The sequence below is a fragment of the Stegodyphus dumicola genome, chromosome X2, assembly GCF_044657685.1.
Source record: "Stegodyphus dumicola isolate Sdum_Otavi_A_Nest chromosome X2, ASM4465768v1".
NCBI classification, from domain to species: domain Eukaryota; kingdom Metazoa; phylum Arthropoda; class Arachnida; order Araneae; family Eresidae; genus Stegodyphus; species Stegodyphus dumicola.
This window is the reverse complement of record NC_140781.1, coordinates 67,120,856-67,263,352: the sequence shown is the minus strand read 5'-3', so window position 1 is coordinate 67,263,352 and position 142,497 is coordinate 67,120,856. Positions and strand designations below refer to the sequence as shown.

At 34.2% G+C, this 142,497-nt stretch overlaps 1 protein-coding gene across 1 annotated transcript; it reads left to right on the top strand.

Annotated features, from left to right (window-relative positions):
* The first annotated feature begins 20,871 nt into the window (after positions 1-20,871).
* LOC118189357 (amine oxidase [flavin-containing]-like) lies at positions 20,872-76,839 on the top strand. Its single transcript, XM_035359942.2, has 14 exons — positions 20,872-21,026; positions 29,613-29,707; positions 34,062-34,199; positions 34,342-34,449; positions 39,222-39,313; positions 44,821-44,962; positions 49,780-49,840; positions 49,952-50,046; positions 59,765-59,924; positions 60,573-60,672; positions 60,832-60,943; positions 62,200-62,297; positions 73,828-74,002; positions 76,606-76,839. Exons 1-14 carry the CDS (start codon positions 20,987-20,989, stop codon positions 76,753-76,755), a joined length of 1,566 nt encoding a protein of 521 aa, XP_035215833.1. The 5' UTR covers positions 20,872-20,986; the 3' UTR covers positions 76,756-76,839.
* The last annotated feature ends 65,658 nt before the right edge of the window (positions 76,840-142,497 follow it).

The following is a 142,497-nucleotide window of genomic DNA, read 5'->3' as shown; positions in this document are numbered from 1 at the left end:
CAATATATATATCGTCATTTGCGAGTTCTGTTTTAAAATCATTCGTTTCTAATTTATTATTCTTATCATCATTTTCGTAATCGGCCTCAAAATGGATTTTCTTCAAACTTAATTCATATAGTCTTTCAAAAGCACTGCATTATTCCCCCCCTTTTCTTTGGCACAGTATTGGATTTTAACAGCTTCTTTTGCGGTAACCCAAGCAAGCGATTTTCCATGTCACCTTCACAATCATTGCATAGAAAATGTTCCCTGGAAATTCTTGCGTTCTTCAACATTAACTGACTCCTGTCTTCGACACATGTATGCATTTTTCTTCGCCAAAAGCAAATTTTCCTTTGCAAAAATATGAAATACAATATCACTATCTTCCTCATTCCTATGAATTTTATGGCACTTTGCTAGAATGCAAAAAGACATATTACATAAAAGATACTTTACAGCAGTGGTCTCAAACTTACATTTCACAAGGGCCAATGCATAAAATTCTAATTCCAATTCTAACTAAATTTCAATGAAACCGCTATGCAGCTTGAACATGTACATACACAAGAATTCACGGAATTAATTTTTTTTAATCAGCATTCAAATTCAAATCCAGCTGCTTATACAGTTTGAATACGGGTAAACGCTGCATTAATTGCTAGCTGCGCTTCTCGAAAGCGAAACATAAAGGTTGCCAGCCTTGCTGTGAAGAAAACATTTTGTCACTAAACGTTAACTTAAACTACATTCGACCCAGCCTTTTTATAACATCTTCATGAAAAACATTACATTATCATATATTTTAATGTAAAACAGAACCAGTAATATAGTGTTATAATTTAACAGCATCCGACAGAGATAATCTGATATCATGTACTTGAAAAATAACGCAAAAGCATTCCTTTGTAACTTAAACAGAACCACAGCAAGCAGTGTATTATATTACATAAACGTCGTAATAAAGTAGAAAAATTTTGTTAAAAAACATAAAATATTAAAGAAGGTTGGTTGAGGTAATATTGTGAGGATTGAGGTAATATTATAAGTGATTTGTAAGCGCATAAACATACTTATAGTAAACAAATGAGATATTTTTAGAAAAATCTCATTCAGTTTGTAACAATTACTTTCAGTTAAATTTTATAAATATGAATGCCAAAACGGATTTATTATTGCTGTCTCAGTTTTGAAGTCACGCAGAAACAAATTCGATTTAGCGACTTTGAAAGTGATGAACCAGCAAAGTGATAAATATTCAGAAAGCATGATGATTTCCTTTAGATTTAAGCATACATAAACATTGCTGCTTAAATACATACCAAATTAGTTACATAAAGCCTATGCTGAACTTTAAGTTAATCAATATAATGAGTTATACGCAAGCAGTTCCATACTCAAAAATAAACCCCCGCCCCCAAAATGGGAAGACTTACTTTAACAACTTTATAGCACATTATTAGAGACTAGAGATTATTAGAAATCTACTAGTCGGATATTCTTTTGATGTTTTCTAGCTTATTCTGCTATCAAAACAATTAGCATCCACCTTGTCAGTGTACTCTTTCTGCGCATGCTTAACATAACCTGTGTGGTAATTCACGGCAATCGGTGAATGAGGATCCGATGCCCAGATGAAGGTGTAATGCACGATTTTGTGGTTGGAGAATACCGATTTCATTCTGACGCATTGGTCAAGGGATAAGTTGAAAAGCTGGTGAATAATGAGTTTGAAACACTGGGTAATTGCAAAGCACTAATTAAATCGCAGGTGATCGCACAGTAATTTTTTTTTCTATTCTTAGATACTGGGCAGAGCATGAGGAGAATTTGATTATGAATGCAGAAAATAAAATTAATGGGTATGACACACACTTACATCAAACATTTGAAACGGGAATTAACAATTTCATTGTCGACTTTTATAATGCAAACAATGAGTGTCGAAAGAATGATGCGTAATTATTGCAGTTTATAAGCTCGGAAAGTCTATTTTAATCCTGAGCAGAGATTGGGAAAAGTCTACAGCAATCAGATAATTGTAGGAAAAATTCAGATGTCTTGAAGGAGGTAAAGCTTCAATTGAAAATTAGAAATTTAAAGGTCTATTAAAAAAAGGTCTATTAAATTTAAAGGTCTATTAAATATAAAGGTCCAGTTTGTTGCAACTGAGTTTAATCTGTTAATAAATTTCCATTATAGTTTCATATCTTACATATTTATATAATAAAAACTTGAAATTTTTAAATTAGAAGAAAAAACGTTATACATCGTAGAAAAGTTCTTCAAGTTGAATTAAAAAAGGGATATATATATGGAAAGAGAGAGCAGACGTGGCCGAAGATACATCACATAATTTATTTCTGGAGGATTAAATCTTGCGATACATAATCTTAGCATACATAATCTTATCCTTATGGGTGAAATATGCACCTCGCCCCCTTTCCAGTTTGGTATAGCTTAAATTTCTTTAGACAATGGACCACAGACAGCAGAGGCTAAGCGGCACGTCTAAGTAGCAGCAAGGCGAAATAGAGGAAAGAGAAGACGCATTCAAAGCGCGAGATATATAGTCAAAAGTGTCTTTAATCTGACTGGATAACAGCTGTTCGTATTGCAGCAAGAATGCATAAAAAAACATGAAGTGGATTAATTTGGAAAGAAGCAGTCCAGAAAGTTATAATAAAAATTTTGTAATTTTAGAACAGAAAGAAGGAGTAGCCAAATTTAAATAAGGAATTTAAAGGACTATTCCCAAATTAAATTTCTTAGTGTTCTTTCATATTTTATACCTTACACATGGCCACATGGAGTAAAAGCATCTCGGTATATCCTGAGGATGTTGTTCACAGGATAAGCGCACGTCCTCAGAACATTCCAGAGTATCCCTCTAAGCTCCTAAACACATCCTCCAGAGTCCTTAATTTCACATCTCATCCTCAGGACATCCTGTCTAAGTCGCATCGAGAGTATACGGGGTGTTATCAGGATCTGAAATCCAGAATATTCCTTTAACCTCCTAAACACATCCTCCTGAGTGCTTAATGTAACACCCCAGTATATCTCCACGAATGTTTTAGATTTCACGGAATGTGTGTGGGGTGTTTTGATGACCTACGACCTACTTATCTTCCAAGAATATTCTCAAGTCTTCCTTCTGTTTCCTATGGTTACTATTGGAACAGTAAAAAATGTTGAGATTTATGAAACTTTTATTTTTTTTAACCTGAATTTCACTTTATTTCATAATTTGTAAATATATCTGAAAGTGATCAAAGGATTTAAAATTAATCACCAGTACAAAATATTACAAGAGAAAATTTACCTTTTATTTTTGAAATATTAAACATTTTTGGATTATTTTTAAACATCCAGTAGTCCGAAACTAAATTCTTCAAACTATTCATAATTAAATTATTCTACAAAATAAATTTCCAAATTCAGTTAATTTGTATTCAGAATTACAAAATAAAATTAACCATTTAATAACCTTTACAAATTTAATGAATCATCTTTTTTAAATGCATGTAAAGAATTTGTAGTATTTAGGTATTTGTAGTATTTTTAATAGTATTTTGGTGAGATTTTGTTGGGATATTGTTAAAAAGAATTATTATTAAAATTAAATCAATCTTCAGTCACAAAATAAATAAATATGAATTAGTATTTTTGCTACATGAAAATGTTGCTGGCTTCTTTGTGCTTTTAATATTTTGTTGTAAAAATTAAATTATGTTGTTGACATTATTAACAATCCTATGCATTATTAGAAAGGTAACCCAAGAAGTTCTTTTAAAATTTTATTTTTATTTGGCACTGGTTCTGCTTGCCAAAGAAAACATTCTGAAAGAGTACAGATTTTAATTGTCGCCTAAAGGGGATCTTTTAAAGTTTAATGTGGTTTATCACTAGGATTCGCAACACGGGAAGGGAGTGAATTTCATAATTTCAGAGGAGAAATGCAGCCAGCCTCTTATTTACCTGTTAAGTAGCTTTTTATTTATACTAACAATATAAGCCTTTTGTTTATACAAACAATATAAGCTTTTTATTTATACTAACAATATATATTAATTTATGTAAATATAAGAAATTACTTTCATTCACGTTTTGGCGGTTTGATTTATGAAACACATTTTAAAATAATCTTAATTATGACAAATGTATACATATTTTTCGAATTTTGAAAAGGAGAGGGGTGCATAAGGCTAAAAAAAGGTTGAGATCCATTGGTTTATCAGTAGGGATTATCAATAAAGAGGCTAGGAAAATTAACGAAAAATTTTATGGTATGTTAACTAACATGGGAAAGTTATGCATTTTCTGTATATTTGTAAAGTGAAGAAATATATCATGTAATTATATAAAAATAATCAATGTTTTTGTTTAGCTATCTTATGAATTAAATGCATTTTTATTTGAATCTACCTGATTAAAAAGTAAAAATAAATAGTATTCTTAAGAACGCCATCTATTACTTTTAAATATTCTAGTTTTTTGGTCAAGAACAGATTAAATTTGAAACTTAAATATCTCGCACTTTGCCAAATGGCAACAGTCTTGAATAAAAAGTGATACAACGAATTTACAATGGAAGACACAAAATCGTATTTCCAGACTAATAACCAAAAAAATGCATTTTGAAAATAATTTGCACTATTTCATTAATATTAGTTTATGCAAAATTTAGTTAAATGAAATTTGTTAGTTGAAATCAGCACCAAATTTTAAAGTTAAATTTTGAAAATTTATAAAGGTTAAAGGGTATCTTATCGAGTATACTGGATACTACTTTCATAATAAAATATATTTTATTATGAAAGTAGCCATTCCTTTCAAAGAAAAATAAAACAATAATTAACAATAATAATAAACAATAATTATCATTTAAATGATAATTATCAATATCAGCGTTATAAAAGTTTTAAATTTAATATGCATTTAATGTAATACAGAAATAGTCTAAATGAAATTTTACTGCATGTTTATCATGATGCCATGAAGGCATTTTATTCTGAAATCAACTCTACTAATTGTTAACACTTCTAAGTAGATTTAATTTATTGTCGCTACTTAATGTATAATGTGCAAAATTTCCCATAACTTTATTAATTAATTCATTTTATTCTGAGATGAGTTGTATCTAATTCTCATTGCTTACGGCAATATTTAGTTAACTTTTCATTTGGTATCAAAAGTGAAAGCAAAGTATGTCAGCTTATATCATAAATGAGATTAGCACTGCTACCTCAATCTTTGTTTATAAAAAAATGTGAATTGTAAATGGTGCAAAATTTATACTTCCTTCATGAAATGTTTCGATCATAACATTTTTCAGCTTCACATATCGTTTAATTTGAGAATTTTCTATACATACCATTTCTTTAAATGTCTAAAACAATAGTCTTTTCTTTTAAATAGAAATTTCTTTAAATGTCTAAAACAATAGTCAAATTTTAGTAGTCTTTTCTCTTTAGTATATGAATATTGTTACCTTATTAGAGAAAATCACTTAATGTAGAATAATGAATATTGTTAACTTATTAGAGAAAATAACTTAATATGGAATACAGCAAATATTTGAACATTACCTTTTGATTTCAACTGCAGAAACATTTTACGAAAAAGCAGTTCAACTAAATCTTTTATAAAAAATACTTATAATAATGCTAAATTCTCCAGCAGCTATTAATATGACAAACTTTTGTAAATCTGTTTATTTTGCATAAAAAATGAAAATAAACACTTTTTGAAAATGCTGATAAATAAACATATTTTGAATTTAAGGCACTATATTATGATTAAATGCAGAAAAAGCACACTTTTCAGAATTCAAAATAGTTTTTATTTATTTAGTTTATCACAAGTTTCTCCCATTGGCTTTTAAATTACTGCAAAATAATTTATTTCTCAGAATGTAAGAAATGATATATGTAAGAGTTCCTGAAGGACAAACTGCATCTTCATCATTGCCTTTTACATCACCTAAAATAAAAAACACCCACAATTTCTATATGTAAATGTAATTCATAATTAAATATAAACAACTGGAAATTGAGCTCATGAAACTGACTACCAGAAGAAAGCAAACTAAATGAAGCATTCAAAAGCATTTTAACATTTATTATCTTTAACCAGAGTAGCAATGATTTGGTTTTTATCGTAAAATAAACACGGAGGATGTCCATTTTAAGAGAAACTGGCTCGCATTCATATCATCACATTACACATGAAGAAAATCATGAAAATTTTATGCTGGTATTTTTCTATCAGGAACTGAAATCGCAAGTTGAAAATAGCGATTTTATCATTTAGCCACTATTAGGCAACCTGTGTAGAGAATCAACACGTAAAGCTGCTAGAATAAAAAAAGAGAAACAAAATTATAACAATCACATTCATCTAATCATAAAATTATTTTAAATTTAATGTGCAGGTAAGTCCAAAAAATGAGAATAAATTTATTTTGTAGCAAAAATTTGTCTTGCAGGAACAAAAAAAAATTCCTGTGTTCATGAGATTGGCAATAACTGCATTTGGTAATATTTTGCTGACCAAAAATATGTAATCGACAGTCACATACAGAAAATGAAATCTGCTTGTGATTAAGCAATATACAACTTTGAAATTCTTCTGAGTCCATCTGCAGAAATCTGCCATAGAAGCGTTATTTCATGTTGTAATAGGAATAGAAGATGTTCTACCACAATCAACATTTAATACACTGATGAAATAAATTAAGAGAATTTGCATATTTTATCGAATTGCACGAAAAGAACTGAACTGAAGGAAAAACCACTGCTTCTAGATAAAAATGCAAATTTTGTACGGCAAATACGTAAGCGTACGTGGGTGTATAGGCGGAGCCAGCAGAAAAACAGGCTGTATGGCGTGGAGGGTAAGATGAATTGCGCTCGCTAGCACACCTCGGCGAATTTCTTGGTGTTATCTTGCAGCAATCGGTTAAATTCATATTGGAACAGTAAAAATGAGTATCCACCAACGTTTAGATGATGGAATGAGGTGGCGAATTGTGGGAAGGCTAGAAGCAGGCCAATCGCAAGTCCAGATATGCAGAAAGTTTAATTTAACGCCCAGCGTCGCGTGTAACCTACTGAAATAGTTCCAGGGTACTGGATCCATCGAGAGAAAGCCTGGGCAAGGTCGTCCAAGAGCCACGACGGCCAGAGAAGATCGCTATTTGTCCATTTTAGTGAGGCGTAACAGAGCGGCTAAAGCTTCTCAGCTCTCTCGGGACCTATATGCAGCCACAGGAGCCCCTGTAACAAGGATGGCTGTTTACAAAAGACTGAATGAGAGAGGGTTGTTCGCCAGAAGACTGGCTGTTTGCGTCCCGCTCACGTCTATGGACAGGAGAGTCCGATTAGCATGGTGTAGGCAGCATAGTGATTGGAGTACGGAGCAATGGGCGACCGTTCTGTTCACCGAAGAGTTCCGTTTTATCCTAAATACCAATTCTCGCCGTACTTTCATATGGAGAGAGACAGGGACCCGCTACCTCCTCTCCAATGTCCGCGAAATCACCAATTATGTCGCTGGCGGTGTAATGGTCTGGGCAGGCATCCTGTTGGATGGCCGCACACCTCTCCACATCTTTGACAGAGGCTCTGTGACTGGAGTGAGGTATACGGATGAGGTCTTGGAGCCCCATGTTCGCCTTTTCCGGAGTGCAGTGGGCCCCGAGTTCATCTTACAGGACGATAACGCGATAATAAATTTACCCATTGATATCAACATTAGCATTCCAAAGTGTTATTGAAAGTCATTTCATTATAAAAAGCTTTTAGCTATGTGGAATGAGGAATACATTTCATCTTGTAATGCTGAAGTCACCAAAAAGTTCCTTCCTTCTATTTACCATAGACTGAATTCCGAGTCTTTCCTCTCGTTAAATTTTAAAGTGTCTCAGTTTTTATCTGGTCACGGTAAATTTGCAAGTTATCTGTTTCGTTTTAATCTACGATCAAACAATTTATGTGAATGTTCAAAAAGAGTTCCTCAGGATGTGGAACATTTGATTTTCTCGTGCCCTACATTTGATGGCCCTAGATTATGCTTACAGAACGATTTGAAAATGTTCGGAGTGACTTGGCCAGTGAACTTATCTGTTTTCGTGAAGTCCAGACTGCTGTTCTCTGCTTTTGTTCGCTTTATTTATGCATGTAATTTTTAGTGTTTATTTATACATGTAACCTTTAATGTTCTAGTTAACTTACTTCTGTAAGCCCCGTGTTGTACATATGTGGTGCACGGGGAGTCTGTATGTTCTCAAAGGAAAAAAAATATTTCACCAGTGTAGTTTAAAGACCATAAGTGGCGTGCAGAGGTAAAGATTTGAATTTTGTTCACAAAGCAGGATGGTTTCGGTACTCCAGCCATTACTATGAACAAGATTATAACAAACTTAGCAACAACCATTGTATGTAAAGACTGGTGCATAACACTGCATAGATTAAAGAAGATTTTTCATGGTAGTATATGCAGAATCGCTTATTGAAATGAAAGCGGGAAGAGTGCGTATGCATTCCCCGTAATTGAAATATGAATTTGACCTTACAGAAACTCTGTCTCACATAATTTATCACACTTCGCAGATAGACAATAGTGCTTCTGTCGCTGTCCACTACATTTTCTTTCTTACAGCTGTGAAATAAAAATATTTCTACATTTTGTTTTCTTCATGTTTCATGTTTGGATTATCTTTAAAGGATTTTTAATACTTTTACAGTTCTTAGTTAAAATAACATACTGAGTAATGATTACTGGAGGTGTTAAGGTAATGCAAATGTTAAACTAGGTTAAAAAGCAACCTTAGTGTACCATATAATTTTGAATAAAACTCTATAGACTTCGAAGGCAACAAAACATGCCCCTTTTTCTCAGGGAATTTAATTAACTAATTTTAAATACATAGCAATGTATATGATAGTGATTGAAATAAAATTAAGCTGATATAGTCAAAATTTTTAAATGCAAATATATAAAATTTAGTAAATACTTAAATAATTTTAAGAGATGAGATACAATTAAGTTATAAAATTTTTCTGTCAAAGGATAATTTATGAAATTTGACATCTTTCACAGTAAATTTTAACCGTTAGATTACATGATTATACTATGTTATCAGTTCGAAAAGCAAGTTCTGTATGAGATCTTAGTTGTAAAAGGAATACACAAAATAAGAGATCATCAAAAAGTAAGGTATATTGGTATTTATAGACCGTATGATTAAAAATGAACAGAAAATTCTTCATTATTACAACAACTTTTTTTTTTGCATTATTTAACACTCTAAAATATCATATTAAATGCAAATATTTGTGCACGAACATGAGTTAGCAAATTAAGAAAAATTAAAGCATGAACATCACGAAAAATTTCAAGAAAGCGCAGAATTTTATTTTTTACGCGCTCCGCCCTTTGGCACTGCGCAGATAGGGATGGAGGCCTCGTGGAGGGCGTTTTAAGGAAAATTGATTCGCATACACGTTGGATATTGGGAAAAACACGAAAACGCCCGTGCAGCCAGCCCGTTCGCCAGGACTCAAACCCCAGACCAAACTACCAGTATTGAGCGGCTTTTACCGCTCGGTCGCTGTGGACTGCAGAATTTAATTGGCTTCTTCATTCAAAATTAAACTACAATTAACCAAAATTCTTTTAACTGACCCGCCAAGAAATCCTTCACTTACTATTTTTCAAACTTGAATTCGATTCTGCATGATAATTTCATCTTAATCAGTAGAGATTCATGCAGAAAGTTTTATAACACACAAATTAATAGAAAAGTTTAAAGCATAATTTAAGCTTAATGTTATTAAAAATTATAGTTTCTCTGACTATCTGCAGAACTATGAATATTGGCAATTTCGTGAATTGGTAAAAAGCATTTGGTTATATTTATGGCTCACAGGTAGTGTTCTGTTCATAAATAATAATAAAAATAAGCATTTCAAAAGAAACAATAACTTTTAGGCGACAAAAAAGTCTGTATGACTAATATTCACAAATGTTTACAGCAACTAGAGTACTTTTCAGAAATAAAAACTAAATGTAAAGCATGCAAATATATGTGTGTGGTAGGTACATGCATAACTTGCTATTAATGTGCATATATTCTTGCAATTTTAGTGAATGTACGCTGGGAGTGCAGATTATCAAAAAGTGAAATATTATTCATATATAAGAAGAGATTTTGCTCATAATAGAATTTTAACGTTTTAGAACTTATATTTATAAAAGTGCATTAGAAACAAATAGCAATATATGTAATAAATAATTGCATATAAGTCTTTTTCAGAACATCGAACTTTATAATTAAACACAATTCTTTAAAATGAACACCTGAAAATCCATTTTTGACTCTCAACTAAAAAGTTTACATTTAAAAAAAGTCTTCATTTCTCATGAAATCCATCATATTCCTTAGGTGACAACTTCTGAAACTGTCAAGCCTTTCTCAGAATACAGTAAAATTATTGTACTCAGATCAAAGCTAGTGACATTCTCTAGGTGATAATTGGCCTGCAAGTTCAAACTTGTTTAGCACCACAAGTAATGAATAGATTTAGCTAATTGATATACGCCACATTTGTCTAGAATTTATATAAATAACAAACTTAAATAAGCTCAGTTATGATTAAAGTGTCGACAGTATACTCAGAGAAATAATTTTATATAAAAAATTTCCTACTATTTATTAAAACATCAGCCAGGGTAATTTTGAATCATTACTCTGGCTAATTAATTCATTTTCAGCTAATGTTAAAATAAAAAAATATTCGGAAACAAACTTAAATAAGCATAAGCATATTTAATAAATAAATATATATGTTATAGTTTCATTACTTATTTTCTTACTTAAACATCACAGTCTTTTCTTCTCACCTAACACATAAAAAAAATCCAGATGACAACTATATGAACTTATAATTTGCTATTTAAAATATACGATATGAAGAAAAATAAAATACATTATTCAATAATACTTTATATTAATCATGCTTGATTCACACAAAAGAACTTTTTCCCTCCTTCCCCCCAAAATAGGTCATCTGATTATTTTTAATCAAGGAAGTGTCAAAAATATACGATGCCCTCGCCGGAACTCGAATCTGGGCCTTTGGAAAACGCACCGAGTGTGCTACCGTTACACCACGAAGGCATGCTGGAAGGGTGAGAAAAAATACCTCACACACTTATCAGGCGAAGTACTATTGTATTTCTGGAGCTGCATTCGACACAAACTGCTCCCACTCACGCTCTGTCCTTTTAACCCAGCATAAATATATTTTTGAATTTGTCTAAAGGACGACTTTCTCAACTAAGCCTTCGAACACCCTTGATAAATACTTCCGCTTGATAAATACTACCTTGATAAATACCCTTGATAAATACGGCTGCGGCTAACGCCTCCATTAATTCTTACCTAGAGAGTGACAGCTTCTTTAATGGCGCTATCCTATTTTTAGACATTATAAAAGGACGTACATACCCTCTCCTCACTCATTTTTATATCCTATTTTTCGACATTATAAAAAAACGTACATACCCTCTCCTCACTCATTTTATATCCTATTTTTCGACATTATAAAAGGACGTACATACCCTCTCCTCACTCATTTTTATATCTAAAATTTACTACCTCTCCACATACCAGCAGAAATTATAAACTTCAACCGAATGGCCTTTATTTAGAACCTCTGAAAAGTAGTACCTCTTTATTTTCAATTCTTTAAATTCCTCTTTTAGTGCACCATTTTATCCATTTATACTGTAATTCTGCTGGCAACTCTAAATCCCAATCCAAACCTCTCTCCCATATTTCCTGCACAAGTCTCTTAATCCGCATCACAAATGGAGGCATAAATCTGACTGGATCAAACACTTTATCTGCTGTACTTAATACTGATCTTTTACTATTTCGCAACGAATTCTAAACTACTCAACAATGATGTAACGTCTACGCTTAAAACGTCCAAGTTCCACACCAGGTCTAAAACTTTTAACTTGCTGTCTCTCTCGACCCTAATTTCTTACCAGAACCCATTCTGAAGCCACAAGTCGTGCAGCGCTTTAGAATTAGTGTTTAGCTTTCTCAAATTAAAACTCGGATCTCGCAAAATAGATACCACTTCTGACGAAAGATTGAAAGCTGACTTTATACTTTTCGATCCATAACAGCTATTTAAGATTTTGACATATTTTTTGTTTGTTTTTTAGTATTTCTTTTAACAGTTGCATCCAAAAAACACTGTGTTCATTTGTGTAATTTTAAATTCCTCACTGTCATTATCAGGATACCACTTAAATTTTAAATATTTCCTATCCTCATTTGCTATTCCAGTCATCAAAATAGCCTTTTATATGTCACCTCAAAATCCAAATGTAAATTTTCGAAAAGCAAGAATGATATCCAAAATATACGGATTTAGGTTTGGACCCTTTTCTAAACCGTCATTTAACGACAGCTTTCCTCTTTTGCAACTGTCGCAATTAAATACCATTCGAACTCGAGAACTTTTTTTTATCTTTTCGGATCACTGTTCGAAATGGCATACAATATACCTTTCTTGTATCCTCGCATTTTTGAGTAATGTTATTCTGTATTTTGTACTTTTTTTTAAGCTTCGTCTCCTTTTTCCACATTTTTTCAGATCAAACAAAAAACTAACCTTGAAAACTAACAGCTTGCAAGAAAGTAATATTGGCAAATGATGCTAATAAAACTCATGCAGGCTTGAAGGCTACACGTGAAATACTGCTTTACCAAGTTGCAAGATTTATAATACAAATCTAAGAAAGGTAGTTTAAAACTCTCCTCAAAAGATTCCAACTTCAAATGTTTCTCGAAAAGATCTATGCGGGAAATACTTGCTTTCTGAATTTGAATTTTAAATTCATGCAGAAAAATGATAGTTTGACGAATAACAGAATAATATTATTTATACTTTAAATCAGGACTGAAAGTGGCAAATGACACAGGGAAATAATTATAGGAAAATAATCACTGCAAGAGAGATAAACCGAGCTTCTACTGTACACAGTATTCTTACACTTGAGCCATTTGAAAAACTTATAAGAAAAAAAAAATTAAGCAGAAGGCCAAAGATTTTATGAAGAATTTTCACACTTGAGCACAATTACTACATTTTTGGCATTAAATTGCTTTTATTAGGTACAGAAAAAACAGAAAAAAAAATTCTAAAATAATATAGGTACTTGAAATTTAAAGGAGCCTAAGGGTGTGTGAATAAATAAAGTATCCTCCACTGGACCTTTCTTCTCTGGCTAATAAAACAACATCAAAACTGGTATTTCCACCTGGAGGAATGACCTTTTCTTAAGTATTTAATTATCTCATTAAACTGTTCTCTCACAAAGCAGTTACTTTTTTAATTCTCGCTGCGCCCGTTCGAACTGCCTTTTCGACAAGCCAAAATTATTTTCCAAATTCTCTGGGCTCCTTTTCCATAACAAATGAGACTCATACCTCCCGTCTACGTATTGCAAATGATTTAAAACAGCTTAAATATTTGTTGGTCGCGTTCACTCCTTTCCGACATGTAACTGGTAATTTCTAAACTTTCCACTTCTCATACCTGACAAATCTGTTCCGAAAATTTTTCTTTCTGTACCGAATTAACTTGTATAAAGGAACCCGTTGATCTTTCCTCTGATGAGCTTTTTGTTCTTTTCCCCCACTCTACGATCAACCAAATATACTTTCATACAATATTAAATATTCTGTCAAATGATGCGTTTTCTCCTTAAAAAATAGTTCAAATAATCATTCCCAATTAAAATCTGCACCTCCGCCACGTCACTATCGTCACTGTCAGTTAAATCAAATCCTTCTTTACGTAGCTTATTTATGATCAATCTAGTTGGCCTCGCTGTCGTAATGGAACATGTGTGTTTTCTATTTCGTTTGCCACGATTATCAGAGTAGACCCATTTTCATTTTTTAATGCAAACCGTTTTCTTTTAAACGCTGTCACTAGTGGATTTGAAGTTGAAAAGGTGTAAATTTTTAATCTTTCCGTACCAACAGTTGGTGATTCTGCATTTTTAGAAATGAATTGACCCATATAAGATCTTACGGATGCAGAATCGCAAATCAACTTAAAACTAAATGTGGAATTATTTCTGTCCAGTTGGACCCTCAAAGTCTGGTAATAATTAATAAATCAAATCACTAGGAATTTAGGTTAAACTAACAAGCCGAATAATGATTATCGGAGAAATCAAACAAGAATCAGCGTAATATCTGTGAATTTTGCAGGATCAGTTTCGATAGTTTAACTTCAGAACCATCTCCTCAGCTGCCTAAGTGCAAATGAACGAGATAACATATATAGTAATAAGATAAGAATGGCTGGACAGAAGTTAAACTACTGGCGCCATCTATTGATGAAACAAGAAAACTAAAACATAATTTCCTTAAAGGCTGAAGGTAAAGATGGATTGGAATTAGGGTCGTTAACTACAATAGAAAGATTTTTTAATGTGAAATGCCTCTAAAAAATCTAATTTACCAATGGAGGATATTTTTTGAATAATTTTGGCTGCAGAAAAATGGAAAGTGTAATTTTTCGGACCAACAGTGCTGGGTAACAGAGGATTTCTGAGATTCCTTTTCCTTACATATGCCTCTATGGTCTTTAACGTGAAAGTTTAATGCTGTCTTAGTTTGGCCAATGCAAATTAAACCATAATTGGAAGGAATCCTGTCAATTGCACGTATTTTACGGAAACGTAAATTTCGGATCGTTTTCCTCCTATCATTAAAATTCCCAGTTGCATAATTAAGGATCCCATTCCGGATATGAATTCCTGGGGTATTTACAGAATTCCTTGCCAATGTGAGGAAAAAAGAAACACAGAAATCTCTGGTTGCCCAGCACTGTTGGTCTGAAAAATCACATTTTCCATTTTTCTACAGCCAAAATTATTCAAAAAACATCCTGAATTTGTAAATTAGATTTTCTAGAGACATTTCACATTCAAAAAAAATCTTTCCTTTCTAAATTTCCATTTTTCTAGTTAACGACCCTAATTCCAATCCATCTTTACCTTTAGCCTTTAAGGAAATTGTGTTTTAACTTTCTTTCTTCATCAATAGATGGCGCCAGTAGTTTAAATTCTGCCCCGCTATTCTTATTTTATCACGTTATGTTATCTCGTTCATTTGTACTTAGGCAACTGAGGAAGTTGGCCCTGTAGTTAAACCATCAAAATTAGTCCTGCAAAATTTACAATATTATACTGATTCTTGTTGTTTGACTTCTCCAATAATCACTAGGAATTTGTTTACTGGGCGTTTCGAGCAGTGATCTAACGTTTATTTTTTTTACTCCGCTGATGTTCTGCTCATTTTTGTTGGTTTTATTTTTTTGCATATTTGATGTACACAGGCTCTCTAAATGCGACTTAAATTTGCAAATGTTACATATAACCCATTTCTCCCTACAAAATGATTTTCTTTTCTTTAATTTCTGAACCGTTTTTTAAAACGCTGACACTTGAACTGGTCATATAACGCTTTGTGTTTATCTGAGATACTTAAGTCGCAGTCTTTTTAAGGGGAAAGAACAAAAATCACGTATATATTTTCAACTGATGTACTAATTGTCGGCGCTGAAGCCATTTTCTTTTAATTGGAACGAATTTCTAGTGATAATTGCCAGTATTTCCTTCGCTGTTTCTAGGAACTGTTTGTTAATTAAGACCAAGAGTTAAGGACATTTTAGGTGCTTCTTACTTTAGAAATAACAGTAAATCTGATACTGCTGACTCTTCAGAAATTTTATTCTCTATTAAACTGTAATAACAAATCTTATGATATACACTTATATAAAATGGGATGTAGTAGATTACTGTAAGAATTAAAATTAATATCTAATGGTTCTAAGCTTTTAATTTGAATCATTATTTCATCATATAATTTTCTTAAACTGTATATATCACTTGAACGACATACAGGCTCCAAAGATAGGAGAACGTTGATATGTGTGCTAATATTTCTTTCTTTTGAAATCGGTCAGTTAAAACTTCGGTGGTTTTTTTTTTTTTTTTTTTTAATAGTTTTCTCAGTTTAACGGTAATCTGCTTATAGATTTTGCAGCTGAACTGGTGATGATTTTTTTTTTTTTTTTTGCTTATTACGTGCTTCGCCCTTGGGCACTACACGGAAAGGGAGGGATGCCCCGTTGAGGTCTTTTCAAGGGAAACTGGCTCGTATCCACAAGCGTCTACGGCCAGCAAGTGGGCATGCCCATTACATGAGCCGCCGCTTCTATGACTGCCGTCTGCCCCTGCTACTGGAATTACTCCAGACTGGCGACGTTTTTCGCCAATTTGGCTTTGTGCTGGTCGATTTTAGTTAGGAAGTCATCCGACTGAAAGTGGAACTGTGAATTAGCATGTTTAATTTATAACGGTTATGAGTGACTCTTTGTCGTCCAAAAATATGCCATTCTAAACCAAATCATATTTCGAATATTGCTATTGAGAAAAGAAAAACATTCGAAAGACAAAATGCACCTTTGTATCTGGTACATTCATGCATCATTAAGTGAAAGATATTGAATTTGTATAAATAAAAAAAGACTTAATAAGATATAATATTAATAACGTGATATAGGGAGTAATGGCCAAAATCAGAAATATAATCAGATAAAAACGAAATAAATATGCTTTGCCTTAAAAATTTGTGGAGAAAAACTTGGTGTTATAATAAATTAAAACATGGGATTGTAACTAGGGAATTTTTATTTCGAATGAATGTATAAATTAGTTTTTCAAGGCCTTTGCCACAAAAAATTACATCATGGTATCAAAATGCATAGACCCCACAAGATGCCGATTCAACTTCAAAATTGTAGTGTTACTCATAGAACCCTTATGAATGATAACAATAAAATACATTTAATGCAAAACGTACTTAATGCAATTTCATTATGGAACATTATTAATTTTCATGGATATCCATTACAAAGAGAAAACTTAGGAACTTATTATACAGTTAACGTAATAATATAAATTGGGGAAAACCTCATATTACACTTCAAACTTTTACATTTACCGATTTAGAAATTAAAAAATACCCATGTTCAGAGCTGCTGTAAAGCTGTTTGATGTACTGCCACGTAAAACAAAATTTTGTCACAACGTATTCCACCTATATGAAGTAACTGTTGTTATTGCTAATTAGTAGCAATGGAACTTTCAGCAATAACAGAGAATTGCAGTAAAATTGGGCTGCATTTCTTTATTTGTTTAAAATCATTCTGAATAAATCTCACAATAATTTTATGTTCACATATAGTTTATTTAACTGTATTTTCTGAATAAGAACAAAAAATTCTGTTTAAACTGGTGTTAGCATATGAAATGTAATTTACAGTTTGTCATCTTGTGGGTGATCCAAGAAAGTCTCGTAACTTACTGAAGATTGCAGTATCATTTTTCACATATGGCATTCATTTGCATTAATAGAACGTGCTGTGTATAAGAGTACGTGAGATTTAAAATTAGAGCCTACCAGAACTCGGTACCTCTCAGTTTCAAGTGAAATCATAATTCCAGTTAGTGTTTGTTTACCCCTCTTGTATTCTTCTGTTATCGGGGCTGGATTCAGAAAAATGTATGTATGTATGGATGGATATATGTGCTTGCGTATGAATGTATATATATATATGTACTTATGTATATATATGTGTGTGTATGTATATGCAGACACGCACATAGATACTCCAGTTCATACATGCATAAATTTTTTAATCTGGTTCTGATAACAGAAGAATACCAATATTTTTTTAGTGCATAAATGAATCATGATATTCGTAAAAATTTTGCTATGAATGCAACATGTTATAGTAAAATTTGCATTTATAGTAGCCCGTATGCATGCATCAATTTTCTTTGAATAAACAAAATATATGGCAAACACTTGAACAGCTGAAGACGTAAATCTCCATATCCAAACTGGATCCCGTCACAAAAAATAATTTTTAGAAGTACCCATCTAGTTAATAAAGTGCCCATGATGTCAAGATGGCCTTTAATATAGCAGAAACCAAAATTAAGATGCAGTTTTAGATGAACACAATGCTGTTGAAAATAGTTACCTCTTTTTTATGTTCAGTAATCTATTTTGTTACTACTAATTTCTTCACTATTCATTTGAGTTTTATAATATTTTATTAATTTATTCTTCATTCCTTTTATCATTTAAATTTTATATTGCCTAAATTATGATTTCTTAGTGATTTACTTTCAATTTTTTGTTGTTTTATTTAACTTTTATATTTTAACTTATTATTTACCTATTTAGTATTAATTTAGAAACACTTACATCTCTGCATTGCATTGTTTTTCTGTCACTTGAAGATATCTGACTGTCTTGATTTAAGTGAACAGCATTTTTGTGCTTTCCTAATTCAAATAATTCAATCCTACTTCTTAAAGGAATATAACTTTTAAAATTATCACATAATTTGCACACAATCATGTAAAAAAGTTTGTAATTAAAAAATAGGAATGAAATGAAGCTACACAAATCTTTTTAAATTAGAGTGAAGGAAGGAAACTTTACCACTTTTCTTTTAAGAAAACCTTTCATTATATAAATGTCTATTATAATAATAATTTAGAAAAAAAAAAAGCTAAAACTATGTGATCAACAAAATATAATTATTAATATTTTAAACATCATTGATGTGTAGATAATTAATAAGTGAGGACTATATTTAAAATGTATATAACATGTGGTACATAATGAGCTTTTATATTCAACCCCTACCAATGTAGCTTTAGCACATTTAAGGATTTTTTTCCCTCGTGTGATTTTACATTTTTATGAATGATGCACATACAATTACATATTTTATTTATAATTATGATTTACATGTTTAAATATGGGAAACAGTAAATAATTCAAAATGATTTTAAGAAATATGTAACTGTAGTAAAAATTATTTTTCACTCACATGTGTGCAATTCATAACGATCAAATCTGATACAGCTTCCTGTGTATTATCACAAAGCTCTTGAGAAAACTTTCGTATCAGAAGATTTCATGTGCTCCAATTTTACAAAAGTACTACTACAGTTACAATTACCTATGCTTTATCTCAAATACAAAACCATTCCCAATTGTATACCTGTTAATAATATTTTCTATTTTCAACAGGATTTGTTTCATTTTAAATTGCTTTTATACACATCAAAAGAGAAAACTTTCAAATTTTCCCACCCTCTCCAAATCACATATGTAAAGAGGTTTATGATGCTTGCAGAATATAACTTCTAAAGTTAAATCTTTATATAAATATTAATGTAAAGAATTCTATTAATTAAAAGCAGGAAAATATGCAATAAAATGGATTAGAGAAGAAATTATGCATGAAGCAGCAGCTGAAAATAAATCTTTTTAATTAAGAAAGGAGAAAGGCAACTCTTGTGCTACTTTTCTAATAAAATAACACAATATTTTTATTTATTTATTTATTTATTTATTTTTTGAAAAATTAAATTCAAAGAAATCAAATTACGAGAAAGAAAAATTTATATTAAAGTCAGAAAAAATTGACAGATAGGATGACAAGACAAAAATTGTACTGATGAGTTCTGAATTGGAGTTTCAATAAAGGAAGATTAATTTTTATATTATTATTATTTTGTATATATTTTCCCTTTTTGCATTTTTAGTTTTCGAGTTTGTATTACTATGATCATTTTTTTTTGTTTTGAATTGTTTAGATTTTATTTTTAACCCCTTCATCACTCATCTTGTTTCAAGTTGACTTTAAAACAAAATTAATCCACGTTGTCTTACCAATCCGAAAATTTCTTTGTCGGCCAGGTGCCCACATATGAAAGCTAATTTATTGCTTTATCACATCGGTGGTGTTTGATATCATGTTATATTGAATAAGCTCACATATTTTTCTTCTAATAATATATGAATCAAAGTATATTTGCAAATATTTACAAAATTGTTGGGGTTGTTCGCTTACTCGCTTAACTCTCTTTTACCGCCCCTTTAAAATGATTACATCTATCCACTCGCACCACACTCTCTCAGCACTGAAACTTTTCATTAATTGTATACGGGCGGCGCAGTGCCCTCTATAACGTTTTCCACAACACTCTATAATAGAAAACCAGCAGTTACTTACCCATTCCATTGAAATAATACGTGCGTAATTTAAGTGTGTAACAGTTCCATTTTCACCCAACTTTCAACGAATTGAAAAGTTATGCTTATTTTAAAAACAGGGATTGACTTGTCATATGCCCTGTGTTTAAATTACATGAGATTAACAGAAAATAAAAAAAAATTCTTCCTTAAAATATGATCCTCGTTTAATATCAATTTTCAAATCATATACATTATGAACTGAATCTTTCTTATTGCACCAAAGCAACAAGGAAAAATTTAAATTTAATGGATTATTATTTAATTATGGCAAAGCACACGAGGGATATCTGCCTAAAGGGAGGGATGCCTTCGTGGAAGACTTTCTAAAGGAAACTGGCTCGTATACACGTAACACATGGGGAAAACCACGAAAACGCCCATGCAGCCAGCCCGTTCGCGGGATTCGAACCTCCTAACTTTAATGAATGATGTCCTTGCATTTAAAACAAAATTCTACATATATATATGTATGTATTGAGAGATACAATGGAAATCTATAAAATTTATATAGAAAAAACTTCGAATACGTTTACAATGGAAATCTATAAAGTTTATATAGAAAAAACTTCAAATATGCTTTTCATATTTCAAGCAAAGAGCAGATAAATCACGCAAAGAAGCAGATAATCTATCGATAAGAAGCGAACCGTAAGAGAAAAAGCCATACGTAGCTGAGTGTCATTGGTAGACGGGCGATTCCGAGTTAACACAGCTGCAAGGAGCAATCAACGCACAGGAAAGAGAAGCAGGAAACTCCTTGCTCTTTCCATACCCAACATGGACATTGAAGTGTTGGTAGTCGGCGCAGGTATAAGCGGTAAGTTTAATTTCACTTCGTTTGAAAAAATGGCTTATTTTTTTCACTTACTTTTCTTCGTCCCCCTGTTCTTTCAATACTTGCTATTTCATTTCATGTTCCCGTTTTTAACATTTACTTTCCACGAATTTTAATTGCTCGAAGGGAAAATGTAGCATGCTTTGTGTTATTTACAAATACTATGAAATGAATTTTTTTGGTTTGCTCTAAATAAAAAGAAGGTTAGACATTCAGATTCGTAACTATAATAAAGTATTTATGCATTTATTTATTATTATAACTACTGTCATAGGTTGGGCCCAAAATTCACAGCCCATACACTTCTCGAGTTCACCAAAACTTTATTCTGTGTTGCATTAATTGTCTTCGCCTTTACTACTTTCTGTTCAGAAACATGCTGCTAATTTGTATTAATTCATAAAATTATGTAAATATTATTAAATAATCCGTTCGAGGGACAACGCGTTATGCAAACATCAAAATTTTAAAATATTTCTTTCGGTACTGGATGGCAAAATGAAAAACAAACTGAAATGAAAACAAAACTCAAATTCTTTATCGCTATAAATCCAACTCGTAATACAAGTAGGAATCAAATCTATGTAGTCGGATACTTGCAATTTAATGCATTTGTGACGAGTTTTAGGGGATAAAGAAGGTAGAAGTTGGCATGATTAAATTAGTAAAAGAAATACTATCGAAACTCGGTCAACATTTATTGAAATTTAACCAAAAATAAAAGTATAAACCAAAACAAACCATAATGCGTTCTAATTTGCATCTACCCTTAGCATCAGCATTGCAGCATTTTTATACCATAAATTCGCTGGAACTTTGAGGGTGCACATGCAAATATGCATACAGTTGCTTGTTGACACGCATTTACCGGTAATGGTCAAAACACATGGGTCTTTTAACTATTCTAGGTTTCCCTCGAAATGGCTGCTGAAGGTACACCATAAAGGAGCGACTGTATTACACCCGCGGGAAACACAAAGTTCCATCCCACGGAGTAGATCCGAAGACAATCTGCCCGCTCTTCCCTTACTTTCAACCTCTCGTCAGAACTTTCGGCTTGACAGAATTTTAAGGGCCCCTGTCCACAAAGGCACTCACTATACATTTGCAAACTCCCTCTTCTCCGGGCGTTGAAATCAGATCCAGGCTATGACAACAGTACGACCTATAATGCACCTTGAAATATGTGAAAATGGTCCGAAATGCGCTGAAGCGACTTTTTCTCAAGTACATAATTGTATTCAAAGAAGGAGGTCCAATTGTGATCAGGGAGTTTCTTCAACGTCTTTTACTGGTTAGCTTTATTTATTGAACTGACTTATTATTAAATAATTTAGCATTTAGTAGCTGTTTTCTAAGTCAAATTTATTTTAGTTGCCTTTTTAGTACCTAGTTAGTTAAGTAGCTTAACAGTTATTTTTTTTCCATATTTATATCAATTCATAATGTTCTAAATTTTCTTCAAGTGCGAATACTCACAAGAGGTCTAGCGTATTCAAGTCACTCGATCAAATTCTAGTTTTCCAAGAAGAAACGTTTTTGTGCCTTTCCGTTTAAAAAAACAGGATATGATTGTTTAGGGAGTTATCTATACTGATGTGAATCCTTTCATATTCCTAAATGTGTGGTATGTTATGCCGGAATTATGGATACCAAACACATTTTAAAAGGTCTTTGTCAGACAATATTTTTGAAAGATACTGGTGGATGCTTCAGGTTTTACAGACTAGCTGACGTTTTTGAATTGCTTCTGAATTTAATTGAAAGATATTAGAGTGCTTTGATACTTTCTGTTTCGCTTAGTATGGTATTAATTTTGTTTTTAACTTCGTATGCTTTTAAATTTAATTTGTGTTTGTGTTGTGTGTTTCTAAGCGTTATTGATTAATTTTATAGGAGCAGTTACTGCCAGGGAAGAAAAAGAAAAAAAGTTCTGTTTTTTATCACTTGCGGATATAACTCAACTGAAAGACATGGAGGTAGAAAGATAAAAAGAGTATCTTTCCGGGACTGATACAGGCTTCCAAAAAAAATTTTTTTTATGTACAAATGATCTGTGCAAACGAAAAGTATATCTTTATGAAAAAAATATTCTGTATAGTTTTTGAGAATGCTCCAATTTTTGGAAGCTGCACGTTTATCTCGCATCACTTTTAGAAATAATTTCATTTGTACTGCCCATATCTATAAATTTAACCGGCAGAGTGTGTCGTCAAGTAATTATCGGCTAATTATACTTTTAATGTTTTATTTATTTCAGTACTCTTATGATTTCCATATCAAGAAATCTAAGAGAAACCAGAAGTGCCTCATAACGTCTGTTTTCAATAAATTGCATGTACTAATACATTAACTTATTCCTCAAACAAATTATTTTAAAAATAAGTGCCACTGAAAGAATAATTCTAATAAATACGTTATTAGACAAAGTTTAAAACATGAAGAATTTAAACGTTATTTATAAATGCCCCTATTGGAAATATTGGTAAATGAATAGTTAAATTTAGACAACTATATTACTTATCTTAATAGTTCAGTTTGAAGTTTTTACATTATCCTAATTTTTCTTGGATTCTGTCAAAAAGTTCTTCCATTTCAGAAGTTCTTTGCAAACTTTACTTACTCCTAAGTAATTTCATAGTAGAGTTTCTGAATTGCAAGCTTATGTTCAATCACGTTGTAATAAGTTTACGTTTAAGTAGTTTGCCGTTTGGAAGTTCCTTTTGAGCGGCTAACTAATCGGGATTTGGGCAAAATAAAAGTGAACTTTGAAAATTAGAGTGTTTCAAAAAAACTCAGTTTATTTTGCAGCTAGAATTTAAACTTCTAGAGGTTTTAGACCAACATTGTGTATTTTAAGGTTAACAGCTTAACAAACCTTCAAGTTTTGTGCTGTACTTTGTTTTTTAACTTAGATACACTAGGCAAATTGTGATTCACATAAACTTTCCTTTAATGCTTACTTAAATTTATTGTAAGCACCTGCACTAGTGACAACTTTCCTTAACATTTGTGCATCCTCAGACAACTCATAATGAGGAAATCAAGCTGGCAAATAGAAGAATTTAATTTTACGTCATAATGTTAGCTAATAGCTTTATACTAATGCACACGGGGGAAGGCTGTTATAACTCAGATTGATCTGGCTTATTGAGATTACGGTAAAGCACTCTAGGGATATCTACCTGATGGGAAGAATGCCTTCTTGGAGGACTTTCTGAGAGAAACTGGCTCATATGCATGCTTATACATGGGGAAAAACACGAAAACGCCCATGCAACCAGCCCGTTCGTTTGGCATCTAACCAGGTCAGAGCTAACAGTGCTCAGTAACTTTACCGCCGGTTGTTGATAGGCCAAATATAACTAAGAAAGTCAAGCCAGGCTGCGTAGGGAAATATTTTAGGTCTCTTATATTCGGCTGTAAAACTCTCAGTATGCAGTATTTTATCACATAAATCATTAAAAAATTTAATTATGAATTCAAGAATTATGCTTCATTGCTCTAGAAATCACCGAAATTCTGTGTAAGGGCAGGCTTAGAAATTCCACATTTGTTCCTCAATAAAAGCAGATCTTCGCTGTAACACAAAACTAAGGTATAGCTTCTACAAATTTAACCCAGTTCTCTTACTTTGTAAATGAAAAAGATCAAGAAAAGTCCCATCCTAAATTGGAAAAGACTGTGTAAATACACACGATCCAGAAAGCTGAAGAAGAAATTAAAGAGATGTGGTCGACGGCATTGATAACGCGGTTACATGAAAGCAAAAATATCTTAATTCCTATCTTTCTCATTATTTAATCTACCTCTCCGTTTGTAACACCTACGAGGAATGGACAGGTGCATTTAACGTTTTTCATATATCAATTAGCACTAAATGTGTCACTATGGCCAAAATCGCTGCTTTGCCAATCAACCACATGGGATGACTTTCATACTAACAGATATGAAAAGCCAATATTCTGCGCCGATGTAAATCCGATTCTGGGCTGATGCAAATGATCTCTATTATCTAGGCTTCCATTCCTAATCAAGATAAAGTGTTGCTTCATTATAAGCTAAAATTACTCGTACTTCAGCACAATCTCTGCCAAAAAAGTGAATTTACATTTTCTTTATCATCTCGGTTATGATATTCTCTTTATGTTATCAGCTCTTCTGAAAGATAAAAAATAATCCATCTGAAAGTTAAGTAAATGTTTATCTTGAAAAAATTCTCAAGTACCTGCGATAATCTCTCTACACGCTATTCAGTGTGAACAATAGAAGCTCCGCAACTAATTGAAAGCAGAGAGCAATAGATTTTTCATATTCGTTTCGTGTTCCCAGACTTATAAAAAGGAACAACTTCCCACTCTGCTCAAAAATAGACGCAATAGCCTTGATTTCGATTTATCACCAATGGGTCGCTGCGAAGGTTAAAGTCAAAGAAACGTAGTACAACTACTTCGTTTTTGAGTTATCTTTTTTGTAGTATGCCGTGTGTTTCTGGCTATAGAACAAGTATTTTGCTCTTTCATATTGTTTTAAAGTTGAAATATAGTCATCGGTCTATTTCATTAATGTAATCGGTACAGAGATTTAACATAAATTTCTAATATCTAAAAAAAGGAACTGGAAAAGGCTAACTTCCAATCATAACATTTATAGGGTACTTTTAGTAAGACCCCTCTTTCAAAGTTAAGCTTAAACTCGCTTCTTCTAAATCAGGGGTTTTTCTCAACCAAGGAGGAATTTCATAGCTCCAGGAGGGCGGAAAGCTGTCAGTCTTTTATTTAGCTCTTAACCATTTAGTTTTAGTTTATGAATATAAAAAACTAGTTTGATAGAAGTTTTGGTATTTATCAAAATTTTCTGCACTTGTCTAGTTCAGAAAACACGTTACAATATAATCTAAATAAATGTATATATGCATTTTTCGGGTTATGGGAAAGAGTGATCTAGCAGTGGTGAAGGGATGCATGAGGAAAAACAGGTTGAGAATCACTGCTCAAAATACTGCTGCCCAGACGGGTATAGTGGTTTGGGGAACCGACTGCGATACCAAAGGGCCCGGGCTCGAATCCCAGAGAAGGCATGGTTGTAACTGTCCGACTCTTCATAGGAGACAAAGGCGGCCCACCTATTAGGTGCCTCCATAATAAAGTGACCACCATTTCTGGGCTTAGTAGTGGCCAAGCCGAAATCGGCTAAAGCGTGCCATTAGTTAAAAAAAAAAAAAAAAAAAAAAAAAATACTAGCCTATCTTTTTTGATGTACTGGCGGAGGCATTGTCTCTCGGTTCTCTACCAGAAGTTAAATAAATAAAACAGTTAAAAAAATCGGAAAGCTTTCAGATTTTACGTTACGCCCAAAGGGGCGGTTTTTTTAACATTTTGTGTGTTACCCTTATTTATTAAATATCATGTTCTTCGCACTTAAACCATAAAATTCAATTCAACAGCAATATCACAAAATCATTTTAAAATGAACATATCTTTAGAACTGATACAGAGTCTCACGCGCTGGAGATAAGGGTTTTCTTTTTCTCCCCCCTTTCCCCGTGCGCGTTGGCATTGGTCGCTTTGAAATCGTTGAGTTTGTTAATAAAAAATTCGTTAAAGTGTTACAAAATATGAAATCGCTAATAAAACAAATTCCAAATTCCAAATTAAGGTTTCCAGACGCCCATATTCTATGGAGGATTACGTTATTCAAAATTTGATAGCTCTAAGTACCCAATGTTTTAACACAATAAGATAAACATACATACATTTATGCAGATTCTTCATTATTTAATTTCTTAAATATAACACAGGGCGATAATATTTGGTGGCAACAATTTGAAAAGTGAAACGAGCATTTAAATTTCCAACGCAAAATGCTAAAACGAAATTAATAGCCCTTCTGTGCTAACGCTCTTTCGGCTAAAAATTATTTGAATTTCAACTCGAAGTTACAAAATAAGCTAATTAACTAAATTTCTCAAAACAAACTAATTAACAAAATAGTGCTATCAAGATTGCGTAAAGGCTGCTTATGGAAATTATTACCTTCTTTATCACTTCTTGTAAGAAAGAGTCAAATTATTCAATCTGATTCAACTTGTCAAAAATCTGCACTTCTCTATCTCATGCCAAATTTTTATAATAATATATGTATGTTTTTTAGATATTTTTAGGTATGAAGCTCACTAAAAAAATTACAGGAAAAAGGAAGTGTACTCAGAAAGCTTAAGTTTTTTAAATAAAATGTAAATATCAAGTAAGAGGAAAAATTAAACAATACAGTGAATTTTTGAAGATTTGGATATCACCATTGGAAGTCTTTTTTCTTTTTTTTTTAATGCATTGCAGTGTGAGTACGGGTTCGTAATAGATTGAATACATCGAGAACCCATGACAGCTTGATAAAATTCATTTTACTAAAAGAAACACTTTACTTTTCTGGAAATTTACACAAAAATACTCGTACCATTCTTCTCGGTATAACAGAGTACAGTCAGCAATTACACTTCAAACTAGTAAGAACGTTAAACACAAAACAATATAAAGCGCATTTAAAAGACGAAGCTCGGAATAATCTCAATACGAAGAAGTCAACTTTGAACTAAAAACATCAGAAACCAGTGCTCTCCCGGATCTTACCGATCTTATATAGTTTTCCCACGGCTGCCAAGAAATCTCTAGGACCTTCTACTTCTCGAAATTACTGGAAGGTATATTAGGGCCATATATTGTTACAGTTACATGTAGGGATCAATAACAGTTATTCAGTTACAATGCCAATTAAAAGTACCGGACCAAAATGTCTCAAAATGGTGCCCATGTTTGGCGACGAAAATTAGTCGCCACAACAATAGCCAGCTTGGCGATATCTCGCCAGTTTAACAAGACAGTCATTTACCTCAGTCTTAAATAGACTTGTCCTTGAAACCTTATTTTTCCGGCAGCGCTTCGTCCCTTTCAAACATTTCATGTTACATTATACAAAAAATAATACTTTTAGTACGAAAATAATCACCTTCTGTACCATTAACATATAATTTCGCTATTATTGTGTCATTATATTTTGTTGTGATTTTTTTACTGTACATCAATGGATTTCGGTGTTAAATGTCTTAATTTCGGAGTCTATTGGCATGCTCTTAAACTCATTTTTTAGGTTATATATTTTCAAAAAACAATTCCCCCTGAAAGTTATTTTTAATTTCGTAAAAATTTTAGGTCTTTTCTCTAATTTCATAATTTTTGTAGAATTTATTAATTTATTTAATTCATGAAAGCATACATAAATTAATTATTTAAGCTCAAAATAGCTATTTTTTTACATATAATTCAACTAATTCTTGACAAAACCGAGCTCTTTTACGAATTTTTTCACGTATATCTCTTTCAAAGTAAATTTCATGATTAAAGCAAATTACATTTCTAAGCATATTGAGGTACTCCATTTATTTAGTATTATTTTTAAAAAGGCTGTTCAGATGTCTAGTTAATCTATCTTACGTTGAAATTTTTCTATAAATTCTTCTGATAATTCCTGATGTATAGATATTAATTTCCAATCAACTTGATCTGGAAGTTTTTCTATATATTCTTCGGATAATATCTGATACTGACGTGATACATTCCCAATCCGACTTGTCTTGAACTTTTTCAATAAATTCTTCTGATAATATCTGATACTGATATATACGTTCCCAATCCACCCACATTGTCGCCGAGATGGTATAGTGCTTAGGGAAGCTAACTACTATACCGAAGGCTTTGGGTTCAAATCTCGGGAAAGGCATGGTTGTAACTGTCCGTCCCTTCGTAGTAGGTAACGGTGGCCGCCTATTAGGTGTCTCCACAATAAAATAGCCACCACTTTCGGCCTTAGGAGTGGCCATTGTCGAAAAAAGAAAAAAAAAATATAGCCCGCCTTTCGGGGGGGGGCAGAGAATCCACCTTATCGTGAAATTTTTCAATAAATTCTTCGAACATTTCAGGATATTCTGAAATATATTCCAGTCATGAGCATATGCAGGCAGGACTATACTATTGCCCCTCGTACAGGGCTGTTCTGACCCCGTGTTCACCGCCTGGAATATATTTAAAGTAGAAAAATATGAAACTAAGTGCAGGAAAGGCTATTTTAAATCATAATTTGTAAATGTTCTGCTGTATTGCATTCTGAAAAACAAAAGATCGTCTTACAAGCATCATCACACCTTTCTTAGTGCTCGCACGATGAGTTGAAAAAGACGTTTTAAGCCCGTGGTTAAAAGCAGTTGCCAATCTTTCCTCTAGAATGTTTGACTAACTAACCAATTTTCAAAATACAGTTTTGTTCGACATTTCTATTCTTTCTTTTATTCTTATTCTCAAAGCCTCCTTACAGTGTAATTCTCGCATTTTGGAATTAGTTTTCTGTAAACGAATAATAATAAAGATTTGATTTCTTGAAAAATAGTTATCGTTTAAGTAGCAAATGAAAATATTTAGAATAATAAATATTCAACCGTTATCGGAAAGTAGAAATGAAGGTTGAAATTTTTACTATATTTATTTCTTGTTTCTGAGACAGATTTTCATATTTCAGGTCTGAGTGCTGCTAAGTGGTTGATAGAAGCCGGGATTGGTGTCGTTGTACTTGAAGCTCGTGACCGTGTTGGTGGCCGTACGCTCACTAAAAAGGTAATGCATGCTAGTAATTTCAGAATTTTGCTTTCTGACCATTCTGTCAAGTCTTTCTCTTAGCTAATAATGAAGCAAATAGGTTTCCAGGTTCGTATTAAACGAGACAAGAATACTCATTTCACAAATGTTTTTCTTCTTTCCTTTCACCGTCATGTATCTTCAGTATTTTAAGTTTAGATGGAAGTTCGAAACATATGTATAATGTATTATAATATATTTCATATATGTTTCACGAATTCAACTTTGCTTTTCTACGAGCAGTTAGAGTTAGTAAAACTTAGCAAACAGACTTCTTCAAATTAATTATGGATATGAATTCATATGTAAATATGGGCTTCCCTTTTTAAACATGCAGAACGTTGAATTTTTAATCGACAAATCTTGAAAAATCAACTGTACCTCAGCCATAATTGGTTCTGACTCTATGGATAATCCGGAAACTATAATTGCTAAAGAGATGTATTATCCACTGCATCACAAGAGCCCGTGGGGGAAAGCCTTTAAATCCCAGCATTCACCCCAACATAAGGAAAAGAGGATGAGCCTTTTAGGCCAAATCAATGAGGATGAATTAATTGTCTATCACATTTTAATTCGGGCGCCATTGTAGGAGAACTGAGGTTTTCTTGGAACTGAAAATCTTGAGAATGATTGAGTAATCTTCCCAAGAAGTCGATCCGAGTCTTCCAGCTATCAGGTGAATGTGCTAACCAATGTCTCAAATATATATATATATATATATATATAGGTTTTTTACTTCTTTTTAAATATATTAACATATACTTTGCATAGCGTTTGAATACTTAAAACTGAATGACAGACACAGGTGGCCCAACAAAAACCGAATACAAAGAATACACGATGTGGGGCTGTAACAAATGATCCAAGATAATCCGTACAGGATATGACAGATTTCACTTGCTTTGCGTTCGGTTTATCTTTCACCCGATATATAAATCTCGAGAAGAGCAGCTATTTTTCAAAAATTTTCTTGAATACTTGAGTTGTTTACACTTGATTTTATATTACCTCCAGAGGCTCCTAAAACAAGGTGAAAATTTCACGAGACAAATATCAATGAACACTGTAACTTTAGAAGGTTTATTATAAAAATGTCCAATATTTTTCGTGGACCTTGCAGATTTAAATTCTTTTATTTAAACATTCATTACGCTTTAATTAGTTAAGCATTAAATTAAATTCGTTTGTAACTTAGTTAATAAAACTGCATATTCTTATACAAAATATCCAAAACATTTGAGAACAAAATTTGCTATATGATAGCCTTTTCTTCCGACTTAATATTTGAGAACAAATCTAGGATGCAGCTGCAATATAATATTTGTCTGTTTGACAGCAAGTGTTTACACATTTCCAGAAGGAAGGGCTTTTCGTAAAATTCTCAGGGCTATTGATTTACATACTTCTTCCACTACTTTGTAGAACCTATCAATCGTAGTGGGTTTGCGCTTAGAAAAAGCTCTTATCAAGAGACCAAAGGCATAATAGCCTATGATAAAACGTTGGGGGAATTTGCAGGAATACGTTGAAAATGTATACGTGCAATTCATTTTTTCGCGGAATACAGTGATACTTTTCGAAGTATGATTTGTTGCTTTGTCTTGAGAAAGTTTCACCCTTTGAAAGTCATTTGGACAAAGAAATGATTTTTTTTCTGCAAATATCGAATATAAAACTGTCTCTTTGTAGTACGTTGAATTAATTTTAACATTTTTTCCCTCCACATTTTTAATTTCCATTGTAAAAGAATCATGCGCAATCATAAACCCCTTTCTGAAACTTTCTTTTCATTGACGAAACCAGGTTTGTACTTTACTTTTCTCTTCGCTTTCGATAAAAAAATAGACCTGTTTTTGTTGCAGACGTTTAGGTAAACCTACGCTTTATCAAGAGTTATAATGTATTCCTATTTATCTTCACTCAACAGTTTTCATCCTGAATTCTATAAATTGTTCTGCATTGATCCACATGCTTCAGAAAACTTTGGCGAACATTAAGTTTTCTAGCCTTTTTTTAAGTCGTAAATTTTGGTTCATTAAATGTTATTTATTTATTGTTGTTTAAGATGTATTTAAAGACTTTGCAATTGATTTCTGCGTCGTTGGATTTTCTCTTGATAAGAACGATTTAACTTTATAAATATTAGAAGTAATTCGTACATTTTTCGGCTATTCGTATGGAGTCGTCTTTCCCTGTTGAATCAATGATTGATGCTTTTTCCCTTTCCTATTATAAATGTTGCTTATTTCGCACTTAGAAATTTAATACCCTGCATTTTGAATTATGGAATAGGGATATTTCTCTTCAAAAAGTACAAAACCATATTCACATTACAGCTTATTTACATGCGACAGCTCAGCAGCTTCTTCACCTGAGATAAAATGAAAGATATATAAATTTGAAAGCAGCAGATGATACTTTTCATTTCAAGCAATAATACTGTTGCCAAAAAGACTTATTCGAAAACATTTGCTTTTTTCTTAATTCTTTACCGAAGCCTTTTTAAAAATGTGCAGACACCCTCAGTAATTTCACTTTGAATGAAACAAAATCTGTGATTAATGTTTTTACCTGTTATTTTTATTTTTTAATAATCTGTTATTAAGAGTACCTCCACGAATGGATACTTTTTCAGAACACTTCCCAGCCAGAATGCTGAGAAAATTGCGAGGCCCAAAGCAGGTGAAAATAATGTCTGGTACGGCTAAAATTGGACCACCTTATATAATATCATATTACAATTTGTGTGTTCTTCACTTGATTTATCTTCGATTTATCTTAGGCCACCCTGTACATATACGTTTTATATTTAAGGAAATATAGCCCAATGCCCCTTGTAGAATACTAGGGATTAAATTTGAAAATGTTTTGTAATTAAAACTAAGCAACAAGAACCGACGTAACATAAATGAATTTGCAGGTATTTGATCACTGGAAAGTATTTAATCAGATACGAAATGGAAACAACCAAAAGAAACAGACTGAAAAATTAAAAACCAATCAAAAAATTAAAACATGATTACAAAAGTAGAAAAATAGATATAAGAAGCAAGATCGGGAAAATCAAAATTACAAATGAAGAAATATTTCAGTCAAATAAATAAGAATGAGGAAATGTGAAAAACAGAAACACAATAAACTGAGGAACATTATGTAAAATTGGCCTGACCTGAACAAGTAAAAATTCAAAAGAGAAAAATAGGCGAAAAGAAACAACTGGCTGTCTTTACTATAAACTATGACACAATTCGTGGAAAACTTGTGGCGAAGGGTCGTATGTAGAGTGTAAGCATCCTCCAAACATTTTTTGATCTCATTCTTCGATATTTTGCCTTGAGCAGCAGATCTTGCGACTTGTCCTGGTCGTGATACGTTCTCTTGATTACAATAGGTAACACCATTATTGCATACAGTAATACGAATCGGCATAATCACGGTGATGTGTTATTTACAGTTTTATCGAAATATAATTCAAAATCACGCAAATACTTTGATTCTCCAGTTTAAACATATATTACACATAATAAACCACATATTGTCAAATGTAAACTCATAACACATCCAACCACCTTCAGTGACGTTCTTATCGTATCCGTATCCAAATCCTAGTGACTGGTAGACGGCCTTGAAAAAGGCCTTTACCAGTACATGCTATCGTTTCCTAAAGAGTTAGAAGGGGAAAAAATCCGAATTTATCGGATTTCGAAGCACCTCCTAAGTGCAGTTATCTTATCAACTAAATTAAGAATCATAAAACCACCTTTATCAGATACCCCCACCTTTATCTCCACCTTTATCACCCCCACCTTTATCAGATAACTCCAGCTGGGAACTTGCAACGTGAACCCCTTCATGGCCTTGAACTGCCTGTTATACTGCTGCCACCGTGAAGTGTTTTTTGAGCCACGATTTGAAGTTTGCAGAAAAATGGCAGGATTCCTTCACAACTGATAACTGATTATAAAAAAATAGTATGAAAAGCATATTCTGTTTTGTATATTGATATTAAAGGGAATGGGAGCTCGAGAATTATTTCTTATTCTCCTCAGTCGCCTCTGTCGTTTCATACTTTGGTGAGCATTATCTATGCAAGAAAGATTTCTGGGCTTTGAAATTACAACTGAAGCAATGTTTAAATGAAGAAGTAATTTAGCTACAGTAAGGTGAATTTATATAATAAATAATAAATTAAAGCTTAAGTACTGATGTCGACTTTGTATTAGATATTTATTTACAGAAAATGAACAGTACTATATACTAAATTTCTGAGTTAATCGAATGCATACTTGGAAGTTTCCTATCCTGTCTTTACCTGATCATTCAATTTTAGGATCCGAAGGTCAATTATGTTGACATCGGAGGAGCGTATGTTGGACCAACACAAAATCGACTTCTTCGCATGGCCAAAGAATTTGGAATAGAAAATTATAAAGTAAATGAAGTCGAAGACCTTTTGCATTACAAAAATGTAAGTAGATTTTCATTGTATGCTATTAAACTAGAATAAAATAAGCAGAAATAAATCAGAAATAATATATTAATAACATTATTTCGATTTTCTGTAAAGTTCACATTTGAAGTTGAACCTAGTCAGAAATTCTTATTTTTAGGGAAAACGAACACGCTTTAGAACTGGTACGTTACCTGGACGAAGAAACCCCTTCGTGGCAATGGATATTAATAACATTATGTGGCTGATGGATAAAATGGGCGAAGAGGTAAGATATGATTCGTAGAAACTATTTTAACTACTATTCGATGAATGAAAGTTTAAAATACATTTAAATTTTATAAAGACTGGGATCTCAGTTTCTCTTTTATGGGTTACAGGCGAAAATATAGAGGACGGAAACGTCGCGTAGAAAACATCACAAGACGAAAACATCGTGGAGGAGAAGAAAGCCAGAAAGTACTTCAGTCCTAAAACTTCGTGATTAATAAAACATGGTAGTATAAATAAAGCAATTGAAAACATCGCTGTTTTAAAACATCACGGTAAAAAAAAATAAAATACCTAAAAATCATCGCATGACGATAACATCGTAGATATGTGTTTTTCAGGCTTTTAAAGTTACATATTCGCGCACTGATTAATAAGCGTATAAGGTTTTTTCTTCTTTTACTATTCTAAAATGTGACTTAATCTCTTGCAGACACAAAAGGGACCTATCGCTTAGTCTAAATTTAATGTACAGAAACTTGAGAAAGCTGTAAAAGACAATTTTATTCTAGACTCAATAAGATGAACAGAAGACACTTTTGGTGCTTACAAAGTCCGCCAGCACTTAAAGCGCGAACTCAAAGTAGAAATTCAACATGTAAAGCTAAATTTAATTATCTAAATAGCCAAAGGCTACCCACAGCAATTTAATTGCGAATTTGGCTTGGAACTCACCGACGTGACTCTAAACTATCGGCAAGTAGCAAATGCTTTTATCTAAAGCAAAGAATCTAGTAAAGGGGCCTTCAAACTTCAGAACACGCTCTGACATAACAATTCAAATCCTCACTTAAACACACGAGACCTAATTTGCTTTCTGTCTGAAATATGGAAGGACAGAAGTGGCAGTAAATGTTCAAAACATAAAATAACTCCATGTGAATTAAATAAACCTCATATCTTTCCTCGCCATAATTTCAGCAATCTCAATGATAACGATTTTGAGAAGATCTTAAATTTTAACCACCCAAGATCCAATTTTCTATCAGCAGCTAACTTACAACCTAAGCTTACAAACTGCAGTTTACAACAGTTGGGATTCCGCAATACAAATCTTCTTACATATTAATATCAGCTGCTCTCCTTCCAGTCATCTTGAAAGAAAAAAATTTAGCAACAAAATTTAACGTATTTACATCATTTTCCTTGTCAAATTACTTTAATTTTTAAAGCCTACTCTTGAAACTCTTTAAAACTTAATCTAACTTAACTATAAACTTTGCTTAACCTGAACTTGAACTGTAAGTTCTAAAGAAAGCTCTTTAAAAACTTGAATTATTCCACCTAAATCTCAGAAAACTTAGATTTAGGTGTTCCTTCAAGTAAAACTATATCACCAACTGAGAGTAAGATTCTTCTTACTCTCAGTTGTACGAAACAAATGGGCATTTCTTAAATCAAGACGATACTGACTTTTCCATTTTTATAAGTGCGTTTTGATATTGTTTTCCTTTTATAAGACTTTCTCTTGTTGGAGGAGTGTTCAGGATCTCTGTAAAGTTAAATCAATATTCAGCTATTATTCTATGCCCGATCAATAGAAAATCAGCCGGTGTAAGCAGTTCAAGTCCATATTTGTAACATTCAGGTCCATATTTGTAAGTCATTGTAAACGCAGATCAAAGGTCGCCTGTTCACCATATTTTCGAATTCTTTCAGTACAGTCATAGACTCTTAAAAATTGAGTTCTTATTAAGACCTTTTTCTAACGGTTCCTTAACATTTAAGAGACTGGTTGTTTTTTTCTCTGTCTTTCCTTTTGTAAAACATTCACCCTTGTGACGTGAAACCTGACAAAATTGACATATACATATCTTGTTTCGCATCTTTGTTTCAATGAGCTGCAGACTTTTGAGTATATTTCTTCTTTCCTTTCCCAACGTATCAATTTACGTTTTATATTACTTATCATTTTACGTTTTAATTTACTTATCACTTTACGTTTACGTTTTATTTTCAAGTATCAATTTACGTGCTTTAAAATAGTAACTGCATCAGATGACAGTTTGTGTACCTTTTCTACTGCACCTGCTGCTTGATATAAATCATTGGCATATAAAGATAAATTCAATATTTCAAACCCTTGTGTTTTTTTAGTGATGCATTGTTTTAATCTGGTACTTTATTGTAGTACTAGAATGAATAAACTAGTATTAATCCCAAAAGATAAACATTTCATGTTCATAATTTTGAACGATCTACTATTGTCATTCTGAAACCAAAGGAATTTTAAATATTTACGATCTTTCTCGGCAGTACTTATCATAAGAAATGTCTCTTCTATATCAGCGGAAAAAACGATATTGTGTTCTCGAAATTTAAGAATGACGTTCAGTATAAGATTTAAATTAAGGAATAAATTTAAATTACCTCTAACAAATCATTTAAGGATTTAGAATTTTCTCTTTTACATAATGCATCGTAAAGAATTCTAACGCGAGAACATTCTTTATCTAATCTTGTCACTGCTCTATGGGGCCTATAATAACCTGATTCGAGATCTTTATTTTGATATATAAATTTAAAATTCAATTAAATGCTGTACGTAGCATTAATTTTTGACCCACTTTCAATTTTTCCATAACTAAGTTTAATTCTTGCTTTTCTAGGAAAAGAATATTAATTAAACCAAAAATATAAAATAGAGAGGCAAAAGTAGCCCATATTCCTTCTTACGCTCAGAAATCATTATGCGAATATACATTTACAGATTTTAAAGCCTGAAAAACACGCGTCTACGATATTATCATCATGCGATGATTTGCAGTTGCCTTATTTTTTGGCCATGATATTTTCCACTACGATGTTTTAAAACTGCGATATTTTTGAATCGCTTTGTTTTCGACGGCAATGTTTTATACCACGATGCTTTAGATCCGCGGTACTTTCTCCTTGTTTTCTTTTCTTTTACGATGTTTCTGCCTTGCATTGTTTTCGTCTTCGATGACTTTACCGCGACGGACATGCTTTAATGCATTTTCATGATATTTTCGTTCAAAAACCTGTGCGCACTGAACACTAATTCTGAGAAAAATTATGTGGAAATAATGATATAAGTTTTAAAAACTCTGCTACAGAGATTAATAAACTGATAGTTCAGAACTACCCATTTGCACAAATTTTAAAGACTAAAAAGATAGAGTTTCCTCATTTTTAAACACTCAAAACTACCTTAGCTAATATTCAGAATTTACCTAACAGCAAAACTTAATGTTTAATATTAAACTGTTTCTAAGAGTTTCATTTCTTTTTCTTATGATTTTTTTTCATAGTAGTTAATCTCTTGAAAGTATTTAGTTTGTACTCAGTTTACGAAGTTTATTAATTAATACTAAGAAAGCAAAGACGTGTTCCCGAAGATCGTAAAATAAATAGCACCTTAACAAGAAATGAGTTACTTTAAGAATTAAAATGAATAATTAATAACAGAATTTAAGTCGAATTGATTCAGTTAGGAAAAGAGTTCAATTAGGAAAAATTCAATTGTAATAATTTTCTTTTCCGTCAATTCATAACAAAATAATAACAGAAATAAAATTTATTTTGGCAAAATGGCATAAAGGTGTTAACTAACTTCTGGTGGCAAACTGTGTAGCTTGTATTCCGAGGGAGGATGTTTACTTACTTAGCACCAGCTGAGCTGCTGTACCGCCTGTTATATGACTATCAGTATTTGTACTCAGTTGGTGGAGCATTCTATTGTCGCTAGGCCTGGCCAAAAATCTCTATAGAATATTAAAATTTGTAGCGGAATTTATAACAATTTAAAAAGTTACTTCGGAAGATGGGTATTTATGGCCTGTGGTTATTAAAGAGACCCTGTCAAGACTTTGACTGTGCTGAATGAGGATTTTAGCAATGTTTTATGCAATGTGATTCTGAGTTTACAGAGAAAGTTTACTCTAGAAATCAGTGGTAACGTGGATATAAGAAGTTATTCTGATGCATTATATTAAACAATATTAACTGGATATATTAATGTATATTATATGTACTGTTCATATATTTGCATTCTTGTGTAATATTTGCTTGTCACATTCATAGTAGTCACTTGTGTTATTCACTTATTTACGGTTCGCTTATAATTCACTTATGTATAGTCTGCCTGATAACTGAAGGTGACGCTGTGAAATACAAATCAGTGTATAGAGTTGGAAATTTATGTGTTCAGTGAAAAATATGTGTGGTTCACTTATACACAGAGCACCATTCTATATCTGCTTGGCATTTTGCACCGGTTACTAGTACAGAACACTTGAAGATGGGACTAGAAAATATTAAATTCATAAAATATTAAATATACGACTCAGCCGCTAGATCCGTGCTGAGAGCTTTTTTTAAAATTTAGATTGCTTTTAGATTTTTGAAGTTCATTGCCAGGTAGTCTATGAGAGTTTTAAATTTGTTTCGTTCAGTAAGAAAAATAAAAAGATAACGTAACACTAAATTTAATGGTAATAGTGTAAGACTATACAGTTTAGTTTAATCTAACAAGCTGACTAACTCAGAAAACAGAAAAACTCAATGGTAACAGCTGGTAGAAATAACAATGCTCATAACAACCACGCTCTGATCAAACCTTTCGCTACAACAGCTTAAACACACTTGTTCACACTAGCTAATTTACATTCTGGCGAGGAAATGACGAGGGGAATAAGAGAAGACAGAAAAGGCTAATAAATTAAAATAACTATTAGTAAAAATTTATGAAACCCTACAAGGTTAGACGTACGATATATCTAAAAAAACTATTTAAAAATTGTTTGTCAGATACCTGCCAATGCTCCTTGGGCTGCTCCTCACGCTGAAGAATGGGACACTATGACTTACAAGGCATTTTTGGAAAAAAACTGCTGGACTCAGTAAGAAGCTTTAATTTTTTTAAATCTACTTCATTTTCCATAATGTGTATATCTATGATTCTGACAATAATTATATAAATATAAAAAAGTGAATTATAAGTGCATTATTATACTCAGTAATGTAGTGAAGGAAACTAGTAACTGTCAGAAATCGATTGAAATACAAATCTCTGCATAGAACGGAGGACATTCAGAATTATTAGATGAGTTGTATTAGTGAGTAAGCTTTAATTAATGTGTTCCTAGTATTACTAACATAAGCAAAATTGTTTGTTAAAAAATTCCAGCAATAATCTTTATCCTATGAATCCATAAAATGCTTAGTGAAATACGATTTTGTAATATCATATTTCACTAAGCATGCTGAATATGAAAATTAGTACCAAATACCAGTATAATTACTGCTATTTTCAAATACTACACTCTTGTCGATACATTATCCCCTTTTAGTTCAAGTTTTAAATTAATAATGTTCTTTGCACAGCCTTCCAGAAAGCCTTTTGTTAGAATTTAGGGAGGATTTGGGAAGGTGTGTGAATAATAAATAATGTGGGAATGTCTTGAATGTGCATTGAACCAGTCCTGTACTATCTTTGCATAATACTGATTAATATAACTCTACTAAGGCAACCCACTTTCACCAAGACTAGGCAAAGAATAAAAGAGGTACATATGGTCAGTAACAATATTTGTATTGCTGGAAACTAGAAAGACAGACAACAGTTTCAATAACAGTGCGTAGGACAGCCAATCAAACACACCTTATATTATCACAGAGCTGCCACAGAATTTTTTGACCAATTATTGGCAGGAATTAATTCTAATACGATCCCTCATGGGTACAACAATTTTGGTGCAAGGAGTGGGATTCAATACCGGTGATAAGAGCGAGGGAGGAGGAAAAAGACAGCTGGTGTGTGCCTTTGCTGCATTACAGGAAAATATGGAAGGGGCCATTACCTCCGTTAAAGAAGACATGAAACAGGGCAAGAATTTGTTAAAGAAGCGATGGAAATTATTCAAGAAAAGATTGAAGCAGGTGACGAGAAAATGAAAACAGAAATTACTTCCATATTCGAAAACAAATTCGAAGCTATGGAAAGCAGAATAGACAAGGTTGAATATAAAGTTGGAGAAACTAAGAAAGAGAGCTCTCTGCAGACCAACAGCAAACTGAAGAAAGAGTTTCTACTGTCAAACAACAACCTGATGACAGAGTTTCCGTTGCTGTCACCAAAGAAGATAACAATTTAACGAAATCCATAATGCCAAATGGTCACTGTAGCTTTATCCTTCCCCGGGAGTCGACTGGGGGCAACACCCGGCGTTCTGATTATGGACATGGACCTAGACAGACTCGACTTCTAGGATAAATAATCAGTTTTCACAGTGACTAGAACTATTGTTTATTCGGTGGCAGGTTCAGATTCGGCAGGGACTGTACTGGTAGTTTCCTGCCTGCACCTTGGTTGTGGGGATATTACATGATTAGATATCGAGTGTTGTCTTTGAGTTTTTAGCTACCCTTGGTCAACACTGGGGAACGGGCTACGACGTATCTATGTTATCTTTGTTGGTGGATACTCACCGTCGACCGTTGACTTTTGTTCTTATTCCCAGACTGTGTGCATCAATAGGAATAAGCTAACTTATTAAATAAACATATTTAACTTTATGAACAATCAGTCTTTAATTATAAATCCATGGTTTCGAAAATCTTATAAGGTATTTCTCCCGCCTTCTTAGCATGCCTTCGTAGTATAGTGGTAAGCACGCCGGGTGCATATTTCAGAGGTCCGTGGTTCGATTCCCGGCGAATACTCATTTTTCATCTTTCCTGCTTCCAATTAATTTAATGTCTCTGCAGAGGTGCCCGAACTAAAAGAGTAGTGGACGATGATTCTCCACACCCAGGATTTGACGACTGGGTCCCCTAAACCTCAGTCGCCCTTTAAAAGGGGGAGTATATAAGGTGTTTCTCCCGCCGCCTTAGCATGCCTTCGTATTGTAGTGGTCAGCACGCTGGGCGCGTATTCCAGAGGTCCATGGTTGGATTCCTGGCGAAGGCGTTGCTCATTTTTCATCTCTCCTGCTTTCAAAAAAATGCCTAATGTCTCTACAGTCTTAGGAGTAGCACTGAAATCCTAATACATATCATTTTTACTAAATAGTATTATGTATTATTAAGATTAATTTTAATACAATTAAGGATGTGCTTCATAAATGAAATGCTGATTTATAAAGGATTAAGAACACAAAATCACTGCTGTCTAGTGTTTCTTCCAAGTTTACTCGTATTTATTTAGTTGAACTTAAACATAAATGGAATAGTAAATTTCAGGATTAAGGATTATTATTATTATTGATAATGAACTGAAAAGAGAATTCCTCCAAATTAAGAACGATAAAGCACTATGTCTAAGATGCATTTTAGTTTCTTTTGAATGGCATTTAAATTCCACTGACTTTTCTCTGAATAATAAAATTAAAAGTTTTTCCTCACAGTCGCTAGTTCTAATTTCTGTATTTGTTGATAATGATTTAAATTGGCTGTTCAATTTAGGTGAGTCAAATCAAATAAAAATATTAGAGACTACCAGATATACTATATCAATTAGCATACATGGTTTTTTTTATTTAATATTTTAATATTTATAGCAGCGGTTCTCAACCTTTGGACTAACGCGTACCCTCACCTAAACAAAAATTGAAAACCTTTAGTACTACCACTACAAGGTACTACTACCACCACCACTCTTGAACAAAGCTCAGATCGAATAAATTTACGAGTGTTAGAGAAAAAAAACTCAATCAGGATGTTGGGGTTTTAATTTTTGAATTTAATATTAAAAAGTACTTTGCTTATTTGTGTACCACCTATTTTTCTCTTACGTACCACCGGTTGAGAACCCCTGATTTATAGTATTAAAGCATTAGCTTAACAAAGATACTTTTAAAATGACTCAGAAAAAAGTAAAATTTTTGGTTCGTTTCACTATATCTGAAAAACACCATTAGCTGTGAAACGTTAAATTAACCAATAAATAAATAAATAAATAAATTTACGAAAATGAAATGGCCATTCGCTAAGATGAGACTTCATAGAGATTGATACATAGGTAGAATACCTATGAAGAAAATTTTAGGTATATTTTTTATGAACGTGTGCTTTTATTTAAGCTAACACAAAAGTAATTTATTTTTTATACTTGCTTATTTATTCGATCATTTCAGAAAAAAATTCAATTTTGTGTCAAAATACCTATGTTAGACCAATATTATACATAAATCTAACACATATCTTAAGTCGCGCTTTCGAGACAGGAAAAAACGCAATTTAAGCTTCGTCAGTCGGCCCAGTAGAACATAGACGATGGGAAATTACATAGCAATGTATTGTCGGAAACGCTTTCGTGGTACGGTAGTGACGACTCAAAACGCAGAAAACGAAGGACAGAAACAGTGAGAGAAAACATGTTTTATTATTTTTAGTACAGCAGAAACCTACAAATAAGAACAGAAACACTGATCGTCATTAAAGAAGGTGTTCGAAATTACCACCCCGGACAGTGATGCAGGCCTCACATCTCTGGCGCATGGAAGATTGCATCACGAATGGAAGATCGCATGGAAGATGCATGACGCAAGGTTCCTGCATCATGGTCTGAGTCGTAATTTCGAACACATTCTTTAATGACGATCGTTATCTCTTTGTTGGTTTTTTCTTTGTTTTTGTTGTACTCCGAATAATAAACATATTTTCTCCACCCCGTTCGTGTCCTTTCTTGACTTTTGTGTCTTCACTAACGCACCAGGAAAGCGTTTCCGACGATGCATTTCTATGTGATTTCCCATCGTCTATATGTACTCTGTCTCTCCTGAAAATTTGTCACCGCTGTACTGATACACCCTGTACACATATATATACATTCTATTTTATCGCTGTGTAACTAAAAGCATCAGTATATGAAAATAAAATGTGTTTAAAAATGATTTTTATACATTCGTCATATGCGTATATTTTCTGCGTATAATGATACAAATATGGGACTAAACAAATATATGTATACCTGTGAGAATCAGTATGTAGATTTCACAAAAAATATGCGTATAAATGCATTAATAAGTTTAGTAAGAAAATAGTTGATTCGCATAATTCCCCCCCCCCTCCAAAATGCACGTTAATAGGCAGTAAAATGTACAGGAGATTTACCTGAATTTTTATCAAAATTATATCTATATGCATGGTAAAAAATAGGAAAAATTTACTTAAATTTCTGCGTAAAGCTAAAAAAAAATTACGCAGATTTACGTAAATTGTCACTAAAACTATGAGAAGTAATAAAGTAGGAAGATTTATTTATATGCGATAAACATACGTGAATTTTCACGAAAAATATAAGTGAACCATTGAAATGTACATATATTATACGTAAAAACTTCGAATATTGCGGGATCATTCGCATGAATATACCTATAACTTACGTATATCGTAACGTAAAAATATACATAAATATCTACTGATTTTCTTTCCGAATACATTTTATGATGTTTTTAAGTTCAAGTTTTACCTTTTTTATACGAAAGACCATTCGTAAATTGCACGTATTTTTTGCATGCAATTTACGAACGCATGCTGCCTGGGTACATATAGGGATCTATTACAGTTTTTTTAATCAATTACAGGCTACCAATTACAGTTACACTGGGGCAGGACTAAAATGTTGCCAAATTTGGCGACACAAGTTAGTCGACAAAGCTTCGAAATATCTCGCCAATTTAGCGAGCTATTCATTTACCTCAGTGTTAAAAGTCATTTACCTCAGTCATTTACCTCAGTGTTTCCGGCAGAGAAGCTCTTTTATCAAGCAGATCATGTTACATTACGCAAAAGATGCTACAATTTCACATATAATTTCATTAAAATTATTTACATATTTACAAAATTCATAACAATATACTGTTTGCTTCCTTATCATTATCAGAGCAGGGCAAAATGAATGTTGTTTATAAAGTTAGATATAAAAGTTAAACTAAATAGGTAGAAGGCTTAATCGTCTATCGTACATCTATATAGGTAGATAGGTAGGTGCATAGATAATGAAACAGATACGACATCAGTAGAATAATTGTTTTGGTATGTGAATAAAATTCTTCAAGGAATTCAAAAACTTTTAGTTGCTTCTTTTCTTGTGAAAATAGTTAGATAATTTATAATGTTTAAGCATTATAACTAATCAAAGAGCATCATTAAGAAAAATTATCTTAAAGGTTAAACAGTGCCCATAATACGAGTATTAACACTAAAATACACAATTATGTATGATCTGCAATCGAATTAGTAATTTAATAGTAAATCTCTTTTGATTGCTCGTGTTGTTCGTAATGACTTTTAACATATTTATTTCGATTCTTCGTTCTAAATTTTTTTTGTTACAAATTGAAATGATATCAAATTTTATGTAGTATTATTTTCAGTCTAAAATCAAATGAATTTTAAATTTCAGAGGAGCTATTGATTTTTTTAAGCATTTCATCACTATCAATATAACATCAGAGTCTTACGAAGCATCTTTGCTCAGTTTCCTTTGGTACATAAAACAGTGTGGTGGAACTAAACGAATATTTTCGACTACCAATGGCGGACAGGTAAGAAAATGACTATTTATAGATATGTAGAATTAAGAGTTGTTAACAGCTTTTTCTAAATGGCCGTGGCCGGGCATTTGGCTTGAAATTTATTCGGTAGTTCGTCCCACTGCCTGATAGAAATAGAAGTGCTAATTGTAAGCTGCATTTTATTAGCTTTTAGTTTTAAAGTCTGCCAAATGCTGTTTTAGCATTTAGAAACTTTTGAGTTAGTTGGTCAGATACGAGCAACGTTTTAAGTTTATATCAGAGGTCTTGAATTCGATCCTTATTGGTGCATTGAGCTTAAAAACGAAAGCTCTACTTTTTGCAGCCAAGATAACAGCGAACAGAAAGTAATTGTTTCCACTTTAGTTTTCTTAAGTTAATAAAGGGTGATTATTTGCCTACGACCCTTAGGTCAAGCTTGGAAAAATGGAGAAATGATAATCAATCCCTAAACGTTTTGCCTTTTTTAATTGAAAAGGTATGTTTATGGGTGTAAAAAAGCTTTGTGAGCGCACTGAAACTACCCAAATTTTAACAAAATCGGCCCAAAATTGTTGCAGATGAAGTTGGAAGTGCTTTCTCCTTCTTAGTCAGAAGAGATTTCTGTTACTATTTCTTTTTTTTATTTCTAATGTGATGTTTAGTGTTTTTCAATCAAGAAAAGATCTCTGCGCACAAACGGCCTCATTTACAAAAGAAATTTTTCTACCTTTTACTTGTCTGTTTCTGGTGTAGTATTTAGTGTTTTCAGTCATAGAAAACGTCGGTAGGACCCTGAGAGCAACAGGTATCATTTACTTAAATTCTTTCATTATCCTTTTCTTTTTTCTTTTTTTTCTAATACTAATAGCTCTTTTTACTCATACTTTCTATTAAAAATAGTTCACTTTGTAATTTCCAAACAGCTATTCTTTTGCTAAATTACTGCTTGTATTAAAACTTTATTTAATTCGTGATTCCCTTTGATTTGCATAAAAAATGCTAGCTAAATTTACAGATTTATTTTTAGTTATCCAAAAAGGCTTAGATGGCTGTAAGATAAGTAGCTGTAATTTTAATGAAGGACAAATTTAACTAAATGTTAAAAAAAACTGCTCGTTTAGTTATTCATTTTTTAGCTAATTTTTTCTTCTTTCGTCTTCAAATTTTCCTGTTGCTCCTAATTTTGTACGCATTGTTCTCCGGGAAAAAGCATGTCCATCTAGTAGATATGTTATTCATGAAATCAAACTCAAAAATGCCCATCAGTATGATTAATGGATTTCGTGTCTCCAGTCTCTGATTTACTTTGCTATTCGCTGAGAACTACATACTTTACTCTAGATTAAATTTTATTAACTAATGCTCCTGAAATGGTAATTGCATTCCGAAATATTTGTAAATTTTATATGCGTTTAAAGTTTAATATTTAAGCTATACGCTCGCATTTTTATTTTAAATAATCAATCATTGCAAAGCAATCGTAGAGACTGTCAGACGACGTTTCGTCCCGTCTGCCTTCTGACTAAATGTATCACAACTCAAGTAAAATTTTAAAATGAAACTAATTCATTAACACATTAATCTGAAGGTTACACAAACCCAAAAGTGCAATAGTGTAAACACAACTCTCCTAACGTGTAGGTAACCAAAACACACATCATATTAACTGAATGAGAAGTACAACATCGACACACCTAACTAAACATTGACTCGACCCTAAATTGTTTCGAAACAATAGTGGCTAGCAGAAGTTTAAGCCGTTAAATTAAATTCAACCAACAGTAAGTCATGCGGAATAACGGCCAGCCTATGAAGCCATCTGAAAACGTGAGAGCCGTGAGCTTATTTATACTTCAATTAATTTGGACTCTGATGGAAGATGGCGAAAACAGAAATAAAAACAAAGCCAAAATAATAAGATGACTAACTAGTTTAATTAGAATAAGACTTTAGGTGACCTGAGGGTAATAGATCCACCTAAAAGAAGAGTCTCTCTATGTACAGTGCAAGTCTTGTTTGATTTAAACACACATCTTGTTTGATTTAAACGTGCCTTGAAAGTTCAATCATGTCTGTTTAAAGCGTATCATCGTCCTTTGATTTAAGTTTGTAATAAATTTATTCCAGCTTAAAATAAAGTTTATTTATCTATAGCAAAAATTTATTGATAAGTAAATTTTAATTATTGTTTAAGCATTAAGTTGTTTTAAGTTTCATCTCAACAGGATATTCGATATCATTCGACATATAGGTTTTATGTTAATGAACATAATTATCTTATTAGTTTACCTGTACTTTCAATTCTACTTTGCCATTTCCCACCAGAATGCAAATTAGTTAAAGCATAAATAAACACGTATTTCTGGAAAGCGAGAGAGCATTCTTGTAAGCTTCCCTGCTGTTGAATTGAATTACTAGTTTAACTTCACACTTTTACTTGGCGAGTACCTAGGGCCAGGAAAAGGTTTATTTAGGGTGTGCTTGTTTATATTTCATCGTTCAGTTTAACTTCAACATATGTTCCGTATCACTCACAAGTAGTAGAGTTTGTTTCTCGTATATTTTTAAGTTTTGTGTAACCGACAGGTTGACGTGTTAATAAAAGATTTTATTTCAAATATTCACTTTAAGTTTTTTATTCCCAGTAGTTAGAAAATACACGGGATGATAAGTTATCTGACTACCTTTATGGTTCTAGTAGATATGGCATTTTGAAGTAGTGTAGAACCGTATAATAGTGAAAAGTTGAGTTGCAAAATATAAGTCTTTGCCATCATAGTTTCTAATATTCGGTTGCAGAGAAGATTGCACACACCAAAGGAACCAGGCATTTTATTCTACTGGAGTCGTTCGGAAAGTAATTTCGTTTTTTCCCAGCAGAGGGCTTAAGTGCATTTTTTTCATAGAAACTTCGCACTTAAGCGCATAATCATTATACATTTTGATAGATGGTATACAAGGCTTGCTAGTGAAAAAGTTCGATTGATTCTACTCAGCAGTTTTTGGTTGGTGCCCTTTCAAATATGGAACGTGAATAACAGCACTTTTGGTATATTTGACATTTTTATTATAGAAAATGTAAAAGTGCTGCTCAGGCAAGGGAAAAAATTAACCGATGTGTATGGAGAAGATGTATTAACAGAACGTCAGTGCCCAAACTGGTTTGCAAAATTTCGATCTGGCAATTTTTACCTTGAAGATGCACTACGTTCTGGAAAGCCAGTTAAAGCTGATGAAGACACATTAAAGACGTAAACTGATGCAAACCTGCGAATAACAACTCGCGAGATCGATGAGAGATTAAATTTATTGAATTTTGAACCGTTCATGATAATTTGAAACGCCTAGGTTTAATCTGAAAGCTCGAAATATGGGTTCCTTATGTTCTTAAGGAAAGAAATATGTGCCGCCATTATTGACGTTTGCGATTTGCTTCTTAAACGTCAAAAAATGACTCATTTTTGAAGCTTATCTTCACTGGGAACGAGAAATGGGATGTTTACAACAGTGTTAAACGCAAGAGGTCTTGGAGTAAGAAGGATGAGCTGGCTCAAAGCACTTCGAATGCCGATATTCATCAAAAACAGGTGATGCTATCCGTTTGGTAGAATTTTAAAGGAATCGTATTTTCTTTTAGTCCAAAGGGGCTTTGTCCCTGAATGATTACTGTTTTCGTTGGTTCACTATAAATGTCCGTTTCACTTTTCAAACTGTTGCTACCAAATGTTAGAGCCCTGCATTATATTTGAAGAAATCAAATAATGAAAAATCTGCATAAATGTATGTATATTTCTCGCATTGTGATAAAACAACGGTACATAGAACCATCGAATTTTAAATGACGTAATCCTACTACGAATATGGGCATGTGGAAGCCCAAATTTGAAATTTGGAATTTGTTTTATTATTAATTTCTTAATTAGTAATTAGTAAAACTTTAACGAATTTTTGATTAACAAACTCAAGGATTTCAAAGCGATCAATGGCAACGTTGTACAGAAAAAACATCTTTATCTCCAGTACGCGAGACTCTGTATCGGAAATTCTAAAGATATGCTCATTTAAAAATTATTTTGTGATATTGTTATTGAACTGAATTTTATAGTTTGATTACGTAGAACATGATATTTAATAAATAAAGGTAACAGACAAAATTTTAAAAAAACGCCCCTTTGGACGTAATTTAAAATCTGAAACCTTTCAGATTATTATTATTATTATTATTATTATTTTAGCTTCTACTGGACAACACAATGATAAATTCTGAAGTGTACTGGCGTCAGCTGGACGAACTGAATGATTCACTTAAACAGAAAAGGTCAGAATTGGTCAATAGAAAAGGTGTAGTGTTCCAAAAATATAATGCGAGATCTCATACAAGTTTGTTGACTTGCCAAAAGCTTTTACAGCTTGGATGGGATATACTGCCCCACTCACCACATTCTCCAGATCTGGCACCTTCTGATTGTTATTTGTTCCCATCTCTACAAAATGATTTAGACACTAAAACCTTTACTTCAAATGAGGAGATCAAAAATCACCTAGATCACTTTTTTGAAAGCAAGCGGAAAAAAATTGGGAGCGTTGAATCATGCTACTGCCAAAAATACGGCAAAAATTATTGGACCAGAATAGACAATATATAATTCAATAAAATATTTATTCGCTAAAAGAAAATCTTCTTTCATTTTTATAAAAAAATGGGAAATTATTTTCCGAACAACCCAACAGAAATAACAAATTTGGCAAGGTAAAACAAATCCAAATATTATGTTAATCTGCAGTATAAAATGAAGTTTCTTCTACAATAACATCTATAATTTGGTTATTTTCTCCTCATTTTATAGGAAAGAAAATTCAAAGGAGGAACTCAACAAATCTGCGAAAAAATGGCAGAAAAATTAGGTGGTGAGTAATTATCTTTTCTTTGTAGTCATTCTGATCATTGAAATTTGTTTGTCTGTCGTAAGGAATTTTGCTAGATTAATTGAAACAGCGTATTCATCCATATGTTAATAGATGGAGTTGTACTTTTGAATAGTCCAGTGGTTGGAATTGATCAAGAGGACAAGGATGTGGTTTTAGTAAAAGCTTTAAACGGTAAAGATTATAAGGTTAGTAAAAATTAATATCCTATATTTATTCAGAAGTCAAACAACAAAAATCAGCGTTATATTTACAAAATTTTTTTTTCAAAAATTTTGTAAATATAACGCTGATTTTTGTTGTTTGACTTCTGAATTAGTATTTATTCGGTGTGTTATTGTGTCTTAATTATCCTATATTTATTTTTCTCACAGTTTTCAGTGTGCCTACAAAATAATTTATAATATTGCTGAAATACATGTCAAAGCTCTTGAGCCACATTTTGTACTGCCCTTTCAAAAGCTGATTTAAATTATAACTAACGCGAAAAGGCGATACCTTTGTTATTAATTAAGCTTGGTTTATTTGATTATGGCAAAGCACTCGAGGGCTAAGGAGAGGAATGCCTTCGTAGAGGACATTCTAAGGGAAACTCCCTCGTATACGCATTACACATGGAGAAAACCATGATACCGCCATGCAGCCAGTCCGTTCGCAGGGATTCGAATCTCGGACCGAATCGTCATTGTTATATTTTTTATAAGAACTTTACCACTCGGCCGCTTGGTCAGTTTTTATCATTAATAAGAAGTCATTCGGATTAAAAAAAAGCGATGATTTCAGGAGCATTTGCCTTCAGAATTCAGCGCTAATAAATAATTCCAATAATATCTATCAAACATTTTATAATCATAATAGGTTTATGATAAAATGATATAATTGTGTCACATATATTTTGTAACATTTATGAGTTGCAAAAGAAATTGTTTCTTGTATGCGTTATGAAACAGCTCATCGAACAAAATACCAAACGGAATAAATATTTCTTCAATTTTTTACATCAATACAGGCTGCCCTCGACTTTCGCTATTTCTCATAATTTTAAAAATTCAATTTTTATAAGAACATTTTGATATTGCAAAATTTTTCGTCTACATACAGTCGCTCCCTCTTACGTTAATTACGAGGACTTAACCTTACTGGAGTTCTCTTCGAGACGGGTAACGACCAGTAGTCCGTGCGATATCAGCAATAAGTGTTAATGAACATATTAATGATGCGTTGTTGTATGAAATTTACTAATAAGTAATGGTGCAGCGTTTTTCTTTAAGGTTCCAGAAAGCAGAAAGTCAAGCTGTCGAAGCTGGGTAATATTTGAAAATTTTCACACCGGTAGTTAAGCAATATTCTAAAGATAAAAATTTACAATTTAAAACATTATTAACTTAGACTATGCTTCAGGACAACAAAATCTCTGTAGAATTTATACTCGGAAACTAAGTCGTACCTACCCATTATTTGACCTGAGGCAATGTGGTAAATGCGCGCTCTTGTATACAATGTAAGATTATTCGTTTATTTGAGGGAATAAATCTATAAATAATATTAAATATGTTATTAAAACATGAACTACACATATACACGCACACATAGTAATCTCTGTTTACACTGCGTCATTTCAAGGTTAATCCATGTCATATGACTCTTAAGGATTGCTGCCTGCTCTTTCCTTCTTGCTGTAAAGTTATCAAAAATGTAAACCTCTTGAGATATGCACAAGTTGTTTGTGGCTGCAATATGTTTACTGAAAATAAAACGAAGATTTAATGTGCTTCGGCTGCCAGTCTCCTAATAATTAAGAATCATCATTTCTACGCCATCCATTTATTACTTGTAAGTCTGTTTTTGAGTGTCATCTTTCTAACTGCGCAGTAAAAGTCTCTTCATATTATAATGTAGAGAACCGTCGTCAATCCGTTATAACTTTCATTAACCAAGTCATCTTATATAATAAAATGTAAAAAGACGCCATTCACTCAGTGTTTTTAAACAAGAAGAAATGAAGAAGTTAATACAGATACATAAGAAAAGGAGACTAGGATGAGGAATACAATGAAAATCTGATTCAACCTTATCAAGAGAAGGTAAATCAGTTGAATCAGAGAAGGTATCTCAATTGAAGTCAGATTCCTAAGAAATCCACTGTGTTTCTATTCATCCAAAATTAGCTGATTAACCATTTAAATTTTAAGTAGTATAGTTCACCTGAAAATTTCGAATGCCTCCTTTGCGCAGCAGCTTTCCTTTCATATAAAATAATAATACATAAATACAAATTTGAATAAAATAAATTAAAGTTGCTTAAGAAAGCAAAAGTAATATATACAGTTACTAATATTAAAATTAAAAAGAAATAATTAACAAAATCTAGAGAAAGAACCAAGAACAAATTGAATGATAACTGAGAACAAAATTTTGGAATTTACCTGTTGAAAGAATAAAGGAAAGTGATTCAAAATGGGAAAAGTGACGCTAAGCTTGGCCTGTTTGGCGCTATTGGCTATACAAAAAGGCGATGGAAAATTAATGATTTCGCATATTTTTGTTGTAAAATATTACCGCAATAATATATATATATATATGAGATCTTATGTTAGCAATAGCCGTTAATGTAATTTTAACTTGGGATGTAAAATAAAATAGAACTTCATAATTATTTTCTTTCAGTCATAATATGTTAAATTACAGTCATTTCAGTTAAACGAAGTTAAAATAATGCTATGGATTTCAAAATTTTACATCAAATGAATAAAGTAAGGTTCTAATTTGTGCAGTTAGAATTATAGTATCATCGTATAAAAACTGCTAATATTTATTAGCAGTATTTGAAATTTTAAACATGTAATGTTGTTTCCTTTTTATAGTGAATTTTAAAAAATTAGCGCTATATTATGAAAATTATTAAAAGTTTATGGCATCAAAAGATGTCAGTTTTAACAATTATATTTAGTAAATTAAGTAACGAATTTAAAAGAATTTTTAGTTATTTTACTTAGTGAAGGTTATTGAAAATTGCTGCATTAATAGTTGTATTTTTGTACTACTGTTTAAAAAATTTTGGATCATTTTAAGAGTGAGCTAAATGTAAAGAAGGAAGGAAAAATGCTGTGCAGATAATAGATATAAAATTACTTTTTGAATATAATGTAGGAAATATGAAATATTTTGATATTAAATGTTATTACAATGAATTTAGAAATGCGAAAAATTTAAGATATTGAATGATTGTGATCGTTTATGCAATTAATGTAATTAAAAACTAAAATTAATTTGAAATTATGTAGTTAATTGTATAACTTATAATTAATAAATAGTTGTATGTCAGCGGAGTACTGTTTGGAAAACTGTGGCCTGATTTACCTCTGTATAATAACTTCCTTTACCCTCCTTATACAATATAAATTTTGAAGGCTCCCATTTTATGAAAAATATAGTAAGTGTTTCACATATAATTATCACTTTTATTTTTATTTTTTAATGTATAATGGAGTGCGGTTTTAATTTCTTTTTATATAATGTTTTACCACAGTTACAGTACAGTTAGTGCAGTTTAGAAACGCCAGTTACGCTACGCAAGGAATGGAGGCTTTTATAAATAACTGCTGAGCATCCCTTAACCACTGAGGAATATATGTTAGTTCAAGTGGATATGCCCAATAGATGGAAATGTTTGTACTTGGAGAAAGCTGTGGGGTCTTCCAGTTTGAGTAAAATAAAGGAATTAGAAATTTAATAATTACAATAACAATTATAATTTCAATACTACTAATACAAATGATGTTAAAATGAAAGTTATAATAACGAAAATTAGTTATAATATAAAATTTTGAAATTTTCTATTGTTATTCAAAATAAGTAATGGGTGTACAAAAATTTTACATTTGTGACATTGTGTGACATTAGTGACATTTAAAAGCTCTTTCCTGAATAAATACGATTCTCTGGACTCTAAAATACAGACACTTCCGGAATAAAAATTTTAATAGGAGTCTAAAATATTTTCAAAATTTTATGATTTGTATTTTTTAATTTATGTTTCAACAGCATATGTTCCATACTATAGGACATACGTCAAATCCTTCATGATGTACATTTTAATGTAATTAAAATCAAAATTATGTCGACTTTGGTCATGTTTTTTATAGTATAACGCATATACTGAATATTAGTTCATTTTAAGGTAACCGACCTCGTTCGAAGGGCCTTATTTCAAAATTTTTATTATATTTCTGAATTTATGAATTTTTATGAGGTTGCACTCACACTGAAATATAATCAACTGAAAAGGTGATAAAAAATTCATTAGTTTGTGAAATTTATGCAAAAAACTCAAAATTTTACATAAAATTAACAAAAACGTCAACCATTACTGACAAGAAAATAATTATAATAAAAGCATATTTTTGACTTTAAGTATTTTAATCATAATCATGCAGTGAAGTAGAATGTTATGTAGAGAAATTATCTGATAGCGTTATAAAAAATTAGGTGAATGATTTTATGATTTATGGAAATTTAAATTTTATTTTGATTCTGAATTATTTATTTTAAGGCTTTAATTTTGGGGAAAAACAGATGCTTCTGGGAATATTATTTAGTTTAAAAGAGTATTATTTATTTTCCTCTATTTGTAAATCTTGTACAAACTTTTATTCATTGTGAAAGAAGCAGGGAAAGGGAGGCAATTTTCGCCAAGTCATGATTTCGCGCGCTTTAGAATGTTCGAGAAAGAATTTTCATTGTTAGTTGACCTTAAGAGAGGAAAGTACGTGACGGAAAGGTCAAAGGTTGCTACTTGTCTTTCAATGTAAGTCATTCAGGTTTTTGGCGATTGAGGGTCCGGTTGTTGGCTAAGTGAAGAAGGGCGCGCATGCGCGATCACCTTTTTTCCGCATTCTGGAGTTGAAAACGAAGATTTTGCCATAATTAAGGGGGCGATAAGTGAAGCCATAGTGGGAGCCCGTTTTGGGAAGGAGACGAAGGAAATTCGAGTTGGATTCACATTTACTCTGGACACACTTACTTTTGGCTGACTCTCGGACTGACTCGCTGATTTTTGGGCTTGCTGGACAAAATGTAAGTGACTCCGAGAGGTGTTTTCCGGCGGGGAGCGGCAAATATGCTCCCCGGCCGCGTTTTGGTTAAGAGGCGAGACTCTCTTACACACTTACTCTGGACTCGCTTAGGCACTCTCTGACTGACTCGCTGATTTTCGGGCTTGCTGGACAAAAATGTAATTACGAAGCGGGATGTTTTCCGACGGGGAGCGGCAAATATGCTCCCCGGCCGCGTTTGGTTAAGAGGCGAGACACACTTACTCTTGACTCGCTTAGGCACTCACTGCTTGGATTCGCTGACTTTCGGGCTTGACGGACTTGTTGACGGAGACTGAGAAAAAACTTGTGGGTGTTGCGAAGGAGAAAGGAAAAGATTTAGTCGGCATCGAGCAGTGCTTCCGGCGGGGAGCGGCAATTATGCTCCCCGGCCGCGGGTTTTCTCAAAAATGCGAAGGAAAAAAAAAACTGTTGAGCGAATAACAAAAAAAATTATCAGAGACTTGGGTCTCTATCTGTATCGGCAAAAGTCAGGACGATGTCCTCTGAACTCCGACTTGAAAACAGAAGGAATTATGTCACCTTAGTCAACTGGAAGCCTGCGTTAGCCGTTCTCTAAAATGCCTAGCTTAATTGTCTACGTTTTCCTTGGTGGAGCTGAGAGTCTGGGCAGACAGCCGTGCGGTGTAAGCTGTTCTCTTGCTTCCAGTGGGAATAATTTTCTTCTATGGAAAACAGTAGCAGGCGTAAGATTTGACGGTATAGCTGATGTAATTTATTGTCGTGCCGTTCGAGTCTCTGTCTTGCGGATTTGCCAAGTGACGTAAGGATAGAGCTAAGATATGAGCTCTCCTCCACTTCAAGATGTCCACTCAAGATAAGTATTATTTTTTTTGGTGTGTTGGAACTTTAGGCAAGTTTTTCCAAAAACGTCCTTAGCAGTAAAAACAACGTCGAATCTAAAATTTAACTCTCAGGCCATAAATTGTTTCCCTTTCCTTTCTTTTAAATCACCAGAACTCTCAGGCCATAAATTGTTTCCCTTTCCTTTCTTTTAAATCACCAGACAAACCTTAAGTTTTTTTATGAATTTAAATGAACAGACTCTCAGATGAGGTTAAGATTTTTTTTATTGTGTTGTAATTGAATAAACTGATATTTAATCTGGAACCTCTTACAGTATGTTTTCTTTATATATTTAATATGAACTTTTCCTTTATATCTTGTATATGTTTTATGTTTTCGATCCTCTCACGGCGCGGTCCCGGAATGCATTTTTTTCACAACGCAAAAATGCTGTACACGTTTCACTATACGATTACTCCCTTTAACGGCAAGTAGTTTCATATTTAACATTTAGCAATATAGGAATTTCAGATATAACATGGTACCTAGAAGTAAAACTATTTAACCTTGGTGTCGAAACTTTCTTCATAACAGAATAATTAAAAAATATTGATTCATTAGCAATGTTAGTCAACACACAAAAAGTTTTTAAAAAATGCATACATTATTGAAGGAAAAATCACACAATTTAAATTCTGTACGGCAAATTTGTTAGCTCTTAGTCTAAATCATGCATAATAATATACAAACTCTGTGTGCAAAATTTCAAGTGATTCTGTCAGGAACCATTAGAGTTATCATGGTTTCCGTGAACGTCAATCACAAAAAAAAAATATATATATATATCATAAATCGCATTTAAAGTTCAGAGATTAACATTACGTGGCATATATACACAACCATTCAAATTGCCAAACGAAAATTAGAAAATTCATAACTAGAATACTTTTTCAGATTGTCCAGACTAATTGAAATGCTTAAAATTATTTAAATAAAAAATAACACAAAATAGGGCGAAAACTGCATTTTGAATTTGCTCTTTAAACTTTCACTTCCGCTGTGGCAAACAATAACTTCCGGTTTGCCATCTATCAGAAAGACTAGTTTTTTTCACTTCTAATGAACGTATCAAGAAAAGAAAAGCTGTTTTTGATAGCTAAGGGTGTGACCTTTAAAAATGTGAAAGAAAAAAATGAGATTTTTAGTCAAAATCGGTTTTTTGAACGAGGTCGGTTACGATTAAAAACGATTAAAGTAGTTATAAAAACAATGTAATTTTTAAACATTATTTTTGCACTCTAAAATCAAAAAATATCAAAGGGTACTAAAATGACACTAAAAAATGAAAATAATACATATTTTGTAAAGAATTCGGGAGCTCTGAGAAATATATAAAAATTCCGTTGTAATTAAAGTTTCTGTCTTTTTTAAATGGTATAAAAAGGAGGTATAAATCACTCACCGTTAAATTTAGAGAAATTAAAAAATATTTGAGGAAATGGATCCTCGTCTTTCAGATGGGTTAGAAAAAATTAAAATTAGTTATCAATGAACACTGAAATAATAAAACTAGTCGCTTATTAAATATTCAAAGTATTTATCTTTTTCAAAGTATCTACCTTCAAACCTAATCAAATATATATCTAAGCAAAGTATCTACCTTTGAAAATATATAAATCATCATTGTATCTTAAATTTTCGGAATCATCATCGGAATCTTATTTAATTTATTGCTGTAGGAAAATATTCATGTTCTACGATTTTTCTCAAAGGTATCAACGGTATTTGGTTTAAAACTTTTAATTTCTAAATATCTTGGTATGATCTGACACTAATTCATTGCTAAACACTTTTTAAAGTTTTTTTTTTTTAATTAGGAATAAAAATCTAGCCATTCTTCGTAATCCATATATCCTCTCCCTTTTATTTCTTTTATGATTTTTTTTCTATGTTCTTGATCTGTTTTTGATTCTCAAAGTATTCGCTGTGCTACATTAATTTTTTGTTCTTTTTCAGAAACTGTGATAGATGCATCAAGATCAAAATCCGTTTAATACATTGATCATACTTGTCACTTTACTCGCAAAACATTTATCACGTTCTGCTTTTAATTCTTCTTTTAATACGTTTATTAATTCATTTTTATCCTTATTTTTTAAAATTCTGCACCTTGTTGATTGGAAAATTTTATACAAACTTAATATATAGAGCTTAGCTCAAATGAATGAAAGACAGCAAATAACTACTAATGTCGGCAGTATGATGTTTTCTTCGAAATTTTAGTCTATTCAGCTCGATACACAAAGTGTAAATTAGCTTCATAATGCTACTTTAAATAATAAATTTTAATATTAGAAAATAATATATCGCCTGCTGTGAGAGGTAATCTATTTTTAGAATAAATTAATGTTATTAATATTTCTTTTTTTTTCTTCCCCCTCCCACCGTTAGAATTGCTTACAACACAAAATTCTTTTCCTACCTCATTCAACCGACACTGATGGGTACTTTTAAACGATGTTATATGTGAACAATTATAAGTCAAACAATCAAGGCAACTAGTAGGGACAAAATAAGAATTCTTTGGACGACTATATTATACGGAATACAATAAATAATTCTGGAGACTCGAAGGGCTGAAATAGAAGAGTCAACAATGAAAGGTTCCTGGAAACAATTATGCCCACAAATGATCAGTGATTTTAAAAATTCTGAAGAAACGAAGGAAGCTATCATAAATAAAAGCCTAATTAATGAACTAAACTTGGACGTCAACAATAAAGTTAAAAGTTAAATTAAATACGCAGTGATAATGTGGAAGAAGCTGTTGGCTTTTATTCAACTAACTGTGATAAGTTAATAAAGAAAGCACATGAAAGCTCTAAAACACGCCTCTATATTGATTAATAAATCTACAATTTTCTTGTTTTTTTACATGAAAATTATATATTTATTTATCAATATAGAGGCGTCTTCTTTCGAACATTCAATATTTGTACACATTTTCAAGAACCAATTATGTGCGGAAGTCGAGGGCCGTCTGTATGTATTTACTTATTATATACTTAACCCTATTTCTATTTTTTAAGACAAATTATGTGTACATAACTAAGAAAGCTTTTTTGGTTTTTGTAAAGCGAACCTCATTATAAAACTGCATGAAAATACACTGAGTCTCATCTCCATTGCACGAATTATTTGCAATCTTATTTTCAATGACTCTAATCCGCAGAGACATTAAAAAGGATAAACGATTCAGTTTCTAACTTTCGGTAAAACCATTTTATCGACTGCCAGAGAAGCATGGGCATTTTTGTGTGCTCTGCTTAAAACAGAAGCAAATTCTTCACAAATTTTTAAATTCTTTGTAAATTTCAAAGTACGTACTTTTCTGCTTCAATTCTCCGAAGCCTCTGTATTTTGAAGCATCATCAAATCGTTAATTCTTTTCATTGCTACAATGACAGTCAAACTATATCATTTATTTGAAATCAGTCTTGAAATCAGAAATACACATGAAAGAAACACAAAAGGCAAACAAAAAGGAGAGGGTTTTCTAAAATTGACATCATTGAAAATTTTATCTTCCTTTTGATATCCTAAAAGATTTTAATTAGGCAAGTGGGCGAATAAAAATGGGATGCCATGGAGAATATTGCTTCTTCATGTTTGAAGGTAAAGAAAGAAAATATTATTTTCAACCAAATAAAAAACGCTAAACGCTAAGAACTATATATCAATCTGAATATTTTTATTTCTTGATAAATTGATTTCTTTGTGTCTCAAATCACATCGTATCAATTTATGTCTACAAAAGTTTCCAATGAGTTTTATGCTTATGCAGAATGAATAAAAATTCCATATTACTTCTTTCTAACTGAAAGCTTGTTTCTTTTACTAGGAAATCAATTCCATTTTTACATCATTTTAATGCTTTCTGTGACTGAATATGCATGTGTCTATTTGTGCATTTGGTTACATAAATTTGTATAAATTCATTTGCTAGGCTCATTACGTTATTCTGGCATGTCCACCTATACTGCAAATGAAGATTCACTTCAAACCTTCACTCCCTCCTCTCCGTAATCAGTTGATGCAGAGGATGCCGATGGGCTCTGTAATGAAAGTCATTCTGTATTACAAGACAACATTCTGGAGAGAAAATGGTAAAGTTGATCTCAAAAAAGTTTCTTTTTGCATTTTATATAGGCTTTCGAGCTGTCCATAGTGAAAAAAGATCTATGAGTTTGAGATCAGTTAAATTTTCTCAACTAAAGCTGTTACGGAATATTTTATCTTTGATATCCTTGATTTTTGATAACTTAATAAATGAAGAGATCGATCGAAACGCACCGTATATTCATAGTACAAAAGAGAATGGTGGTTTGTTCTAGTTTGACATAAGGGGTATTTTTAGTATATGTGCAGATATTCCTGTATATAAGAGTCCCGGAGTATAAGATACGGAGAATACTAATTGGCAGATTTTAGATTTCTTAGCATTTGCTTATATTAGAAAATAATTAACAAATTAAAAATTGGGTACTTTCTATGAGCTACAGATGTAAGCCCCATGGCAGCTGAATATACAGTAAATATATAATGAGAAATTTTTTTATCAAAAATTCGCAAAATATCATAAGTATTCCTGTATACAAATCATATTTATACACTGGGAAAACCGTGAATTGTGAAGTACGGTATATTTTTTTTAATCGAGACAGTAATGATTAATAGAAAGACCAGATTAATTTCAGTTTTACGATCATGACTCTTTACTTTAATTTTTGTATTCAAGTAGCGTTATTTTGCAGGGCTTTGCGGATCAATGTTGATTGAAGGAGGAGATGAGCACCCTCTATTCCTGGCTTTTGATGATACGAAACCAGATGGTAGTTATCCTGCCATTATCGGGTATGATATTCCATAGCTTTATGAAGCAAGCCTAATATTTTACAGAAAATACTTTAGCCGATGTTTAATTGTGCTTCCATAATACTGATATGATTAATACTCAGTTTCTAAAGCCTTTTTTCTTTTACTTCATCTTTCCTTTAACGAGTTTCTTTGCAGTTTCATACTAGCTGACAAATGCCGCCGTATGGGAAGTTTAAGTCCCGAAGAAAGGAAAGAAAAAGTTGCTTGGAGTTTAGCAGAGGCAACTGGATATCAAGAATTTCTGAAGGTATATAACACCATCAGTGTAAACCAGAAAGCCATTATTTAGTGAATTTCTAAGGAGATTAAAGAACTAAATAAATTCTTGTAAGGGTAATTCAAACGAAAAATTCCAATTGTTAAATCTTCATATCAAGTAGTTTAACAATATTAGGTGTTTTTCACTTAAAAGTTGTGAAAATGATTGTTACTTTTCACAACTTTTGATAACAAAACAAACCTTTGGATTAAAAAAATCCAACCTTTGCATTCATTATTTTGAAACCTCGTTAATTTAAAACATGACTTTTTACATGTTTTTTTTTTCATTTAAAACATGATTTAAACCAAATTTAGTAATGCAAAACACTTGTTTAAGTGTTACTTAAATAAGAAAATTGTGAAGTACGGTATATCTTATTTGAAAGGCCTTTATAGGTTTACATATAACTAGAATTTAATGAGATGCATTTAATTAGAATTTCAAACAACCAAAGGTTATGCCCTTTTTCTTTCATTTGGAATGTAAATAGTCGTTTCAGTGCCCGTTCTCTAAGGTATAGAATTGTTAATTGAAAATAACAATATCTGTTTTGTTACATTTCCAAAAATAAGAAACAGATAAAAAGAAGAGAACTGTTTCCATAATCCACTCAAATTTACATCGAATAAACTTGTAGGGTTATTATTGATTTAATTAGCGAATTATTTATAATTTCAGCTTTACTATCACTTGTCCTTTCCGCTTCCTCACTAGAATGGAAATCAGTTAGAGTCGAGGGTTTTGGATTATAAGACAGAGCATGTTTCTGCCTCTCGTGGTCACGTTACTAATAACGCCAGCTCTGGTAAGAGTGCAATTCTTTGGTAAGAGTAATTCAATGGTAAGAGTGCTCTGGTAAGAGTGCAACTTTGCATTATTTCTGCGATATTTAAATTGTTACGGCGGTGAGACGTTTTACAGCCATTTTCGCGTTAAATCAATTGCGTAGACTTAATATAACTTTTGAAACTGATTGTTACTTTAAGTTGCATCGTCACAAGTAGCGCCTGATTTGTAAGCACGAGACATTAATTTTATGTTCAATTTTTTCTTTAATAAAAACGTTGTTTTAAACGTTTTCAAGACCTTCTTGTTATTTCAGACAAAGCAATAATTCGCTCCGACTCTCCTAGGAGTTTGATACTAGTAATTTATGCTACCAAAGGTAAACAGCAAAATAGATGATAAAAATAAATGTGCCCTTAATTTTCATCTAGACACTGAAATATTACTTCTTACAGCCTATTCATTATGAAGAGAAGAACTGGATGGAGGAACAATATTCTGGTGGTTGCTACACTGCAATGTACCCTCCTGGCTTATTTACAAGATATGGAAAGTATGTTCTAATAGTCATAAAATCTACGATAATTGGCGAGAATATGTAATATGAATATATTTACTGTACTATAAAAACTATTTATCTAAAACGTAAATGTATAAATGAATAGAAATCTTAGAGCATAAAAAATATTCATATCTTGATGCAAGTTGTCCTCTGACATAGTTTTACAACTTTATTTTATTTCATGTATATATATTCATGAAAAGTTTTCTACAGGATACTTAAATTCATATGAAGAAAAGGGATCTTTTACTGCGCATTCACTTTCATCTATCAAAAACTGCGAATTCCAATTCTCTCAATATAATTGAAAGAAATGTTTATTTGAAGTAAATCTTTTCAACATGGACAAAATAAAAAGGGCATTCAAAGCATAGAAAATGTAGCTCTATATTATTCAGCTTAGACTGCGGACAGCAAACCTTTATCCTTAAAATACATTACCCTCCAAATGTTAAGGAACAGCAGGTTTTTCAAAGCTCACGATTACAAAAATGTCAGTAACGTTTAAATTCACAATTCATATTCATTACAGTAACGAAGTTTAAGAAAATATGTGCAAAAACAATAGCTTTTACTTTATAGAAATGAATACTTATATAGGAACTGGAGAAAAATGCAAAAATTGTAATTTTTGTTCACTAGTGTTGATCGTCAGTTGTTATTACACTTTCGTGGACGATATCCAGGAGAGTCTAGCAATGTCCAGGAGAAGTCGTCTGCCAGATTGAGGTGGCGGGCGATCAGATGGATGGGTGGAAATGGGTATGTCACAAGTTGATGCTGCTAGATGTCTCAATGTCTCGAAGTGTGGTCCACCGACTATGGAATTAGTTTGAATCCCAGGATTCTGTGTCTAGAAGACATGCTCCAGGCAGACCTACAGTTACAACACCTGCGGGAGACCTTTATTTAGCTCTTTCAGCCCGAAAGAGAGTAACATTAATGTGCCTCAGCTCATGGCAGATCATTTAGTGGCAAGAGGAACAAGAAATCTCAGCCACTACAGTGCGCATACGCCTGCACAATACAGGTCTGTATGCAAGACGACCAGTTGTTTGTGTTCCTGCATGATGACCTGCATGTGTTCCATGGAGGAACTTTGACCGGTGTGAGATCTCGAGACGAGATCCTTGATCAATATGTCCGCCCATATGCCGCTGCTATTGATTCAGGATTTCTTCTGATGAACGACAATGCGCCAGTGCACTGATCTCGGATTGCTGAAGAATATCTTGAGGGTCACGGTATGGAGCGGGTGGAATGGTCAGCTCAATCCTCAGACCTGAATCCGATAGAGCATCTTTGGGACTACCTTGGGAGACAGGTTGCTACTTTAAGTCCTCCTCCAAGTTCGCTAAATGAACTTGAACAAGAATTATTCCATGTCTGGTCGTTCCTTCCCATTTCACCGACCGGCAACTTAATTGACAGCATGGAATGTCTCTGCCGCCAATGTATTACAGCTAGGGGTGGACACATTTCTTATTAGAACTCATTTTTGTAATGTTACCACCCCATTTTTCCTCAAACATTGTCATATAGTCTTTCTCCAAGACTGGATGTCTCTGCCGAGAGTGCAATTTTTTGTTGTAATTCACGTATGTGTTAGAAATATTCTATGTCGCATTCATTAAAGAACTGTTTAGTGAAAATGTTCTGTAAAATTTTTGTTTCTATGTTGCTCCGTTCTCAAATTAGACACCAAAAACATGCTGTTTCTTAACGTTTGAAGGGCAGTGTACTTGATAATATACTTATTCACATTAATCCTTAACATACTGAATTACTACCGATGAATTTATCGATAGTATGATGATGAATAGAATGTTTATTCATGAACATCCTTACGATACTGAATTATCAACAATTTCAAACACACTGTAGAGACATTAGGTATTTTTTGGAAGCAGGAAAGATGAAAAATTAACACCGCCTTCGCCAGGAACCGCGGAACTCTGGAATACCGGTCCAGAGTGCAGACCACTACACCACGAAAGCACGCTAGGAAAGCAGGAGAAATACCTTATATACTCCCCTTTTTAAAAGGTAACTGGGATTTTTAGGGAACCCAATCGCCAATGGATGTGGAGAATATTCATCTAACACCCTTTTAGTTCGTGCGCCACTGTAGAGACATTATGTATTTTTTTAAAGCAGGAAAAATGAAAAATTAACAACGTCTTCGCTGAAAATCGAACCGTGGACCTCTGGAATACCAGCCCAGAGCGCAGACCACTACACTACGAAGGCACGCTAGGAAAGCGGGAGAAATACCTTATAACACGACATACAGTTAATCATTTGAATTATTTGTAAGAATTATACTGTTCTACTTAATCTTAAAAACTATAGTGCTGCTGAAAATTTATCTTTACAAATTAAAAATTCTTTAAAGTTCAAGCAAATATCTCAGTCAGTTTTAGTGGTACAATTTTAATAGTTTTAGAGGTATATACTTTTAATTTGCATTTTATAATGAGCATAAATCTTCGCTAAATATAAATATAGAGATCGAAGGAATGCATAAAATGATTTCGCAATTTAAAATGCTGAAACATCAATATTTCCGCCGTCTAATGCATTTTTTTTGTAATTATATGCCTTTAAATGAAATAATATACCTGCGATCAATAGAAATAAAGGCCGGGTAACACTGTTTGGGACGCTGTGTACATATATGTATATATCATTATAGAATTTCTTAAAAAAAATATTCAAAAACCATTTCTACGCAAAATGCTGCTGAAAACTTAATTAATTATAGACTAAAATAAGTAATAAATTACGAACAAACCCTACAAAGACATGAAAGAAATGAAGGAGCTGAAGAGGTATTTTTACACTTTTTACTGAGTGATTTCGGGAAAGCAGTGGTTTCAAATTTTCTGTCATGTCTTAGTAGGATTGGTTCGGAATTTATTACATTTTTAGTCTCTAATTATATATATGTGTTATATATACACCGTAGAGCCATTGTATTATGACCACTCATCATCTAGAACAATGAGCTCGCCGGGAGACAAAACCACGGCGCACACGTGGCTGATGCTGGAAAGTATAAAGCTCTCATGCACTGTTTTACATGCGTTGAATGTTTAGCGACATAATGTGAAAAGCAGCTAATTTATCAAATTTCGATAAATGTCAAATCGTTATTGCTCGGCGTCTGGGAACATCGATTTCAGAAATGGCGCATTTGGTAGGCTGCTTATGTACAGGTGTTTATAGAACGTGGTGTATAGATGGTAAAACGACAAGTCGTCGGCTAGCGGTTTGACGGCCATGGCGCATTGATTTCTAAGGAGAACGGAGAGTCTTGCGCATTGTTGATGTGTTTGTTCCATGATTGAAGGGATATAAAAGCTGAAATCACCAGAAGCTTCATCAATAGCGACCCAGACGGTGTCTAAACACACAGTGCAGCCTACGCTGCTGCCTATGGGTCTACGTAGCCTGCGCCCGAATCGTGTCCCTGTGCTGTCACGTAATTTATCTTTGCAAATTAAAAATTCTTTACAAATGAAATATCTTTACAAATTAAGAATTTTTAATTTGTAAAGATAAATCCCTGTACGTCATCGCCAACAGCTCCTGCAATGGGCGAAGATCGTAGAAGAATGAAAGAAAGTCTCCTGCCCTATGAATGGTCAATCAACATTGACAGAAGAATACGAATACACAGATTTCTAGCGGAAACCATGAAATCCGGGTGCAAAGTTGGCTAGATACAAGACGGTAGTGGCGGCATTATGTTATGGGCGATGTTTTTCATAGGGCACATTAAGACCCATTATTCCCATAGAACAATCCTTGACGCCTTAGGCGCTATGTTAATATCGTTACAGACGGTGCACTCCTTTATGGAAACAGTGTTCGTGGCGGGTGATAACGGTTACCAACAAGATAATACACCATCTCACAAGCGTCGAATCAACACGGGGGGGGGCTTAGAGGAAAGCTCTTGTGAATTTCATTTCACGTCTTATTCTCAGAATTCACCTAACATGAACCCAATCGAACATTTGTTGTTCCACCTAGAAAACCGAATTTCGTGCAGCCACTCTACCACCTTGCAATGGGCGGGACTCCAGGACCAGTAGGTGACTGCCTATCAGCATCTTGTCGAGTCAGTGTCTCGCCGGGTGTTAGCGGTATTTAGAGCTACTTCATATTAAACAGGAGATCCTAATTCAGTGGTTCTTCAGCGTATCACTCTCTCTATATATATATATACAAATTATCATTATATAAGTTTATATAAGTTAAGAGCATTATAGTTTTTGTGATATCTAGGAAGTCATGTTGGATAATAAAGTGATGACATCGAAGATGAATGAAAATATAGATGCATGACGATACTTATACATTTGCACGGAAAAATTTCTTTCTGTAATAGACTGTTGTGGATAGTCACAGATGTCTTGTATATTTACAGACATTCTTTCTTTTATTACATAAGTCATTGAAACACAGTAAATCAATAGATAAGTACAAAAACGGCTGGCTCGCTATTTCATAGTTAGAAGTTACGTTTCAAACTATTGTAGTTGTTGACAGAGAAAGGAGAATCGTTGGAAGACATGTTAGATGACTGGCTCGCTATTTCATAGTTAGAAGTTACGTTTCAAACTATTGTAGTTGTTGGCAGAGAAAGGAGAATTGTTGGAAGACATGTTAGAAGGATACAGAAAGCTGAGAAGAAATGTTACAATAGGAATGTTCGTGATGTTGTAGTTTCACTTTATTTACATTCACTAATTAAGCTTTTCATCTGGCAAATTTAACATAATTTTTGGCTAGAAGATTTTTATGAGCATGTAAGTACATGCTTTATGAGCGTTATATAAGAATAATACGACAAGGATAAATTCTGAAATGACAAGCTCCAAGAAATTTACCAAGCATATTTCTGTTTTTAGGCTAGAGAGGTTAAAAAGCCAAATAAAAAAATTATACTTAAGAAATTATTTAAAATTGAAAAAATTCATATTACATATCCTTTATCATTTATACTAATTACGAAAATTCTCTTCATTAAATTATGAAGCCATTTAATTAAAATACATAAGTTTTGAAATCTCACAAAACATGTAAAATCATTTGTTGATTAGATAAAAATTCATGGCAAAATGAAAAGCAAAGAAATAGTAATTTTTAAGACGGGAGTTACTTTTTAAATACTATATAGCATTTATTTAGAATTAAAATACACTCATGTCCATAAATTAAGGATAATGCAAAATCAGGCAAAGGAAGAGTTAGAAGCAAAACAAATTTGACTTATTTGTAAAGCTTATTTATTAAACAAAAGATAAAGAGCAAAAAAAAGATGCTATATGTTTGATATTATTAAAAAATTAGCAATTTTTTCTCCCTGGAGCAAATTACAAAAAAAAAAAAAAAAAAAAACCTATTTACAAAAAACCAATATTACATGGTTGGTATGATTTTTAATACATTGTATGTCTCCCAGACGATGCAATACAGGTGACAGGTGACAGCAGGGCCGGACACCCGGACGGCTTACAAAGACTAATCGGGTATAGTCTGGGACCCGCTCCATCTAGAGCATAACATGTTTACAACATAAAATACCTAGAGTTGCATTACCTACACGACAGGAGAGCATTGCATGGCGACATAACATAGCTCAGCACAGACATAACAGACGATGCAATACAGTCCGTACAACGCCTAGGCATGCTGAGTATCAAATTATCGATCTGATCTTGGGGGATATTACACCACTCAAAACGCAATGCCCTTCGAAGTTCCGGTAGACATGTAGGAGGAGGTTGACGGACTGCAAATCGTCGGCCAAACATGTCCCACACGTGCTCTACTGGATTCAAGTCCGGTGAGAATGCTGGCCAGTCCATACGGGTGATATCCTCCGACTGAAGGCATTCGCTTACGATGTTTGCACGGTGAGGACGGGCGTGGTCATCCATAAACACAAATTGTGCGCCCGTGGCGCCCCGAAACAAACGTACATGTTGTTCCAGAATGATGTCCTGATAGATTTGACTTGTCATGGTTCCAATTTGAACATGCAGGTCAGTTCTGGAACCCAGAATAATTCCACCCCAAACGAGCACTCCTGCACCACCGCAATGATGTTTTCTTGGTGGTAATGGGTACCTGGAGCTCTCCATATGAAAGTCCAGCGAGAATCAGACTGCAAGCTCGTAAACATCGGAAAACATCACACAAAACCACTGTTGCAGTGTCCAGAATGCATGCTCTCTACTCCAGGCTAACCGCAGGCGACAGGGACTTGCAGAAAGTGGAACGCATCTGACAGGTCTATGAGCATATAGACCAATCTGCCCTAAGCGTCTGTACATGGTCTGCCTTGAAATTGTCGTACCAGTGGCTGAAGAGAGCTGACGAGACAGGTCTGAGGCTGTGCTCCGCCTGTTTCTTTTGGCAGTAACTGCCAAATACCGGTCCTCATTCGGCGTTGTAACTCTGGGATGACCTGTGCTGTAACGTCTACTCACATTACCATCATCTCGGGATCGTTGCCAAAGCCTGGAGATGACACTCCGGGCAATTCCAAGTTCGTCTGATACTTCCAGTTGGGTACGCCCACATTCCAGACGGCCGATAATTCTTCAACGTAAAAAATCATCCAAATGAGTCCTTTGTGTCATAACTATTCGGTTATTGCACTGAAATTAGATGATGGCAGGAAGGCGTGAACCATGGCCGCACACAGCGTCAAGAAGGAAGTGGTAGGCCTAGAGTAACGACAGAACGTGAAGACCGAGCAATCATCAGAGCGGCACTCGCAGCCCCAGATGCATCATTATCATAGATTGTACATGCAACTAGTGCTTCACTGAAGCAAGGACCATTCATACACGGCTCACAGAAAGGGGGCTGATGTCACGGCGCCCCTTGCGCCGACTGCCATTGACCCCTGTACAACGTCAAGCCCGTTTGCAATGGTGTCGGGCTCATTCTCACTGGAATGTCACTGACTGGAGTATAATAGTCTTCAGTGATGAGTCCCGCTTTGAACGGAGCCCCGATGGCCACGGAAGGCGAGTCTGGAAACGCTCCTGACAGCGGTGTGATACCAACCTGACTTTCTTCTGGAAGACAGGCCGACAACCAGGAGTGATGATCTGGGGTGCCATTTCATTTCATAGTAGGATCCCTTTGGTTGTCATCCGTCGCAATCTTACAGCACAGCGGTATGTCGACGAAGTTCTAAGGACCGTTGTGTTGCCCTTCATGTCACGCCACCCTGGGCTTAGATTTCAGCAAGACAATGCCCGCCCGAACACTGCACATGTTTCTACTTCTTGCCTTAGTGCTTGCCGAACATTACCTTGGCCAGCAAGGTCGCCGGATCTCTTTCCTATTGAGCACGTTCGGAGCATTATGGGCAGGGCCCTCCAACCAGCTCGGGAGGCTGACGATCTAACACGCCAGTTGGACAGAATTTGGCATGATATTCCTCAGGAGGACTTCCGTAATCTCTATCAATCGATGCGAAGCCGAATAACTGCTTGCATAAGGGCCAGAGGTGGACAAATGCGTTGCTGACTTTTTTCACTTTGTGAAGCTCTATGACTTCAATAAATCATCCAATTTTTCTCAGACTGTAATCGTTTGTTTTTCTGTACATGTACATCTCTTCTACCGATTTTCGTCCCATTTGGATAACTCTTTCTTAGTGCGTCGTTTTTTTTTTTTTTTTTTTTTTTTTTTTTGGCTAAGAGTGAATATATATATAATGCGATCTCATGATATGTTAAAGTATTCCATAGGAAAGGTCTGAATCAGTGATCTTCTTTCGCAACCAATTTTGATTAAAGAAACTTCATCATGACCTCTCATTTCAGTAAACTTTTCAGTGATAGGACACTTAAGCCAAAGCATTAGTCAGGAATCATCGATCGTTTCGCTGTCTCATCACCGAGGCTTACATTATTAGTCCCCCGAGAAGGGAGGAGGAAACCAAGCCTTCGGTTTCGGCTAGAAGTCCGCTAACCAATCTACCATACAATATGACTGAACAAAAGTTGAACATATAAAAATGAAAGGCAGCGCATAAAAAACAAAAATCAGTTAACAAACTAGAGATACTTTTCAATGTAAAACCACCAAAAGAAATGCATAATATCACCCACACAAACTTATACTGCGCAGAAATTGTAACCCATTGAAATTATTTAAAAAAATTAAAAAGCAAAAAAAAAAAAAAATTAATTAAAAAACAACCTGCATATATATATATATATTACCAAGAAATAAATTAAAAAACTAATTAACAACCTTGAAATGCTTTTCAATGTACCAGCACCAAAGTAAATTATAGTACTTGTATTTATACAGGCTAAAATCCAACTGTAACTATTCATAAAGAATAACATTTTTTAAAGGCTTTTGATATTGCCAATAATTTTTATATGGTCGAAAACTGCCTGTGTAATTAACCTACCTTAACATAAAATTAGCTAAATTTGTTTTCATTCTAATATTAAAAGGAATCCGTTTTCATTGCAAAAATAAAATCTGTGTATAGGACAATTTAATGAAAGATCGTAGTACGATAACATACCGAATAACCTAAGATAATACAATGCATGAATAAATTTTGATACAATCTTTAAATGCTAATACTAATATAAGAAGAGTTTTATTTTCGTACTTGCATCGGAAAGGAAAAACATCGCCTTCTGTTAACAAATTAATTCTGTTATTCCAGTTAGAGAAAATACAGTACTCTATACCAGCGGTCGTCAACCCTTAGAACTTCAGCGACCACTACATATATAATTTTATATTTGGCGGATCACTAATATGAATTTAAGAAAAGGTAAATACATTTATACAATAATAATTAGCAAACTACATGTATTTCGTTCACATTGAAAAATTACATGAAAAGTACAAAAATCTTCCTTCTTGTACAGAAAGCTTCACACTTCCATATCAGTGAAAAGGAACTTCACGAAAAACAAGAACAAAGCGGCAAAAGCAAAGCAATATCAATAAAATGATAGTGTTTTGCCGCCAGTTTTTATTTATTGTAAACATAATAATCCTCTCTTACTCAGCAATGGCGCCATCGATCAACAGTTAGGTGAAACAAAAACTGAAACTTCTAATGATGCAATTATAAACAAGAATGCAGATAATTCTCATAAAAATCCATCAAGTTGCCTATTGACACGGAGAGAAACTGTGTTATTAACTACTACAATAGCATATGTTTGTAATTCAAAAGGAAAGATAATTCCAGTTCACGCTAATATTGATAACAGCAGCATACCTATAGATGCCAACTCTCACTTTCAAAATGTCGCTAGATACGCCTGCAAAAGTAGCTAAAAAGTCGTTAAATTCAAAAGGAATTTCGCTAAAAGTAATTTAGCTAAAATTTTTTTTTTTTTTAAAAAAAGAGTATAACCCATATTTCATAATAGGTTTTGTTACTCTTAATTTTTTAAACTGAATCGTCATAAAAATATAAATAATGTCCCAATTTTTCTGCAGAAAGTTATTACGGACCATCAGTGGTCCGTGGACCACAGGTTGGCGACCGCTGCTTTATACAATACACTAAACCCTCTAGCTGCATTTATCCGTTCAAACGTAATTTAAAATTCAATCAAAAGTTAATAGATTTAACACGTTATAAGGGAAGTAAATTTAAAACAGCTATATTTTTAAATCTTGATTCTTTAATTGGAATCTTATTAAATCTATTAAGAAGGCTAAAAATGTTTTAACTCTTTTTTGGTTCCATTTTTATTTTCCCATTCTATTCGTACTCAGCTTCTGAAATTTTAAAGATTCTAGCTAATTTTGTTCCTATTTAACGATTTTCCAAAAAAAGAAATTAGAAAGCTTAATAAATAATTACTCGTACTTTGCAGTCTTTGCATTCTGCAAACTCTATCCTTGAAAACATGACCTTAATTCTTTCGAGACTTCTAGCCAGGATACCAGCCATTCTCATGGGCTTGAGGTAGCCAGGTCTTGGATATACATTCTGCTAACTCTATCTTCAAAAACATGACCTTAATTCTTTGGAGCCCATTCTCATGGGCTTGTCGTAGCCAGATCTTGGATATATTGGCAACGTTCTGGAATGTCTGGTTCTTGTAAATGTTCTGTAGGACATTACAACAAAGATGTTTCAGCAAGCATGGATTTTTCCACCAAAACGAGATATAAAATGCAGTTTCCTCCCTCCTTCCAGCATACCTACGTGGTGTAACGGTAGCACGCTTGACGCGTATTCGAGAGGTCCAGAATCGAGTCATGGCGAGAACATTGCACCTTCCTGATGTCTACTGCTTCAAAATAACCTAATGAATCTGCAGTGGCGCCCGAACGAAAAACGTGGTAGACGATATTTCGTTACTACCAGGATTGGGCGACTGGGTCCCCTAATCTCTGGTCTCTTTTTTAAAAGGGGGAGTATATAAGGTATTTCTCCCTCCTTCCAACATGCATACGCAGCTGGAAGCACACTTACTCGTATTCGAGAGGTCCAGAGTTCGAGTCCCGGCGAGGGTATTGCTAATTTTTCATATCTCCTGCTTCAGAAATAACCTAATGTCTCTACAGTGGCACCCGAACTAAAAGGTGGTGGACAATGGTTCGTCACCACCAGGATCTGGCGACTGGATCCCTTAATTACCAATCATCCTTTGAAAGGGAGTGTGTGTAAGGCATTTTCTCCCTCCTTCCAGCATATCTTCGTGGTGCAACGGTAACACACTGGGAACGTATTCGAGAGGTCCAGGTTCGAATCCTGGGTAGGGCATTGCACACGTTTCACGTCTCCAGCATCAAAAAACTTTATGACACTGCAGTGGCGCCCGAACTAAAAGGTAGTGGACAGTAATTCGTCACCACCAAGATTTGGCAGTTTGGTCCCTTAATGCCCCGTCGCTCTTTAAAAGGGGGAGTATATAAGGAACCAGATGTGGGCGCAGCCCGACCCACCTAACCAAACAACTTATCGTCATATCGTCATAACAGGCCACGCGGGGTATATAAGATATTTTCTCCCTCCTTCTAGTATGCATTCGTGGTGTAACGATAATACACTCGGCGCATATTCGAGGGGTCCACGTTCGAATCACGGCGAAGACATTGCTCATTTTTCATGTGTCCTGCTTTAAAAAAAAAAAAAAAAAAAAAAAAAAAAAAAAAAAACTTAATGACTCTATAAAGTTTTCTAACATTTACAAATGTCACGCAAATTTACTGTAGGTTTTAACTATAGTATAAAGATTGAAAATATTAAGATAAAATGCCCTTTAATTTTTTTTTTATATTACTGCACGTTTTGAGGAAAAAAAAATAGTTCAAATAGTGTTTTTGAATTTATTAAATCTGATTAGTTTGGGGTCTAAAAGGTTAAAATGGTTTCTTCGAAGCCATTACTTTCTTTGAGAGATTTATGTAACTCGATCAATATTATGGTAGTTCAGAATGTAAAGCTATCCATTTTGCAGTAATCGTTCATATTTTCTTTCAAATTTTACAGAGTCCTGAGGGCACCTATAGGCCGACTGCATTTCGCGGGCACCGAGACTGCAGTGAAATGGTCTGGTTACATGGAAGGAGCTATTGAAGCTGGAGAAAGAGCTGCCAGAGAAATACTTCATAGAATGGGCAAAATTACTCGTGATCACATTTGGCTAGAGGAACCTGAATCGGAGGTAAGACATACTTAAGTACATTATCCTTTGTCCTCGTACTGGTTAAAAATGATGAATGATTGAGGAAGTTTTCCTTTTCTTGAATTACAGAATCCAAAACACACGTTCCTATTCGTGTATGATATCATTTTAGCTTCGAAGCATTACATTTGTAACTTTTTCAAGGCATTATATATAATTAATTTAGAAAAACATATTCGAATTTTTCTTATAAATTAATAATATTATTACTTACTTACGGGTTCATAATTGATTGAATGCACCCAGAACCGATGGTAGCTTGATAAAATTTATTTTCGGAAGACACACTTTACAATTCTCGACCTTTCCTACAAAAGTACTGTTCAGCTCTTCTCAACACACAATGACACAGCACAATCAGGAGCTGCCACTTAAAATTAATAAGAACGTTAAAAACAAAGCATTGCAAGGCGCATCTAAAGAATGCAGAATCTTTCAATATTCTGAACTCAGGCACTTAACTAAAAATAAAGAACTGATGCTCTCTCTAGTCTTATATAGTTTTAACCCGGCCGCCGAGAAATTTCCAGTAACTTCGATTGCTGTAACTGTATCTAGCCCTATATATAACCGCAACAATATACAGTTACAATTACATATAGGACCTAATACAGTTAGAGTTATATATAGGGCTGGACAGAGTTAAGTTATATATAGGGCTGGACAGAGTTAAGTTATATTTAGGGCCGGATGCAGTTACAGTTACATAAGAATTAGACCATTTACGATTATATAAGGATCAAACCAAAATGTCTCTATGTTTGGTGAATTTTGGAGTTTTTCGTAAAATTTGGGGACAAAAATTAGCTGTCAAAACCATCGCCAGCTGTTAACGAGGCAGCTATTTACCTTAATGTAAAATGGACCTTCCTCTATAACCTTGCGTTTCCGCTAGAGATTCGCTTTTCTTGAAACTGTTCATTTACATTGTATCAAATTCCTAATATTCCCCCTTCCCAGAAATTGGTCTCGGGTAGTACAATCCTTGGAAAGGAACCCATAATTATAACTAGGGAAAATCAATCCAATTCCATAACCGCACCTTGTGACTTTCCTTGAACACATGTCCTGTAAAACTCTCGTTTCGTAACGGATCTTCATTTCTTCCGTCGCTAAGTTGACTCGCTCTTGTGCAAAACTGCGCGTCACTTCAAACGTGCTTGGAGATTCTGAATGCACTTTTCAAGGGATGAAAGCGCATCCAGGTGGTGACCAAACAACAGAACACAAGTCAGACGAAGCTCACAACCGAACAGCATTTAGGATGGGGGAATAGCCGGTAGTCTCCCGGTAATGCATTTTGATAGGCCAGTAAGAGCAGAGGTAACTTCTGGTCTCAGTCCTATTGGTTTCTGGAAAACATTAGCCACAAGTTATTAAAGAAGATTCGTTTAAATCTCTCTATCATGCCTTCTGATTGTGGATTTAAAGCTGTCGTTAGGGGGTTTGGGGTTTTGTCTATGCCGAGTCGTTTTCACAGTTCCTTAATTCCAGCCAAGATAAAATTCCTCACTTGATCGGAAGACAACTGGAGAGGTACCGCAAAACTCGAAATCCAGTGCTGTATTCCACTTTTAAAATCCAGGCAAATCCAGGACCACTTTTTAAATTAATCAGTAACAAAGAGGATTTATTTGCTAGGAACAGATCGTGGCAGAGGATATTAAAGGCGATGCATTCAAAAGACGGTCTTAAATTTGATTACAGGCGAAAACGTCGCGTAGGAAAAAAACGTAGGGCTAAAACGTTGTGTAAAACTTCGTGGCAAAAAAGGAAGCAAGGGAAAAAACATCGCAATTTTAAAAGTTTTTCTTCGATTTGTTACTGGAGAGCAGAAACTCTTTCTTCAGCTTGTTGTTCGACAGTAGAACTCTTTCTTGAATTTCTCCAAATTTATCTTCAATCGTGTCTATTCTGCCTTCCATAGTCTCAAATTTGTTTTCAATTATGGGAGTAATTTCTCTTTTTATTTCCTCTTGACTACCTTCTATCTTTTCTTGACCCGATTTTATCTCCTTTTTAACGGACTTGATGGCCAATTCCACCTTTCTTTTGGAATGCAGCAAAGACTGTGATCAGTTGCCTTAACTTCTAATCCATCGCTCTTTTCCTTGGCATTCAATCCCACTTCTGACACTAAAATTGTTACGAGCGTACGGCTTCGCAAGGGATTTAATGCACACATAACCGATGGTGGCTTGATAAAATTTATTTTTTCAAAGAAAAAAACACTTTATATTCCTGGATTTTTCTACAAACGTACTCATACAATTCTTCTCAGTATGACAAGTGCATTCAGCAGTTACCACTTCAGCTTGAACACAACGCAGTGCAAGACGCATTTAAACAGCGCAGCTCGCACGCGTATCTCTCGATTCCCAGAACTCATCTGTGAAATAAAAGCGAAGAACTGATGGTCTCTTCTTACATAATATATAGTTTTTCCTCATATAGTCCATATATAGTAGTTGAATTTTGGTTGTTATGAAAAGCTATTCACCGTAATTTATTTAAATCTAATATATCTCAATTATCAATGTAATATACCTTAATTATATTATTATCAATCAATATATTTTCAGGATGTTGTGGCCAAGCCATTTGTGAGCTCCTTCAAAGAAAAGTACACTCCATCCGTTCCAGGCTTTATAAAGATCATTATTGCATCAACCGCTATCGGAGCTGCAACTTACGCTTGTTCAAAATTTCTTATTAGAAGAAAATTTTTGTAAAATTATTTTAATTTCATATAAATCAAATTTTGCTGTCTCATTAAAAGTTATTTTAATATTTGAATAAAGTAATACGATATGGGATTTTCTGCCTATCAGTCTTAGTTCCTTTTCATATAACATGTTTCATAGTATGAAATAGCAAGAGCTTTAGATAATGGATAATAAATTAATCCTTATGATGTCGATAGAGAGAGTAAGAATTTAATTTTTTATAAAAATACTTTTAAAATTACTTTCCTGGTGAAATTTTATCTCTTATAGATAACTATTTTATCTCTGTTTCACATTATGCAGCAACCTTTTTTTCAATTGTATTCTCGGTTTTTTTTTTTTTTTTTTTTTTTTTTTTTAATCAGCACCTTTCAGTTCAAGATTTTTGTTTAGAATCTTAAGCGTTTTTCTAGTTTCGATTGGTGTTAGCACGACATCACACTTTTCTGTAGGACAGAAGCTGTCAGTTTCTGCAGTTCTTTTAACACTTTCACAGTCAGTTTTTACACGAGTTTTTTCGATATTGCTCTGAATTGATGCATATTCTAAAAATGAATCTTTATAACTTGCTTGTATGAAGTATAAAACAGTGGCTATAATTTGCAATTCTTCTCATGGTTCTTCTATATAAAAGGCAAATTATCAAAGAGAGTTTGACTAATTTTAAAAGATTAACGTCCTGTATTGACGATAAAGCATGACTCTATCAGAGAAACCAAATTTACTTACCTCTTTCGAAGTGCTTGCATTTCCACAAAATTCAGTTTTTTTCATCATTTTCTGAACATGCTTTCTATAATGACATCTAAAAGATTTTAGAATAACCTTTAAGCAATTCTATAAAGCTTTTATAAAAGCTGAATATTTGCAGGAAGAGTTTAAGAATGCCTTTTCAGAAAGAGATTAGAGGCGTGTGTTCTGCACAATTGCAGGACACTATTTTGTCTTGATTCAAAAATTATAATTTTTCAGTTTCCTGTAGCATTTCAAAAGAGAATCAGTAAAAATGTTACTTGTCATCAATAAGTTCTTATTTCTGTCGTAAGTTAGAGATAAGTTCTTCACTTCTTTCAAACAGCGAGGTTTTCTTGTTTTTGTCAATAACCGCTGTTTTCTTAATTGCTAGTGTCCATATGACACATTAGTAACACAATAACTTATTCCTCAAGTTTCTTAAACCAACTGCTGCTTTAATTGCAGTTATTACTGTGTATTTTCGTAATGTCAGTAGAATTTTATTTCAAGGTAAGAAACGAGAAAATGTGCAAGCCCTCACCGGGATTCGAAAATTATAATTTCTAGCCGGATGTGTTATACGACGAAGGATCACGGGAGAAAACTCCTTACAAATACCCTCGCTTAGCCCTTTGTGGCACAGTGTGTCCGGTCTGGACACACCTAAAAATTTCCTTCTGTACGCACAGAAAAATTGAATGAAAAAGGATTTATAGGTTACTATAGGTTACTCTGAACCTTCTTTATTTATAGTAGATGGCAGCTCAATACAAACCAGTCCATATATTTTAGCCATGTTTAGTTTTGTAAGACCCTCATTTTTCAAAGAAATCTTTCAGATTTTTTTAGGGTATAAAAGGAATTGTTTGAAAAGAAATTTCTATGTTATTTTTTTTGGATGTATGCTAACCTCCTTATTCTATATTAGTTTTAAATTTTTACCTGGAAATCTTGCTTAAAATCAAACGACGAACCCTAGGTGTGCCCAGACCGGGATCACCGATAATCTAGGACAACTGAGAGTCTGTATTCTTTATTTCTCCGCATCTCATCGGTCAGTTCATTGACAACAATGCTCGTTTCAGCACTCTTTTCGAAGCTCTATTCAATCAGTGCGCCACTTTAGGCACACCCACAGAATTAAAACGATAAATATCTTCACAAAATTTTACTTGTGTAGTCCCCTAGGCCTAATTAGACTGCCACCTACTTTTTTTTTTTTTTTTTTTTTTTTTTAAATCAAAACTCTGACTTTAAAAGGTAGCGCGCCGGAAAGGGTTAAAGAGTGACTAAGGAAGAAGAAATCCAGTCGCCAAATTCTGGTAGTAACGAATCATTGTCCACCACCTTTTAGTTCGGTCACCACCTGTTGAAACATTAGTTCTACTTAGAGAAGCAAAATATGCATTACGCTCTCTGGGATTCGAACACTGGAACTCAGTCGGAAGTACTTCAAATTACACCGCGAAGGCATGCGGTAAGGAGGGAGAAAATACCTTTACTGTAACGCTTTCCACTTCTATCTGCATTTTAATTTCATGTGGCTTGTATTCATTTAGCAGCCGAAGTAAAGCGCTTTTATCCAGTCATCTTCTGCATGATGATCTACTTCTTCTTTCTCACCATACATTTCCGCAAAACAACGTTGGATTTCTTTTTCTTCAAATTGTGAGCCATCTGTCAGTTGATATAAAATTCTTCCTTAGCATTTAGTGAATAAGAAATAGAAACACCCTTTAGTTTTATAGCTTCAAATCATACTAGAAAAGTAATTTCAACGTCTTTCGATTTCTGTATTTTTTATTAGTTCTTCATTAATTGTAATTCCTTAAGTAAATTGCATAATGCTGTTTTGGTCTTTCCCAGTTTAAACGGCCGTTTTCTCTGGCTGCAACTACCAAGAACAACAAAATGTTTTAACAGTTTAACCTCTGTTTTAGTAGTAGTTCTTTTCGCTTGATATTTTCGACAGGTTACAAGTTACGCAACGGCTAATTTTAAAAAGAGTTTCTTTTAGTGATTTATTCAAACTTTAAAACTTACGTTTCTAGCCGGCAGAAAGATTACCCTTTTGTTTAGTTAATCTGCCCCTTCATGATTATATGATCAACGCTTTCTTTGCTTTTCCTTCAGCCTATAGTTACCACTTCCTTTCCTCTAAAAGATTATTAATGCACGGTTATTTTTTTGTTAAGAAGAATTTCATGATCCTTTTTATAACTTTTCTTGAACATAATGTGTTCATCTTAAATGGAAGATTTTAAATGTGGAAATCTTAAAAAATGGGATTCAGAAATTGCACTTCCACCACCTATCACCTGGTATGAAAACGTCATTCATTTACAATGTATTCAGAGGATTGTTCTTGTTAATATTTAGATTAGAAAATTCTGCTCTTCTGAAGCTCATTGCTGACAATGAACCCTGAAAACAGTGTCTCACAAGTAAAGGGATATAGACAAGAAAATTTCGGTCGAACTCGTTTACTGAAACTCTACATACCTGAAAGATAAAGGCCATGATACACAATATGTTACACTCAGCTCTGATATATGCAGTAGAAAATTCTGCTACTAAATCAGTCTTACTTTTGGAAGTGGCGAGGATGAGTTCAATAAACAGAGGTTTTTCTATTGATTAGAATGTATTTGTTATGACTCCTGGAAGTCTGAATGTAATATGCCGCTGAGTTTATTAACCAGTATGTTTAATAAGCAACAGGCACTTCTGGTTGATTTTGAGCTGCAGCCAAATAGAATTGCCGACGCCTGCCCTAATCTTCACACTCAGATTTGCGGCTAGCTTATCTCAGCATTTGTGGGAAATTCGCCAATTTCAGTATCTTCTTCAGAAAGTTTAGGACAGAAAAGCAGACTTCAGAAAGCGACTTCTTTTATCGTTAATGCTGCAACCTGAATTTTTCACCAATATCCACTCAACCATTTCAGTTCTTCACAATTGATATTAGTGCCTGAAGTTTTTTTTTTCTTTCTTAAACGTCATTTCATTATTTATTATAAGGCAAGCCTGCTTAAACGAGTTATTTATTGTCTTTTCTGAGATACGTTTCCAAGGTATGTTCAGCAAATTCAGCTCATCAAGATGGTTAGTTGATAATTTAATTTACACTGACGAGTCAAACATTATGACCATCAGCTAAATCTTTTTGCCCGCACGTACTGGCGATTGCGTCAGAGAGGCTACGGTTAAATGCATCAACCATGCTGCGCCGCGCTGTCGGGTCCGTCCGACTTCAGTCGGCACCGCTCGATAATGAAACATTTCGAGCAGTGGCAATGCAATGGCGGTTTGAGTCACAGATGTAAAAATACATAATTTTAATATGTATCATGTAAACGTAAACCAAGAACTGCAAAACTGCATACAGAGCAGAATAATTTAGCACAGGCGCATAGAGATATGGCGGTAGAAGCCACAGCACCCGCGGGCGCCGCGTTGCCAACCCCTGCTCTAAAGGATAACTAAGGAAAACTAGTAATTTATCTTAATTTGTTGGTAGGATAAATCTGAAGTAAAATTAACATTTAGAGAATATGAAAACATATATATAATACAACGGTCTCGAAATCAAAGTGCATGTAGGCCAAATGTGCAATCTGAAAGCAGCTGATGGATCTTTTTTTTTTTTAATAAGAGCGAATTTATGTACACTGATGATCCAAAACATTATGACCCTCCCCACATTTTTCATTAAACTCGTCTGTATGATGTGAAGGACTTGTGATTAAGTGGGAAGGGTATTTAACTGCTGTTGGAGAAGGTTACGAAGTCATTCACGTACTTACTTTTGCGAGTGATGGGATAGGCTGCTGATCTAAGCGATTTTAATAGAGAGCAGATTCTAATATCCCGAAGACTCGGAATGAGTATCTCCGAAAACTGCACGACTAGTTGGTTGCTCACGATCTCCCATTGTTAGCATTTATGCAAAGTGGATAAATAATAGTGAAACCAACAGTAGACACCAAGGTGTTGGATGTCCATGCGTCATCAAAGAAAAAGGGCACTCGAGAATGCCCCGCTTGGTACAGCAAAATCGGTGACAAAGAGTGGCCTAGCTGACAGCCCAATACAATGCAGGTCCAAGTGCAAGTGTTTCGGAACACACAGTTCAGCAGACACTGTTGGATATGGTACTGCACAGCACACGTCCTACTCGTGTGCCTCTGTTGACCAAGCGTCATTGCCAACTACGCATACAGTGGGCCCAGGAACATCGAGACTGGACCACGGATAAGTGGAAAACAGTTGCCTGGTCGGATGCATCACAATTTATCATTCATCACGTCGATGGTCGTGTCAGGGTATGCCGTCTTAAAGGTAAATATCTGCCCCCCCCCCATGTGAAACAGGTCCTACAATCGCAAAAGTAAATGGACTGTATAGTTATTAATTGATTCTAGTAAATTGCAAGAATAACGTAAACAGAAACATTGCTCTTTTTCCATTAAATAGTGATTTCATTTGCTTAAATAAATGAACTTTTTCTCCAAATTGATCAGCGCAAAAATAAAGGTAAATTATTAGTCATTCAGTTCAGATGACGAAGAATGAGAACACCTGGTCTTTACTAATGATCAACAAGCGTTATCCCACATTCATCGTCAACCGGATTTATTTTAATTTTAAATAATAATAACCTAATAAAGTATATTTTTCATTATTACAATGCAAAATTGAAAAGTATCAATTTTGAAACATATTTACATGAACTAGGAATAGAAAACTAAAAATAAAAAATGCAATTGCATTAAATATGAAATTCAATAAGTCCACAGCTCACAGAAACCATAAAGTTGGTTTCAACGTTCATAAGATCGACCACTAAGAAATAAGTCTTAATTTAATCTTCACGCCTTATGCTCATGGAGTAAAGCTACTACGTGTGAACTTATAAATAAAAGAATGACATTTTAAAGAAGTAAATATGTTAAAATTATATTCATAAATTATATTCATAATTTTAAGGGAGATGGCAAATATCTTTTTCCAAACCAGAAACTAGATTCATAATTGTACAAAGTTTTAGAATAATATAGCCTTGATTAATAAGGAATCTTTTGAAAGGAAAAAATTAGCTGCAGGAAATTTATTACGGTATTGGTTTCATTAAGGAACGTATCATTTATATAATAATCTGGAGATCAAACGCCCCGCAGACACAACCGTCAGTATCGGCAAATCCATGTTTGGAGTAAAACATTGCGAAATGACTATGTCACGTTATGTAGCTTGATAACTGCGGAATCGAAATTTTATATGAATATGAGATGTATTTTTAATATTATTATTCTACTAATCATAGCATGTGCTATTCTTCTTCCCTTTTTAACTGCTTTAGAAATAATCGCGATTTTGGACATTGTCTTATAAGATATTTCTCCAGCCTTCTTAGCATGCCTTCGTGGTGTAATGGCCAGCACACTCAGCGCATATTCGAGAAGTACGAGGTTCGAGACGAGGGCATTTCCTTATTTTTCATGTCTCCTGCTTCGAAATAATCTAATGTCTCCACAAGCTCGAGTATTATACTGGTTAAGCGGAAGTTGACAGTTTATCTCTAATAATTCGAATACTATTTACTTTCTTAAGTCCTGACATGCTTTAAGATTGAGGCAGCGTAACTGAATTCGAAAGAAGAATGCATTCCTTTTGATGGCAGATATAAGATGTTTACAGAATTCTATTTTAATGGCATTTTTTTGGAACTTTTGCATCTTTCTTTGGAGCTCTAAATGCATCAATAAAAATTCTGAAAGTGGTCTTTTTTTTCCGCCAAATTTTTATTCTTTAACTCAATACCTTTTAATCTCTTTTTAATTTTATCTCACAGCTGTAATTATATTGTATTCAAATCTGGAAACAAAATTCTTAAACATATTTACTCGAATAAGCAGGAAATAATTTAGGTCGGTGTACCCAAGTCGCTTGAGTGCTTTAAGAGGTTTAATGGTTCAATAACTAATTGAATGGCAAGTTAATGCCACTAGAGTCCTAATCATCTTAGCATTTATCGAAGGAAAATTTCGGGTAGATGTCTACACTAACAAAATGTAGTCTACCGCATCAGTCGGTAGCATTTATTATCTAAATTTAAAATCCCTTGGAAGCAGAATGTAGCATTATACAAATAAAGTGTATCTCAAACTATTCTGGTGCGGATTATCCGTGCGTGGCGGTGCCCATCTTAAGTCTTCCCCTGCATGGTTCGCGCAATGAAAGTGAAGCCATAACAAGTCACGATATAACGCCATGTCTTATCATAGCCGCTATATCGTAGTCATTGCCCGACACCTCCTGCATTCGAATTGGTGTTGTTCATACATCATTTCTTAATTACTGATGTTTATAAGCCCCCCGTTCTAATCTTAATGCTTAAACTGAATGATTTTCTGCCTGGTATATAGAAAATAAAATGGCGATTTAAATGAGCCAGGCTTTTAATGCTTGAGTGATGCGAATATTGCTTCAAATGTCACAAGAATAGAAAAGGCAGAGAGTGATACTGAACACACAAGCGAAGAAGATACTAACAATTACATTAGCCCTGAAACAACACTGATTTCTGTAGGACTTGGTAGACAAAAGGGCATTTGAATACAATAATAAAATAGAACTTCGAAAAATGTGCAATGAAGTCGATAAATATTGAAGCGTTCTTAAAAAACAAAGTAAAATAACTTTTTTTAAAGAAATAAACACATATAATATGCATGAAAATTAATAGTTTGGATTATTCATGTTTCGCAATCATCCGTGCAATGCTTTCCCGGCTTTAACCCCGACAACTGAGAGTGCACTATATAGCCGTACCAAATAAGCTTGTCTGAAAGTTTTGCGTTCTTTCACAATTTTAACATTCGGAAGGCAAGTCCGAAACGATCATTCGATTGTGGAAAAAATATGTTTGGACGGAACGGAAGGCGAACTTAAGGCGGATCATGACGGTATTAATGGTGAAATGGAGGGCGTGCCATTATTTTATAGCAGACTGATACTTTTCAGAATTTAAACATGTGTGAACTGAAATTGATAAGTTTAATTAACCTATCTTAGGTTTGTAGTCGAGGTCTATGCAGTTTTAACAGGTGTCAGTGACGATGAAGATTCGGTAGCCGAATAGATATTGGCAAAGTCAAGATTTCATTGATTACAAAAATTTTATTAATAAAATTGATAATTAATTGTTACTGACATGAAGCTAAATCATATAAAATAAAAATAGGAGGGAAATACGCTAAAATAATTTTACAATCATTTTTACAAAAATTGCAATATAAAAAAGTAAAACTCAAGAACGCAAGAAAACGAAACCCCAAAAAATTCAAAAAACGCAAAACTTTCTCAAAAGAAATATCGATATATGCAATTTCCATTGAATCCGCAAACATTATCTTCTGTTTCCAAAACTCACTACTTTACATCAACACTGAATTGAAACGATTTCTATTACTTTAATAATTTAATGCCATTGTCCTTAATTCGAAAGGATAGTATATTTCAGAAAATATATTGTTATATAGAAACCACTTGCAAAATTGAAAAGAAGACTTTTAATGTTCCCTTCCAAGACGGTGGAACTTTGAATCTACCAGGATGGCTCATAGAACCGCTGAGCTACGACACATTTAAACTATGACAGAAGAAAAGTTGATTGCATTCAAGCATAAGTCTTAGTAACACAAATCTTACGTATGGACAGGCTAAGTTTTGGAATTGAAAAATCATCAGGAAGAAATATCTCAAAAATAAAAATCTGTTACCGAAAACATCATTATTGACTTTTTCCTCTTCTTACCCAGTGAAATCAATAACTGACTACCTAAATAAGAAACAGATTGAATATTTTTTAATGAAGTGTTTTAAGAATTAAGTTATGCAATTTTATGCCAAGTATTAAAGGAAGAATGACATCGATACATCAAGCGCAGCCGTCGCATTCATTTAAATCCAATATTTGTGGAATTAGAATCTGTGATTTTGTCTCTGAAAACTTCTTTATATTTCTAAAATTGAAAGTAATAATAAAACAATAACTTAAAATTTTTTTTTCAAATCTTTTGTTTATATTCATAGTCTAATCGTTGTATTTAAATTATTTATTTGTAACTATTTGTATTATGATTGCTTTTATGCTGTACATTATAAAGAAGAGTGTAAGAGGTTCAATGAAGAAAACTATTCTTTTAAAAGGGATTGATGCAAGAAAAAGATTGAAATCCCTTATCTATATTAAACAAACAAACAAAAAAAAAAAAAAAGGGGGTAATATTTTCAGTTAATTTAAGTCATTTCAGTTATTCATGAAAAAGGTGCTCGAATTACTTTTAAGAACTCGTAAATAAGCCGATATGATTTGATTTCGTAAATAAGTCTACAGACGCAAGCAATTTGCTGAAAGTTCTTGGCTTATAGACGGCAATATATCATTTTAAAAATAAGCAGCCATTCTAGCAACGTTTTTGCATTAAAAGCAATTATTATTTTTTCTATTTAACTAACGTCAGAACGAACACATGGAAATAAAAACTAAATGTAATCATTTAATTTATTAAATGCAATCATCATATTAAAATGGTTAAATGGATCATCAGACACTATCAACACTTTGACTGCCGTCGGGTGATTACAAAAATTCTGATCAGGAGGCGGCGTCATTCGTATTCGGGTGACAGTTTTTTGACTGCTTACGAGGTAAAGTGGGTATTTGGACACTTGATTGTCGAAAGAAAGGAACGAGAATGATTATTGTTGCCGACAGCTAAATTCGTTCCATTCATTAAACTGAATTGTGCTATCTTCGGTATCAACTTTTCTTTCTTCTTAAACAACCAGTTCTTATAAAATATGATCAGAAGTATTTACGCCACATTTATTGTCACTGCATTTATTGCATTTCGAATCAGAATTTGAAGATGTAATTTTGTTTATAATTTTCTTTCTAAGAAATCTCGACTACTACTCATCGCTACTACTCAATTTTTGTAGGTCTTGCAACAGGTTATTTTTTCCTACTGCTACATGATTCACGTAAAAATTACTCTTTCATTTTCTTTTAGACACTGCAAAAAGCCGGGGCAGTAATTTTAACACAAAAAAATATCAACCATTTTTCACTACAGAAAATATATTTGGAAAAGAAGATATAATTTTCGAATAGCACAGCTATTTCTCAGGTACTTCTTTCCTGAGGAAAGATTTTATACTGAATGCACGTCCTGAAATGTTCTGTTCTCCATGTTCTAAATTCCTACGCTCAGAAATAATTGGCATGTGGTATAGCAGCGCTCGTGGCCTAAAAGAGATTTTCTTACGAACTCGCCGTGATAGTCAACGTGTTAAACATATTAGCAATACCATATATGAAGTGTATCTTTAATGCTAATGTGTCTTGTTCCGATAGCCTTGCTCTGAAAATGGTATTGCTTTAGAAACTGTACACACAGTTTTATACTGTGTAAAATGACTATGCGTATAATATAAATTAAAATCTGAAATTACTATTATTAAACACGTAGTAACGCACTTCGATTTGGGTTTCAAGTTGGAATGGCACTTCAAAAATTGTTACAACGTAATCCACATATCTTTCAGAAGCCAGACAACCATACTTCTATAACATTGTAAGGATCTTAAGTTTTACTAACGTTTATTTTATTTTAAATCTTTACTATCACTTCTTATTTTCTACTTCCGGCCAGAATTATAAGCGTGAAGGATTTTATGCAAAGTTTGTCGGGCGAACGCCAAGTACTTAAGTTGTGGCTTTTTGCCAAGCAAGAGAGAGGAAGCAGTAAGTCAACGCAGGCCGCTTAGCTTAGAAGTTACGCAGTTGCTATTTGCCTTCCAGGCCAGAGGTTTTAATCCTCTTGATAAATTAAACGTATTGTAGTGTTCACAGTCTCTGTGCTACATACGCTTCCTGTTATTATAAGGCCAATCTTCCACGTGTGTTATTCTAAAGTTAAATTAGAGTTTAGTTTTATTTTTATACCTTTTACGTTAGACCCCGAGTGGAGGGTCATTGTATTCCGAAGTACGGAAGTCATTGTATATAAAGAAAAATAAAGGGTTTTGTATACCCTTCGTCTGTATCCTGTCTACTTACTACAATTAGTGAACATAGCTTTAGTAAGCTCTCTGTTCCTAGTCAGGTCATTGTATGTTTCCGAAGAAGGTTAGAAGAAACATTGAACCTGATAGTGGCGCCCAACGAAGAAGAATAACCATGGCCGAGTTTCAAGAAGAACCTGTGCTGCCTGCAGAAACGGCTCAGAATCCAGAAATGCCAGCTGCCGCACTGGAAGGATTTGGGTACATCGTCCAGACCATGGGCGCTTCGATGAAACCAGAAGCAACATTTAATGGAAACTCACCGGTAACCAGTTTTTTGGAAAAATTGGATGACCACTTCATGCTCTACCCCGTGCACGAGTTTCAAAAAGTTACCTTAGCTACCAGCGCTTTGAGGGGCCAAGCGCTTAACTGGTTCAAATGTATCGGCAGAAGTCTCTTGGGTCAAGCAGGAAGTCCCACCTATACTTATGAAAATTTCAAGACTGCCCTACTAAAAGCCTTCCCTGTTGTAAGGGATCGTGCGAAATTAGAAACGGAACTTTTTAGCATATATCAACAAAGAATCGAAAAACTCTCGAGCTTTATTTTAAGAAAAATTCACGTTTTCAAGCTCTTGTATGGAAACCGTCCGGATCCTGAAATAGTTCAAGTGATTTTGCCGAGGTTACTACCCCAAGTGCAAGACTTTATTGAATTAAGAAATCCGAATACACTGGAAAAGCTATTTGAGCTAGCAATCCAGTTTGAAAGTAGAAGAACGGCGGACGTCGAAAGAAGACGCCAATATCAACAGCGAAACCAATTTGGTAAGCCAAGACTACAGCAAACTCAAGCATACGGCTACGGAGAAAAAGCGAATCAGTGGGCAAGGAAACCCGAGCATTCAAAAACAGCCGGCGAACGTCGACAGTTCAATAGCAACCCAGGAAAAAAGTCTCAAGGCCAGTGGAGAAAGAAGGAAAGCACGGAAAGGAAAAATAATTTAAACTAAAACGGATTTCTGCTGACGAGAGGGTGCGGAAATCCGAAGGCCACGAAAACCCCTCTTCCTACAAGTTAAATACAGTAATGGTGAAAAATTTGACTCTTCCGAAGATTGAAGTCTTGGTGAATAATATCCCGGCCACCGCACTCCTGGATACCGGCGCGCAGTGTTCCTGTGTGGCAGAAGTCTTTTTTAGAAAGTATTTTCGCAAATACCGCATATATAATGCGGATAATACGACAGTATTAGCGGCGCAAGGAGAAGAATGTAAGTGCGTAGGTAAAGTACCTTTATATATCCGTATCAAGGACGAACAAGTAAAGGTGATGTTTTTTATAGTAAAGAATTTGCAAGCACATTTAATCCTAGGAATAGACTTTCTTTCAGACGCACAAGCTACACTGGATTTTAATGAAGCGTCCCTTAGGCTGACAATGAAACCAGTGCGTGTAGAAAAGGTGGAACCGCCAAGGTTAAATCTTGACCACCTGCCTAATGACGAGCAAGATAGAATCCGACAAGTGGTAAGTGAATTTGCTTCCTTATTTAGTGATATTCCAGGATTTACTCAGGTTACTAACCATAGTATTGACACCGGAGATGCATTGCCGGTTCGTCAAAAACCATACCGGTATGATAAGAATAAGGAAAAAATTATAGAATGGCATATTACCGATATGCTACGTAAAAAGATCATAACGCCCATCTCAAGTAGTTATGCTAGCCCGGTGGTTTTATGTAAGAAAAATAATGATTATCCTTTGGAGCATCCAAAAAGGTGGAGATTCGCTATTGATTACCGTAAATTAAATTCCATAACGAAATATCCGGTATATCCGTTACCGATCATAGAAGAAATTTTAAGGAACATAAAATCAACCAAATTTATGACGACTTTAGACTTAACGAATGGTTATTTTCAAATAGGGGTCAGGCCTGAGGACGTGCCTAAGACTGCTTTTATAACCAAGTCTGGCACTTATGCATTTTTGCGTATGCCGTTTGGCCTTTCTGGGGCCCCAGCAACATTTCAGCGATGCATGGACATTGTGTTAAGACCTGTTCTTGGAAAGTCCACATTTATCTATTTAGATGATATCATTATTACTAGTGATAATCTCGACCAACATATACAGGATTTAAGACAGGTGTTTTCTTTATTAAATGAGGCCGGTCTAAAAGTTAATGTCGAAAAGTGCAAATTTGCAGCCCCTGAATTAAAATATTTAGGTTTCAAAATATCGCAAAAAGGGATCGAGACAGATGAATCAAAAATAATCGCTGTACAAAAGTATCCGACTCCAAACACGGCAAAGAAGCTCTCTTCTTTTCTAGGACTTTGTTCATATTATAGGTCCTTTATAAAAGATTTTGCGGCTATCGCTGAGCCATTGTTAAAATTAAAAAGGAAAAAGGCAAGATTCTCGTGGACGGCCGAAGCCAATAGTGCTTTCGAAAAATTAAAACAAGCATTAACGCAAGCCCCTGTGTTAAAATTTCCTGAAAAGGATGAAAATTTAGAAATTTCAGCGGATGCTTCGGATTATGCGGTAGGAGCGGTACTTTCGCAAAATCAGCAGCCCGTGGCATTTTTTAGCCGAACTTTAAATCAAACACAAAGAAACTATTCCGCGACCGAGAGAGAGGCACTTGCAGTTCTGTTAGCAGTGCAAAAGTTCCGAGTCTATTTTGGAAAGGCGCCGATAACAGTATATTCTGATCATGCGGCGGTAACTAGATTGTACTCAGGGAAAAATTTATCCCCAAGGTTAATAAGATGGGCACTCAAGCTGCAAGAATATAATCTGGTAATCAAGCATACCCCCGGAAAGGAAAATATCGTAGCAGATGCCCTATCACGAATTAAATTAGACGAACAGGGTAATACCGTAAAAGTTGCAATGCTTACAGCGTGTACAATAAATTCCCGAGAAACTGTAATAACCGAACTGGGTAAGGATCCTGAGTTTGGAAGTATTTATGAGTATTTGAAGGATCCTGAAAATTTTAGCCACCAAGATATTGTGGCGATAAGAAATAGGGCGGCCCATTACGAACTAATAGATGGTCTATTATTCTACACAAAAACTACGAATTCCAACAACGAATTTCGACCTGTTATCCCAGCTAGTCTTAGATTAAATATCCTGCATGAGCTCCATGACAGCCCTTTAGCTTCTCATGCTGGTATTCGAAAAACTATCCAACGCGTACGCGAGGCAGTCTACTTTCCTGAACTGCAAAAGTTAACAAGGGCGTATGTCCAGTCCTGCCCAACATGTCAAGCCGTTAATTATATTAATTTCCGCCCGGCCGGGTTTCTAAATAGTATTAAATCCGAATTTCCAAATGAAATAATTGGCATCGATTTATTGGGCCCTTTCCCAAAAAGTCAGTTAAATAAAAGTCGCTATCTCCTTGTTATGGTTGATCATTTTAGTAAATGGACCGAAATTGTTCCCTTAAAACGAGCCTCCGCGAAATTGGTTACCGATTCTATTTTAAATAAATATATTTTAAAATACGGGGCGCCCCTAAAAGTTATATCGGATAATGGTCCTCAATTTGTAAGTAATATATTTGAAGACATGTGCCAAAAACTGGGCATACGTCATTTAAAAATGGTCCCGTATCGGCCGCAATCAAATATAGCGGAACGGGTCAACAGAAATATAGTGAAAATTATCCGTAGTTATGTTAAAAATTTTCATAAAAGCTGGGATAACTATGTCAATGAATTTGCTTTCGCCCTTAGGACCGCAAAACATGATACAACGGGAAAAACTCCTGCTGAGTTGTTTCTAGGCAGAAAGATTATAACACCGTTAGATAAATTATTTTATGTGCAACAAAGAGCCCCAGAATTTAAAATGGGTGATATAGAAAAACTAATTAAGGAGGCAAAGAAGAATACTGAAGTAGCACAGAGAAAACAAAAATTGTATTATGACTTGAAACGACGGGGAGTAACTTATAAAGTAGGGGATGAAGTACTAAAAATTAAGCATTCACTTTCTTCAGCACCAGAAGATAAAACTGCCAAATTTTTTCCACGATTTGAAGGACCATATGTTATAGAAAAAATAACTCACGCTGTTGTAGTCTTAAAGGCCAGAAATGGTGAAACCTGTTCCGCAAATATTGATCAAATTAAGCCCTACTTCGATCGTAATAAAATGCAAATCTTTTCAGATCTTTTGCAGGATCCGGCACGGCAGACACCGCAGGTACAAGTTCCAGAGGTGGGAAAACGACAAGTACAAGGGCAAGCCAATGAGAGACAGAAGCAAGTGAAAAGAAAATTGCCCCGCGGAAAAATTGAAGGTAAAAAGAAAAAGAAGCCGTTCCACCGTCCAGAAAACAGAGTTCACGAACACCCCCAGAATGAAGAAGGGAGAAGGACGACGTATGTGAAGAGGACCAGGAGAAATGACGGCAACTATAACCCGGCTTTAAAACGGAAGATCGACTCATCCGACAGAACTCTCCGCAGCAAAAGTCGCCGAACTGCGGAAGGGCCATCATCGGCGGAGGAAAAAGTACAAGAAAAATTTGAACGGCCAACAACGAGGTCCAAGAAGGATCACGACAGAAGTTTCCCGGTTCCGCCAAGACCAGCTGCCTTCAAACGGCCAAGACCACAAGCAGAGGAGAAAAGGAAGGTGTTCAAGGGTGGCCGTACTGGTGAAAAACGGAAGCTTCCAGAGGAAAGCACTGAAGGGCGAGCCCGTACAAGAAGGAGGATAAACCAGGCTAATATCTGCAGTACCTTTAAAGACTGGGCCCAGAAAAGGATGTCCGAATATTACAAAAATAAATAAAATTTTATGTTACTTTGCAAACTTAAGTTAATCTTTCATTCTTACTGCAAGTGGTAGATTTCAAGAAGTTTTACCTCATGCGAGGTCTACCTTTATCGCCAAAAGGGCGAGAAATGAGTTGTGACCGATTTTCGTATTATGTTTTTAAATTACTCGTGCGTAAAACGAAAGTTGATGTATAATAGCGTTATGTAAAGACTTAAATATTGTAAAAAGTTATTGTATATTTTATTTAAAACATTCTAGCAAGAAAGAAGTTTTAGTCTGAAAGACTTTTTGAAATGTAGTATTATTTCAATGTAGAAAGAATTGGCACTTGCTTTGAAAAGAATAGAAGTTAACAATGTACTACTAATGTATGTTTTCAAATGTGTAAAATTAACGGCATGTTGATATGTTCTTATATACATGTGAACTGTTATTTTAAATGTTAAGAAATACCGTGATATGGTAAAAGTGAAAGTAATGTTAAAAATTTGTTATTCGTGTGACTGTAAAGATTAAATCATGGCGAATATGTGGTAAAGGTTGAATGATGTAGTTAGGCTCTCTGACGCTACACTTTAGAGTTAGCCACTTTTAGAATAGTACCTCAGGGTTAGAGTTGAAAGTAGGGTGTGTTAAGAGGTCTCGTTATGTTGAATTTTAACACGTTAGTGTTTTGATTGTAGGAGGAAGTGTGGCACACGTAGACAGAAACACATTCGTGTTTGGTGTTCTTTTACAACACATGTCAGAGAGCACGGGGAGAGTTAATTAAAATAGTCACGAATGAAATAAGAATGTTAAGAGAAGTATATTCTATATGTTATTTGCAATGTCATTGTGTAACATTTCATTAAACTAGTTTTCCTTCCAGATCTCTGGAAGGAACCATAATTGAATAAAGCTCCTGGTTAGATGCAGTACAGATGAAAAAAAAAGATTGTTGTATATCCTGGGAGCTGCTATTGTAACAAATTTCTTTCTTTTAAATTTTCTAGTTTCTAACGAAGTTATGATTGTAAAAGATTGGCCTCGCGTTAGATTCTAGAGCTAAAAGTTTTCAACAAGGTCGTTTTAGACCTCAGTTTCAAACGAATTAACTCTGGCGGGAAGTATGTAAGGATCTTAAGTTTTACTAACGTTTATTTTATTTTAAATCTTTACTATCACTTCTTATTTTCTACTTCCGGCCAGAATTATAAGCCTGAAGGATTTTATGCAAAGTTTGTCTGGCGAACGCCAAGTACTTAAGTTGTGGCTTTTTGCCAAGCAAGAGAGAGGAAGCAGTAAGTCAACGCAGGCCGCTTACCTTAGAAGTTACGCAGTTGCTATTTGCCTTCCAGGCCAGAGGTTTTAATCCTCTTGATAAATTAAACGTATTGTAGTGTTCACAGTCTCTGTGCTACATACGCTTCCTGTTATTATAAGGCCAATCTTCCACGTGTGTTATTCTAAAGTTAAATTAGAGTTTAGTTTTATTTTTATACCTTTTACGTTAGACCCCGAGTGGAGGGTCATTGTATTCCGAAGTACGGAAGTCATTGTATATAAAGAAAAATAAAGGGTTTTGTATACCCTTCGTCTGTATCCTGTCTACTTACTACAATTAGTGAACATAGCTTTAGTAAGCTCTCTGTTCCTAGTTAGGTCATTGTATGTTTCCGAAGAAGGTTAGAAGAAACATTGAACCTGATAACATATAGTCGATTCAATATTCTAATTCGGGAGACTCGGTGAGCGCTAGCATAAAGTTCTAATGATATATTCTAAAAAACCTAACGAATTAAAATATTTGGAATTAATAAGATTTTCTCCCTTCTCTAAATAGTCGTTGGGGCTCGGTGCCCTTTCATTTCGGCAGAAGCGTCAAAAACTCGTCTTATTCTAGTAGTACTATCTTCCTTTACAACGGCACGATGTGGTAAATAGTGCATCGCAAAGGGTCTGTTGATCTTTCACCAATCTGCTCTTTGAACCAATCAGAAAAAGTATTTTCATACACCTTATACAATGATTGGGATTTAAGATGCTGTACAGTAACATTCAGTCTTTTTTGTGCTAAAAAAAATTTATTTCATATTCACTAAGTACTTACATGTGACAAATTGTATAAAAAGTACTTACAATGAATTTAATGAATATAAAATATTTAGTCGTGGAATCGCGGGAGTTCGGCCGCCCCTAATTTTCGCCGCCCGTGTACTTTTACGCGATACACCCCCGTTAGGACCGGCCTTGCACAACGAGCTTTGTTCAATTATTAGTTTGTATACGTTTCGAAGAAAGTAAACGAATTTCCGATGAGTATTTATTTTGTGAATCTCTTCATGACAGAGCTACAAATGAAATTTTTGAAGTAATTGTCAATTTTATGTCTAAGGATGATATTCCTTAGGATAAGTGCATTTCCGTACACAGTGACGGAGCTCGGGCTAAACAGGAAAACATTCCGGTGTTAGTTCTCAAATAAAAAAAGTCGCAAGTGAAACTAAATTTACTCACTGCTTCATTCGTCGGAAAGTTTAGTAGCGAAAACAATCCCCGAAAACCTAAAAATCTTTTTGAATCAAGCTGTGAAAATTGTTAATTTTATTAAAAGCCGAGTTTTAAATTAAAAAAATATTTACGATTTTATGTCAAGAGATGTGCAGTGAACATGAAACGCTTTTATTACATTCCGAAATAAGGTGATTACCGAGAGGCAAAGTTTTAAATCGTCTTTTTGAACTTCGATCAGAAATTCAAATTTTTCTCTGTGATTCAAAATTTGAATTGCAAAAATGCGTATTTAGTGAATTATGGTTCGAGTGCTTAGCATGTTTTGAAGTTAAATGAATTAAATTTAGGATTACAAGGACAAAGTGTTAATTCGTTTCCCATCAGAAATAAAATAAATGCAATGATACAAAAACTCCAGCTAATAATCAAAGAACTGGATAATTATGTTTTAAGCTTTTTGCCACTTTTAGAAAGTTTCCTAGCCGAAAATAATTTGAAAATAAAAGAAGAATTAGCATCCGACATTAAAAATCATTGTTTTGCACTGATAAATAATTTCAAGATGTATTTTTCCGAGGATTATTGAATTTGAAAAGAAAATTGGACTAGAAATCCATTTTGTTCGAATGTACCTAAAATTTTATCTTGTGAAGAAAAAGAACAATTGATAGAAATTTCTTGTGATCGAACTCTAACTGAAAATTTAAAAAATAACACATTTTTTAACTTTTCGCTGAACTGAAAAAAACGAATTTAAAGGCATTTCAAATAAAGCTATTAAATTTTTGTTGCCATTTTGCACAACTTGTTTGTGAGAACAAAGATTTTCTTCCATGTTACATTTGAAAAGTAAATACAGAACAAAATTAAAAGTGGATCCTAATTTACGGCTAAAATTAACATGAATAGCTAATACGTTATGCAAATGGCAATATATATATATATATATATATATATTTCTATTGGGAAATTGAAAAATAATCGTTGTAAAATGTAGTGGTGGTACTAAAGTTTTCAGCTTTTGTTTATATGGTACGCGTTAGTCAAAAGGTTGAGAACCGCTGCACTAGAGGATTTACATACATTTGCCAATGAATGATCTTTCTCGGCATGATTTTCTAACTTTCTAGGCTCCTCGTTGGTGGGCGCAGAGGTATGCTGATTTAAATTTCTACATAATAAAATACGGTGATCCTTCCGTAGCTGAAGCAACCGGGTTTTACTTTACATTTTAGTGCTTGATGACCAGATTTTAAGCAACAACCAGACTATAAATAAAATACGGTGATCCTTCCGTAGCTGAAGCAACCGGGTTTTACTTTACATTTTAGTGCTTGATGACCAGATTTTAAGCAACAACCAGACTTTTCAATGTATTTTTCCCTCTCTTTAAAGACATTTTTCGAGCTTCAAAACAATTCGAGAATTACGAGGCTTCGCCAAATTTATACACAAAATTTGTCCCTGTACTCATGTAAAGAGCTCTGTGGCAATTGATACTCTATTGGAATTATTACTAAATTTTGATTAATTATTAGGAATCTTGATTTCAAAATTATTTCTGTTATCACGTCTTACATGATTCGGTTTACTCTGTGAAGCAAGAAATATTCTTTCTTCTTCATCAACCTCATCTTGGAGAAATTCTAGTAACGAATCTAAGCAAGCATCGTTTCAGCAACTCTCTGCACATTTTAATCTAGATCTCTAGTTCGACGGTGAGCTGTCCGGAAACGCTATACACTTTTAAAGTTTTATCTGGTAATGCTGATTCCACGAGTGGAGTATATTTTTCTCGTGTTACCCCAAGAACGCGAGAAGAGCACGGAGTTTAGTTTCCCATTGATCATATAATTTTCTCAAAGGTTTCTCTTTCCCATTTCGTTTCTGTAAAGCCAAGCTATTATTCTCCAACATGTACTTGAATGAGAAATTCCTCTTTCCCAAAATGGTTTTGTAAATGTTTTAAAGCTTTCTGTAAACTCTTCTGCAATGCTACCCTTTCCCAGAGACCGAGGTAAACAGGCAAATTTGTCATGCAAATCCATATTGGGATCCTTATAATTTTTTTGGAACTGGCTTCAAAACTGTAACCGATTCTTGGGGGGAGTTGCATTTTAGGGTAATAGAGAATTTTATAATACGTAATAGAGAATAAAGACTTGAAACGCAGCCAATTTCAATTACGTTACCCGATAAAGTAATATATAAAGATTTTTAATTTTAGTTGCAACGAACGCCATCGATCTATCTACACTTCCGATTAATCTAACTCAAGTAATCTTTCATCAATATATTCAGGAAAAAAAAGCAATTGTTTAATTATTAACCTCGCAGTCAACCATAATTAAAGCGTTTTCTTCAATTAATTTTAATTTTGCTACCTTAGCAAATAGATCCAATGCATCTTCCTCATTATTAAATTCGTTACACACTTTTGTAAATAAGCTCCAATGCTGTGTTCTAGATTTTTTAAAACTAATTAAAAGACTTCTTTGAGCTTTAACACAAAACTAACATAATATGCAGTGAACTCAGAAGGAAAGAAAATTTTCACTTACTCAGCTTCAAAATGCAGACGAATCCTGTCGCAGACGCCAGATCCGGTGTCAGAATAAAGACATCAGATCAGAAGAAACATTTTGCGATATACACAAACTTTTATTTGAAGACGATCACGTACGTGAATCATTTACATTTCCTAAAACGATTCTAAAAACTTTCATAAAATCATGTTGTTCAATAAACAAGTCTGTAATACTTTTCTAGTATACTTTCTCTACGGTGCAACTAAAATATTATTATAAAAATTAAACTCTCTTGCTCTCGATAAACATTAGTGACCCAACTCTTAACCAAAAACAAAACATCGTTCTAAGATTCTTTGAGCTAAGGAAAAAATGAACTCGTTCTGATGCTACTAAAACGTGAATGAAATATAATTAAGATTGCAAGATTATAACCTCCCTCACATTTTAGATAGGGAAATGTAACGATGAAGTTTCTAACAGTATGCATATATTAGGAACTTTTTCCAGTTATTTCCAGAATTGATTTATTCGATTTGGAGTAGAGCTCTTGCCCAGGCACTCAGATGTCTGACATCATTTCACGGAGGCTTATGTTTTAGTGCATATGTTCACCGCTCCACTATTGAGAAAATCCGTTAGCAGGAAAAAAGAATCATAGACGAAAAGTCCTAGTGCGATAACTGCTGTAGTCTGGATTTTGTTGGGTATATAATCATACTTCACAGGACTAGAACCATAGGTCCATCTTATGGTAGGTGCGGGCTTGGCAGGGACCGTACTGGTGCTGTCGTGTCCGTTGCCTTTGCTGTGGGGACGCTCTCACGTAGATTTTAAGTGCTGTGCCGGGGGGAGCAGCTCCCCGCGCAGCCCTCAGTGTGATGGATTGTGGCGATGAACATGAGAAGTCCCTGCGGGCTGTTCGGTGGGTTGTCACCCCGCCGGCACAGTCAACTAAGGAAGGCCTCTGTATCATGTTAAGGTCGCTCTAGAAGTAGCCAGGTAATGTTGCCCGAATTAGAGTTAATGTAGTCTGGATTACCACAATGAGCTGCGCTACCTCGTTTTGTGTGAAGGTTGTGTGTTTAATGTTAGGTCTTAAAGATTTGAAACCTGTTAAGTAGAAGTATTTTATTAATTCATAAACATTTCATAAGCAGTTTGCGAGTTTTTGTTAGTAGATAAATTCATGATTGTATAGTTACACGCGTTCGGCTCAACTGGAAAGTACCAGCATTTCCCCGAGTACTACGTAAAATAACATGTTTGGGGCATATCACGTCATTCGCTTACATATCCACTTATTGAGAATAAAATAAAATACTACTGGTTAGTTCATTTAGATAATAATAACTTCTTGAAGAAACTTAGCACATAAAAAAACACATTTTATTTCTGCAGCGCGGTCAAGCATATGGTGACAGTCAGACAGACAAAGTTGACAGATGACTTGTTTTGCACCTGCTAAGTCTTTCTGCCCCGATGACCGAAAAATGAAGCTTAGGTGCGAAGGAAAAGTATATACTAGAAAGGGGGGGAATTTCGGTTTCCAGAGAAGAGTAAAAAAGAACTTCGTATTCACATGGTAACAGTATATATCAGATTACAGTTAGAAATCCGCAAATCATAGTTACAAATATGTGGCGTTCCGACAGATACTTCAACTTCTATTCATGAGATGGCGCCACGTGTAAAATCCAGTTCTTAATCGGAGCAGCAAAGCGACGTCATTACTCACTCAGACTTCTCGTGAGACAACTGTACGCGACGGTAGCATGAACTGTGTTCCGAGCTCTGTGTTGATCTCTGCAATGTAATTTAAATTGTAATTTAGTACTTAATATATTCTTTTCTTATAGGAGATTGTCTACTCTTATTTTCTTTAATTATATCATGCATTAAGCACACGACCACCAAAAGTGGTGACCTTTTTACTGAGCACGCTACTGACAATGGATTTTCAACGACCCTAAGCCACGTGCATCCAAGACATTCTGAAGAACTGACTAAAAATAACAACGAATATGGACATTAAACGTATGCTACAACGTACCCTTTCAATTATTTCTAGAAGTATTGATATATATTGCTTGTGTTTTTTTTTTCAAAGTCGTGCATATCATCGCAAGGAGCTTCAGCAAATCATCAATGTGATCTGTTCCGTTCCGCTGACTTCGCCAGTCGTGCAATAATTCTTCGATCATTCAACTTTTATGACAAATGTGATACAATAGTGATTTTCGCTAAATGTGCTACATCAGTAATTTTTCTGCAACGTGCTACGGCAAAATTCTTCCCTCAGTGTTCGAAAGTAGTGATTTTTTTTCCCCATGTGCTACAGGAGTGATTTCCTTTTTCCTTCGATAATGTGCCTCAGCAGTGTGAAGTGGTGATTTTGTGTGTGCGCAATACAAAATGAACGCATCATTTTTTTTCTCAAATAGGGGTTTATTTTCAAATGCATTTCGGTAAAATATTATTTGTGTGTGTAATTGCTGACCCTGTATTATTTGTGTGTGTATCGTTATGTAAATTTTTTCTGCATGGTTAAAATATTTATTGTTATCATGGCAAAATATCAATAGTACATCCTCTTGCTACAATATTTGTGCTGTTAAGTGTTTATTAATTAAAGTGAAAATTATCTATCAGTATGCCCGACGATATTCCACCAGAGCCACAAATCACACGCGTTGCGGTGAAGCCACCGTCTTTCTGGAAAAATAATCCTTCGTTGTGGTTCGCTCAGATCGAAGCACAATTTTCTATCGCTCGCATTAGTGAGGATTCTACAAAATTCAACCATGTAGTTGCAGCAATTGAGTCTGATATTCTGAATTCAGTGCATGACTTAATTCTCAAACCACCTGATTGTGATAAATACTCCAAACTGAAACAGCGGCTCATTGAAATCTATTCAGAAAGTGAACCTTCAAAAATACGTACTTTACTACAAGGACTTGAACTTGGAGATCAGCGACCTTCATACTTGCTGTCACGAATGCGTGATCTGGCAGGAAGCCATTTTAGTGACGACTTGTTGAAGTCACTATGGCTTTCGCGTCTCCCTAATAACATACAAATAATTCTTGCTGCTTCCAATGAAGATCTAACCCGTTTAGTAGCAATGGCTGACAAAATTAATGAACTTGTTAATCCAGCTTATGTCAGTGCTGCTAATGCTGCACCTTCCAGTTCATCCCTCGAACAACAAGTGGCTGAATTGACCAAAAAAGTATCTGAACTTTCTACAAGTCTTCATGCTTCATGGAGATACAATCGATTAAATCAGGGCCCACGTAATAAATTTCGTGGCCGAAGCAGGAGTCGATCTCGTCACAATATTCGAACGCAGTACAAAGAACCCACAAGTGGCATATGTTTTTATCATATGAATTTTGGCGCTCAAGCTCGCAGGTGTGCCCCTCCATGCACTTTTGAACAAGCGGGAAACTAAATGGGCGGTCTTCTGCTGGCCAACAGAATGTCCGCCACATCGACAGAATAGTACTGGCTGATCGTTCAACTCAGTTATGTTTTCTAGTAGATACTGGAGCTGACATATCAGTGCTCCCGAGAACTAAAACAAATGCTCACCAACTTAATAAACTTGTACTGTATGCAGCCAATGGTACCCAAATTGCAACCTACGGCACCAAACTATCACTTTCAACTGGCCTTTTATTATTGCGGATGTAACTCAAGCAATTATTGGTGTCGACTTCTTGACACATTTCCACCTTCTAGTGGATGTCAAGAATAATTGCTTAACTGATGCTACAACTCAGCTGACATCACAGGGCCAAGCTTCTCACATATCGAACGTACCTACCAACATAAGTGTTGTATCGGGCAGCACATGGTTTCATCGGTTATTAGCAGAATTCCCTGACATTTTAAACCCATCCAAATCAGGTCAGCATACTCATCAGCCAGAAGTGTATCACCACATTGAAACACATGGCCCACCTGTATTTTCCAAGCCTCGTCTTCTTTCTCCAGAGATGCTAAAAGCTGCTCGCAAAGAATTTGAATTCATGCTAGCACAGGGAACCATTCGCCCATCTAAAAGTCCATGGGCCAGTCCACTTCACATGGTTAAAAAGTCTAATGGTGACTGGCGGCCTTGTGGAGATTATCGTCGACTTAATGCCGTCACAGTCCCTGACAGATATCCAGTCCCACATATCCAAGACTGTACCCATCTTTTTCATGGAACAAACATATTTTCTACCCTCGATCTTGCCAGAGCATATCATCAGATCCCAGTGCATGCTGAAGATATGCCCAAGACCGCAGTGACTACACCATTTGGTCTCTTTGAGTACTTATATATGCCATTTGGCTTTGGCAATGCTGGCCAAACATTTCAGCGTTTCATACACCAAGTACTGTCTGGCCTCGATTTCCGCATCCCATATTTTGATGATATCCTGGTTGCATCTACAGATGCGGAAGAACATTTTCAACATCTGCGTCAGATTTTCACTCGCCTTAAAGATCATGGATTAAAACTAAATCCATCCAAATGTGTACTTGGTCAACCCTCAGTTTCCTTTCTTGGATGTCTTATCACCCAGAATGGAGTCAAACCTTTACCGGAAAGAGTCAAAGCAATTAACGACCTACCTCAGCCCAAAACCATCTCTGAACTGAAGCGTTTTCTAGCAATGTTAAATTTCTACCGACGCTTTCTGCCAAATGCCGCAAAACCACAAGCCTGCCTACATGAGTTTCTGAAGAATAGCAAAAAAAAAAAAAAAAAAAAAAAAAAAAAAAAAAAAAACGATCAACGAGCTGTCCCTTGGACTGAATCTGCATCTGCAGCATTCGTGCAATGCAAACACGATCTGGCAAATGCAGCCACACTTTCTTATCACTCACCTAGTGATCAGCTCTCTATAATGGTAGATGCATCTGACACGGCCATAGGAGCAGTGCTTCAAGCCCATACCACTAAAGGACTTTCCCCAACGGCATTATTCTCCAGAAAACTTACTACTGCAGAAAGGAAATACAGCACATATGACAGGGAGCTACTTGCTGTGTACTGTGCTGTTAAATACTTCCGGCACAACTTGGAAGGACACGACTTCATCATTTTCACCGATCATCGACCATTAACCTTCGCTTTTAGAAAAAACTCTGACTCATGTTCTCCTCGTCAGCTTCGACATCTGGATTTCATCGCCCAGTTTAGTACAGATATCAGATATGTCTCTGGTACTGATAATTGTGTCGCTGATGCCTTGTCTCGGGTAAACAATATCAACCTCACTACCCCAGATTTCTCTGAAATTGCAAAAGCTCAATTGCATGATGAGGAACTCAAGAACCTAATCTCAAATCCACAAACCTCCCTTCAGTTACAACCGCTGCACATTGATCCAACGCTTAAAATTTACTGTGACATAGAGAACAATAGAATACGTCCCTATATTCCTGTCAATTTTAGACGTGAAGTGTTTAATGCCTTGCACAATTTGGCATATCCTGGAATCCGTGCCACCAAAAAGCTGATCGCAGACAGATTTGTCTGGCCAGCAATGAATCAAGACATCACAGAATGGACCGTTCATGTATTAGATGTCAACGGTGTAAAGTATCCCGTCACACTCACAGCCCCATTCAACAATTTAACCTTCCAGCAAGACGCTTTGATCATGTGCACTTAGACTTGGTTGGCCCATTGCCTCCTTCAAATGGTTACACTTACCTCCTCACTTGTATTGATCGGTACACAAGATGGCCTGAAGCCATTCCTATTGAAAATATATCCGCTGAAACTGTAGCTCGAGCATTCATCTCCCAGTGGCTTTCAAGATTTGGCATGCCTACCACCATCACTACTGACCAAGGCCGACAATTTCAATGTCACTTGTTCGCATCCCTCACCTCTCTTCTTGGCATTCGCCATATTCGCACAACACCATACCATCCATCTGGAAATGGGATGGTGGAACGCTTTCACCGATCTCTCAAACAAGGTCTGAAGTGCAACAGTAGCACACACTGGACAGAAGCCTTACCCCTAGTCTTGCTTGGTCTTCGCACAGCATTCAAAGAAGACATTGGTAGCACTTGTGCTGAAATGTTATATGGTGCAACCCTCCGTCTGCCAGGTGAATTCTTTCACCCAGAATCTACTTCAGTTATCGACCCTCCAACATTCCTTCAACGTTTACGTGAGACCATGAGCAATATCTCGCCAACCCCAGCATCTTCGCATAACCAGCCAAGCTATTTTGTACATCCTGCGCTTGAGACATCTTCGCACGTATTCGTGCGCAACGATGCAATTAAGCCAACTTTAACACCTTCATATGATGGTCCATTCAAAGTTGTCCAACGAACACCAAAACATTTCACCATCATCTGCAATGGGAAACAATCAGTGATTGGAATCGATCGTCTCAAACCAGCATTTCTAATGCAAGATCCAACAACTTCCTCATCAACATCACTCCCGGAAGAAAGCTTACATCCCGTTAAAGAGCAACCTAAAACTAGCAGATCTGGAAGAAAGGTTAAATTTAACCCAAAGTACTACTTATAACGTACCGATGGTACTTGGGGGGGGAGTACTGTGGCGTTCCGACAGATACTTCAACTTTTATTCATGAGATGGCGCCACATGTAAAATCCAGTTCTTAATTGGAGCAGCAAAGTGACGTCATTACTCTCCAGTCCCCGCGCAAAGAAGGAAGGACGTCTCTTCAGCGAGCTGCCATATAATTGCTTTTTCCATCAACAGCACCGGCAATCAAGATCTTCACGCAAAGTTATCAATCTGTTCGCTTAGAATCACATCTCCCGCAGATTTTAAATCTGCCTATGAATATTTTCAACGCGTTCCCTTTTTATTAATTGCACTATCCTACACAAGCCACATGCCAATGAGCCTATTAATCGTAAACTCTTTCCTATCCGCTTTTTGCTTTAGTGTTTGTATTGTGTTAAAAAATTTAAAAATACCAAAAATGTATAAAGTATAAAAGTACAAAAAAAGCATTAAAACCTAAAAACTTATAAAAAAGATTATGATGTTTAAGTTTTTATTTTCGTATTCCTATCCCCAAACTTTCTCGAGTCTGTGGCTCCCTCTATTGAGCATCAAGTCAATTACTTATGCAAAATTTTTCCTATTTCTGCTCATTTTTAGTAATTCTGATGTGGAGGTAAATGGTTTTGAACCAGAGGCACTCCGAAATTTCAAAATCATTGGCATTGACGTCATTACTCACTCAGACTTCTCGTGAGACAACTGTACGCGACGGTAGCATGAACTGTGTTCAGAGCTCTGTGTTGATCTCTGCAGTGTAATTTAAATTGTAATTTAGTACTTAATATATTTTTTTATTATAGGAGATTTTCTACTCTTATTTTCTTTAATTATATCATGCATTAAGCACACGACCACCAAAAATATTATATATAAAAATATAAATTAAGAAAAAGAAATAATACAATACAAGGCATAATATAACACTTTTTGTTTTCCGAAATGTTCTTTACAAACAATAAAAGAATTAAACACATTTTTAATTAATTTTTAGTTACATAACATTATTTCAGTATTACCATGCTGTTTTTAAGCCATTAGATTATACTGACTCATGCTGCCATCTAGTGGCCGAGAGCTACTATATTTCTCCCAACAATTGTTTGGTAGTGTCTGAATAAAAAAAGTGTCACTACGTACTAGAATGTGCGCTTAATGGATCTAGATGAAAGGCTCGTTAATTTATTTCGGTTTTGTGTACTTTGCTTTTAAACAGCATTATGTTGATGGATGAATTTATGATTCTTGAATATTACAGATTGATTATTAACTTCCCTCGAATACGGCATATCAGTTTGATACTCGTAGAACATTTTGAAAACAAAAAGTATGTTTCAAGGGGATTGAGCTGATACTGCTATTTGTATCTAACAACTGACTATTACATGCCGATTAATTGGGTACAACCAGGAATGAGATGTGAAAATTTTAAGAGAGAGCTCGCACTTTATCTTATAAGAACAAAATATTGTAATATGAATTGTAAGTAAACGTTTTACTGTCTGTAGAAGCAGAAAATGCAAATAATTGTGCATGAGAGAAAAAAAATTAAACATAAAAAATAAATCCTTAAATACGGCAGAAATTCGATGTAACAACGAATACATTCAATTATTCGGCATAATTTATGCCAAACTATATATACCTCTGTGTGCTGTTATGAAGCTGTTTTCCTATTATACAGTTTTCCTAAAATCATTAATTTTTATTTCATGTTTCAATATGAAAGTAAATCATTTCTACCCTTTTATCTCCTTCTGTCTATGAGCATGTTATTCCTTCTCCATCCCATGCCTCTACATAACAAACATTAAAAGTCTCCTTTAATTCTTCACCGCTGACTTCTTCAGCATTTTCATTTCTTATCTTGATAATAACTGTGCTACAATAACCTGTTTTGCAAAGACATCACTAGTTAGTTCAGGAATTTTCTGCATGGCAATTTGTAAAATTAATTTTTACTTTCAATCATTAATCTAACTAGGTGGCAGCAACCCCAGTAATATGCAAAGCCTCATAGAAATAGATGAACTTAATAACAGTAATGTAATATATAATGTTAAATGTTCACAGTGCTGAATTTTTGCAGTTCTCCGATGTTTAACTTATATGTACACAGCAATCTGTTTTCCCTTGAAAAATACCAGACTTGCACAAACTCTACATGCAGCTTTGGCATGGCGCACATTAAACATTGCACAATAATTAATAATGCAATGTAAACAGGCTTCCACTTTTATTGCTTTAGCGCACATTTGACGACTAGAATCCTGTTAACAGCAAAGTGCCTTTGTTTTAAGCAAACAGATGAGCAAGCAAGGTGTAAATTAAAGACGAATTTAACAAACAGCTCATGTAAGCTCTTTAAAGTTCACCACTGGCTGTAAGTCATCAGTTTGATAGTTTTAGGACATTTAAACCGCTTTAAAAGACACACTTTCGCACTTTGAACGATATATGGCACTAATTTTTAGATCTTCAGTTATTTCATATGTATAAACTTGCATAATTTATCAGTCTTGACTAATGATAACTGTAATATTCTCTTTGTAATCTATTTGATACATTATGCTTATTCTAATTCCGCATTGTGACTTTAAAAAGGCTGTTTATTCTAAGTCATTACAAAGACCTTTATCTTAATTTTATTTAAAAAAGGATTAATTTTAATTTTTTTAATTAAAAAGGACTTTTTTTTTAAATTTTAAATAAATACAATTTTTTGCTTACTGCGGTGGTCAATATCCAGGTGAATAAGCTGTAACCACACAGGTGCTACAGACATTACATATTCACATTGTTGTCTATCGTTGCTGTAGAAAGTGTTGCCAGTTATCAGTTTTGTTTTAGTGAGACACACTGTACTGTATGTCATGATGCTCTCTGATATTTTGTTCCTTTCATTTTTATTTATTTCCCATCACTGGCACAACATTCTAAAGACAGGTAAGAAGTGATGTGGGCTTTGAATGTTGTGCACCTTTAAAACAGAATCAAGTAAAAGTTACTTTGCCGTAGAATTGAATGATAGTTTTTTTATCTAATGACCCAATAGCTCTGCAAAAAGAATATTCAATAGAAAAAGAGTACAATATATGTCATCATTATCAAACTATGTACGTGACACAGTATTCTAACCTTGAGGAAAATGAATGGTTGCCAAAATTGGGAAGTTTAAAAGGTAATGCTTCATCATAATGTGATTTATTTGTAAAAATAATGTAATAAAAAATGATATTGAAGCATAACTTAAGCCAGCTTATTTATTAACCATGAAAGGTAACCTGTATATTGATGGTAAATTACGTAAGTCACGTTTTCTTATAGCAGCTGAAGAAATGTGCTCGGAGGAAAGGGATTTATTTCAATCTGTCAATCTTTTGATGAGACCTACTGTTAAAAGATTTGAGGACACCAGGAGCTAGATGAACATTCAATTAAATGGGAAGGCAAAAAATTGCAGGTGCTTTTCATTCGCTGTTGGTTAGTTGGCATGTATTACTGATACTGCCCAGTTGCTGCTGTTTATTCGAGAGATCAGAATTGAGTTTGAGGTGACTCAAGAATTTGCTGCTATTGAATAGTCTGCATCGAACAACTACAGTCTAAGATACCTTCAAAGATTTCAAGAAAATGGTAAGACAGTACATTCTGCAACAGAATCGCTTAAAATGTGTCATAACTATGGTAAAAATATGTGTTGACTGGAAAAGGATTGGTTGGATAAATTTTCATGACTTGTGAGGCAGCTAAATGTTTCAAACCTATGGTAATTCATTGTATTATTCACCAGCAGGCTATTTGTGGGAAGCGTGTTATCGAACCTGTTTTGTTAATAGTTAACTTTATTCTTTCTAATGGGCTTAACTGCTGTCAGTTTCATGATTTTTTATTGGAAATTGAAGCCTATTATCTTGGCTTGTCCTACCATGCAGCAGTTCAGTAGCTTAGCTATGGAAAAGCTTTATTGAAATTTTTTAACTCGGTAACAGAAATTTTTCTAAATGAGAAAAAGTGCCCACAACCACTATTATCAAATAATGAATGGCAATGGAAATTAGCATTTGCTAGACATTTGGGGCTATCTTACTTAAAATTACAGAGAAAAACTGTGTTCCAAGATGAAACGTGTTCTGACATGAAGTTATATTACCAAAAATATGTGTTATTTGAAAAGAAATCCCATTAAACAAGATTGACTATTTTCCATGCTGTAAAAAGTTTTAAACATTAGTGAAATCCTAATTTGCTAAAACATTTGCCCTGGATATGTTTCCTGAACTAACTGTAATTACAACAATGGTTTTTTTTTTTTTTTTTTTTTTTTAGTTTGATAATTGATATCAGGCCAAGAGCATCAGTGATTTTACCTCTCTGTCAACAGGTACTGCCTTTGACTCCAACACTGTGTAAGTTAGATGTTTCTTCAAGGTGTAGTATTTCTCCAGCATTAATATTTGAACCAGTTTGTGAGAGTGAATTCGTAGTATATGTGAAGTTGTTGTAATGGTGCAATGCTTGCTATGATGAGTGCTTGCATAGAGTGTAGCTTATAAGACATTTTGTAATTGGAAGCTAAAGACCTAATCTGCATTTTATGCATGCAGGAAGGCAGGAAACTGATGATATAATGGAAGTATTCTTTATCAGAGATTACATAAATCTGTGCCTGTTGTGTGCTACCATATTTAATATTTTGATAATATTTCTTGTGTTCTTTTCTTTTCATAAGAAAGACTATGTATTTTGCATTTATTTGTAATGGATGAAGAATGTGAAAATCTTTTATTATTGGGTATTTGAATTGATAATGTGGATCATCTCCTAATTCACTGCACATATAGGCATCTGTTGATAAAATGCTTCTGGAATAAAAATAGGTGAGGAATGGACCATAACCTGATAGAATCCAGTTTAACTGTTGAGTAGTCTGTTGGTATCGCAAAATTTAATATATTGAAAATCGTCCTTCCCTTTTAAATCTTAATGTAAGTGCAAAAGACATTTCCATATTTCAAAATCTTCTGTCAATTAAAATCGTATGTGTGGCAATTTATATCTGTATTTGAGAGTACTTACCAATGTGAAAGGGCATTTTTTAAAATAAAGTATGTAACATAGCAATACAGATTGTTATTAACAGATGACCATTTTCAGACAACTTTAGTGGTAGAAAGTATAACTTCAGACTTTAGTATTATGAAGTATTTTTCAGAAAAAATAGTTGCTTTCACATTAGTGCAAAATTTAGAACAGGTTAAGTTTTATAATACATTTACTAATAAATGGAAATGTTTCATTTTTACTTACTTTTGTAGATGTCAGCAGATTAGGTAAAAATGTCACTTCCTAAAAAGGAAGTTTTTAATCTCTTATTTTAATTATAATTTGTTTATTTATTTTTTGTTACTCAATGAGTAGAATTACATATGTAATTATCTTTAAGTTTGCTACCTGGCCTACTGAACCTAAAATTTTTACGTAATGCCTCCTTCACTTTGTCTTTTACTGAAAGATAAGCCTTCTCTTCTGTTTTGTCTGTATACTGAAATTCGCATGTTAATATCTAAAATGATCTAATATCTGGGCCACCAGCAATTTAAAAAATTTTTTTTTGGTTTATAAAATCAGTTGTAGAAAAGTTGCAAACTCTAGAAAAGGATGAAAAGAATATTTTTATTAGAAGTGTTTATAAGAAACAAACATTAGGTAACAGATTGTTTGTACTAATTAATGTAATGTAAAATTGAATTTGCTATATGGTTTTAGTGAACTTTTGGCCTAGTGAACAAAGTATGAATCCAGAGAGATTCATTATAAGCATTTGAGAACAAATAACCTTCTTGGAATTATAAATTAATTTTATAGAAAAGGGATGTAAAGAGTATAAAAAATACATTTAGTATTTGAATGGTGGATTGTGCATTCTATGTTTTTAATTATTATGCACCGGGAGATGGACTAAATAGGAAATAAAGAATGTTTACCATAATAATATTTGATGTATTATGTCAACATATCTGTGCTTTAACAATGTTAGAAAACCAGCATAATTTCAAATTAATCTGGACAATGACTGCGTAAAATAGAGGCTTTAAATCCTTATATGTTTGTTTTCTAATAAAATGTCACATTCATCATTTTTCAGCTAACTTTTCTCTTCTAAAATCAAACGTTATTGCATATTTCATTTAGGAGTTTTATTATTTTATTATTTCCTCTTACAGATTCTCTCTCTCTCTCTTTTTTTTTTCCCTTCCATCTGTTAAGATTTTGTAACATATCTTGGATGAAAAATACTTTGCTTGTGCTGTTAAATTTGAGGAAGTCGGATTATTTTACCCATCTGTGAAGTTTAATCTCACCAAAAGAAGTACAAATATTATGATAAAGCCCTTCTGCTGACTTTTTTTTTTTGTAGCATGCTTTGCTATTGAGAGATTCATCTGAATTTTAATTTTTGTGTTATTTTTATCTCTTACCTCCCAGACTATGTTTTATGATTGCTGTGATTACTATTGAAAACTGGATTTTCCTCTTCTGGTTTCATTTTTGTGCGTGATTAAAAGTATGAAGTGCACTTTTTAATTAAATTTTAATGCAGGAGTCATGGTTTAAAAATCATATGTTACTTTTTGATCTTGTTATATTGTCACCAAATCAGTCACTTGGTGCCAGTGTAAAAAAACTGTTAACATTGGATAATATGATTAAACTTATGCATTGTGTGACATTTCCTTTAAAGTAAAATAAATATATCATGTATTTTATATTCATTTTGAAGAAGGTAAGCAACAATTTAAGTATTTAACGAATAATTGTGATCATACTTTATACATATCCAGACTATATTTCCAGCTCTGTCAATTTATTTCAGATGTATGAACATGAAATATCTTTTAAGAAGCTGTACAAGCTTAGTCACTTATTCTTAATTTAGTTCAGTTTTCAAATAAGAATTAAAATTTATCAAACATTGAAATACTTTAATGATACATGTTACTGTAATTTAATACTTTTGATTTTGATGTTTTCAGAAATTTGCTAAATCAAGTTTATTTTTGTGTGACCTTGCAACGAAGGCGCCAATAATAAATCTGTTTTGGCATTCACTACTGAAATTTTTAATGAAAAACTTATTACTGATGTAAAAGAATGAACAAATGACATTTACCTTAGTAATCAGTGTCTTACCAAGTAATCACTGCAGTAACTTAAAGGGCTTTTCATAACTTCTTGTCACCTTTATGTTTGACCCTTCTGTTTTATCAAATAAATGTAAAGGTATGTTTCTACTCAAATGTTCTTTTCATAGTAGTGTTATATACCATGGCACAGTATTTAACACTATTTATTTATATAGTTATGCTCATTATTCATTATAGTTTTATATATTTCTTACATATATTTAATTTATATCATTATGTACCATATAATTTTCCTTTTAGAATATATTGCAATACATTTTTTGAGTTGCTAATAGAACTATAGAGCATAATTTCTTTTGCTTTAAAACATCTTTTGAATCACTTTTTTCTTCAGTATGCATACAAAACTTTTTTGCACTATAATTTTGCATGTTAATGAGATTTATATGAATGGAATGTGTCTTTTAAGTTAGCTACTTTCATAAAGGAATTGAAGCCCACCAGCGGCCGACCGGTAAAGTCGCTGAACACAGGTAGTTCGGTCCGAGGTTCGAATCCCGCAAACGGGCTGGCTGCATGGGCGTTTTCGTGGTTTTCCCCATGTGTAACGTGTATACGAGCCAATTTCCCTTAGAAAGTCCTCCACAAAGGCATCCCTCCCCTTAGGCAGATAGCCCTCGAGGCTTTACCATAATCACACACACCAGAACAATAATGGCACTGTAAAGCCAAAGAGGGAGCACCAAACCCGAATTGAAACCCTAAAGAACGGTTACAACATGCCTGACAAGTCAGCCTGTATCTTCAGAAGTTTGGTTACCTAGAAAACAATGCAACTTCCGACCATGTGATAAACAGAATCGCTTATCAAGTAATCTCTGGTCAATTGAATACAAAGTGTGTCACTTGAGTAAGAAAAATCACTGTTTTTCAAAAGTGATTGATAATGCTGGATGTTAGTGATTATCGGTGTTTCAATTGAATGAGGCTTTATGTTATCAAGTACAACCACAAAGATCCACCCTGTGTTCGATGTCTTGGTAAAGGTTGCTGGCTGTGCTTCCTTAAATGATTGTCTGAGTACAGGACCTAGTCTTAAAATCTTATTCAATAGTGGTGTTCCCACTATTGAATAGATTCCAACTGCATGCTATAGGAGTAATATCAAACTGTAGCAGATATCAAACAAGCTGTCCTGCAAATTAGTGTATAACCAGGAGATTGAGATGTACTCTGATTTTTATGGTGGAACGCCCTCGAAAATTAAAAGGATATAGACATTGTTGTGTAGTGTTCGGCGTTATAACAAGCCGTTTTTTGCTAAATGTGACTATTCCGAATCACTTAAGTCTAGAAAAATATCAAAGAGAGAAGCTGAAATTTACTGTAGAGAAGCTGAAAGCAGTTTATGTTGACAACTTAGTTACAGATGTAGATGATGAGGAGAAGTTGCAACTACTTCAAAAACAGGCTACAAATATAATGCAAGAGGTGTTACATAAAACCAGGGGAAAAGACGGCGGCAGACACAATTCACACAAAACCACGTTTATTTAACGGCACAACACACAGATAGTAAAACACAGACTAAACAGCTTGGTATCTTAGAGATGCCAACTAGCGCCGGTTTGGTTTCTAGAAACCTACAGGACAAGGATCAGAAGTTGCTTCTGTTTGTAGTGGCCTGTCGCAGTGCTTCTCACGACACTACCGGTTGTTTTTCATTTCAGATGCTCTTCGGTCCTGACCTTCGTCTGCCTTGTGATCTCTTGTTTAGACGCCCACCGGATGCGCCTTTATCGTCTGAGGAGTACATCCAAGATCTCCAGGCACGTTTTGAAGTGATGCACAGCTTTGCACGTTAGCTTGGTGACGGAGAAGTTGAAGACCCGATACGACGCGAGAGCTACAGGATAGCGATCCAACGAAGGTGACAAGCTGCGGTTATGGAATTCGATTCAATGGAAAGGACTGCTTCCTAAACTACGGTCACCTTAGGACGGTCCAGGTTCTAAACGGGCTGAACGACGTAGTAGTTTGGATCCGTAAGTCATCGAATTAAGCATAAAGTCGTTCGTTATGACAGGCTAACTCCTTACTATGGCCATAGTATAGTCCTCATAGTGTGTATAATGTAAATAGTATATGAAGACCATGATATGCATCATATTTATATATAAATTTTAAAATTTGCGCATTTATTTATCGATTTATTATTTGAATTGTTTTATTTAATGAAATTATCGTTTTAGTATTGCACTCATTTTCCTTAGTTGTAAGTATTTCTTCCTGTCCAGCGATTGTAATGCCCGGGACAAGCAGTAGTTGGGAAGAGAGCAATGTTACGAATTTTCTACATATGGTAGATAATTAATGTGAAATTATATGTAAAAGTATAGTATTTTTTGTAAAATGCAGCATGACATGCCTGAAAGATAAGAAGCTCTGTCGGAAAAATAAAAATACAGATGCAAGTCTAACACTATATAAATGGCTGTCTCGCTAAACTGGCGAGATATCGCCACGTTAGCGATGGTTTTGGCGACTAACTTTTGTCTCGAAACTTGTCGACCATGTGAGGACATTTTGGTCCAGTCCCTATATAACTGTAATGGGTATTGTAACTGAATAACTGTAAATGAACCTATTAGTGTCTGTAACCGTATCCGGCCCTCATATGCCCTCCAATATGAGGAAAGAAGATACTAGTAATTTTTCGCAAGAAGAAACTATATAAGACCGGAGAAGAGTGTGAATTTCTCAGTAGTAGTTGCTTCGTTCAGCGTGAGATTTGGAGTAGAAATATTTTTTAACGTACACGCCATTTTAGGTTTTGGACACTACTAAGGCGAGAATCGGTGGTCGTTTTTGTTATGCAGGCATATAATAGGGGGCCACATTTACCTCTTATGAAGGGACAAGTAATTTACTTCCATGTCTTTTCCGGGATTCGAACCCGTGCCCTTCGGCACAGTCAATGTCACTAACTACTACCGTCTGGGCGGCAATATTGAAACATCACCGCGCTAGCTTTTCTCTTTATGTACGGTTTGCATTGCGTTGTTTTTAACGTACTTAGTAGTTTGAAGTGTAAGTACTGATTGTACTCTATGATACTGTGAAGAACTGTATAAGTATTTTTATGGAAAGTTCCAGAACTGTGTAGTTTTTGTTTTGGTAAAATATGTTTTATCAAGCTATCATTCAATACAATACTCACGCAACAGTAAGAATACTTAAACTTTTATTAAGGTATTGAGATCGTGCTTGCTTAATATACGAAGAAATGACAACAGTTGTAATTGCGAGGCAGTTACCAATTCTTATCCGTTGACTATATCACAGAGAATGATATGAGGAAAAGATTCGAAGTGAATAACTAGGGGAGCTGTTCCAAAAATAGCAGTGTGACTTTGCATTGTGAGCGGAGGAGAAAGTAGAGATGTTTACAAGAATGTGAGTGTAAAATTCATGCCGAATCTTTATTAATGTTAGAATGATTTTTTTGTGTTGAGAATGTTTAGACGTTTAAATATTTATGCTTGAGCAAACAGTGTTTAATGAGAGCTACAATGTAAATATTTTATGTTATAAAATTGGAATGAATAAAGTGTGCTAAAAAAATTATCTTCTCATCCGAATCTGGTTGTTCGAGTGGATTATTTCTCCCATTGTAGGAAAGTCTGTAACAATGATATTTCAAGCCATTCAAGATCTGTAACATATATTGCTTTCGCTTATGAAATCGTGACTAATCGTGAATAATTCTTGAGACAACAAACAATGCTACTGATCGTAGAAATTATTTTTAATATTTGAAATAATCTGTAGTATCTTCTGTATAACGTTTACAAGCTTAGAATTAATTTGAATCAAATTAGCAGCAAATTGAAGGCAGGCCAGTCACAAGAGCAAGTGGCTGCAGAGTTCATTGTAAAACCCAGTGTGTCTGTAATTTGTGAAAGATGTTTCAGGACACAGGATCCATATCGAGGCCTGGACTAGGTCGACAGAAATCCACCACTACGAATGACGATTGTTATTTTTCACTCTCAGCGTGGCGACACAGAGTGCCACAACTTCACAGCTCTTACATGAGCTGTATGCTGCTAAGGAATCCTAGTTTCAAGTTCACAGTTGTCCAAAAACGTTATTAAATAGGGATGCACTCTGCAGTACACAACAGCATGTTCAGCATGGTGTAGACAACATAATCCATGGACCAGACTTCGTTGGACACCGTATCTTTTACAGATGAGTCGAAATTCAGCCTCGACTCTGATTCTCGGCGTACCTTTATCTGGAGACAGCCTGGAACAGGACACGATCCCTTCCTCATCAGAGAAAAGGATAATTAGGTGTTGGAAGTGTAATGGTTTGGGCAAGCATTGTGGTGGATGCGCCAGTTGTCCCGAGTTCCTGTTAATGGAAGACAGTGCTCGTCCACGTTGGGGAACAGCTGGTCGACGATTACCTACCTGCAAAATGAGAATATTCGCTGCATGGATTGGCCACCCAGATCTCCTGATATTAAACCTATAGAGCATGCCTTTGCCTCTCTTGGGAGGGCAATTTCACCTCGCCATGTTCATCCCAGAACCATACCGGTGTTGAAAACTGCCAGCAGTGGGATCGACTGCCACAGGGACTCAACTGCCTTCTATCCAGTATGCCGTCAGGCTGCACGACCAGTCTGCTTTGTGAGGGGACCATACCTTATATTATTCTTACTCTTAGTTTGATATCACAACGTGGATTTTGGACATCCTTGTAGTATGAGTTTTACTGATAATCAAGCTTAAAAGAAAAGACTTTTGAATGGTACTTTACTTTCGCTGTTATAAATGTATATATTTTTAGCAAATTTCATTAAAATTTGTCTATTAGTTTTTCAGAAACTCGTTATAATGTGCAAATTCTCTTAATTTTACACACTAGTATATTTATATACATTAGATATGAACATACAAGGAAACCCAGAAACAAATTTGAATACATACACCAAAGGAGCCATTATATTATGACCACCCTCCATCTATAAAAATGGACTCGCCCAGGAACAAAAACACTGCGCGTGTGCGGTTGATGTTGCAATATATAAAGCGGTTATGCATTGTCTTTCCAAACATAGCTCGATAAGCGTCATAATGGGTTTTATTTTATTGGTTTATTAGATTACGGCAAAGCACTCGAGGGCTATCTGCCTTAATGGAGGTATGCCTTCGTGGAGGACTTTTTAAGGGAAACTGGATCGAATACACGTTACACATGGGGACAACTACGAAAACACCCATGCAGCCAGCCCGTTCGCGGGATTCGAACCTCGGACCGAACTACCAGTGTTCAGCGACATTACCGCTCGGCCGCTGGTGGGCCCGTCATAATGGGAAAAGCAGCTGATTTTTTAAACTACGATAAAGGTCAAATCGTTATGGCTCGGCGACTGCGAATATCAATATTAGAAACGGCGCGTTTGGTGGGCCGTTCACGTGCAACTGTTGCGAACACATATCGAAAGTGGTGTATGGATGGTGAAACGAAAAGTCGCCGCCACCAGTATATCGTCGACGGTGCATTCATTCCAGAGGAGAGCAGAGATTTCTACGCATTGTTCACCGTAACCGAAGAGCTCCAACAGCCGAAATCACACCCAGCTACAAACATTGGCGACCCAGACAGTGTTTCTCAACACGCTGCGCAGCGTAAATTGCTGCGCATGGGCCTACGTAGCCGGTGGCTTAAGTATGTCCACGCACTGACGGCATGATGCTGCGCATGGGCCTACGCAGCCGGAGGCTGAAGTATGTCCACTGACAGCAAGTCATCGCCAGCTGCGTCTGCAATGTGCCAAGAAACATCGGAATTGGACATTAGAAGAATGGAAGAAAGTTTCATAGTCCGACGAATCACGTTTTCTGGTTCATCACATCGACGAGCGTGTGCTAACCACTGCAAAAAGTGTTTTTAGGACTATGCATAAAATTAAAGTTTGTAATGAAAAAATCCAATATTTTATCCAAATGTAATATTTTGAAAACTTCAGCGTAGGTGTATTGAGTGCTTACATTCATCGCTTGTGAAAGAGTATTCAAGGGGTTCGTCCAGAATGATGGAAGGAGAGGGATTTCTTTTTGCTGCACGACACTGCCCCTGCTCACACGGCTGGAGGTGCGGTGCAGCTTCTAGCAAAGAAAACGTGAAGCAGTTCTTAACCACACTCTATATTAACTCGATTTAGCGCCGAGTGACTTTGTTTCACTCCCGAAAATCAAACTTCACATGAAGGATCAAAGCTATCACAATGTAGCCGACACTCAAGCCACAATGGCAAGCAAGTTGAACATCCCAAACAAGAACTTTTCTGACAGTTTCATATGAACGTTTTGTGCGTTTTACTCAAGTAATGTGTGTGGATGGAAGGGAGACTACGTAGAACATCTAAAAAATTAAAACCTTCATTAATTTTTCCAGTATCGGAACGTTTTCGACAGACGGTGTAGGGCTATCATCCATTGAAATAATTTGCCATTAACATTAATTTTGGAATTACCCCAATTTTTGGAATTTTGATGTGCATAACGTTTGGGCATAACCTGTATTATATTCTGCATACGGCAACTTCGACATTTTTAGAATTGCTGGCTATTGACATCAAACCTATTTGCACTAGTGGGGCATACTTGTTTAAAACAATTGCGGGGGAGAGGAGAAACGCTTACACCAGTATACTCCCACAAACATATGAATACGAACCAATTTCCCTTAGAACGTCCTCCTTTTCCTTCGAGCAAATGAAACTCGTCTTTTAGCAGGAATTACTTAAATCAAAACCATCCCCTACCACCGTAACTAACTGCAGATAAAACACGGTGTCGTTAAATCATTAACAACCTGATATCAGATACATCATATACCATCAGAAGACCCCCAATTAGAGAAAAAAGAACAAAAAACTGATTTGTCTTTAATCTTCATGGACTTTAATGAATGAAAGTCATTTTTCAGTTTTTGGGCAGGCACCTTAACATGGTGTATGAAGTTGATAATGTGCTGTCTTCTAAACCTTTTAACACTGACTTAAATTCCATTATTGGTACATATTCTGTAAGAATACATAAACACAATTAGTATTTTATTATTTTGTGGCATTATTTAACAAAGTTTAATATTCTTTAGTGTGCTGTCACCAGTGCCCGTCACGGGACTAATGGAATAATTTAACTGCAAGCGCTGAGCCGGCCATGTTGCCGGTATTTGTTCTATTATATTGTAATCTTGATAGCTCCTATTTTTTATCAGTAAAATTAAGTTTGTACATAAGTTATTTTTTACACACATTCTTCCACAAATGAGAGTACATTATGTTCTCTCAAAGAATACTCTCATGCCAAACTGCAGCAACAAAAACACAGAAGGGCCACGTATAGTGAAATATACAAAAAGTGCATTTCAGTATATAAAGTGAATACAGCGCTGACGTGAGCTCAATATCAGTCTACTTTGCCGCTTACCTATCAACCTCACGGCGCTACTGAATGGAGGCGCTACCTGACATCGTTACAACAGATGTCGCTCACCGATGAACACCGTGGAGACCAATATGTTAACAGAAATTATTAACAAAGAAGCATTAGTATTATTATATCACTTTGTAAATTTCTTTAAAATCTAGCTCGCTAAGGGGGAAACACAAACTGCTTTTAGGAAGGGACATGAATAACAAAGTAGGAAAATGGGAAAAGTCAAGATTTGATTATAATGACGACAAAGACGGTTGGTTGGCAGATTTAATTACGAGAAATCACGCAAGAGTCTTTCACAAAGAGGATATTTTATAGTTTTAATTAACGAGAAAGGAAAATTCAAGTGAGCAATTCAGTTTTAACGCACATTTTTTTTTTGAAAAAAAAATTAAAATATTAAACAAAGTTTGCGCATAAGTTGTACGAAAAGACATGCATAATTTGTTGAAAAAATAATTAAAAATATTAAACAAAAGTTTGAGTATGCATTGTAGGCAAACACATTAGCAATGCACATCAGTTTCTATTTTTAATGTATGAAAATACTACTAAAACAATCAAACATCAGTTTTTTATTAATTGCATGCTTCTCTTTATTTAAATGCATATAAAAATAATTTTATTTATATAAATAAAAATGGCTCTCAGCGCTTCAGGCATTCTATTTCTGGAGTACTTTGTACTTGGCATTATGAATACCTGAAGTGCCACCCATTCCAATGCAAATCCTAATAGTAATATTCCTTTTAACAAAAAAGAAACAGTAAGAAGGAAAACATTTTTGTATTCAGTGAAGTCCTGAATAAAATGAATTTACATAGAAAAGTTAACTGATGGAAATTATTCAGCTTTGAAGTTTAAAATAAATCGATTTCTAATACGGGGGTTGTAAATGAAATAGTGGCAACTTAAACTTGAAACTTGCACAAAAGCGGGCATGTGCAAATGTGATATGGGAGCGGTGAGGTGGCGCTTTTGTCGATGTGTAGAAACAGTGGGTCTGCTTAGAAAAACAGTGGGTCTGTCTAGAAAGGTAGTTGTTGTGTGGCGTTAAAGTGAGGAGTTTCGTTTCCATCGCTCTAAAGCATGTTTGAAAAAGATGATCAGGGGTCGTGGCTTAAAATCGAGGTTGCCTGTGGCAAAAATGCAACAGAATGCTATCGAGGATTAGTGGAAGCCTGGGGCACGCGGATTTGCAACGCACACATCCGCCCTCCATTCCTCAAGAGCAGATTGACATCCTGCGGTCTCCTTACCATAGACCATCGTTGATAGACTGTCCGAGAATTATCCTTAGATGTTGATCTGAGTCATCAAACGGTGTGGCGCATAATGAAGAAATCTCTCTGAGAAAATTGCATCTCGCTGGGTTCCAGATCGACTAACCGAAGTACAGAAATGGTACCGGTATGCACTGGCTGGCCCCTACTTGGAAAGATACCGCAATGAAGGAGACGCATTTCTGCAGCGTATTGTCGCCATTGATGAGACATGAGCCTATGAGCCTGAATTAAAGCGTCAATCAAATGAATGGCGTCACCAGGGTTCGCCATGGGCACAGAAATTTCGACAGGAACGCAGTCAGATGAAGGTTAGGCTGATTATGGCATACGACTGGGACGGTGTGATTCTTACACATGCTGTACCTGAATGACAAACTGTCAACGCAGATTACTATTGCCGATTTCTACAGAACCATCTGCGTCTGGCTATGCGGTGCAAACGTTTATTGCACAACAATCTCCCTATCGTATTGCATGACAACGCTTGTTGCAATGTCGCAAACAATGTCACTCTCCTTTTGCGACGGTGGCAGTGGGAAATCCTGGAGCACCCTCCCTTCTCACCCAACATGAGTCCTTGTGACTTCGATCTGTTTCCGAAGTTGAAGGAACCCCTCCGAGGTCACCGATTTCATGACTTTTCTTCTGTACTCCGCGCAGTAGGGCGCTCGGTCGCTCACATCAACAATCAACACCTTCCACTGGTCTACAACGGCTTCCTGACATTTGGCAAAAGGTTGTAAGCTTTGCTGGTGATTACATAGAAGGATTGTAATGCAATTGTACTTGTAAGTTCATTAAACATATATTTATACCTATGTTGCCATTACTTAATTTACAGCCCTCGTAGAAGAAGTTTTAGATACCGTTGCGTTTAAAGAAAAACTTGAAACTGTTTGTGATACTTGGCTTAAAAGTTACCGAAAAGCTAAAGCTTTAATATGCCTAAGTAGTTCAAATTCGCAAATTATTCACGTTTTACACGGTCCTTTATTCTTTTAGATACAAGACATCTCTACTACAGAAGTACGGCAAAATTTAAATTCAGTTCATGAACACAAAAATTTAACAAATTAGCTGTTTATTAGAAGTTATATTCTACTAAATAAAATAAAAGTTCTAAAATGAAGGAATATATTATGGCAGTATTAATTAAGAAAAGTAACTTAACAGCAGTTTTACTGTGCTCTTCACCAAAATCTTACAACTCGTTAATAAGCGCAATTGAGAGTAAATAAAAACTGAATTGTCATTAGAATATAATAAAAATAAATTAATAGTTGAACCCTGTGGACGCGTGGAAACTAAGCAAATTCAAATGTGTGATTCAATTAGCTTAAAAGATAAAAGCGAAGATAAATAAAAGTTACACGATAATAATGTTACACGATATTGTACTTATGATAGAAATAACCACGTAAGAAGTGAATGTTTTCATTTAAAACGCAATGCTAGAACTTCCCCGAAGATATAGGTAAATTTAAATAGTTACACTTGATAGTAAATTTGAATAGTTACATTTGATAGTAATAAGTGCACTACTGAAAAAATAACGTACTTATATAGCCCACGGTAAGCCTCGACAAGGTTTACATAATCTTGAACGCAAGCGTAGTCGACGAGAAAACATGTTGCTAATGGTATTTCATGTTCTAATAAAAGACTGTATATTGGCATCGAAGGTTAGGACACAAAATATAGATGCGATTAAAACATTTGAGAAAGATGCTCTGAGAGAGGGCATTAAACTTATCAAATGCACTTATAAAGTCGAATGTTCGACTTGTGTAAAAGCTAACTAATTTTGCATATAAGAATCCACTAGATTTAGTGCATACAAACGTGCGTGGGCCAGTGGAAATTTTGACAGATTTAGGAGGGAAGAGATATTTCGTAATTTTCATTGATCACTATTCGCGTTATACTCAAATTTATTTTATTGCTTCAAAGAATAAAGTATTCGATTAACTTAAAGAATATGTTGCATTTACAACAAATAAATTTAGAAAAAATAAAGGTTCTTAGATTTGATTTGACAATGGTACAGAATAATATCATGAAAGTAAAGAAAAGTACTTAAAGAAACTTAGTATATCTTATCAAACTTCGGTTCCTTATTGTCCAGCATAGTTCAAAATCAGTTAACAACTAAAGCTGCAGATAAAATACTGTATGAATTAAGGAAAGGAAGGAATACAAAATTTTAGTCACTGAAGATTACTTGGCTGAAAGCATTTTTTTTTTTTTGTAGTAAATAAACAAAAGCGGCAGAAATTCAACAACAAAGCGCCAAAAAGGAATATTCGTAGAATACTATTTACGAAGCAAAGGATACAGGATCTATAACGGTGAAATAAAATGAAAGCAAGTGTAACTTAAATTCTCTTAAAAGGGCCTATATCTGACAAATAAATATGTACAAAACTGTACTGAAAATTCATAATTTTAATTCATTTAGATATTGATGAAGAAAGTAATAAGGAAACATTTTTTGGCGATCATGCTGTAGCAGATTCGAAAGTATCTTATAAATTAAACATAAAAAAAAAGATGTAGAAAAAAAGGTTTCTAGTAGAACAACTAAAGGTGTTTCACCAGGGGCAGGGCTTAATTTCTAAAATTAGAAGTGCCGAAGCCCTGTAAAAGCCGTCGAGAAAGGTAAATAAATTTATGTAAATATAATGATAAATAATGAATAATTAATATTAAATTAAACGTAAAACGATAAAAAATGTAATGTTTTGTTAATGGAGGCATTAGTTTTCAATGTGCACGAAACCGGCAAACCTGGTAACGTCTTTATATCGCTTCCTGAATAGCTGCAAAATGACATTGTTGCGAATAAGAAAGATGAATGAACACCAATCTATGACTTTTCTCTCCTAGATACTTCAATTACTTGAGCAGATGAATTGGCAGCTGCCGGCCGCATGTTATGAATATCCCGCAAATTAAACTAGAAATTCGACGTCATTGATTCTGATGCGGGATGCCCTGTGCAAAATGGTAAAATAGACAGACATCAGCAAGGAATTGGCCGCTACCAGCTTGATTCTTACTTCATCGAAAACATGTGGTAGTAAATCAGGGCTTAATTTCTAAGCATAGAAGTGTCGAAGCCCTATAGGCCATCAACGAAGTAGGAAAAAGTAAAATAAAAAAAAATAAGTATTACAATAATAAAATAATAAATATTTTTATTACTAATTATTTTATTAAAATAAGTTAAAATAATAATGTAATTATTAAAATATTAAATAATTAAAAATTAAAATTAAAAAAGTAAAGACAATAAAAATTTAATTATTAACGATGAATAGTTAAACAATAAAATCCCGGACCTCGCCTTATTTGGCACTGCGGCTGGAATTGCAGTTTCATAAGGAGAAATAAGATTTAGCTCAAGCAAGCATTAGCTAAATTTAGGCCCTGAATGAATAGATAATGTACTGTTTCAAAGGATGGTAGAAACGAAGACCATGATTCGTCCAGCATACCAATGAAAAAAGTTGAAACAATTAAAATGCCACTAATGAAAATACAGAGAATGCTAGATGCAATACAAGATTATGGAAGGAAATTCGGTTACGTAGCCCTTTCGTCCAAAATGATATTTCGCCCAGTTTTCTTCCCCCCCTTGCCTTTTTCCCACTGTTCTCCTAATCTCAGCCTCCCATGCCAGACATGGAAGTAGGAAGTCAGAAGATAGGCCCTAACCGGTTTTCCCCAATACACTGCTTTGAAGCACTGGCGATCCCTTCGTGGTGACCAAAACATTGGGTAATTTATCATTAAAGTTCAATGGGTTTTGACAGGATCGGATGTAAATATTTCGTAATTACTTGGTAAATATACATCTAAATGTATATATTTTCTTTCTCTACAATATTTCAGAGTCCTAAGTATATGAAAAGAATACATTTTTAAAGAACATTTCATTTTGAACGGAAATAAATGCTGTACTTTTCACAGAGCAGTTTGCTCAGAATGGTTTAGTTTGAATCACTTTCACAAGTTTTCGGTAATTACATTAAAAAAATAATAATGTAATTGGATTTTATTCGGTTAGGGATTATAAAAATTAAGATCAAAGTTTATTGTATTAATAATATTGAAATTAGGCATCATATCTTTTCTGTTTATAGAGCTTCTTCCTAAAATACTTTCTCAAATATGACTTGATTTTTTAGCTTCTGAGGCATCTTTTAAATCGAAAAATTTCAGGCAATTTATAATTAATACTTTATTCGGTCCATTTCAAATTAGAGCACCTTTTATTTTAATAGTGAAATACGTTAAATAGTACTTAACTTTCTTTGAATATTTCTGAAAGGGAATATAAAAAAGCAATTTTTTAAAAAATATTACTTAAAATTTGTAACTGAGTTACGAAGGCTGTAAATTAAGTAATGGCAAAACAGGTATAAATGAATTTTTAATAAACTTACAATTACAATTAAACTTACAATTACAAGACCAGTGACAAGGTGTTGATTGTTGATGTGAGCGACCGAGCGCCCTACTGCGCGGAGTACAGAAGAAATGCCATGAAATCGGTGACTTCGGAGGGGTTCCTTCAACTTCGGAAGCAGATCGAAGTCACAAGGACTCATGTCGGGCGAGTAGGGAGGGTGTTCCAGGATTTCCCACTGCCACCATCGCAAAAGGAGAGTGACATTGTTTGCGACATGGCAATGAGCGTTGTCATGCAATACGATAGGGAGATTGTTGTGCAATAAACGTGGACGCTTGCGCCACATAGCAGGACGCAGATGGTGCCGTAGAAATCGGCAATAGTAATCTGTGTTGACAGTTTGTCCTTCAGGTACAGCATGTGCAAGAATCACACGGTCCCAGTCGTATGCCACAATCAGCATAACCTTCACCCGACTGGATTCTTGTCGAAATTTCTGTGGACGTGGCAAACCTTGGAGACGCCATTCATTTGATTGACGATTTTATTCAGGCTCATAGGCTCGTGCCCATGTCTCATCAATGGCGACAATACGCTGCAGAAATGCGTCTCCTTCATTGCGGTATCTCTCCAAGTGGATGCCAGCCAATGCATACTGGTGCTATTTCTGTACTTCGGTGAGTCGATGTGGAACCCAGTGGGAAGCAATTTTCCTCATGTTGAGAGATTTCTTCATTATGCTCCACACCGTTTGATGACACAGACCAACCTCTAAGGATAATTCTCGGACAGTCCATCGGCGGTCTATGTTAAGGAGACCGCTCAGGTGTCAATCTGCTCTTGAGGAATGTAGGGCCGACCTGTGCGATGCAAATTCGCAGTCTCGTTCCGACCCGAACGAAATGCTTGTGCCCATTGTGCTATCGTCGTATACGGTAAAGCATTTGTGCCACAGGCTTCCACTAATCCTCGATAGCATTCTGTTGCATTTTTGCCACAGGCAACGTCGATTTTAAGCCTCGACCGCTGATCACCTTTTGAAAACATGCTTTAGAGCGATGGAAACGAAATCTTCTCATTTTAACGCCACACAACAACTACCCTTCTAAGCAGATCGAATGCTTTTTGCAATCTACGCATCGACAACAACGCCACCTCACCGCTCCCATATCCTATTTGCACATACTCGCCCTTATGCGAGTGTCAAGGTTAAGTTGCCACTATTTAATTTACAACCCCCGTATTATAAAATGTAAGGGACTAATTCTTTTACCTAATACTTATCAGATTTTTTTTTTACCCTTAATTTCAACAATACAAATTCAAAAACTTCTTTATTACATCTTAAGTACGCATCTCATAGAATTTGCTTTACAATATGTTTTAACAGATTGCTTTCCAATACGAACAATTCTTGCTTAAATAGTTTTATGACGTATTTGTCAACAGAATTTCAATTAATGTTTACAATTAAATGTTAAGGTTATTATATATTTAGATAAAATTTATAATCATTATAAATTTAGATGCATTTAATAATTATTTTATTTTTAATTAACCCAAATAAGTAAAAAGTGCGTAAACCCAAAATGATTATTTTACAGTTATATAAAAATAAAATGATGAGATTAAAATGAGCAATAAAGCCTCTCATCTAAAAATTTTTAAAAAGTTTATGTAACAATAATATGTGGATGACAAAAAAATTTATTTTATTTAAAAGATTTTGGCGTTTGGAACATAAAAGTATTAGAACAATTACTCTATCAAGGGTATCAAGAGACGCATAGAATTTTAAAGGTACCGTAAGGTATTTTTCATTCTTTAAGCATAACATTTCCGCTAAAATATATATTTTTGTAGTTCAACAGCTTCGAATTTTATAAAACAAATTCATAATCAAAATCGCTGTTGTTAGTTATCGAAAGATAACCAAGATGTTGATTTTTGCGTAAATGTGACTAAACTACACAAATTGCTATTATACTATCCATCACACAGTGAATGTTTCTTTTATGCGGAAATGTCCCGTTTTTCGATGACAGCGGTTCGAAATACTATCGAACCGCTTCTGAATGTAAACAAAAAAACATCCCATCTGGAGACCGAAGCTTCGGAGCAGTGCTTCACTTTTAATGCCGAGCTGGCTTCTCCTTCCTTCCTCCATGATGGCAGATAGGAAAGAATGGGAGTTTTTTTTTTTTTTTTCTTTAAATCTGCGTCTACCTTTTCATTCTTAAGTTCTTCATCTCTAATTCCTACTACTATTTTCAAATCATTTGTTCGAACTAAAATTCCCTAAAGAGATAAACTGCTGTTGGCTTTTCTCGCGACGGGAGGAAAATACAGTTAAAACAAAACGGAACGACGATATAAAGGGATCTATAGATCGATCTGGCACAGTGCCGCATAAGATATATAATGTTTGTTTGAATCATGTTTGTTATTGTTTTCAATAACTAATCAAAAGGCACTTATTGTAAAACAAATGACTCAATACTTCAAAACGAAGATATTACATCGTTCGTGAACTCCAGACGTGATTGTGATTAACGCTAACCTTCTGATGGAATGTGGACCATTCTTTGCCTTTCTGATTCAAGACCATGGAATTGAGGTAGGTCCTTTTAGATTCAGTGCTTGAAGTGTTGTGATTTTGCATGTGATAAGAAGTTTTGAATTTGTAGTGGTCATTTGATTATTTAGTTGTTGTGAACTGTTGTTTAAAAACAATAGTTTATGCAAACATGGTGAAAAGATTTGAAAGGTTAAGGCAAAAGCGAAACTATGTTAGACAGCTTTTTCCTAATCTTTTGAGCCCACCAGCGGCCGAGCGGTAAAGTCGCTGAACACTGGTAGTTCGGTCCGAGGTTCGAATCCCGCGAACGGGCTGGCTGCATGGGTGTTTTCGTGGTTTTCCCCATGTGTAACGTGTATACGAGCCAGTTTCCCTTAGAAAGTCCACCACGAAGGCATCCCTCCTCTTAGGCAGATAGCCCTAGTGTGCTTTGCCATAATTAAATAAATACACACCTAATCTTTTGAAAAAAAAAATTATTGAAGACTCAATAAATAAACCTTTGAATGAAATTTACAATAAAGATCAAAAACTAGATGATCTTTATGACCAAAGAAACCAGTTGATTTAAAAGATAAAGAATCTTAAGGGTTTAGATAGTGATACAGAAAGCTATACGGTATAGATGAGTTAGAAATTACTGAGCGTGAAGAATGTCAAAAACGCGGGATTCGATGGAAAACGAAAATAGATAGGCATATGGAAAATGTTTTTAACGTGGTTTCGCAAAATGAAATTCGGGTTAATAATTCGAATGAAAATGTTAGGCTGGAACGTAGTGTAGTTAAGCTTTTTCCGAAATTAGCATTGAGAGGTTTTATGGTGATTGTAGTTCTTGGTTGGATTTCTGGAATTCCTACGGAGTAGCTATTCACAATAACGATTCTTTAAGTAAGGTTAAGAAGTTTTCGTAGTTGAAAACATTTTTAGGAAGTACTGCTTTGTCAGCAGTTTGGGGATTTTCGTTAACAAAAATTATGATTCTTCAATTAAGTTGTTAAAAGAAAGATTCAGAAGACTAGATTTGATTATAAGCTCGCACATATATAAACTGTTGCTGATTCATTCCGTTAAGACATGAACGAACGTTCCAGCATTGCGAAGAATGTACGATACGATTGAAATTCAAATTCGATCATTATAGTCTTGAGGTGCTGCCAGCAGGCACTTATAGTGGTTTACTTTTCCCGATAATCAGGGCTTAATTTCTAAGATTAGAAGTATCGGAGCCCTATGGAACACCGTCAGCAAAGAGGAACAAGAGTAAATAAATAAATAAAATGGCTATTAAATTCATTAATAATTTTAAAATTAAATAGTTAATTACTATCAAATTAATCAATAGCTATTTAATCAATGTTCATAAATTGTTATTTAATCAATAATTATTATATAATTAATTATACTTTAATTGATAATTATTAGATAATTATTTATTGAAATAATTAAAGTAATTAAATAATTAAACTTAAATAAAATGTAAAGAGATAAATTGAAATTTAATAACCGATTTTTAATATAATTTTATTGCTAAAATAAAATTTTCGAGATAAAATTTCTACTGAAATTGTTAGTCAATTACATAAAAGAAGTGCCGCAGCCTTCTTATTCAGGCCTCCAGTGCGTTCCGCCTAGAATCATGATATGATTTATTACAAAAACTAAGAAGCACCGGAGCCGAGATCCGGTAGGCTCCGGCCCAATTTAAGCTCTGATCATAGGGGGGGGTTCTTTTATCATCACAAAACTTAAATATACTTAAAGTATAGCTGATGAAAATTCCAAGGCGAAACAGAATGAGGATATGAGTGGGTGGAAATAAAAAATGAGGGGAATTTTGGTGAGAGAGAACGTTCTCTTTGACCGCGGCTCTCTGCTGATATAATTATAGCCATCAAGCAGACGTGTGTCAGAGGTAAAATGAGTCCTGAATCTGACTCCTAAGGATGAATGTAAATTTGCTGTTTACGTTTTACTTTCATTTTAATTTATGGTTATTTAAATAAATTCAATTTCATAGCAGAAAATATGAAAATCTTTTCACTGATATATGTTGTGACTTCTAATTATTATTATTTAGAAAGGAAATGAATCGACAAGCTTAACATGTATGGCAAACGGCTGCATTCTGACCTTTTAGTTCAATCTCATATTTGATATATCAGATATTGCAATCAGCATTAATGATTAGTTAAAGCTTTGAAACTAAAAATAGTTGAAAAAAGATTTCTAAAACTTTGGAAGATTGACTCGAAATAATAAAGGAAATTATATATGAAATTTAAGCATATATATATATATATATAAAATTCATTAAAAAAGCTGGCATTTACCTCTTATTTTAGATTATTTGAATTAGATAATGGAATTTTTACTTAAATCCCAAGGGAAGGTAACTGATGGATGGCTAATTCAATTGATCTAATGTAAAAATGTAACATAGTTTTCTTCTACTGACTCCATTTTTCTCTTAATTGTCATAGACTCTCAGTAAAAATATTAAATTTATTATTTAATATCACTGTTTTCTGGCTATTCGTATTTTTTTATAAATTTTAAGGGCTTATTTTCATTTCAAGGGACGCTTGGACGCCCTCTACGGCGAAGAATTACGACTTCTTATTAATAAATTGCTAATTTTTCCAATTTCAAATACTTTCGGCCAGATTAGCTCTTTCTTAAAGTTGAGCATTTTTTTTTTTTTTTTTTTTTTTTTCAACTTCACTGTCTTCACGACAAAGTTCTGAACAAGACACCATCTTAGTAAAAAACATGGACCTTATAAGAAATAGACTAACACAGTGCGCGGGGCGCGCGTCACCGACATGTCCGCAAGAAAGAGTAGGGTCGATCTGGTTTACTTCAACATTGAAACCTATGGCGTTTGTACCACATAACTGATTTAATTATTAAATGTGATACGTTGTATAGTGATGAGATTATGAAAGTCACAGTTTTTTCCAAATAGGATTTAATAAATCTCATTAAAGCACTTTTTACTGCATTTCGCGCAGTTTTTTCATGCGTATTTCTTGTACAAACATCTTTACTTTGGCAAAACGTTAAACACTCTAAACACAAAATGTATGTACTTAATTTTGCGTAAAAATAAAGTAAAATTAAATAATATTGTTAGTACGTGACGCTTTGAAATAAATAAAGTAAAATTAAACAAGATCTGATATATATATATATATATATATATATAAATAAAAAAAAAACATTTTCAGGCAGAGATTTTCAAAACTATAATAACATTACAAAACGATTATTTGTTTGATTATATCATCATTAAATTATTAACATTAAAGTGGATTATTTATTTTAGTAATTTGTAAAAATTCGGAGCATAAAATTTTCTGAGTGTTGAAGGGGGGAAAAAAAGATAAAATAAAATCTAGACGCATTCAGATTTTATATTACGCCCAAAAGGAACCTTTTTTTAACGTTTTGTGTGGTACCTATATTTATTGAATATCATGTTCTTCGCCCGTAAACCACATACATTTGAAAACAGCATATCTTTATAATTTCCGCACTGGAGATAAAACCTATTTTCCGTACAGTGTTACCATTGCTCGCTTTGAACTGGTTGAGTTTGTTAATAAAAAATTCTTTAAAGTTTTACAAAATATGAAATAGATTAAAACAAGTTGGAACGTCCAGATGCCCATGTTCGGGCGGAGGATTACATTATTTGAAATTTGATGGCCCTAGATTCCGTCGTTTTTGTCACAGTGCGAGAAACATACATGTATTTATGCAGATTCTTCATTATTTAATTTCTTTAAATATAATACAGGGCGGTAATATTTGGTAACAACAATTTGCAAGGAGACACGGACATTTATAGTGAAACAGCGCAAAATCCCGCTTCGAGCTAAAAAAGTAAATTAACAGTAAATAAAAAAAATCTTATGCAGAACTAAAAATTTAAAAAATAATCACTATAAAATACAAGCAAAATTAATTATCACGGTTAAATACAATTTTAATATTAGAATTAAGTTTATAAAAATTAAAGTGTCGAAAGTGTTTATCACCATGATGTATTATGAAATACGATTGAAATAAAATTCCTTTATAGAAATTGTGCTATAATACTCATCTATAATTTTAAAAAAAGCAGCACAATTTAGAATTTTAAACAAAACTTTCAAAAATTCGCTTTTAAATATTTTAGTATTTACTTATTTACGCCAATAAAAAATATAAAAATTGCAAGAGAAAATTGCTTGCTTGAAATTTTCTATTAGTTCAGATTTAAAATATTATTTTCTGAAAGAAGTAGTTACAAATTTCCTTACAGCATAGGAAAAGCTACAAAAAATCCAGCCCTGAAAGCATGCAATAGCTTTATAATTATTTGGAACGTTAATTATGCTCGATAAATATGCTAAATTTTTAAAAATCAATCTCAGTTTCAAAAATAAAAATATGGAGAAATTCTAATTTGTGAAATGAGGCGCTACAACCAGCTTTGTCTTGACATTATACACGCTGCAATAGGCAACCACTATTAAATTTCTGCAGTCGTCCCTACTCCTCCGGATGTGATCAAGGTGACAGCCGGGAACGCATCAGACGAGGGAGAAAACCCATTTGGGTTGGTCTATTTCTTATAAGGTCCATGGTAAAAAATAGCATACATCATTTACCATCCTGACACCCCCAACCCAAAGGGGGAAAGACAAGTTCTTTCCCCCCTTTAGCCGTTGCTTAACATTGGCTATTGCCTTTTTTTGTCATTTTCCCTCTTCGACGAAACTTCACCTTATTGGAGAAATTTCACTTCTTGATTTTCTGGTAACATTTCTTTAACATTTCTTTTACGGCAACCCAATGCAGCTATTTTGATCATTTTATGTTTTACAGACCACAGCTTTGAACGTAAGTACATTTCGTCCCTATTTTGTTTTATTCTCTGGTCTTTGCAAGACCCATTTCAGAACGTATTTTTTAGTTCTCCTTAAAAAGTTTGTAATTTTCTAATTAGACGGTTTTTCCTTAAAATTGTGTAATTTTTAGACTAATAGCTTTTTAAGCTATTTATTTTATTGTAAGTTTGCCTAACTATGTATACTTTTTTTGTTGTTTAATAGTGCGTTTCAGATTTACAATTTAAATCACAGCTCGTCAATTGCCTTTCAGCTATTTTATTTTAACTGTACCTTTGCATCCCTGAGCTAACTTTTTGTAGCTTTTTCTAGTTTAATAGTAAGTTTTACATTTTCAGTTTAATTGCGGCGCCTCAGGAAAAGAGCGATATAATTGAGACTTAAACGTTTTTAGATCATAAAGTTGGAATTTTCTAAAAGTGAAATTGCGTTTATAGTCTCAATTTTTGTATTATCGTTTGATGAAACGCGCTATAGGTATTAACTTGATTCGAGTTTTCAGCTGCTTTTCCCTTGATAAATCCGGCGCAAACCTCGAGTTAAGCTATTTTACCATTTGTTTCAATTTTTTTTTTTTGTACATATCATGTATTTTTGTAATGTGTTTTATTTTTTACAGCAGTCCTTTTATAATTCTTAGAGCGTTAAAATTTATTAATTTTTTCTAACCCCTTTTTGATTTTTAAGTCGTCTCGACTTTTACTTTTAACTTTTTGTTTTTACGATTTTGCTTTTAGTACTGTTATTGTTTCTAGATTTTGAATGATTGTTAAGGAGCTATAGAGTCAAATGAACTTTTTTCCACAAGCTTTTAAATGTTCCTCTTACTTCTAAAATTTTAAAAAAGTTTTGCAGCTCAATGCGCAAAATTCTTGACCATTAAGGTTTCTATGAATCAAGTTGTCTTGCTACTTTTATATATATATATATATTTCTACACACACACACACACACACACACACACACACACACACACACACAGAGAGAGAGACAGAAAAGTCGTTTAATTATGCAAAACATTCCAATAAAATGAGAAAGAATCTCAAAAGACTGAGTAGTAAAGTTAATAAAAATATGTTTCTGAGGGTTAAAATCGGCTTATCTTTTTGAATATTTTGCAACAGCAATGTTTCAAAAACTGCATTTCAGTTTATTAAAATTTTCATCATTTCAGAAAATTCGTAGCTCTCGAATTAGTTGGTTGCATAGGAGTTTTCTCCATGTAATGGAAGTTTATAGGAGTTTTCTCCCTGAATGGAAGCCAGCTTCCCTTAAAAGGGTTTTCACTGAGGCATCCTTAATTTATCAAAATAGTGCTTTGCCATAAGCTGTTAAACAAACTGAAAATGCAAAGCACTGATAAGTTTTGGATCATAATTTGTTGTGGTATGGTCGAAAATTTTATAATTAATAAAAACTTCCTCCAGCAAACTGAAGAGCCTCACGCGGCTCACTTCGTAATAAGCAGTAATTTTATTTACGAAAGATATAATTAAAATTTAACGAAAATATCTTCGCGTTACGACTCTTGATTTTATGTATCAGTAACGTAATTTTTTGATAACATTATTTGCGTATAATAATTTAAAAATGCATACAACGCTTTAAATAAAGTTCTAACCTGGTTTCGATTTACCTTACGAGCGAATTTCCCTTAGTAAAGTCGTTCACGAAAGCATCACTTTCCCTAGGCAGATAGTCCTTACCCGTTTTAATAGGCAAGAGTGTCCTTGCGTGCTCTGCCATACTTAAATAAGCGAAACAAAATCTATTCCGTTTGAAACTACGCGATCTACGTCTGTTATAATGTATTTTTAATAAGGTTAAAGCTCTCTCGAGTGGCCTTTTCAGTGCATTCAAATATTTTGCATAAATAATTAAGTTTTTTATTGTACCATATTTTTATAAAGCTGTTCTCGAGAAAAAGAAATTCGGATTATTCCTCTAAATTGTATCACATGCTGTAATTCAGTTTGCATCATCATTCTTTTTTATTACTTCCAATATCTTCATAACTTTAACTAGTACTTACTAATACCGAATGTAGCTTCGGTGTTTTAGTAGGAACATCGAATACGAGTCAAATAATCAAAACTGCATCGATTTGCCATACGCATACGGCTGGATATTTCGTTTCATTTTCAAATAATAATTAAAAGTTATCACACGTATCAGTGAAATAATTTTTAAAATGCATGGTATAAAAAGTTTCATTTTATAAAATTAAAATCTAGTTACCGTCCATTAAAAATAAACTTTGGTAGCTTTGCGTTTGTTTACTCTCCTTTTACAAGTACTTTAATATTTCAATAATAGAGATTTCACTCTAGCTGAAAAAAATTTCATTACTGTTTATAAACATTTTAAAAGAATGGCTTTACAAATTCACTTTCGTTCGAATTAAAAATTTCAAAACAAATTAAAATTTATTTGAGTAAAATAAAAATAAATTCTACGTAAATAGTACACAAAATAAATTTTAATGCACAAGTGTTTGATATTTCTTTCATTATAAATCTTTTTGTAAGATTTTAAAGTTATGCGATACAATGAATATTTCACTTTTTTCTGGGGTTCCCCGTTGTTTCTGAGTATACCTATGCTAAAGCCTCGTTCTTGAACTCCAACAGCTGTCTATGGCCCACCGTTGAATAATTATCATTATTATCATTATTAAAACCGAACAGCTATAAAAATTTACTAGAATAATTGAAACCTTGTCAGAGTATGTAATAGGAATGTATTTTAAAGCTGAACGATAAATGATATAGTTGCTACTGAGAAATGACCTAAAGTGAAAAGGACAAACAAACATCTGCAGACATCGATTTTGAAATTTCTAGGCAATGAAATTGCGGTAAATATGTGTTTTTAAAAATTTTCATAATAAAGAAATCTGAATTTTAAAATTGCGTTTTATTTATTGAAAAACAGGAAGAGGACAAAGATTTTTTGAACCTATTATCCTTATTCTGCATGTTTTAATTTTTCAGTTACTCCGATTTGAACTCGTCTGGGTAAATGGTAGACCGATTAGCCAGGATATGAAAGGTTATTGCTGTATATCAGTTTTAAGTGAATCTGTGTGAAAGATTTTTGGTTTCAATTTAAGTTTAAATTACATTTTATTGTTAATCAATTTCAAATCCATGCGAATTTTATTTGACCATTATCGGGTACTTTCATGCTTCAAAGAGTAGAGCGAAACTTGCTTCTTATCATCCTCTTTTAATTTTAAATTATTAGCGCAAGTAATCTTTAACTCGGAAGGGATATTAATTTCGTTTTGGCATTTTGCGTCGATTCACTATAAACGGCGAATCACTTTTGAAATTTTTGCCACCAAATATTATCGCTCTTTATTGTATTTAAAGGAATTAAATAATGAAGAATCTGCATGAATGCATGTTTCCCGCACTGTAAAAAAATAAAGGTACCCAGAGACTTCAAATTTTGAATAACGTAATCCTCCATCCGAACATGGGTGCCTGCACGCCTGAATTTCGAATTTGTTTTATTATCTAATTCATATTTTGTAAAACTTTAATAAATTTTTGATTAACAATTTCAACGATTTCAAAGCGAGCAATGGCAACACTGTGCGGGGGGATCTATATCTTTTTTAATATTTTGCGATATTGCAGTTGGATTGAATTTTATGGTTTAAGTGAGAAGATAATGATATTTAATAAATAAAGGTAACAAACAAAACGTTAAAAAAACTCCCCTTTGGAGGTAATACAAAACTTAAAAGCTTTCAGGTTTTTTTTTTTTTTTTGTTAATTTTAAACATGGTTAATTTTCATATAAATTTTATTTCACCGTTGTTCGACTGCTCTATAGAGGCCAAGTTTAGCAAGTTTTCGCCAAATGTGCAGGTGTACGCATGGAGTAGCGGAAACTTTATTCAGGGCCACAGCTGATAGGAGTCGGGTTACTTGCATGTGTTCCTTAAGTGGGGTAGAATCCTTTTTTTTTTCCCTTTTTGGGTCAAAATGCACGACTAGAAGTGGACATCACCGAAGCAAACATGAATTTACGGCAATGGTCTTCTAATTCAGCGATCCTTAGTGAAAGATGGAAGGAAACTTATATGGAATGCCAGACGCCATCGAAAGAAACAGATATACCGTTAAAGGTATTAAGATTAGTTTGGGACAGTGATAAGAACACTCTAAAGAAAATCTGAATTAATTAACAAAATTTAAATATGCCGACACCAACAAAACGTATAGTTTTAAGTGCATGCGGCATCTTGTTTAATCCGTTAGGTTTAATTACACCATTCAGTATTAGAACTAAATCAATAGTGCAGGTTTGGTGGGAAAAGGGCTTAAAATGGGATGAATATATTCCAGCAGAATTGAAACCATTGTTCCTGGAGTGGTGGAATAAAGTAAGCGAACTTGAGAGGCTTGTCATACCTCGACCATATTTTGATGAATTGGAGATTCAGCAGCTGGAAGTATGTATATTCTCTGAAGCGAAGCCCAAAGGCTTATGGTGCGGTTCGCATATTTGAAGATTAGATACCATGACAAATGTACGACAAGTTTTATTATTTCGAAATGTCGTCTAGCTCCATTGAAGAAAATGAGTTTGGCGCGATTACAATTATTACGAAATTTGATTCCCGCCCGACTGTCTCATCATATACAATCCACGTTTTCTTCATTGAAAGAAAGTGACATTCACATGTGGCCCAATTCAACGATATATCTACATTGGATTAGAGGTGTTGCACACGATTAGAAGCAATTTATCTGCAACAGAATGTTGGAAATTAAAGAAAAGACGAATCCATTGAATTGGAATTTTCGCAAGTTCTAAACAGTGAAGAAATACCGAATGCTGATATTGATATATTTGAAGTAGAAAGGAGACAAAAAAGAGCTGTACTGCTTTACCAACATACGCTGAAAGTACCGACGGCTTGTTATTTGCAGATACAATGACTAAGATTCCTCGAATCACTGTCCACGTCATACAGTTTTTTAACAACTATAACAGGAATTCTGAAAAGTTTAAAGAAACACTAACTGCAGAAGAACTTATAGTGCTGAATGCTATTGGATTCGTTTTATAGCGCGAAGTGAGTTTGAAAAGGATTACATTAAACAAGAAAGAAAAAAATCGCTTAGTTCCGATTCTAAACTATATGGTCTAAACCCGATCCTAACTGCAGAAGGACTCATACGTCTTGGTGGTAGATTAGACTATTCCGATTTTAAATTTCCAGAAAAACATTCACGGGTTATTCCGAGAAAATCTACATTCACTGAATTGCTAATTAAAAGAGAACATGAGAACTTGCTTCATGCTGGTGTTTCAGGTACACTCACTTAGACTCGAGAAAATTATTGGATCATCCGAGGCAGACAAGCGGTAAAATCGTGCTTGAATAACTGTTTCGTTTGAAGGAAATTTAAGGCTAAAGGGGACAAAGGTGATGAAGTTGCATAGAGGCCGTGATAACAAGAAGTATCACAGTGAAACTTCTTCAGATGTATTAAAAGGCCTATCCAAATGTTATATCATTTGCGACTAGGAAAGATTTATGAACGATTGTTTTGAGAATTTTCAGGTATCTATTTAGTAGTTCTTTTAGTAATTGAAATTTGTTACTTGTGTTAGCTGTTGTTTGATGACAGTTTTCTTCTTTCTATCTGCATTTAGTTTGCGGTAATTAGTAATAATATATAATAGTAGCTAGTATGATGAAAATGTGCTTTATATACAATATATTCAATGTTATGTTTTATGCTACAAAGTTTTGTAGAAGTATCAACTGTGCTATTTTATTGTAAGATTTTGAATTTATGATAAATACCTTCATCGCGGGCCGTAGGATGTTTCAACTAAAATTCCCTAAAGGGGTAAACTGCTGTTGGCTTTTCCCCCCAACTGTGGGAAAATACAGTTAGAACAGAACGGAACGATGATATGAAGAGATGTATACATTGATCCGGTACTGTACTGCGCAAGGTATTTAATGTTTGTTTGAATCATGTTTGTTATTATTTACAATAAATAATCAAAAGGCACCTATTGTGAAATGAAAGACAACATTTCAAAACGAAGACATTGCACCACTAACTTGTATCTAAAATTATTAATAAATTATTTTTCTAAATGAATTTCGATTCATGATTCTCAAAGTGTCTTCTTTAGCTTTTCTTTTTTAAGTTATTTTTTAATTTAAATTTAGATACTGATATATTTACATACTGTTCACACTTTTAGACCGTAAGCGTTGATAAGAAAGCATCTATTATTTAGTATACTAAAGTAACATTTAACTATAGTTAAATAAGTATAATATTTTTATAAATTAAACATCCACATACATAAAACAATGCCTACTTTTATGCAGAAGTAAGCCATTATTTATTATCCATTCGCAGCTTCACTACTTTTAAGACCACCAGCGGCCGAGCAGTAAAGACGCTGAACATTGGTAGTTCGGTCCGAGGTTCGAATCTCGCGAACGGGCTGGCTGCATGGGCGTTTTCGTGGTTTTCCCCATGTGTAACGTTTATACGAGCAAGTTTCCCTTAGAAGTCCTCTACGAAGGCATCCCTCCCTTTAGGCAGATAGCCCTCGTGTGCTTTGCCGTAATTGAATAATCCAATCCATCACTACTTTTAATGTCAAACGCGATTAGTGCAGAGTAATATTTCGGGAATGGTTATATTAGATACTTATTGAGGTGGAGGACAAATGAACTATTTCGTTAGTGCAATGCAACTTTTTTTAAATACCGCAATTAACTCACTGGGAGAAAAATCGTTTTACTGGACGGACGAATACTATAGTTTTGATTAAAACTCAATAATGAATGGGGACGTTGAACACTTTTTTTTTTCATCTGCCCGAGTTTAAAGCAAAATCCTTACTTTGGAAAAATTTGCATAAAGTAATTTTTTAAGCAAAAGACTCACCATTCCGTATTTTCCATATGCATAACATGAAGACGAGTCCATATCCGGTAAAAAGCTCTCTACGAAGACAACTCTTCTGCAAACATAGACAGTCCAATCAAAAATATGAACTTTAAAAGTCCGAATCAGATCCACCTTCCAGTGTCAGATGAACCATGCAATTATTCGAATCAGATGTACCATGCAATTATTATGGTACTTATTTATTCCTTCTAGATTCTTTTAGCAGCGTTTCTGTAAGTTTTGATCTTTTTTTCAATGGTCCAAACTTCGCCATCCATTTTTAAAGTATTCCCTGATAAGATATTGAGTTCAAATTCTGCACTCACACTCACGGTGGAGGACAATACAATGTGATGTAGCGATTGTTTCTTCAAAACTTTGGATTTTTAAAAATTTAATGTTGAAACGATTTTTTGCACATACCTTCGTTTAATGAACAAACAAACAAAAAAAAAAAAAAAAAAAAAAAAAAAAACTGAGTTTCTCTGTTTCTCACCATCGGATACAGCGAAAAAAGTCTTAAATGAAATTTATGAGATTTTCAACGTAATTTCTTACAGTTAGCATAGATATCAGGTCAACTTTGACAAAATCGCTGTATTGTGTTGACCATTTGACGTAAAGAATTAGTAGAAGTAAATGCGTTATTGTTGATAAATGAAAAAGTTACTTTTCACTAGAATAATTTGATTAAAAAAGCGAAAGAGCCTAAAAAATGAAAAAGTTTTTAAAATAAGATTTTATTTAAAACTCAAAATCATTGAAGTAAAAAGGAAAAATTAATTTATCATACAGCTTAAAGGGAACAAGAGATTAAATAATTATCTTCACAAAATTCATCTACAATTTTTATCATGAAAAATAAAAGCGCGAAATGAAAGCTCAAATAAAGAGACCAATTAATCGAATTATTGCGACAAAAGTATAAGCCATCATCTTTGTAAATTTATTAAGGGTTCTCTCAAGTTATTAATCGTAATATAAAATTGTATGTGAATTCGTACAGAGAATTAGTCTCCTATTCCTATTAAACTAAGTTATAAATTTATTTTCCTCCTTTTAGTTCATTAATGATTTTAGGAGTTTTAAATTAGGCGCTTATTTTTCAAAAGTGTTTTTACATATTTTTTATTCAGATACTCTCCATTAAACGAAATCGCATAGATATCAGGTCAACTCACGTCCCCGTTAATTTCCAGCAATTACACTCAGGCATTCAGATTCAGGAAAATTTGGATTAGCTCCCATTCCTCACCAGATTCAATTGCCTCGGATATGAACTGAGAGTAAACAAGGCATGGCAAGTATGAGTTTACACGCTGCCTCACTATGTCCCGTGTAAAGCCGAAAACTTGGGTCTGGAAACAGCCTGCATTGCTCAGCACTATTTAGAGGTCTTTGGGTGATTTGTACCGATTAAGAATCCTCTCTAGACCACATGATTCGATTATTTCTCGTGCACATTTGGATCCCTGACTGTTGAAAGAGCAGTCTAGCTTGCTTGCCTGGCAGCCCGCTTGTTTAGAAGCTCCTCTTTAAGGGCTATGTGGGCAACTAGCAGACAAAGCTAGATTAATCATTAAGGACAATAAGTACGAGTTCAGGGCTATTAAGGAGTACTATAGAAAAGATACTCAGGGACTCGAGGAGACAGCACAAAAATTTGCTATTGCTGGTTTAACCAAGGAATATATAGCGCAGCTAAACGGAGACCGAGACAGAAGAAATGAAGGGAAAAAATGTAAATGTATGTGGGGTACTAGAATCTTAAATGCTTAAGGGGAGTCATCACTTTTGCGCAATACAAAAAGTGAGAATTTTGGCTGATTTTCGAGTTTTAATAAGTCGAATTGTTATGGTCATAGATTATGAAATTTTTAGTGTGTTATCTCTATAGATAGGTGATTATGCTTTGAGATTTATTTTACTAATAGTACATAAGAATTTGTTTTATAAAGAAAAAACAAACTGTATTTTTCGAAAATTTAAAAGTTATACTAAAGCACTGCACGCAACCTGACAGTAATACAGATTTAGTTACCGTAATAATTTTTACAATATTGTGTTGGAACATCATTAGGTATGATTCTTCACCTATTTTAAAATATCAAAGAATATTAACACCCTTAGAATAAAATCTTAGAAAACAGAAAAAGTATTAAAATTTTTTTAAATTATATAAATACTTTAAAAATAATTTTTCGAAGAAAAAGGTAGGTGCATTTTTTCAGCAATATCATCTTGTACGTACCCTGGAATTTTTAAATCAATAGCTATGATAGATTCTTTCAAAGAGTGCGCGCAAGTATGAAAATCACAATTTTGAGAAAAATGGTTTAAAAATTTTCAGTATATTTTCTCTCAAATAACACTAAAACAGTTTAAAACTGCCAAGCTGCATACACCATATCCTTCTGTTCTTCAATAGCTGTTAGTGCAACAAGTTTGGCTCTTTTTCTTGCTCTGCGAGCATCTATTGCTAGACATCTGTGCCTTATTTCGGCTCACTGAATACGACGATGATCAGTGTCTGCTACAAACTTGACTGCATTTATCACCCATTCAGTATCCAAGTTCATTCATAGTATGTAATCGCCCAGCTTGACCATCGTTCTATACAATAACTGCATCATTCACTGCTGTCTTATTATAATCACATCCGAAATTTTTAGAACACAATTTCCAAATCAAAGCATTCAACGATTCATTTGGATTCTGTGTATGTCCTCCTAAACACTTTTTCAGTAATAATGGCATGCTAATATCTTTAAATATATATTTGATAGCATCCATTACAGATGGTAGATTTTTATGTTTGTACGATTTCAGATTTCCACTCGCACTCGCTCTTTGATATGTACATCACGAAACCTCCCCTGTTGGGCAAAAATTGTGAGTAGGTTCCACGTCGATTGAACATTTGTCGTAAAATATTGTTTATACTGCTTTTTGCATCGCTTTTACACAACTGCAATGTTTTCTAACAGCATTTCCATATGAATTGTCAATTAGTCTATAATATAAGCTGTAAGGCGACCTTTTCTACTAAGAGTTTTACTGTTATTCTTCCCCCTCATTTCTTACTTTCTCTTTCGTAATTTAGTAGCTATTCTTTTCTGAATGTGTCCGACAGATTCAACTTTACCAAAATACATGATGTTAACAGTAACAATTAAAGCAATCTACGAGTGAACATTCGTAAGCAGTGCGCGTACAATTGTAAACAAACGTCAGGTGATGATTTAAATGCCCGATCTTGCAATATTTACCTCAGAATCGTTTCCTTTATTTCATAATTTTTAAGATTCTAAATCGAATATCGTAACGCCGTTTGTTTTAACAGACTCAGAAATGTTTGCAGTTTCTAAATATGTAAAAAAAAAAAAAAAAAAAAAAAAAAAAAATTCGATTTTTTGAATGTGTAAAGGTGATGACTCCCCTTAAGGTTGCTAAAAGCCTTGATCCGGCCCTGCTCGCAGATGACATAATTATTTTCTGAAAACCGGGCATAAGCCTGAAAGATTTTTAGATCGGAAACGGATCAGCGAATAAAGGGGTGCCCTGCAATAATATAGCATCTTCCCTCGGAAAGGGACAGCCTGCGGCCCGCTGGTGAAGCAAATCGCCCCACTCCTCTTTCTTTCTTCTGTATCTTTACACATCAGAAACTAAAACCGAAATCTGACCTGTCACTTCGAACAAACCTCCGAAGACACCTCGGCTCAGGCAAACGCAGAGTTCCCAAGC

Excerpts from the sequence above, each read along its gene's own strand:
- LOC118189357 (XM_035359942.2), top strand. The coding sequence starts at position 20,987 with ATGGACATTGAAGTGTTGGTAGTCGGCGCAGGTATAAGCG. Across the intron at positions 34,450-39,221 it reads TGGATAAAATGGGCGAAGAG|ATACCTGCCAATGCTCCTTG; the intron begins GTAAGATATGAT and ends ATTGTTTGTCAG. Across the intron at positions 50,047-59,764 it reads TAAACGGTAAAGATTATAAG|GCTCATTACGTTATTCTGGC; the intron begins GTTAGTAAAAAT and ends TTCATTTGCTAG.